The following is a 143,305-nucleotide window of genomic DNA, read 5'->3' as shown; positions in this document are numbered from 1 at the left end:
CACAGGGTTTGCTTCCTCTGGGGCAGAAACCTGGGCTCTGCCTTTAATCCAAAATGCACCTACCACAGCCTGTTTTCACAAACAGGTCTTTCCTTATAAAGGAATACCAGCTGTTCAAAGAATGAAACCCTCTCCATATATTATGAGAAATGATGCCCTATTTCAAACAGGGTGTTCCTCCTTGCCACCACCTAAGGACAGGAAGAGAAATTTCTTAGTCCCTCTTTCCCTGGTTAGGGTATCCCATCTTCCATCTTGTCACTTTCATCTTGCTGAGTGGCTCAGTCACGCTCTACTCCAGTGAGCGGGAGTTCTGAGAAGCAGCTTCCATCCAATCACAGTGCATCTCATTGGCAGCTTCTCGTTGTTCAGTCTCTTGGCCCAGGTATAAAGCATTAAATCTTTCTTTGCAGGTACTTTCTGTCAGCACACCCTTTAAATCATAGGATCCTCCTCTGCACTCTGGGCCTGGAGCTTGTGGTCTTTCTGGGTGATTTATCCTCTTTTCTCCCTTCACTTCTTCCTATTCATAAGGCATAAGTAAGTGCTGAAAATGTTTTCCTTTTCTTCATCCCATATGTTCTATGTAAGAAATAGTCTATGGGGCAGCCCTACTCAAAGTTATCTCCTTTACTAAAATGGGGGAAAAAAAACCACCCAAATGCATGACGTGGATGGCAGCATTAATTATAATACATTAACTGAAAAATAGCTAAAATAATTTTCTTCCTCCCCTCTTCTGTTCCCTCTTTCTGCTACCCTGTGCCAGGTAGAATACATTATGCTCTGGGTATCTAATGCTAAGTGAAACAGACATGGTTCCTTCTGTCATGAAACGTCCATTCTATCAATGTTTCATCATAGATTTAGAAATTCTACCAAAATTTAACCAAAATCTACTTAATAGCTTACTGATAAGCAATTTCTTGATTGGGTACACATACGAGTATATAATAAAATATGTAAAGTGCATGAGGGTAGCAGCATTAATTATATCTAACCTAACTGTGCAGATTGATGTGTACACCCGTAGAACTATCAACCAGATTAAGACACAGAACCCTTTCAGCACCCTATAAGTTTCTCTCATTCTTCTTCCCAATCTGTCCACTCTCCTGAACATCAAATAAATGGAATCACACAGTATGTGCTCTTTTGCATCTTTTGCATTTATAATAAATATCATATTTATGAAGTTAGTCCATGTTGCGGGATATACTAAGAGTTTATTTTTTTTCATTCCTTCTCAGGTGCTGATTTTTAAAGGACAGTGCCAATTATTTCACAGCCCTGGAATCTCTCCTTTAATCGTCAGATGTTGTAAATATATAATGCACCCTGCATATTCCCATGCTCACATAGATAAAACATTAGTAAAGAACTTTACTCAAACATCATCAAAACCTGTTCCCCAAAGAGCTGGAATGACTTGTACATTCATATAACCTTATATTTAAACCTTATATTTAGATACTTCGGTTCACCTATTTTTCTCTAACTCATATGATCTGGGTGGAATTTGATTTTGTTTTGATGGTGTGCATTCTGATAATGAAGGTATTAATGTAAAATAGGTTCAAAGCAATTTACTCCTTTTTTACAGATTGATGAAAGTTAATGAAAACATTTTTAACAACTAAAATGAACCATATTTCCTGCAGTTTCCTGCCCCGAACTCAGAGGTGAGGATACCCTTTGTTTGCAATATGGTGAAAAATTACTTCGAATTTGATAGATGTCTGCTTCTGCAATTTAGGCCTGGATAGATTTTTGAGGGCAATGGGTATATATTGGAAAGAAACTGTGCACTTTGTCAGGCAAGAAGAATGAGGCAGCCCATGAATGTGTGAAATAGACACCTCAAGAATTGTCTGTTGGGAGCAGCCCCAATTACCCAGGCCATGAACTAGTTTAATAAAGAGCTGAAAGTGGAAAAGGAATCTAGAGCATCTAGGTTTTTTCAGCAGTGGGCCACATGATCAGAAATCCAAATATGGAAGGTATATGAATGTTTGAATGGTGATCTGCTTAGTCAGAGAAGTAGATGAGGCTTAAATATGAGATATCTGCAAATTGTGTAAGAACAATGCTTTACACAACGTTTGGATCTGCTATCGGAGGTATCTTTATTCTCTACAGCTGAAAAAGCTAATGAAGATTCCCTTTGATAAATAAACCCATGCAGGATTTGTAGTGATAGATAAATCAACCAAAGCCCATTGAGTTCATATACATCTTAAGTGAAAAAAAAACCTGAATTTCCAATAATAAACACTTTGTGATATAGGTGAACAAATGAAATTTTACCTAACAAGCACATTTTACATAAGCAATTAAATGATAGCAACTCATGTGATGAAAGATCACATTTACAAGTTTTAGAGTCAGACTGATATCTCTTGAACACTTTGTTTCTTCTTATTAACTCTGAGTAAAAGCAGGGAGATCAGCTGGGATGCTGTCGGCTTCAATTCACAAAAACCCTGACTCTGGTTTAAATGATCAGAAAGTTTACTATCTCACAAATCAAGAAGTCCAAAGAAAGAGTGAGTTACAACCATGATACATATTGTTCTGGCTTCATTTTCTAGGGTCTCTTTTATTTCTCTTTCTTGCCATTGGTCTTACCCTCAGGCGTACTGGGAGTAAGATGACTGCTACAGTTAGGTTACACCCTGACACAGCAATGTACAGTGACAGAAATGGCCATTTTTCCCCCAGTGTTCTCCTTTGTAGTCATGAGAAAACTTCCCAGAGATCCCAGAACATTTCTCCTCAGGGATTATTAACTAGAGCTGGGTCCCCTCCTCAGCCCTAAAGCAATCACTGGCAAGGGGGAAGGGCAGCTATGACTGGCTCAGAACAAATAGAATTTACTCCTGGAGGAGAGAAAAGGTCATGATCCCTTGAATCACAGGAGAGAGGGATGAAAACCTGAATAAAACTGGTGTTTGCCCTGGAAGGAGAGAGAGAAATAGACGTTGAGTAGGAAACCAAAACGTTTGCCTGATCCACGTAACTGACTGCGTACACTTACCAAGTTTTTATGCCTTTATTGAAATTATTCACATACTCCCTACGTGAAGGTAACCCTAAGTCTCATTAAATTACTACATCCAAGTCCAGGATGGCTGGGTAATGTAGTTTTTTAAATCTGTTCTATTATTATTTAGATACAGTAAGGCCAGGAGATGACTGCCATCAAAGGGAGAATTTATTTCACTCACAGTTCCAAGAAAGAGAGTACATCATGCCAAGGGGACCACATGGGGAAGCAACTAGGGTCAGTCATGAGGCAGATGAGAAGACAGACCTGTGGGAAAGAGTCTTGATTGTGGTTTCTGCAAGCAGAGATGGGTGAGGCAAGTGAGCAGGCCTAGGATTGGCTAGTTTGACTAATTTCGGTGCTTGAGGGCAAAGGCGCTTCCCCTAATTGTCAGGTACCTGGCCCTAAGGTACTTAGGATGGGTATATAGTAGCCTGGAAGGATGAGAAACCTATAAGAGAGGCGATAGAGGGGGTAGACTCTGGATTGGTTTGTTTATATTTAAAAAGCATACCCCCTGAAGGAAGACTCCTACTGGAGGAAGGCAGTTGGCTAAGGCAAGGTGACTTGGGCATATTATTAGGTTGTCCAGTACCAGGTGTGTCTGGCATACGCACGCAGGGCAGATGTTAACGTGCCAAGTTTATAGAAGCTAAAAACAACGTTAATACAAATGTTCAGTTGTCTCCTCTGATCCATGACTGTGTTTGCTCTTCAAGGTCCCGCAATAGATTACAATAGGAAGTCTGACTGGGAAAGGGCAGAAGCAGAAAACAACTCACACTTTTCCATGACACATATCTTACCCAACTGCACAGGAATGGGGAGATTCCTGCCTGAGAGAGAAGTTCCTTAGTCAGTCAACCAGGTTGGCCCTATTTCTAGTCTCTGTAGGGAATACTCTTTACTGTGTCCTTCATGATCCCTGGTTCTGCCTTCTGAGATCATCTCTGCATTTTATTTTTTCCTACAGTCATATCTGAAATGGGCATTCAAAACATGTACTGAGCACTCTGTTAATACGCATTCGGAAGTCTGACTGTGCCACTAATTTGTTAGCATTTGCTACTGACAACGCCACACTTCCTGGTACTAAATTTGGAAGTAGTAAGCTTTCTTGGTTGTAACTAACTGAAATCAGTTTTGACTTACTGAAGTACTCACTGGAATTTATTGAAAGGCATCAGATAGCTTACAGAATTTCCGAGAAGGCTGGAGAACATGCAGCCTTTGGGTCATAAAAACCCAAAACATCCAGTCAAGGGCGGACATCACTGTCACTGCTACCAATCACTAGATGCCTCAACTTATGTCACCTCACATGTCACTGAACAGAGCTAGCATAGCATCACTGCTGCCCCCCCAAAACTAACTTGCTGCAATTGCCATTGCATTCAGAGATGGTTGTCTGCCAACCCTGCTTCTGTACGTTACCAGATGGTCATTCCAATTCTGGGAAGGGGACTTTGGATTTGCTGAGGCTTGGTCACGTGCACGTGCTTGGCTACAAAGAAAGCTAGGAAAGTAATTATCTGGAACTTTAAATTCTTATACTGGGAGACTGTTTCTGCATCCTACTAAGACTCATAAGGTCAAGAATTCCCCAAACATAGGAAGGGTTCAGACACTGGGCAGCCAAAAGAATGACAAAAGTTAATTAGATTTTTAAATTACAATAACAAGTATCAGAGCATGTATAGTTTAATTTTAAAGACCTTTGCCCCACCTGGCTAATCTCCAAAAATTCTCTTTGTTCTTAGTACTTCTGTGGTCATAGGAACTTAAATAGTTTCTAAACAACTTTTCCTTATCTTTCTGAGAAGGCAGTTTCAGAGCAGTATTTAAATTTTCCAAATATCAAGTAAGACTGTAACATATTTCTATAACTGAAGCTAATCTAAGAAATTAAAATCTATATTTTATAACTTTTACAATATGGAAGCTCTATGCATATCTGTTTTCCTTGTTCAGGAAGCTTTTATAGGGCTCCAGTTTCATGATTTAATTTCATTGGGATTAAGTTTGAAGAGCTCAAAATAATATAATCAACCAGCTACAATTATAAAAGTGAGCTGATACTGACTCTTCTCCCAGGAGTGTTTTTCTGGTTGCCAGAGCTTCCTCTGAGGACGTGAGGGGTGCTCAGGATTTAATGGCCCCTTAGGAACAGCTCTCAGTCAATGACAGATGGGAGTTGGTAGATACTTACCTCTGCTTCTTTAGCCCTTAATTGAAATAATGCTGAAACATGTTCTTACAGTTCCCTATTCCCCTAATGCTGTTTCTTGGAACCTCCTCTTAAACTACAAACTTCACGTTCTTGTCTTAATGTCGGCTTCTGGAAGAGGGGGAGGAGCCAACACAGGTAGTCAATGAATCAAGTTACTTATGACCATTCAGTTGTGTCAATTATAGAATTATAGATGAGAGCTGTGGACCAGCAGTTAGAGCTTACTGGAATGTTACGTACTATTCTCTCTCTCTCTCTCTCTCTCTCTCTCTCTCTCTCTCTCTCTCTTTCTCTCTCTCTCGGAGGCTACACCACAAGTTAGGGTGGGTGTTAGCAGCCCTATTTATCAATGGGAAAACTGATGCTGGGAGAATTTAAGTATTTCATCCAGCTAATGAGTGTCCCATTGCCAATTTGTACTCAGGTCCATCTAATTCTTTCTATTATGCCATACTGCCTGCTGATGTAAAGACTATCTTAGGTCTAGATTAATAATAGGTTCTTTGCCTGTGTCAATGCCAGATCTTCACAACATTATCATTCTGGAGAAAAACATTTGCTAAGTGTATTCAGTGCTATTAACAAAAATTATATATAAAATAATCACTTACTCTCCATCACTATTGATGGGAGTGTTCATTAATTAGAACAACTTTGAGTACAATGTGGCGATATTAATTAAAGTTTTCAACCCACAGAATTAAAAATTAATAGATTTTTAATTTTTATCAAGGTACTCATGTACAGAGTTTAAGCTTCAAAGAGTTCTAAAGGGCTTATAATGAAAAACAATAGTACCTAGCCCCTACCATCCTCTCTTCCAGTCTTGCTTTGCAGAGACAACCACGCCAAACTCTTCTAACTATTTCTTATGACACGTGTCTAAATAAATGCAGGGTTGCTATTTCTTGGTTTCCCAACTTTAGATATTATCAACTGACATTATCAAATTGTAATTCTCCTGTGCTGGGCCCCCACTTGTAGTATATCAGGTTTCCTCTCATTTTGCAAAGGCACCTCTTCAAAGAGCTTCTTAATATAACTTCATAGCAGATAAATGTTTTTAGCCCATGTATGTGCAAAAATATCTTCATTTACCCTCATTTTTGGCTTGTGACTTACTGGGTAGACAATTTCGAGTTTCTTCTGAATTTGGAAGGCATTTTTTTATTGCTTTCTTCCATTCACTTTTTTTGTTGTTGTTGTTTTGAGACATCAGATGCCTTTCACATGGCAACGCCTTTTCTTTTCCCTTCTGAAAGCTTTTGGATTTTTTTAAATCCTGGGCATTCTAAAAATTTTTGACTTGTGCTCTGGCATGGGTATTTTTTTTTTTTAAACATACTGTGCTGAATATTTACATGGAAACTTATACTTCACAGTTGTAGTAGGATTTTTGTTGTTGTTGTTGTCATGTCTTTGGTAATTTCTTATATACTGTTTTCTCTGTCTTACATTTTGGAACTTGTAACTGTTAGACTTCATAATTGATCTTGTAAGTCTTCACTTCTTCATTCCTTTTTGTTATACTTTTGGGATATTTCCTTAGCTTCATATTCCAACTGCTCAATTAAATTTTATTTTATCTATTATACATATATGAATGTTTCCTACTATTTTCTGACCGTTTCATTTTTATTATCCCTTGTTTTTATTCTATGGGTGCCTTATTTACACACACACACACACACACACACACACAATTTTTTTTTCCCTTCGGTGGGATATCTTGAGTGTCTTCAGTCTTTGGTGGAAAGTCAAAGTGTACTCCTATATTTCTAAGATTATTACATATATATGTTGCTTTAAGTTTTCTTCCATTTCCAATATAATCTCTTTTCTTTCTACTCCTTCACTTAATTTTTTCCTATTCGCTTTCCTTCTCTTGTATGTTTATGTTTCTCTTCAAATATCTGGTGATTCTTATCTCTCCACTAAAGTATAAGGCACTAAAAGCATTTATGCATAGAACTTACTGACTATGGGCTTCACTTTAAGATGGTGTGATTGGGAGAGAGCTATTTCTTTGGGGTCCCCAAATATCATCACCTGCAGAAAAATCTTTGTGAGAAGACAGCTCCTGGAGGGAGCCTGGAAAGACTAGCGCCTAGCTCCCAGGGTTCTCAGAGCAGGTTCAATACTAGTCTGGGAATCCCATCACGCAGTAAGCAGATTCAGCTTCAGACTTCACTCTACCCTCCAACCTAAGTTGGAACCATTCTGACCCAATGTCTTCACATAATAAACCAGTGATCTCCTGTTAGACAGAATAATTACCTTTCTGGATAGGGGATGCAGCTGCTCCATTTAAAGATTTTCAACTAATCACCCTATTTTCAACCAGGTTTGCCCTCTGCCTTCCAGGATACCTGGTGTTTCCGAATTTTGAACTTCTCAGGCAGAGTAATCAGCAAACCAGCTTGGTTTTAAAATTTTCCCTCCTGTTTACATGTGGGTTGAAATTTCTTTTCTTGGCCAAAGCAATTACTACCACTCCATGGATCATTTGTGGGTCTTTATTGTCTGTTTTCCCTCTTGGTCTGTCTGGTAATTTTAAGTTGAATGCCAGACAAGGAATATGAAAAAATTATAGAGACTCTAGATAATATTATTTCCTCCAGAAAGGATTTATATTAGCTTTGGTTAGAAGGCAGATTAGGAGAAGATCACCATAATCCAGTCAGTCATGGTGCTAATTCAAGACTGGGTTTCAGTCTCTATAAGGTATAATCTATTTCTTTTCTATGCTATATCCTGGGGTATAGCCCTGCATATAGATTTAAATTAAAATTTTTCACTTTAAAAAGTCTGTTGTATGATTTTTACAAAGTAAATCAGACAATGAGAACTTTGTAAACATACACTTTTCAAACTATATATTTAATTCCCAGAAGTAAGAGGAAATGTACAATGTTGTGGGAATATCGTTTTAAGCTACAGAACAAGCATGCTACTTCATCCTGGAGAATAGTCCTCACAGATAGGACTAACAAAAATAATTATTTTTTTCATTAAAACAATTGTCAATGTACTAATGATAGAATGCAGTATTTCCATGAATTCTTATGTTAAGTAATAAAGTTATTTTTCACTTCTGGTAGCTTGTTTCAGTTTATGTATCCCAGGAGTCATTCTTTACAGGGAAACTTTACAGGGAAAGTCTGAGAAGCACTGATTGCATCTAATCTACTTCTTCCTCCTTCCTTATTGCTCCAATAACTAGGAAATTCAGAACATGACACCTCAGACATTCAGTAATAATCCCATTAATTTATGTAATCATTTATCTAAGCACTTTCAGTCATAATTTCTGATTTAATTATCCATCTTTGATCTATATCTGTTTTCTGTTTCTTCTTATCTTTATTTATCAAATATGCTTTTATGTATATTTATTCTCTGGGGCTTTATGGTCTTTTTTGGGAAGTAGATAGAGGCATGAACTAATCTATATCTATCTATCACATTGATTATTTTATTCATTGCCTGTTTTGTAAGCTGACTTTGAGTTTTTCTTTAAAGACAAGGATATGATTTTTTAACTTATGTGACATTTTTATTAAAATCACTGGGAAATCAACCTAACTTAGTACAAGAATGCTAAATAATTAATATAAGATACATTAGTGTTTCTTAGAATACTTATAAGGCATTATTATATTGATGTACTTTAAAATGTGTAAGGTACTTTAAATACAAGGAAAATTAGTTCTATTTATTCGGTCGTAGGAAATTAGTATTTCTTTTAGGTTTCTCTATGCAAATCTTTCCCAAAGGCAAAAATAACCCAACATTTATTATGGATAATTTTAGAAGCATTTATATGTAGGGACTACATGATATCAGGATGATATGAAAACATTTTTATAGGGCAATAATATCCTATCATATCCCATGAGTGGCAGAAGGAATATGTCATGCCAACTCATAAAAATATTTTTGCTATCTTATTACCTCCATACTGAATAACTTATTCAGCACATTTGACTTTCTGGAGTACAAAGAGACTCTTTTTAGTTGCAATAAATGAGAAAACTCATAAAATTATCTCTTAGATTACCGTGTGGTTTTTCATGAGGGGTTAGTGACTACCTGAGGAGTAATTCATAGGAGAAAGGGCGTCACAAGTAAATTAAATAGATAAGAGAATAGTACAATGAGGCTGATGCATAGAAAATATTATTTACATCACAAAATATAAGGGTGTTATGCTTTTTAAAAAAATGTGTGTGTTAGGTTGTCTCTGGATGTACACACCAGATTCAGAGTAGAAAAGCCAGAGTTTGACTATTCAGCCTTGGACAGTGATTTAAATTCTTTGAGACACAATTTATTCATTGTTATAATGTAGATATTACTCTCTCTCAAGGCTGATTCGAGGTCTAAATGACATACCAGCCTCATAGAAAAACCACGTGTGCCCCAATTAAAAGTGACCCCAAATATCACCTAATCCCTCATGTTCTCAATGAGAAGTTCAAAAAAGTTTTCAGTCACTTGAAAATATAACTTTCTAGGGTGCAGATTAGTCAAATGACTATGCTTAGCAATTTTGTTACTCATACATATTTAAAATTGCACATATAAAATAACAAACAATAATTTATAATTATATCAATAATATCAATATTATGCTGGTTTAAGGAGATGCATGTGGGTGCCAAGTTGACAGGGGTGGACTTTTGATGCCTCATTTTATATGTCAACTTGACTGGGCCATGGGGTGCCTAGCCATTTGGCCAAATCTTATTCTTGGTGTGTCTGTGAGTGTATTTCTGGATGAGACATTTGAATCACTTGACTTAGTGAAGCAAATTGCCCTCCTTCTAATGTGGGTGAACTTCATCCAGTCAACTAAAGACATGAATCGAAGAAAAAGGTTGAGTAAGAAGGACCTTCTTCTGCCTGACTGTTTGAGCTAGACATTGATCTTTACCAGCCTTCAGACTTAGACTAAAACATTAGCATTTCTTGCCTCTCAAACCTGCCAGCTTTTGGACTGAAACTTACACCATAGGCTCTCTTGGTTCTCTGGGCTTTGGGCTCAGTTTGGAACTACACATGGACTCTCTTGAGTTTCCAGCTTGGGGACTATAGCTCTTGAGACATTTTCCCCTCCACAATTGAATGAGCCGATTCCAATAAATAAACAAACAAACAAAAAATAAATATTGGTTATGTTTCTTTGGTGAACCCAGACTAATAAAGGCTGCCATAACAAATTACCATATAAATGCTTCCGCTTAAATAACAGAAATTTATTTCTCACAGTTCTGGAGGCTGGAAAGTCCAGATCAAGGTGGCAATCAATTCAGATCCCAGTGAGGGCTCTCTTCTTGGATTGCAGGCGGCCACCTTCCCACTGTGTCCTCAAATGGTGGGGAGAGAGAGAGCTGTCTGGTGTCTCTTTTTATATGCACACTAATTACATCAAATTGGGGTCCCACCATGATTGCCTTATTTAATTAATTACTTCCTTACTCCAAATACAGCTATACTGGAGGGTTAAGGCTTCAACATATGAATTTGGGGGGTGGAAACACATACATTCAGTCTACAACAAATACTAACTTAGAAAAAGTACTTCTTAAAATATTCTTGTTCTAAGGAACATTTGTGTTCACATTTTTACATGCAGGTCTCTGGCATACAGGTTACTATGGCCTCTTTTTGAGCCATCAACTCAATTTTTCCCTACCTTCTGAATTGTTTGCTCTATAACACTCTTTGTTATTTGTTATGATTCCATCACAAGAAATTTCATGCCTAGGCCAAGAACCCATTTGCAAACATGAAGACATTTCAAGTCCTAGATTAAGATTTACATTCACAATCACTAGTACCACTTATATTGATTTTTAAAACAAACTTCAACAACTTTGTTTATACAAACACCCATCACTCATAATTGTGAAGGGACATCCTCAGAAATAATGACTAAATCTGTATTAAATTTCTTTGCCTCCTTCTTAACTGATTTTATAAGCCTCTCGTACTAATATTGTCCGAGGTGGTTTCAGGTAAATATTTCTTCCTCAAATAGGACTTTGTTGTACAAAATAAAGTAATTGCAGTAGAATATAAGACTTTGTAATGATTCAAAAATAAGGAGACTCTTTTCTGAGAGAAAATATTTTGGGGAAAATTGCATTTGCAGTCCTTAAATATCCATTAGTTGAACCTTGTCTTTTCTCTGGACATTAGTATTTCTCTCTCTGGGACTTGTTGGGATGCCCATCTGCAATATACTGAGTGTTTGTGTCCCCCAAGTTTCATATGTTGAAATCCCTAAACCTCCATGTGGTGGTTTTAGGAGGCAGGGGCTTTCGGAGGTAATTAGACCCTGAGAGTAGGGTCCACATGAATGGCATCAATGCCCTTATACAAGGGATGCCAGTGAGCTCTCTGGCACTCATTCCACCATGTGAAGACAACAGGAAGATGGCAGTCTGCAACCTGGAGGAGGGCTATCACCAGAACGCAACCATGCTGACTACCTGATCTTGTACATCCAGCTTCCAGAGCTGTGAGAAATAAACTCCTGGTGTTTATAGGCTATCCAGTCTGTGTTACTTTGTTATCTAGCATCCCGAATGGACTAAGACACCATCTTCCCTATGCCCACTTTGGGAAACCCATTTTGATTGCTTGTTTAGAAAGGGGGCTTTTGTTGCTCTTACGAGTATCTACATGGCACTGATATAACAACAACAACCACATCAGGGAACATTTGTTGAGCCTTTATCATGTACCAGGTACTCTGCTAAGGGTTTTTAAACTTTGTCTTGTTAAATCGATACAACAACCTAGTAGTGGTACCAACGGGTATCTTGGGAAGCCATTAGTAGTCACCAAATCTCCATCAGGACCTCAAAAGAGACAAACTCAGTAGACTGTGTTTTACCCTGCAAAACCAGCTCCTAAACATATCGCTTCACATTTTCTTCCAAACACATTGTTGCTCCTAAACCCTCATTACATAAAAATGTTGGAACTATTATGCAATGATTATCATCCACAGTACACAGATGAGGAAACTGAGGTCCTGAAAGTTTATATAATTTGCTCATGGTCACACATCCAAGAAGGAGCAGAGTTGGGATTCAAGCTAGGCTGTCTGACTCCTGAGACCCTGATCTTAACTACCATAGTGTATGAGAGAATCTGGTAAGTCAGTAGCCTACCACATGAGCTTGGAAATTTAATTTACTAGTTTTATGTAGCCCCATTTCTTTTCTTTTGACTGTGCCAGGCTTTCAAGCCCAAAGTGCATCATCATATACTAAGATTTGTTTACTTCCACACAGAGCAATCATACACTCATACCTTCCCACTCCAGGGTCAAGAAAGAAACCATTCAACCTCTCATAGAATGTGTAGCATGCTCAATTTTTTTGTTAAAAATCCCCCCATATCTACACAACTAGTATTAAGAAGTGGCATTGATAGAATTTGACTGCAATATCCCATGAACTGCCATACTTCTTTATTAATTTAAGTGAAAATGGTCCATTTGCTTATTCAACAAACATTTATTGAGAACTGTTGTGCTCCAAGCATCATTTTAGATGCTGAATTTACAGTGCTCAAGACAGACAGGGTCCCAGCTCTCAAGGTGCTCACTTTCTAGAAGGGAGAAATAGATCATCAACAAATAAATAATTAAACAACAAAGTCATAAGTGCCCTGCACAGAATTAAAACTGGGGAGATGGAAGCAAGATGGCAGAGAGGGGCTCTGTGTGACATCCAGTGGCAATGGAAGGCCTCTCTGAGGAGATGACTTCTGTGTTGAGACCTAAAGGATAAGCCAGTTATGTGAAGAGCTGGGGCAATGTGCAGGCGAGAAAGGGTTTGGTGGCGTTAGGGAATAGGAAAGGAATGATGTGTTAAGAGAAAGGACGAGATGAGACTAAAGAGAAAGGACTTGGAAGCCGTGGCCAGGAATGTGATTTTCTTCAATGGGCAATAAGAAACTATTAAAGGATTTTAAGAAGGGGAGTAACGTGATCTCAACACGGAGCTCAGTTACATACATCCCCTGCCTGGTTCTTTATTTTGCCTGTTTCGCCATTCTCCCTTCTCTCCTCATGCCACCTGTGGGAATCAATCTACTTATATCTGTCATGCAGATGGCTGCTTAAGACTTTTCACATTAGATAATGATTTTCTTCTCTTCCTGAAATCTCCGCAAGTACAAGGTCTTCCTTAAATTTTTCATGGTACTTTTAATAATTAATTCTGAACTTTTTTTACTTTAAAAAATTTTTTTAATTTATTTCAGTATGTTTTTCCAGGATCCACCAGCTCCAAATCAAGTGGCTGTTTCAATCTAGTTGTGGAGGGCGCAGCTCACAGTGGCCCATGTGGGAATCGAACCGGCAACCTTGTTGAACCAGCTGCCCCGTGTTTTTGCTTTTAATGGAGAGAAAAGTCCACATCTCTTCAAGGGATTGGTTTGGTTGGGAGGAATGACTTTCCCATTGGTGATGTCCTGCTAAGAACAGGATTGAGAACAGTTTCTGGGGGGAACCCAGATCCAGAAAGAGAAGATGAAGATGACTTCTGGCTCTAATTGAGCTTGGGCATGATTTTCCTTATGAGCTTGGTGACATCCCTATAAAGGAGGAAAACATGATGAGCCATTCATTGACTACTGGGAGAATTAAACACACACATATCCTTAGGATATATTGCACCTTGTATTAGTTTGCTAAAACAGTTGTAACAAAGTACACAAGTTGGGTGGCTTAAGCATCAGAAACTTACTGTCTTACAATTCTGGAGACTAGAAGTTGGAAATCAGGGGTCATCAGGGTTGATTCCTTCTGAGGAAGGAAGGATCTGTTCCAGGCATCTCTCCTTGGTTTATAAATGGCCATCTTCTCCCTGTGTCTCTTCACAGTGTCTTCCATTTATGCATGTCTCTCTCTCTGTGTGTCCAAATTTCCCCTTTATGGGAGGATACCAGTGATATTGGATTCAGTATGACCTCATCTTAACTAATTACACCTGTATCAACTTTATTTCCAAATAAGGTCACATTCTGAAGTATTGGGAATTAGGACTTCAACATATAACTTTTGGAAAGACACAATTTAACACTTAACACATCTAGATAGAACTTGGTGCTACATAATTGCTTAATATTTAATTTGTTCTTTATTCTTGGAAAGTAATAATGAAAAACATAATCTCCTTCAAGTTAAATATATACTTAAACTGTTATGCAGTTTAAATGGATCAATGGTTAGGCAGAATATCCGGTTGAGGAGAAAGTAGGGGGGAAAAACTCTCTCTCTAAATTGAAGAACTAAGGAAAATGAACATGACAGATGAATTTGACTTGGCACATGGTGAGGTGAGCTTTCTGTTTCCCCTCTGAAATGTATCATAGTCAAGGTGCCTGAAGGTCTTTGCCTACCTTGCAGACTTCATTTTCCCTTTTCCTAAAGCTTTATGCCTTTAGCAGACTTCTGTCACCCCTATGTAAATAGATGTCCTCTCCCCAGCCAAAGAATTCCGTGTTAATTAGTTCTTATGAACTGACTATACACCTGTGGATATAATGGCTGACTAATTTTTATTTCTTCTTTTTTCCTTCATTAACTTTTTAGATGTTCTTTGAACCCAAATCTACACATTTAATCTGCATTTCATATCTAATCAATATAATATAAGCAATTTCGGGATAATTATAGAAATAGAAAAGTATCTTTCATGAGAATATTCCAAACAAAGCATGAGCTAAAGACTTTGGTCCTTTCTTACCTAACCCTTACCCTACAGGCTTCCCCTTAATCACTTGGTCAGGGACCCTTTGTTCACCATGTTTTTTGTTGTTTTTTTTCTGATTATACACACATAAACCATACGTCTTGTAAAAAGTTCATAATGTATAAATGTAAAGGCATAATAATCACCTTTTATTTTTTTGTATCTCTTTCCAAGTTTTTCAATGCACATGTAAACATGCATATATTTTACAAAGTGATGCCATAGACATACACTCTGTAATTATCTCTTTCCCCAAAGAACTGCAGCCTGAACCTGTTTCTTTGTGGACAAATAGTGCTTCATATTATCTTTTCAGTTGATGCATAGTATTCCTTATGTAGATATGGCACGATGTGTTTAATAGATTAACCTTCCTATGTTGATCTATAATATTTTCTAGAAAAATTTTCCAGATTTCACACCAATTTTTACTTTGTCTTAGGCACCAACCTTTTTAAGTTCAAACTGCAAGTTTTGGCAATAAAAATAGAACCCCAAGGCACTGATGCCAGAGTCATAACTCCTGTCAGGTCACATCCTCTGCACAGTGCCACCCGTTTTCCATTGTGAAACATTATTTGGACAGATTCTCAAAATAGCACTCCCTCTTTTTAGCATGCCAGCGTCTGTCTCACTTGTATTATCTGGCCCTCCCAAGTGGCCAGTGAGAATTCTCAACTCCTCGGCCTCGGAGTCTTTCTGTCCCTGTGCCAGACCAGACTTAGCAATCAGGGCATAATGTCAGATTGCTGCAGGCAGTTGGACCTTTGGGACAGCAAGTGGGAATGCAGACTTGTGGAGCCGGCCAGTTCCCTGTCTCCACCCATAGCAAGAGATCCTGGTGTCACACAGAGAAGTGTTGGGGGTGGGGGAGATGAAAGGTCAGAGGCACAGGCATACGGTGTGCTCTCCACCCAGCCGAACCAGTGTCCATTTTGTACCTGCTGTTACTTATAAATTACAGAGCAGGGTGAGAGAAGTTATAGATTTTTCAGTTCTCTAATTTTCACTAGATGTAGTTTAACTTAGTAAAAGAGGTTGGGCTTTAGAATCAGACAGTCTTAAGTTCAAGACTAGATCTGCTGCTTATTATCCATGAGACCCGACACATAAGGCACTCAATAAACACTTCTGGAGGAAATGTGTTGAATGCCTGTCTGTGAAGTTCTGTTTTCCCAGCTGTAAAATGGGGATGACAATAGTACCACTTCACAGGGTGGTGGTGAGGACTATTTGATGAATGCACAATTAGCATATATATAAAATGTGCTCTATGAAGTCGGTCTACTACTTTATTATTTTCAGAAGAAAAAATTAGAGCTCTTCTTGCCAGAATCTGTTTTACAGTCCCTTTGCCAGATTTATTTGTTCAATGAATTGCTATTAAATAGACACGGTGATAAATACTGGGAAAACATATTGAATAAGACACTGTCCAGGGCTGCAATCTAGAAATATCCATTCATTCATTCATTCATTCATTCATTCATTCATTCATTCATACAGTCATTCATTCATTTAACACATATTTATTGGTTGCCTATTAATCAGATACTGAACACACAGTAATCTACCTCCGACATAGTTCCTGTATCTGTCCACTTACTTTCCTCTCCATTGGGGTCATCCTGTGGACCACAGCCACAGCTTCCTGACCATACTCCCTGCTTCCATTCTTGACTCTTTAAAATCACTTCACATCCAGAGTGGTTTTTCACAAGTGTTAATCAGATCATGCCAACCCTTTGTTAAAGCATAAAATCCCATTTCGAATAAAATCCAAACTTCTTCCATTGGCCCATGTGGCCCTGCGTGACCTGGACCCTTCCTATGTCTCCATCCTCAGCTTAGCTCTCCCCCTACCACTGTGTTCAACAGCCTGTCAGCTCCTAGAACCAGCTACGTCTTTTCCACCCCAGGGCCTTGGCACATGCTATTCCCTCTACCTGGAATGCCATTTCCTAGGCTCTTTGGATGACAGGCTGTTCCTTATCCTTCATGTATCAGCATAAACGTCACCTCCTCAGAGAAGGCATCCCTGACGACCATCATTTATTCCCTAACGCAGCATCTGGTTTAATTCTTTTCTACCACTTTTGACAATCTGCATTTGTTGTTTTCATTTATTCTCTTACCCGTTTATTGTCTGCCTTTCCCAGTAGAACATAAGTCCCACGAGGACAGGAGCCTTGTCTCTTACTCATTGTTTTCTTTTCATTGCCTAGAACTGTGTCTACCACATAGTAGGCACTCAGTAATTTGTTACATGGAAGAATGCATGAGTGAATTTCTATTGCTCGAAAACCTCCAAGAATGAACATTCTGAACCTCACGATGGCCCTTTCTGGGGTAGATGTAAAACGTTATTTTTACGTTGGGCTAAATAATAATAATAAATGATAGAATGAGACTTGGAGAGCAAGGTCTCCTCTAGGAGAAGAGTAAAGAGAAGGATGCTCCAGCAGTAGAGAATCTAAAAACTCACTTGTATTTAGAGACCTGATGGATGAGTTGCTTCTCTACTGTCCACTAAGAAAGACCTGTTGGTGAAGCAGATGGGCATTAGAGCCAGGAGCCTGGATTCATACCCCTGCCCCACCACTTATTAGCTGTGTGGCCACAGGCAGCTTAGATAATGGCTCCAAGTCCATTCGAGTGAGAAATAGACCCGAATCTGCTATAGAGGAAGCGCTCCGTACACGTTAGCTAACAATTTTTCTTTTTATTCTACTACAAAGATTTTTTAGGCATACCACGGCCAGTTTAAAAGACACCAGCAGCTAAGGCCTAGCACAGAGCTGGGTATGTCCGATGTCAGCGGGAGGGCTGGTTAAAACACAGAGTTGCTGGCCCCTCCGTGAACTTCTGCTCTGGTCGTTCTGGTGCAGCCTGAGAATTTGCATTTCTAACAGTTACGTTTCCAGGTGATACTGATGTTGTTGGCATAGGGACCACACTTGGAGAATGACTGACAGTGGTTAAGCACACCAACTCCGGTGCCAGACTGGCTGCGGTCAAGTCCTCACGACACCTCCTCACTCGATACATGATCTGGAGTGAGTTGCTTAATCTCTCTGGCCTCAGTTCCCTCCTCGGAAAGTGGAGATAATAAATACAGCCTTCCTCTAGAAGTTGTTCGGAAGTTTAACTGAGGTCTCACATATTGTCACTGTTAGTGCACATTGATGGTTCTTTGCTTATAAAACCCATTTAAATGAACGTATAACATAGCCACCCAATAGAACTTTCTGGGATTAGGGAAAGGTCGTATTCTGTGCTGTTCGGTGCAGTAGCTGCCAGCCACATGGCTTGAGCCCATTGAGCCCTTGAAACGTGGCTAGCACAATTGAAGAGATGAATGATGTCAATGAATTTTAATAAATTTAATTCGAAAGTGCCACATGTGGTTAGGAAAGCACAAATGTCTAGTGAGGGTTCCTCCTCAGGACCCGGCCAGAGCGTCCTGGTGGCAGCTCCTTGGAAAGCGGACAACACAGGACCACACAAAGCCGTGGGTGTGTGTGAGTCTTGCACTTTCTAACTGCTTGGCCTCAAGCAAGCTGCCCATTTTTCTCTAACACAACCTCCTCTGTAGAGGGGAATAACACCTGCCCTGATTTCTCAGACATTTTCTGTGATTCAATGTGATCATGAATATAAAAACGTAACTGCAATACAATTGCAAGGATTTCTGTAAAGCTTTATTATCACTCCTTGAGATGTTCTTCCCTATGACCTGCTTTAAGGGCAATGGTTCTGCCATAGTCAGTCTTTTGTGTCCACAGGGTCTGACACAGTAGCTCCTGAGCTGAGATGCAGCCTCCATACAGAATGTCTTCTAATGCTCTAAGGCATGGAGTGGTAAGCAAGAAGTATCTATATTATTTAAAACACACCAATATGCCTTTAAAAGTTATTGTCCAGAAGTATTTTTAAACTAATATTTATTTTGTCCAAATTATACATAATTCTTTTTTTAAATTGAAAAATGCAAAATATTATGAAGAAAAAATACAATTCACTCATAATCCCTCCACCTAAAGATAGTCTTCATTAACATTTTGAGGCATTTCTTTCCAATTATATGAGTATGAGTATGGAATCTCCCCCTTCCTTCCTTCCTTCCTTCCTTCCTTCCTTCCTTCCTTCCTTCCTTCCTTCCAACACGCATCTTTTGAGTACCTGCTATGGGCCAAGCACTTTTCTAGATGATGGTAATACAACAAGAAACAAAACAGACAAAAAAAAAACTTTGCCCTCATAGAGCTTACATTCTAGTGGATGATATATGAAGACTCAGCAAAACATATATACAAATTTAAAGACAAAATCAGGGTAAAGTTGTTTATATGGTCATGCTGTTTATGCTTTTTATTATTTTGTCCCCTTTCTATTCTGTAGGAAGCATTTTCTAATTTGTGTGTGTGTGTGTGTGTGTGTGTGTGTGTTTTTCAAGTAGGTCTGTCCTTACATCCATTGTCTGCTGAGCCAACACAAGGAGATTTCTGGGGCAAAAGGGAAAAATAAATTTTTTTTCTGTCTTCAGCAACTTAAGCCTGGGGCTTATGCCTGTTCTTAAGGAATTAGACTGCCCAGCGCTATGTCCCTTGGATTATCCTGTCCAGAGCCAGAAAAACCCCAAGTCCAGGATGCAATGTTCACTTCTCAGACATTACTGAGTCTTCAGGCATCACCACTTCATCTTGTAACTCTAAAATATTTTTTCAGGACTTAAGAAAGTTTTCTGGAGTCATCAGAACTCATGTTGTCTGTGGTCCACACTCTTCTATTCCTGCATGACTAACCTGGCTAATTACTCTGCCCCTTTGTAGGTTCAGATGAAAAAAATCTAAAACTTAAATCATGGAAGAGGCTTCTAGGTCAGAGGAGTGAGGAGCACGGCCGGGGCCGGTGGGGAGCTCATCCTCTGATGGGGGGTTGGAGCTTCTGGACAGAGAGAGCAAGAACAGACAGTTTGTCTTTCTTCTTCTGTGCCCTGAGCAATGACCGCCACAGTCCTCTCCATTTCATATAGAGTCCCTCTCTTCTTATTTCTCCTCTCTCTCATGGCCCCACATCCTTTGTCCCTTAGGGTCTGCAAAAGGAGGAGAAAGAGCCCATATTTTCTCAAATCATCAAGGCAAATCTCTCATCTGCCTTGGGAATAAAAGAACAAATCCATGAATGAATTAAATTGCTGGGTAGAGGGAATTGTTCTGTTGATGGGCCCCAAGGTAAATCATCAAGGAGGATGGTTTTTCTTCTATTATCTAGTGGGGACCAAGGAAAATGTCGCTTGGTTGCTGGTATCTGCCAATCAAAGGCTTGAGTCAGGACAGAGTCTAGAAATGAGGACATATGCTATACAATGAATAGAACCACAGAGGTACATGTGTTGAAGACAAGCCAACATGTCTTGCTGTTTTGGGATTTTGCTGATAATTTCGATGACACCTCTGCTTCTCTTCTCTTGCTCCTTTCCACATGTATCACCTCATCATTCATGCTGACAGTGCATTCACAATGGTAATAGTCCTATACAAAACGTTAACTATCAGCAATGAAAGACTTTGTTACTGGATGAGGAGACAGTAAGTGTAACGTAGTTGAAGCGTGTGGAACAGTGCTGTCCAATAGAAACAGAATGAAAGCCATGAATGCATGTAACTGAACATTTTCTAGTAGCCATAGTCAAAAAGAAAAGAAAGAGATGAACTAATTTTAGTCATGGCTTATGGAACCCTGTGTATCTAAAACAGCACTTCAACATGTAATCAACAGAAAAAATTGTTAATGAGAGATTTTATATATTTCATGCTAAATCTTCAAAATCCAGCGTGCATTTCACACATACAGCACATCTTAATTCTGACTGGTCGCATTTCCTGGTCTTAACAACTACATGGGTTAGTGGGTACTGTATGGGCCAGTACAGACTTGGGCTCTGCAGCCAGACAGAATACATAAGGGTGTGATCTTGGGAAAGTTACATAACCTCTATGCTTCAGTCTCCTCATCTATAAACTGGGGGAAATGAGAGTCTCTACCTTGTTTAGAATTGTTATGAGGATTAAATGAGCACCTAGAACATTGTCTGACACAGAAGTGGCTATCCGTAAATGTTCTCTCTTATTATCACCAGATAATAACGGATGTTTACCTCCATCCATATAATGGTCAAAGCAATCTTTCAGGAAGGTCCTACACTGGGATTTCTAAATAGGGACTGTATGTCTGACATTTTACCAGGATAAAAATCATATGCCACTTTAGAATTCCTACCTCACATCAAACAGACATTAGCAGGAACAGTCTGGTTCTGAGCTGTGCTTTCACAAAGCTGGGTAACCTATACCTCGGCAAATTTCTTTGTACTATTAAGTCTGCAAATAGATTCTTATTGAATTTTCCAAATAAGAAGTATCATATTCTTATTAGGACATTCACAGTTATAAAATTATCCCAGCTTGCTTTTTGATAGGCTCTTAAGAGATTAAAACCATGCTTTACTACTGTAAGAAGATAGCACTTGTTTTCTTAAAACTATGGCTTATAGCCATAAATCCATATTAATATCAGGATACATTTGAGGACATAAGCACCATGCTATATAAATTATTATGTGGGGCACTTGAATGGCAGCTTTTGAATAAATACTGTAGTAATTCTACAACAGTTGTTTTGGGTCAATTAAAAAATATATCTTAGAAGTTTCCAGATCTCTAGCTCTTTCCTTCATTTATATATTCGTTCATTTAACTATCTGTGTATTCAACAAATATGTATTGAGAGCTTAGCATGGGCCAGGAATTTTGCTAGATACTAAGGTATCGATGGTTAGCAGAACATACAGTCCCTGCCCTCATGAGTTTACAACTCAGTGTGGGGCAGGGGAGAGAGAAAGACTTTAATCAAATAATCACACAAATAAACTTGCCAACTGGTGTAACTGCCATTAAGAAGGAAAAAAATGTTGCTTTGAGAGCCTATGAGGAGGGAATTTGACTTGGGCAGGAAAGTTTTCCCCAAGGAATTACTGGTGAGACTGAGAGCTGGAGGAGTAGGAAGAGTTAACCAGATGAAGAGGGGAGGGAACTGCATTCCAGACAGAGGGAACAGCATGAGCAGAAGTCCTGAGATGGCAGGATTATGGTGAGGAGGAGAGACTAAAAAAGAGCTGTGGGCCTAGTAGAGGCAGGGCAGGCAGGCTGAGGTTTAGCTAGAGAAGTGGGCAGTACCAGACATCACAGGTTCATGATAGCCACTTTAAAGATTTTATAGTGATGTGAAGAGCATTGACAAGCTGTCGTTGGGTCTCCAACACTTGGGGATGCTTTTCTTTGCTGGGTCAAACTTCATTAACCTCTGCCTCTGGTCCTCCCCTTAACTGCTCTTTCCCAGTTAGGCAACCAATTCTGAGCCTCAGTCTTTGGTGTTTCTCTTTTGGTGCTTAAGGGAACAAATAATATAAAAGTTTTGACCACAGCTTAGAGGTGAACCCCTGAAGAGACCACCTGTTCCAGAAAAGAAAGTAAAGTTCTTGCATATTTTAAGTTAGACTGATTAGTCTCAGTTTTAAGTAGGAGGCAATGAGGGAAGACATGAGCAGATTTTCCTTTTGAAAAGATAACTACCCTGTTTCCCCGAAAATAAGACCTAGCCAGACAGTCAACTCTAATGCATCTTTTGGAGCAAAAACTAACATAAGACCCGGTCTTATTTCACTATAATATAAAACCAGGTCTTTAATATTATGATATAATGTAATGTAATGTAATATAATATAATGTAACATAATATAATACCGGGTCTTATATTAATTTTTGCTCCAAAAAGACACATTAGAGCTGATTGTCCAGCTAAGTCTTCTTTTGGGGGAAACACGGTAGACACAATGTGAGAAAACAAAAAAAAAGGTTAGAGGAGGTTAAGAGAGGATACAGGTAGACAAGAATTCTATTGCTATCTTCTAGGCAAGAGGTGATATTAAATGTGAAAACAAGTAGATGAATTTAAAAGATAGAAGTCAAAACAACTGGACTTGGTAGATTGAATATAGAAAGGGAGAGGGGGAGGTCAAAAATAACTCCTAAAATTTTAGGCTGTATAACTGGATGAATAGTTATACCTTCTTCAAGATATGGACCATGGAGAGAACAAGATTTGAGGAGAAAAAACTGAGTTCAATTTTCGACTTGTAGAATTTGAGATGCCTCAAAGATATCTAAGAGAAGATAGAAGCAATGGATGTTGAGGTCTGGGACTAGAGACATGAATTCCCCAAGGTGCTTGGTGAATGTTTTCAATCTGAAGCTCAAGTACTTCCATTTGTAAAATGCTCTTGAATAATTTCTTTGAGGCTTTTCACCCCTTCATTTTCTCTGTTTCTTCTTTCTACAATTCTTGTTATTAAGGTGTTATTTTTTTCTCTCCTATTTTTCATCTCTTTTTTTTTTTTTGACATATTTTTGGAAGGTTTCCTCAAATGTGTCCTCCAACACTTCTATTCAGTATCAGAGGAAAAGAAATAAATGTAGGTCTAGCCTCACAAGAAGGTATTCAAAAATTATCAGACAAACTTGTCTGGTGATGGATACTGCTATCAACTGAATGTTTGTGTCCACCTCAGACTAATATGTTGAAGACTAATTCCCAATGTGGTGATATGAAGAGGTGGGGCCTGTGGGAGGTGATCAGGTCATGAGGGGGGGGCCTTCACGAAGAGGTTAGCACCCTTATGAAAAAGACCTCAGAGAACTCCCTTGTCCCTTCCACCATGTGAAATTTTTTTGCTCATGTAATTAGAAAATCCATCTATCTGTCTACTTATTCATTCAATAATAATTATCAAGAAACTACTTTTTGCCAGGCCCTGTTTTAGGCCCTTGGGATACATTAGTGAACAAAACAGCTCAAGATCCTTACCTTGGATGGAGCTTAAATTTGAGCAGGCAGAAATAGATGACAAATGATAACCATATTTTTAAAATGACAAGTGTATGGAAACAAGAGAAAGGAGGTTGTGGTAAGGGAGGTTGAGGGTTCTGGGTGGGGGACGGGTCAAATTATTAAGTAGGGTGATCAGGATAAGGCCCTTGTTGAGTAAGGGACAAAGGGATATTTGAGAAAAGAAGGAAATGAAGGTAGTTTTGTTTTAGGCACAAGTAGATACAGGATCTCAAAATGATATCATTAGGGCTTTGCCTTTCTCTTTCTCTGAGCCCTGTGATGGCTTCATTCTCAGGCAGATTTTCCCCGGGGGGGGGGGGGGGGCTTGGATGTTCCTAGCAACTCCAGGATTGTGTTCTACCAGGTTAGCAACTCTAGTACAAAGAGACAACTCAATAGCAACAAACCAAATAACCCTATTAAAAAATAGGCAAAAGACCTGGACAAACATTTCTCAAGAGAAAACACACAAATGATCAACAGGTACATGAAAAGATGCCCAACATCACTAACCATCAGGGAAATCCAAATCAAAACCACAATGAGATATCACCTGACACCTGTTAGGATGGCCATTATCAGAAAGATGAGAAATAACAAGTGTTGGCAAGGATGTGGAGAAAGTAACCCTTATGCACTGTTAATGGGAATGTAAATTGGTACAACCACTATGGAAAACAGTATGGAGGTTCCTCAAAATTTTTAAAATAGAACTACCTTATGAAATCCCACTTCTGGGTGTATACCTTAAATGTTCTCACCAAAAAAAGAAAAAAAAGAAAGAAAGAAAATGGTAACTATGTCAGGTGATGAATATGTTAATTAGCTTGATTGTGGCAATTATTTCACAATGTATTACAGATATCAAAACATCAAGTTGTATACCCTAAATATGTATAATTTTTACTTGTCAATTATATTTCAAAAAAAGCTGGCGTGGGGGAAGAAAAGAAAGAGAGCCCCTGTCCCAATAATTTCTACAAAAGTCATAGCTGTAGGTCTCATGGGCTAGTTTGGATCATGTGACCATCCCTGAACCAATGGCCAGGGGATAGAACGGCTGGATTGGCCAGGTTTTTTATTATATTCTTACCTCTGAAGATGGAGGAAGGGGACAGGTAGACAATCAGAGGAAATGAGGGTGAGTGGTTCCCCAATAAATAATTGGGGTGCCAGGAGAAAGAGAAATGGATGCTAAGAAAAACAAAACAAAAAGTCCAAGGATTTCCATCGTGGGGTCCATGGGAGAAGGCAGCATTACCCCTGGTATCTCAGGTGCTGCTGCACATTGGCCCCCAAGTGAGGAGGTTACTACTTCCGGGTTACATTTAATAAAAGGTGCCAGTTCCTTCAGCCCAGTTCGAGCAAAGCTATTTATAATCCATATTAACTTGTAAGTTTTCCATGGTACTAGCTCCCAGAAGAAGTTTTCATTTGATGATAATCTTTCGGTTGCAAGATCAGCAAGAAGAATAACTGCTCCTCATTTCCCAGGTATGACTTAGTTATCAAGAATTGAACTAACTTCATGTAATTTAAAGTGACCGTGGCCATTGGCTGTTATTTCATTTTTGACTTTGGTGTTTCCTGAATCCACATAGTGCATTGACTGGAGATGACTCCACAACTTCCGTTCTCCATCTCGTTTTTTACTTTGAAATGGGAATTTGAAACTCCTCTAATCACCGCTGCATACCTTAAATTGTCTTTTAATTATTCTGGCAGCTTGGTTTGTATCTCATTGCAGAGGGAAAAGACATACTAGTTCTATGTAACAGTAAATGCTTTTCAAGTAGCCCACGTTGATCAAACTCAGAATATGAGTTTGAAGAAAGTGACTTCATGGCTTAAAAGGAAAAGTTGCAGCTATTGCTTCAGTGTGAGACTCCAAAAGAGACAATGTTAGATGTTACTTTGGTTTAGACATTTTGTAAGAGGCTTAAGTTGACATTTGACACATGCTTAGGTTGACCTGTACCCTAATATGGAAAAGAATTTCTACCAAGGGTATCGATAAAGTGAAAAGTCTAATTAACTTACTTGAGCATGATTTCCTAAAGTGGCCCTATGCTTCCAGCTGACTCTTTTGCAAACTGTGCCTTTTTAAAAAACACATATTGATTTCCTCTTTTTCTTTACACCCTCACCCACTAAGCTTTTAGCATTTTGAGTTCATTAAAAAATACTTTTCAAGTCATCTTTGCAAAATCCTACAACACAGGTCCTCAAAATGTCACTAGGATAACCTTCCTCTAGGTAGAGTGACCGTACATAACATTCTGTGCCTCAGTTTCCTCGTCAGTCAAAGGAGAGTAACAATAGCACCCACCTCAGAGGGTTGTTGTGGGGAGTAAATAAGTCAACAAATAAGTAACGTGTCTATATACGTAGAATAGTTTATATATTGTAATCACTCAAAAAGGGCAATCAATTACTTTGTTATTATAATCAATATTAGTGTTATGTGACAACTGAGTGGCTGGTAGGACACATTCCTGGCCCAGTGTTCTCTTGTGACGATATCAGAGTGAATCGATATTTGAGAGTTCTTGATCTGTCCACGATGGAGGAAGGTGTTACAATGTCCTTTCTGTCCCCACTAGAGACTCATGTGGACCTTAAACTCAGCCCTTGAGACTTCTCTAGGGTGCACAGAGTCACCAAGCAGATTTCTTGAGATTCTAACCACTTGCCATTGAAACCTATAGATCCAAAAGATAATACTCTCCACCCTTACAAGGAGCTCAAAGTAGATGGGATTTACTCTCTACCCCTGCATCATTATACCAAGAGGACAAACTAAAGGTGGCATGACCATCGACAGGGTAATTGACGTGGTTTACGTGGCAAATCACAATCTCACAAAACAGGCCCTGCTCAGCTTTTTATTTAAAGAATTGAGCCATACTCTTCCTAGGGCTGAGCCATTTGCATAGCAACTCCTACTCCTCACCCCTTGGCTCGGGTGTGATTTATACACGACTGAAAGCACACCGGCTAATTCTCTTTGAGCCTGAATCCCTCCCTGGCTTGCCATTTGAAGATGGTTTGTGGGCATAGAGCTCATTTCTGGAATGCTAAAAGAGCCAAATATTTGCCCAGTGGGCACTGCACCAAAAGCGGCCCCAGCTTTTTATCTCTCGTGGCGGCTTCAGGGTAGAATTTTGCAAATCTATCTTGCTACATGCTTAACTGTAGAGACAGACTTCGTGGCTTTAGGAAGGCAAGCCAATTCACAGATTCCTTTTACCTACACTGAATCACTTCTCCATGACTGCCCCAGGTTCCTGACTCCAAGTGTAATCCGTCCATGTTACTCCTGTAAATTAACTATGACTAGAGCAGGGTCAAGGGCTTTCGATAAAATTCAAATTAATTTTGAAGTAAGGGATTATCTCAGCTGAATTTGAGGAGGTCCATTCCTTTCAGCAGCTGGCGTTGTATTCTCATATGTATATAAAAGTATTCTTTTGAAATGCCAATCCTACGGATCTGGGGGCAGGACAAAAGTAGATTTAACCAATCGGGAGATCCTTTTCATGCCATCTCAAAGTAACTCAGACGCCTGACAGCTGCAGCTGTCCAGACTGCTGGCAATGGCAATGGTCTATGACTCAGAGGGATGTTTATGCCAGAGAATGCTGCCACTGCAACACTACCCCAGAGATACCCCAGGAGAAAGTAATTTGGAGCATTGAGTGTGAGAGGAAGATCGTGGGCAGATTTAGTCAAACCCAGCCCTGTATCTGAGTGTAAATTGTGGTATATGGAGAGGGGGGAAATGCATGGGCTTTGGGATCAAGACAGACCCAGCCACAATTCTTAGCTCTAGGTACTTGATATTCAGTCATTCATTTATTCATTAATTCACTCATTCAACTATTTTTATTGAGGATTTAATATGTGCCAGACTCTGCTAGGAGCTGGGATGTAATGATAAGCGGGACTGGCTACATAGTTTGTGGGGCCAGTGGCAAAGGTCAATGCAGGGTCCCTGGTTCAAAAATTATGAAGAATTTCAAGATGGCGACAGCAGAGCATTAAAACAAGCGTGGGGCCCTTCTGAGCGTGGGGCCTTGTGCGACTGTGCCCCATGAAGCTAATCCTCATGATAAGCCTTAGGAGACAAGAGGCTTTGTGCTCATGAAGCTGAATTCCTGGGAAACAATTATTTAATCACAGGAATTAATCTAAAATTATGACTCTATAAGGACTGTTAAAGGAAAGAAGCATGAAGCTATGAAGGTAAAATGGGGTGTCTCAGTCCGCTCAGGCTGCCACAATAAAATACCAGAGACTGGGTGGCTTAAACAACAGAGATTTATTTCCTCACAGTTCTGGAGGCTGGAAGGCCAAGCTCAGGTTGCCAGCATGGTCAGGTTCTGGAGAGAGCTCTTGGCCTGCCTCACAGAGAGTCTCCTTCTCTGTCCTCACAGGGCAGAGACAGAGTACTGGTCTCTCTTCCTCTTCTTCTAAGGACACTAATCCCATCATGGGGTCTCCAACCTCAGGACCTCATCTAAACCTAGTTATCTCCCAAAGGCACCATCTCCAAATACCATCACATTGAGTTTAGGACTTTAAGACATGAATTTGAGGGGGAGGACACAAATATTTGGCCCTTAACAAGGGGGTTTCTGGGGCGGTCGGATAGCTCAGTTGGTTAAGAGCGCGAGCTCTGAGCAACAGAGATGCCGGTTTGATTCCCACATGGGCCAATGAGCTGCACCCTCCACAACAAGACTGAAGACAACAAGCTGCCACTGAGCTTCTGGAAGGGCAGCCAGATGGCTCAGTTGGTTAGAGTGCAAGCTCTCAACAAGGTTGCCGGTTCAATTACCACATGGGATGGTGGGCTGCGCCCCATGCAACTAATGACTGAAAACAGCTACTAGACTTGGAGCTGAGCTACGCCCTCCACAACTTGATTGAAGGACAATGACTTGGAGCTGATGTGCTCTGGAGAAACACGCTGTTCCCCAATATTCCCCAATAAAATTTATTTAAAAAACGAAGTCTGCAGTGTTAGCTAAGTAAAATTCTAGAACCAGTTTATACCAGTCCCTTTGTCAGTGAAATTAGCTGCAGCTAAATGAGTGCCATTGCAATAAACTTTTTAAAGGATGCCACTGATGTGTCATTAAACAAACAAACAAACAAACAAACAAACAAGGATGTTTCATTAGTGAAGGAGACCAGGAGCGGCTTCACCAAAGAAATGATGCTGAGGATGAGATTAAAATGATAAATAGGTGTTCACTAGGGGAAAATGCTGCGAATCTTGGAGGGACTCCACCATTCCACAGCCCAGTGGACAGTAGTGAGCTTGAAAAAGAGAAAGAGGAGAAAATATGAACATAGGAGGGGAAGCAGGAGAGGTGTGGGTCATGGGAGCCAAGGGAAGGACGTGTTTCCAGAAGCACAGAAAATCTACTTTGGTGACTCTGACAATTGGCTTCATGTGTCAGCATAGGGATACACTCCCAAAGGTGTAGTGGGGTTCCTGAAACACATCGTTTCTTATTCCTTTCTGGAATTAATTATCTCTACCCAAAAGCAAGCACATCTTTTCCCAAACAGGTAACTCAGTTCTCAATCTTGGGGCATACATATTTCAGAGAGGAATGCTGAGGTACAGAGACGCCAAGTTGAAGAGACTCTTCTCCTAGGAGTGAGCTAATTACCTTTTAGGGACAGACACGTGACTACACATGGTGTGAAGCCATCAGGCACCACCTCCAACTCCAGCCCTATCTCCCCACTCTCCCAGGATGACCCCACCCTCCCAGGATGTAACACATTCTCTTGCACACCATGACCTTTGCAATGCTTTTGCTCTGCCTGGAAAACTCTTCTCCATTTCCATGTCAGGCATGGTTCCTGACTCTTACTCCTTCTGACCTCAGTTTAACTAATATTTCCTCAGAGCGCCTCTGTCCCCCAAACCAAAGTAGGTGCTCTCTGTTTTTCCCTTTCATGTTATCACAGCTATAAGATGTAAATACAGAGGATGCTAAAATATATATATATACATACACACACACACACATTTTAAGAAATAAAAAAACTGCATTATAATTGTAATACTCAATATATACCAATAACAAAAGATGAATACAAGTCATGTGGATACATTTTTTTGGTATCCCCGGTAAATAAATATAATTCTTCTTATAGCCCGTTTTTTTCTTCATACTATTTATTCTACGAATGTGTCTACTTGCTAATAAAGGGGCCTCATTCTACCATCACCTCCTGGCAGGCAGGTACTGTGTCTGTGTTCCCCACTGTGTGGCAATCACCTGCCACAAGCCAAGGGAACCCAGTGATGCTCCTGTTCAAGCCTGACTTAGAGAGGAAGCTGTTCATGAAAATTACTTAAGCCTCAGATACAATAACTTCTGTAGGCACCTCTCAATTCCAGTGCTCTCCCATCACCATAGCAACTCACATATCAAGAGGAGTTTCCTGAACTTTTACTCTGTCTCTTCATTGAGATAGTGTGTGTGCGTGCACGTGTGTGTGCGTGTGTGTGTGTCGAGGGGGAGCTTGACAATCCATTAAACAGGACATGGTATAAAGATCAACATTGTGCTTTGAGATCTCCTGTGGCTTAGAATTTTCGTATCAGTTGGGTTGGGTTCCTAACTGGGAGATGGGGATGGAGTAGGGCTGGTGTGGGAAATGTAAACAGTTGGGATACATTATAGAAACGTGTCACCTTAGAGAAGTTCATGTCAGATTCCTAATAAAGAATGGAGGAAGCAGCGGATTCCAAGTTTTCTGCTCCTCTGAGTTCATTCCAACACTGTCTGAATGTCAGACCTCCTTATGAATGATGTTGGGCTCTGAAGCATTCGATTTCAGCAACCTGCACTTGCTGATGCTCTTCAACAAATTCAGAAGCAAAGAAATGGAGAATCATAAGACTGAGCTCGCCTGGAGAGGAAACTTGCATGTCTTTTTCACCAAAGTGTATCCAGCAGTCCACAAAGGGCCTAGGTAAAAGTCTTTCCAGATCTTTCCAGAGGAAGCACCAATAAAGAAGTGGGGCGGGGGCAGACCGGTGGCTCAGTTGGTTAAAGTGCGAGCTCTGGGCAACGGGGGCTGCCGGTTCAATTCCCACATGGACCAGTGGGCTGCGCCCTCCACAACTAGAATTAAGTCAATGAGCTGCCGCTCAGCTCCCAGGTGGCCAGATGGCTCAGTTGGTTGGAGCACCGGCTCTTAACCCCAAGGTTGCCAGTTCAATTCCTGGACTCCCGCAAGGGATGGTGGGCTGCGCCCCCTACAACAAGCAATGGCAACTGGACCTGGAGCTGAGCTGCGCCCTCCACAACTAAGATCGAAAGAACAACTTGACTTGGAAAAGTCCCGGAAGTACACACTGTTCCCCAATAAAGTCCTGTTCCCCTTCTCCAATAAAATCTTAAAAAGAAAAGAAAAGTGGGGAAAGAGACAGGGAGGCGAAGGAGGCCAATGAAGGTGTGTTACTGAGCACCTGAGACAATCCTGTGGGGAACTCTGGATGACCATATGAAAGACATCTCAAAATCATCTCAAAATAATCTCCCTTCCCCAGAGGGGAGGAAACTAAGAGGGGAGGAAGCTAAGGTACTTCTGTAATTCCCAGCCTGACTGAGAAAAAGCCCGTTAGTGGAGATGACTCTTGCAGGCATGTACTGCAATGGTTAATGCTCAGGGAACGTGGGTAGGACACCAAGAGGGTCTGCTGCAGAGAAAGAGAAAAGCAGAGTAGAGAGTAAAAATAAAGAGGAGAAGGTAGGAACAACTCAGTGTATGTGTGTGTGTGTAGTGTGTGTGTGTGTGTGTGTGTAGTAATTAGATTAACAAAACTTTTAAAATAATACACACCTCACAATCAATCCCTCTATACAATTCTTCTCTCCACCTGAAATAAGCACTTCTACATTTACCAGTTTATAAAGATTGCTGTTTCTTATGCATGGATTTGCAAATAGAGCAACACATAATAAAGTATTTATAAATAAAAATGGATTTATAGAAGAGAAAATTCCATAAAGGGCTAATAAACAAAATAAATATATGAAAAGATACTTCACTTCATTGGTAATCAGGGAAACGCATATTAAAACAGTGAAATATTATTTTTGGGGAAAATATTTGGGGAAATATGAAAAAGAGCAACAATATTCAGTGTTGACAAGTAGATGGGGAATAGACATTGCCATACATTGCTGTTAGAAATGTGAGTTACTACAACTTTGGGGGAAATAAATGTAGCATTATACCTTAAAATTAAAAATATACATATCCTTTTGTTTTTTCTGTCCTGAATAAACAAAATCACCAGAATATAAGGATAGTTATACAAGGATGTTTACTGTGGAATTATTTGGGCAAAAACATTAATTCCATTAATAAGAAAAAAAATGGAAAATTTGTGGTATATCCATACTAGTAAAACTAATGAATTAGTTCTGTATGTGTTGACTTTGAGTAATAGTCATGGTATAGTGAAAGAAACTAACGAGTTGCCCTGTCATGTGTATAGTTTAATCCATTCAAGTAAAAAAAGGAGAGTGAAAATATTACATCTGTACAGATACATTTATATGAGTTAGAGAAAGGTATGAAGGACATACTTCAACTGTTACCATTAGTTACCTTGAGGTTGGGGGAGCATGGTGAGATTTGTAGTGGAGAGGGTACTGCAGGGGAGAATGCTTGTTCATTGTATGGTTTGGCTTATAGCAAAAAGCACGCATTTCTTTTGAGGTATCAAAATAAAATAAACCTCAGTGCTGGCAAGATTGTTGAGAAGCAGATAGGTTAACAGAAAATTAGGGTCTTGAAAAATCAATGGAATCATTGTGGAAAGGATCAGAACAGCATAAACAAGGTTCCAAAAATGAATGATACTCACTTCGGGAACATATCTAGAAGAAATAGATACCTCTCCCCTCTCGATGACCCCCTCTTCTCCTAAAAAAAAGTCATACGAATTTTTCTTCAGCAGTGCTATAGAAAACCCACATAGCCAAACACTATTGCTATGGACTTAGTACATTAAGCAAATTATAATGTACTAAGTACACTGCAATAGAATAATCAACACCAAACCAGGTACCTGTGGGGTCTGTGTTTGAGTTCTGGCTCTTTTACTTGCTGGTTGTATGACTTGAAGCATGTCACTTAACGTCTTTGAGCTTTCGTTTCCTCAATTTGAAATGGGGATAACCACAGTATCTAACACAGATTTCCTCTGAGGGTTAGATGAGATATGCATATCATTATGTTTACTACTACTGCTTCATAATAAAATGAATGAGTGAGTGAATAGATGGATGGAGAACTCTACATGAGATATTGCTAAGCGAAAAAAACAGAACAAGATGTGTGCTTTACATTAATTAGGTAAAAGTTATTTACAGTTATTAAAATCAAAAGGTCAAAATGGTTTGTAAATGCCAGTAGTTGGTATTTTAACATAGAATTATTTGCCTCATTAATTTTATTGATCTTTTACTTTAAAGTTGGTTAATTATATAATAACTTCAATATTAATACATGTACAATATGAAACGCAAATCCAAGAAACAAAACTGCTTAAGGGTCTATTCTTTGACAATAAAAATAATGTTTTGTGGCGTGCTCGGGACAAATTTTATTATGTCCTTTCCCATTCTCTTTCTCTCTCTCTCATACACACACACACACACACATACACACACACTCACACACACACATCCCAGAATATCCCCAGAGTCCCTAGGCTGCTCACCGAGCTTGTGGCTGGCAGTTACAGTCTTACAAAAATACAGAGACTTCTAGAATGTCTTGCCAGAAGGACCAAGGTCCAGACAGACAGAGGCATTTGGAGCAGGTTCACTTAGATGGAGACTGGAGAGCAAGGATACTGTCCACTTATGCAGGAAAACTATATAAGCCCGGTGAGTAATAAAAAGAGGAAGTCTAGGTTCCTTAGCAGAGCAGACAAGGCCCCTCAGCATCTGGCTCAGACTCCTTGTAGGTCTCTATTCCTGGCACTGGGCAGAGCCCTACCATGCACCCTTGCACCAGCTCCACCAATCCTCCTGCCAATCTCTGAACTCTGCACGATGTGACCACCTCCATGCTCTTGTCCCGGTTGCTTTCTCTGTTGGGAATGTCCTTCACACACCCACAAGGTTCCTCTGGAAAAATTTCCCTGACCATTCTCTTCTCTTCTTTCCGTAGAAGATGGAATAACGGTCCACCGTGCACAGCACCAGGTACATTTCTCCGCCAGAGCACCTACCGTCCTGTACCGTAACTACTTGGTTCTACAATGTGACATCCCCGACGAGACTATCATCCCTACCCATTTTTGTTTCTCTTTCATCCTGCAGTCATTACTAAATCATAGACATCCTGTTGGTTGGCAAAATGCACGGTGAAAGAAAACAGAGAGAGAGAATTGCGTATTCGGTGACATTGAAGTACAATTCAATTCAGCACCTCACTATTAAACAACCAACTCTAACACAGAATTAAATATAAGCTTAGGTCATGTTCAGATGTCATCGAAAGAGTTCTCGTTACAACAGGCACAAGAAGAACTACGACAATGCTGTAATTTCACCTAATTTCTTCTCTACCTTCCGTGAACTCAAACATAGTAATATATGCCACTTGATATCGTTTTCCTTTCTTTCCTTCCCTCTTTTTCTCCTAAGCACTTCATTCATACAACAAATTTTGACCAAGCACCTAGTACTTGCTTAGCACCATGCTGTGGGGATACAAGCATTAATAAGATGTAATGCCTACAATATTTAGATTCAGAATCTTGGCACTATCACTGAATAGTAACATGAACTTTGGGGAAAACAACCTCTTTGACCACAGTTTCCTCATCTTTGAATTGACCTAGTTTTGCTTCCATCAAGCGAGAATCCTTCCTCTTTTGAGCTTTGGGAAGAAGGAGAATTCTCTTTGGCAGGACAGAGAGGAAAGGAAAGCTGTGGATACTCTTACATGACTTTTGTTGTTGTTTTTCTGTCCCATCACAAGGACGTTTGGCAACCTGCAGAAAAGAATGTGTCAGAGTCAAATGTAAGAGGAGAACTAAGGAGTGGAAAGACACGTGAAAGGAGTAACCACAGGTGGGTTTGCCAGGATAGAGTGGAGGAAGGGGTAACCTCACCATCTGGTTGTAACTTAAAATATCATTTATAGTCTATTGATATGGCTATTATATGTTAATAGTGGGGCAGAATTTGTACAGTTGATAAATGAATTTTATTCATGGGTATAAAATAACCTGATGTCTTTGAAGATGTTCAGTTTAAATGTTTTTTGTTTGTTTGTTTTTTATACTTCATTTTTCATTTATTTTTTAATAAATTTTATTGGGGAATATTGGGGAACAGTGTGTTTCTCCAGGGCCCATCGGCTCCAAGTCGTTGTCCTTCAATCTAGTTGTGGAGGGTGCAGCTCAGCTCCAAGTCCAGTCACCGTTTTTTAATCTTTAGTTGCAGGGGGTGCAGCCCACCATCCTATGCAGGAATTGAATGGGCAGCCTTGTTATTGAGAGCTCGCACTCTAACCAACTGAGCCATCTGGCTGCCCTAAATGTTTAAATGCCATGTGTGAAAGTGAATTATTGAAGAGTCAAATCAGAAACAAACACATTACTGGATTGTACTCAAAACATATGAACAAGGTTACTGCTGAGTGGGATAGATAAAATGAGAAACAGAGGGTGTTAGTTGGCTTATATTTTCTACAGTTTCCAAATATGGACTTAGAGCCTGACAATCTAGAGTCAGATCTTATCTCTACCACTTACTAGCCGTGTAACCTTGGGCAAAATACTGAAATTTTTCTTCCTGGGTTCCTTCATCTGTAAAATGAGAATAATAATACTATCTATCATATAGGATTATTGTACTTAGTAAATAGTAACCAGTAATATTACATTAGCCGTCTTGTGATGGAGAGTTGAGAATAGTTTTCTTCCTATATTAAACCTTTTGATGATATAGAACGTGAGCACTATGATTAAATCTGAATGGGATGAGGAAAGAAAGCAAAGGAGTGGTAGAAATTTTTATTTGACTTAGTTGTTATTATGTTGGATAATACAATCATAATATGTTTATTACAAGCAAAGAGAGCACTGCAGATTTAGCCAGGTATTCACTGGAACCATTAGCACTTTGTATATCAGAAATTAAAACCTAACCTTATGACTAAGGCAGTTTGAGCCTATATTTATAATTGCCCTGGAAGTCTATTGCTGAAATGAAAGATCCTTATTCATTTGGGACTGTAGTCAAGTTCAGGCCAATGAAATGAAGGCACTAATCTAAGACAGGGCTTGGGAAGGATGTCTTAACTTGTCAGAGAGATGTTTTCCAGAAGAGATACTGAGTAATGTTGAACTTGGAGGGAAGTTAATATTATCCAACTAACCACAGTATAGCTTGTTTATTCTTTTTTTAAAGTGCTTTTTTCTGCATTATTACTTAAAACTTACTCTCCTATATCTGTCATAAGAAAGGCTTGAATATTTCTGAATTGCCTATCTGCAGACTAACTTTGGGCTCGTATGCTTGGTATTGCTATTGTTCCTTTTCTAAATGCAACTCCCACCAGCACCCAGAGCAGTGCTGTGACCAAGTGTAACTAGGGTTATGCAGTTTCATACAGTACCTGTCATCAGTAATATCAGATGCCCACCAGGCTGCATCAGTCCTATCAAATGGTGCCCGAAGCAAGCTATTATAAATACTACGGGAAAACAGGACGAAACAAGTTTGGGAATGCTGGGGGGTGGGGGGAGGGGTTCGAGAAAGACAGATCAAAAGAATGGAAAAGAGCCCCACTCACTATCCTTTTTTTTGGTTGGTGTTTCACAGTTGCTTCAAATTCTGGGCACTTGAAACACTTTACTCTCATCTGCAATAGGATAAGGCAAGGAGAGGTTCTTTGTTCAGGGTTCAAGTACTCTTGTGACTATCCCAAAATAACTCTGAGTGTAATACAGTAGGGCCTCACGTAGCAAAACCCTCAAGCCTTTGACCTGTCATCATTGTCATCCCAGTCGTTCTTTCCTCCTTTCTTAGGCACACCAAGCACTTGAATAAAATTTTCCGTCAACACTCAGAGGTGCATACACCCCTTCTTTTTGCTTTTCCGAATCCTCTAGGAGTCTCCCTGTCAGTTAAAGAGAGAAGTACATAAGCTGGACTTAATCAAGGACTTGTCTTCTATTAATAGATAAGTTTTCCTAGTGGCTTACACTGTTCTTCACTCAGATTTGAATCAGATTAAGTCAATCTTCCCTGTCGGTTTTATTTCACCAAAGGATCTCATTTTCTTAATTTGTGAGATTTTGCAAGAATGGTGATCATATCACCCGGCCCTTTACTCAGAAGGCCATGTGTGCCACTCTGCTCAGCATGTATTTATCCCATCAGCCAAGTTATTGTGCTGAGTGGAGCATTAAAGAAATCTGATCGTTTCCTTGGTTTCTGTTTTGGGAGATGCTGGAGTTTTATCCATGGTGACAGTATGAAAACAATATTTCAATTAGGTTAACAAAGAGATGAGAGGGTAAAACTGCCAACATTTTGTTTTAAATTACCTCAAGATGTAGCATAGGAAATGAAAAAGACATTCTTTAAAACTGGGCAGTTTCTTTCTTTTTTTTTTTTAAGTTTACTTATTTTTTTCTAAGGAGGGCACAGCTCACAGTGGCCCATGTGGGGATCGAACCGGCAACCTTGGTATTATGAGCGCCACACTCTAACCAACTGAGCTAATGAGCCACCCCCAAAACTGGGCAGTTTCTAGAGTTACAGTCATGTGACATGGAAAAACAGCACATAAAATATATGTGTATAGACATATATTTTAAACTGACACTAAAAGGAAGGAAATAACATTGAACACTTGGGTAATGGAATTTCAGGTGCTTTATTTTTTCTTTCGTAGATCATGTGGGATTTTTTTCCCTCTGTTTCTATAGCTTTTCCTTATATTTTCTGTATCTATACACAATCTTTGGTATTTTCATGCAAGTGTTGTTGTTTTTTTTTTGTAGAATAAATTCCTAGAAAAGGAAGTGTATATATAAACCAAAGTTTTTTAAAAGGATATAAACCATTTTTTTATTTTAAAAATATATAAAATTTAAATAATAAAATATTACATAACCAAGTTTGCAATTTTTTAAATTTTCCTTTAAAACTTATTTGTGTTGGCTTCCTTTTATCCTGGTTATAAATAGTACGTGGTATAAAAGAATGAAAACTGTTACTACTTGAATGAATAATCTTCCATATTATTTTTATTACTTACAAAACAGGATCATATTATAAGACGGTTCTGCAACTTGCTTTTATCCTCTGACATATCTCAACCATATTGCTCCACATCAATATGCATAAGTCTACTTTCTTTTTGATGGTGGTAAGCTTCTTTGTATGTGCAATTTCATTGTGTAGTAAATATGAAGGTTGGACAATTAAGTTAGCTAACTCATCCTAGAAAAAGTGCTACATACCTCATTGCTGAATATCACTACGGTCACATTTGAAGTACTCCCCTTGAAAAGCTATGCACCGACAACAGTGCCTAGTCCACCCTTCAAAGCAATTTTGGAACTCTTTTTCTGGAATGACCATCAGAGCTGTCGTCGTATTACCCTTGATGTCCTGAATGTCATCAAAATGTCTTCCTTTCAATATTTCCTTTATCTTCGAGTAAAGAAAGAAGTCATCAGGGGCCAGATCAAGTGAATAGGGAGGGTGTTCCAATACAGTTATTAGTTTACTGGCTAAAAACTCCCTCACAGACAGTGCCATGTGAGCTGGTGCACTGTCATGATGCAAGAGCCATTAATTGTTGGCGAAAAGTTCAGGTCGTCTAACTTTTTCATGCAGCCTTTTCAGCACTTCCAAATAGTAAACTTGGTTAACTGTTTGTCCAGTTGTTACAAATTCATATGGAATAATCCCTTTGACATCAAAAAAAAGGTTAGCAATATCACTGTCGCAAGTTCGAAACTTAATTGTCAGACCTTGTGTGTGTGTGTGTGTGTGTGTGTGTGTGTGTGTGTGTGTGTGTATTTAATCAGACTCCCCTTACTGGAACTTGCCTCATTTTCTTAGTAATTGCAAACAATGCAACGCTAAACATCCTTTTACATAATCTTTACCATCTTATGCATAGAGTTTTACAAATGGAAATCTAAGTTTGCCAGTCAGGCTGGGGAATGGGTTAGACAGCCTTTCCAGCTTATCATGACCACAGGATAATGATTTGTGTGTCCTCCAACCAGCTCCTGCGACCTCATTGTCTGAAAATACACTAAGTTTTGTTGGAAAAATGGAAAAGTCGTGACTTTTTTTCAGTTTCTTCACCAGTAGATGGCACCTAGTCTTCCTTTATGTTGACTAAAATGCCCTCTGACTGCAATGCATTCCCAGCATGTCACTGAGCCTGCACTAACCAAGCAATGATCACATCACGTACAAATGCTCCTGTCTCATTCCGCTTATCCCATGTTTGTATTGTTCTGGTTCCAGGACTCTGAGACTTTAAGCCAGAGGCTCTAACTTGAGCAGGAAGAGTTTATTTTGGGATGAAGAATCTTCCCCCATAGGAGGGCCTCTCAACCAGTGTCTCTATTTCTCTGTCTTTAGAAACTGGGACATTCTGGAGGGGAAAACTTTTTCTAAATCTGCAGAATTGCCTCTCTTCTCTCAGAAAATATCAGACTCATGTGTTGCTCAAATTTACTCGGTTTATACAGGGGAACATGGAGTTACAGGGATGCTAAGGACACATTTTGAGAGTGATTTCAGTCAATTACGCCTAGGAAAATGACCCTATAAATCTCCTTAAGTATGTAGAGTTGATAGGATAAATATATATAAAGTATCTATTTCATCAACCCTATAAATATACATGTTTAAAATGGCCATGGAGGAAGGAAGGAACAGTAAACTACGATTTTTAAAAATGTGATGACATGTCATTTTGTTTTATGTCAGTGACAGTTTTTTTAAAAATATATATCAGAAAAGCTCAATGTATGAGTTTAATATTTTACTTTCCTTAAAAAACATTTTGATCAAAGGGAATGTAATTTTTTTCTAAAAAAAAACAAACAAACAAACAAAAAGCTTTAGTATGACCTTGAATAAACCTTCAAGAGAAATATGGGAGAGAACTGGAAATTCATGATTTGCCTTTTTCTATAAAAATGGAAATGCCATGACAGAGCTCTTGCCTCTCTTAAAGAACAATTCTAGCACATGATTTTGTCAGACTAGATAAGAACGATGAGCTTTTGGGTTTGGTAGAAAAGGAAAAAAAATGACAAAAAGTATTATATTAGGCCAATTCCGCCATGTAGCACTGTGAAAATTCCACATTGGGGTCCCTGGGGATAATTTAATAGTATGATATACAGGGTTTGCTTATCATCACCACAGCCTGCAAAAGTATAGTCCTTAAAGAGTATCCAGATTTTCTTTTTCCCCTCCTCCCCTTTCCCTTTCAAACTCAGAGAGAGAACGTAAAGTGAGGGTCTTTTTTAATAGAATATTTCATAAACAATTAGGTGACATGGATGGACCAGTAAAATACAAAAATATCTTGGTTTGGTTCTAAGCTAGCTGGATACATCATTAGTTTGACCCCCTCCCCCTGAATAACACGATATTGACATGGGGGGGGGGTAAGTGGTAAATTTTCAACTTAAAAAAATTCTTAAGTATAGAATTGTTTGCTTCCATATTTACGCAAACCCCATTGTTTTTAACTATAACATTGTACTTTTAGATCTTTTTGTCCAGCCTAAGCCTGATATAGCCCTAAAATTCCACCTTAGCTTAAGATTTTAAAGGAAAGATAAACAATCATTTTAGTAGGAAATGGCCAAGAAAAGTGACTTATAAACAGAATATAACCCTTTATACTCAGTTCAGTATTAAGCTTTTTAAAAATAATCACAAAACTGTTCACTACAGGATTCCTTTTATATCAGGTTTCTTGGTGTATTTAGTGACAGTTATTAGAGCATTAGCTACTTGACAAGCTGAAGTGTTGATGAGCAACCACAAGTGAAAGACTAGGGCTTGTGTGATTATAAAGGTAATGGGTGAGATGATGTCCTATAAGAATAGTTAGAGCAGCCTTTCAAAAATACCTCTCCTTAACATAATGTCCTCGAGGTCCATCCATGTTGTCACAAATGACAGGATGTCCTTCTTTCTCATGAGATAAGTTAGAAAAAGACAAATACTGTCTGATGGCACTTATGTGTACAATCTAAAAAAAGCCAAATTTGTAAAAACCGAGAATAAAATGGTGGTTACCATAGGTCAGGAGGTGGGAAGATAGGAAAGACATGAATGGTACAAACTTGCAGCGAGTAGTATAATAAATAAGCCCTAGAGTGTTAATGCACCAGAATACACGTAGTGAATATAGACAACAAAACTGCATTATAAACACCAAACTTGCTAAGAGACTAGGTCCTAATTATTTTAACCACTGAAAAGAAATGATAATTCCATGACATGATGGAGGTGCTAATTATTGCAACAAAGAAAATCATGTTATAATATATAATTGTATCAAATCAACATGTAAATTTACACAATGCTATAGGTCAAACATCTTTCGATTTAAAAAAAGAAAAAATAATAATACCTCCATTGTATAAAATAAGCTACGCTTATAGGAATTGTTCCTCTGAACCAGTCAATGACAGCCACTCAGTCCTTAAAAACCTGACTGTTAAGATCTACAGTTACAACTCTGGATGTACATTTAACCAGGTGGGGGAACTTTAATTAAAAACATATTGATGCTTGAGCGCCATCCCACCCATCCCAATGAAATCTAAATGTGGGCTTGGGCAAGGCAATGAAAGGCCCTGCATGGGTTGCTGGGTTTTTGTTTTCAAAGTCCCCAGGAGATTCTGACGTGCAGCAGGTTGGCCAATCATCTGTTTAAATCTAAAAGAAAATTTCCATTTCATATTCTCAGAGCAACTTCCAAGTATCTGGTTAGATTTTGAAGTTTTTTTCCCCCTTCCTCAGAAAGGGCTAACTGGGCTATGCTAATGATATAACCAAGACAGTTGGGGAGAGAAGAGAATCTGACTTATGTAAAGGACCAAAGATACCCGCAGAAATTATTTAAAGAAAGCAAACTTTTCTTGCTGAGGGTGCTTTATGGCTACTATTTATGGTGCTGTGCTTACCCATGTCTTTTTCTTCTTTCAGAGCCAGATTCCTAAGAAAGGATGAAGCTGAACAGTTGGCTTCCTCCTGTATTTGCCCTTCCCCCCTTAGTGAGCCCTAATGACGATTCGAGGCTGTGCAACTTTCAAATGAAGGGCATTTGTGGTCAAATGGAGTCTTCCTAGTTTAGATAAATGGGATAGCATCTTATCATTCTTCCCAACTTCTCTGAAACTTGTTTTTTTCATCTGTGAAGTGCTGATGATAATTTTCAGGGCTATTACAAGAATTACATGGAAAATTGTATACAGAATGTAAGGATAAAATGGAATAATGTATGCAAAATGCTCAGCATCGTGTTTGACTCAGGCTTAGTACTCAAGAAATAATAGATATTATTATCTTAATTTTCTTTATCCACCTCCACTTAACTGACTGGCAAAATTAACCACCTCTCTTTACTCCCTCTAAAACAAACATACTGACTGCTGCCCTTAGCACCCTGAAATACTCTTAAGTACACAGGCTTACTTCTCCTACCAGTTGAGTTATAGCCTGATCAAGAGTATTGTTTGTTCCCAAACCTGTTTATGCCAGTAAGACTTGTAATTGAAATTTAATTAAATATTAAGTAAACAGATAAAATATGAATGTGGAGAGTTGTTTCTATAAACACTAAGCTGAATGCCTAAATAAATTCAAATTGCAAAAAAATAGTCAAAGTAGGTGTGGTGAAACAACTAACTAAAGACTTAGAAAATGGTAAAAAGCTAGAAAAATTCTAGGTACATTTTGATTTTTAAATGATTTTAAGTTTTGGCTATGCATTTGATAGACAAAGAATGGAAATCATATGATGTCATTTATGTAATACCAGTAAGAATATAATCAGCATATCTAATAAGGAAAAAGCCTTGGTCTTACATCAAAATATCAATGACTCAATATACATTAAAATATTAGTACACATGATTTTTTAAAATTATCAGATTTGTTGATTAACCTACGATTTTACCATGTTGGATAAAGGGGTTTTAACTAAACTTTTATTTTCCGAATTTTTCACATTAGGAGAATGGGGGAAAGGGTGATTTTTTTGTTTCCTCAAGGTAGCCTCTTTCCAGTTATAATTAGAGTGAGATAGATAAGACGTTTTTTTCTCCTGTTTTTTTTTAATAACCAAAAATTTTAAACATAAGAATATTTTAATGAATCTTCATTCTATAGGTATTTTAATCCATCCTCGAGGTTTAACAGCTGTCAACTGATGGCTAATCATTTTGATTAGTTTCTTGCTATTCTGTATTATTTTGAAGCAGAGCATATCCTGTCAAGTCGATTTTTTCCATAGCTACAATACTTTATTTTATTGTTTCCAATTAGAAAATGTTATTGAAGTATAATATGCATATGGAAAAGTTCATATAGCTATACAATTCATTTTCACAAACCCAATATATTGGTATAAGCAGCATCTAAATTGAGAAGCAGAATATTACGACTTTTAACCACATAGGATAGCTTTGCCTATTTTGTTCTTCATAAGATGGAAGTATATAGTATGTTCTCTCTGTGTCTAGCAGCTTTTGTTTTAGCATTAGGTGTGTGAGATTCATCCATATCATTTATTCTCATTGCTACCTAATGTTCCCTTGTGGGAATATACCACAATTTGTCCATTGTGGTATACTGATGAACAATTGGATTGTTTCCAGTTTTCTGGTATTACAAACACTGCTGTTACTTATCTTATCAAGTGCATAAGAATACATTTCTGTTAGATATTATACCTAGGAGTGGAATTGCTGGGTCAATTTCAGCTTTTGTAAACATTGCCAAGCATATTTCCAAGTTGGTTGTCCTAGTATCTAAATGGCACACCACTCTAATAGGCCAGATTTTATAAATTTGAAATATTTGGTTTTCTTTTAAAATATTTTACTGCCAAATATTAATATGACTCTGGGTGGTGAACACACAATGTGATAGATAGATGATGTATTACAGAATTGTTTACCTGAAACCTGTGCAATTTTGCTAACCATTGTCACCCCAATCAATTTTAATTAAAAAAAATAATATATATATATATATATATATATATATATATATATATATATATATATATATATTAATACCATGGTTTTGATTCTCTGAAACTTTTCTACACTTAGTTCTAAATCTTCCCAGTTTTTCAAAAAAAAAGTCACACTCACTTAATGAAGATGATTACACTGGTAGTGAACTGAGGTTGTCCTTTTGCAATCAAGACAGATTCTATTCCAGTTAATGGTGGTCATTTCAGACCAGAGATTTGGTCCAGATTTGATCCCTCGGGCTCCAATATTTAGTTGTTCTTCTCCCAACTCCACTGGCAACCTGAGCTCCTTCTTCTCGTCACTGTGTTTTGGGTTTTGAAACTTGGAAGGAGGTTGTCCTCTAACTTGCATGACCCCGTTTTCTAGCCATTGTCAAGTGTCCACAACTCAGAACCACGCTGATCACTTGCTTTCATTTCATGTTTCTTCAGCGCTTAAGATATGCGCATAGGTTTCTCGTATCTAAAGACTTTTGGTTGTAACAGCGTTTTAAAATACATAAATGTTTTTTCCCACTTAACTCATACGGCTTTGAACCTGACGAAGTTCTAAAATATGAAAATGTTTCTCTATTTTGCTTGATGGAAACTAAGGATAATATGTTTCAGGAATGTTTTAAAGGATACTTAATGACTTTATCTGATTTGTCCTAACTCATGAAATCATTCTATTGATACATATCTCAAAATTAAGCAATAAGACTTTACTTGTGGATCTTTCCTTCATAATCAATAGATATGCATTTTGAAAGTCCACTACAGACTTTGTTCATTGATGCCTGCGTTTTCCTCACTTAACCCAAAGGTGATTCAAAGTCTTTAAAGTAGTGTTGCAGGTGGCACTATGGAGATCTGTGGACAGAGCGTATAGAGCAGGGGTGTCAAAACTGCGGCCCGCGGGCCAAGTGCGGTCCGCAATCCATTGTTAATTGGCTTGTAGCAAATTCCAAAAATATATTTAGTTTACTTACATAAACCAGGTGAGGCAATACGTACTTCACCTCGAGTGAGTGGCCCGGCTGTTTGTGTATTTTACCCCATATGGCCCTTGGTAAAAAACATTGAAAAAAGTTTGGACACCCCTACTATAGAGGAAGCCATTTTGTGGTCCTCTTTGTCATGCTAAAAGGGCAACCAACAACTCAGGGTTGGAAGAGTGTTTTCCAAGGAAAGATATTCACCTAAATTTAATAGAGGAAGTAGAGTGTAATTGTTAAGACCATGGATTCTGGCAAACACTTGCTTTCCAATACTGGGTCCACCTTTTTACCAACTGTGAGCTTTGGAAAATTATTTAACCTCCTTGTACCTCAGTTTCTTCATCTCTTAAGATAAGGGATAACAATGGTAGCCATCTCATAGCATTTTATAGAAATTAAATGAGATAATACATGTAAAATGCTTAGGAGGATGCCCAGGACACTGTGTTCACTAAATGATGGTGGTGACCTCCCTGAATTTTCTGGGAGACAATTGTGGGTGAAGCACACCTTCAACCAGGGAGGCAAAATGAGGGCATTACAGGACAGTAGCAACAGTCAGGGCAGCTGAGCAGGACCAGCGTCTTTTAAACAAAGGCACAGGGAAGAAAATAAATCTGAGCCCCAGAATCCCATCTCAGAGGCCCTGGCGCTGCAAATAGCAGCTGCAGCTGCAGACCCAGGGCTGGCCTTTACATGTCCAGTGTGAAAAGACTCACGGTGACAAACTGATCTTGTCCAGCACACCCACACAGAGTCAGCAATCACACATAGGAGTAAACGCTGAATAGTAAGCAGTCATTTTTTTGTACAGGATAGCAGACTGGCTCATAATACAGACAATATGGGAAATAGGGTTTGGTAAATTTTGTATACTGATTAGGTGTTCTTAGATGTACTATAGATGATTCTGGATTATTTAGCTTTCAATAATAAACCCTTCCATCTGTAGAACACTTAACATGTCCAGACGCTATGCCAAGGACTTCACATGTGTTGTAAGCTGATTTAACCTTCCCATGTCTCTATGGGGAAAATACAATTCTTGTCTTAATCTTGGTCTTGAAACGGGGTCTGCAAAACATGAGGAAACTGAGGCTCAGAAGGTTAAATAATTTACCCAAATTATGAGATTCTAAGTACAGAGCCAAACTATAAATTCAATTATATCTGACACCAGCGTCTCATCTGTTAAACACTTTGCTCTGCTGCCTTGAAATTACAATGATATCTTACTCTTAAACTATTTCATGTGCTTATTTCCTATTACCTCATATAGTCCCCTATAGGGAGGGGCAGGATGACACACCTGTTTGTTTTGTATCTCCACGCTTTCATACATAGTCAAAGCTGAATAGATACTTATTGATAATTTCAAGCAATGTGAGGATGGAATAGGAGAACCACAGGAATTGGTCAGATCCCTGTGACATAACCTTAAAGTCACTTAAAAAAAAATACTCGCCTCTCAACCCATACACACTTATTTTTTTCAGCCACAAATTACTAAGAGCTTGCTGCATCCTGTAAAGGTGATTAAGACGAGATCCTGCTTCAAGAATACTACAGTCTAGACTAAGCATTGCAAATTCAAATGGCCACCTGGGCTAGGCAGTTAACATAAATGACCGAAGCGGCCTGAGAAACAAACTGAGGTGGCCCTTATTGAGCTCCAGCTTATTGTTTCTACCCGGACCCAGTATTTTTAAAAGAAGCCAGAAATTCATATTTCAAGTGGTTTTTATATTTTTTATATGAAACAATTTGTGGGCTAAGCAAAATTAATTTGCAATCTGGATGTAGCTCACAGATTGAGATCTTTAATTTAAACAATATGACACATAAATAAGAACAATAGGAGGTAGACTGTTTTTACTATATAAAGAGTGTTATAAAGTATTCAGTGAACTTAGAGATCATTTCCAGCTGGAACATGAGAGAAGACTTTGTGGAGGAAGTCATCTTTGAGTTTATCCTTCCAAAACGGATCAGCTTTGGAGCTACCATGATGGAAAGTAAAGCTGCTTCAACTGAAGGAAATGGCAGAAACGAAGACCTGCAGACAGGAAATGGTGGGTCAAAGTCAGGTACTTCTAAGTTACACTGTGCTTTTTGTTTCGTTTTTTAATTTCTTACTGAAAATGTTGTACATGTAATATACATTCGTCAGAATTAGGAAAATTTTTGTGGTATTCCAATAAGCATATAAGCACAGAGTAGAAGACACGGAGACTGGAAATTGTTAGGTCCATTGATCAAAAGAGATTTTAAGGCAAAGGAACTCTCGCTGCTTATAGCCTACTGCATGGTGTGATAGGACATGAAGCTTAAAAGAACATCTGAGTCTTGGAAGAGATCCAGCAAAGGCACCAGGACTAATTTGGGAGATGAAGGGTATGTCTTATGAGGAGAGGCTTAGAGGGCTTAACATGCTTCAGCTTTAAAATAAGGTGGGTGAGCAGAGTTCTATTGATAGACTGCAAGGCTTCCAGTACGAACTTGTACTTGCTGTGAGAGAAAATTCAAAGTCACATTAAGGAATGTCAAGAAGGCGAGTTCCTTTCTTTTTCATTTTAAGAATGATGAGTCCAGGAACATTTTGTGCAAGAAAGTTTTTGTTTTTTTTAATAGAATGGATTTCCATAGACTATTTAGAGGAATGTCTTCAATTTTATCACCATCCATTCCCTGAACTGCTAAATTTAAAGATCAATTATTCATAATATCAATGTATAATATGGCAGCTGCAAGTGCACATAGAACAAACTTCACACACACACACACACAGAGAGAGAGAGAGAGAGAGAGAGAGAGAGAGAGAGAGCGCACCAAAATTTACTTAGTCTAAAATTTTATAAATTTACCAAACTTTCACTACCATCACCATCTAGTCCTTCTTATTTCACATACTGTGAGGCAATTTATGGCTGGGGGAACTGGTAGACCTAAGAATGTAAGTGATAATGTGGGGTCAGACTTCAAATTTTAAATTACTCGATAACTTGCTTTCTTTTGCATTTTGACTAATTTCATTTTGGATCCTGGACCTCTGCTTTTCACGGCTTAGTTAAAACGCAACATATGCATAAGAAAAAAACTGGAAGGAAATATAACAATTTAAGCAATTGTTATCATCCTTCAATGATTAAATTTTTAATATTCAATATACATGGTAGGTTTAGAAGTGAAACTCAAGATCAAGGTCAGAGAGGGGTTCTGGGAGTCATGCACACAGTAATAGCTGAGAATCTGAGAGGGGATTAGCTCACCAAGAGAGAGAATGTACACAGAGAGCAGAGAGCCAGGAGAAGAATCTTGGGGCAAGTCTCCCCCACTTCTGCCAAGGCCCATGCAAAGGAGGAGAGGGAAAGCAGAGGGAGAGGCAGGGTCTGTCCACTACCACTTAGACCCATTGGTCCCTTCCTCCTGATCATTGTCCTCTTCTGAAACTGGTCATCTAAACAAGGCCCTTAAACTATTTTGTTCACAAACATTTTTGGTATGGACTGAATTGTATCCCCCCAAATTCATATGTTGAGTCCTACCCTCTAATATGAAAGTATTTAGAGATGGGGCCTTTGGAAGGTAATTAGATTTAGAAGAGGTCATGAGGCTGAGATCCTCATGATGGGTTCTTATAAGAGGCACTAGAGAGCTTTTTCTCTGTCTCTCTCTGCCAGATGATGACACAATGAGAAAACTGCCATCTGCAAACCAAGAAGATAGCTCTTAACCAGAACCCGACCAGTCTGGTAGTTTGATCTCAGATTTTCAGCATCTAGAGCTGTGAGAAATAAATTTCTTTTGTTTAAGACACCCTGTTCATGGTATTTTGTTATGGTAGCCTGAGCTGATGAATGCATCTTCAAAAAAAATTCTGGATAATCTTTACACATTTTCAAACTGTTTTTTAACATTTTCTGTCATAAACTTAAATAGTTGCAAAGAATGTCATTTCCAGCCTTCTGTAAAAGTTGGCATCAAAAACAAAAATAAAACTAACCTCATTATTTTAAATATTTCCGATGGAATAAAAATATCATAGTGACATGATACCCACCACAATACATTAAAGACATAAATAAGCTCTTTATCCTCTTAAAAATTTAACATTATTCCCTTTCTCCCTAAGTAAATATTTTTATTCTACTTGCCCCACAGGGTTCTAGTCCCATTTAATGTAATTCCTTGACTTTAATTTTTTTTTTTTTAATTTTTCATCTTATATTTCTCTGCCTCAAAGATATACAAATAGTGCTCTCAGCAGTCCCCCGGATCTGTCTCTTGCTTCCACGGTGTTTGGATGGAACAGACCCAAGGACTCTCCTTCTTCCAGCCTCCGACCACCCTCCAACCTTTTTTCCAGTCTCAACCTTTGGAACCAACTCAGCTATCCTCGGCCTCCAAAACCAGCCAACACCATTTTTTGAGCTTAACTCCTCATTGCCAAGCAACCATGAGCTCCCAAGTTCATCAGAATTATTCCATCAACGTGGAGGCCACCATCACCCACCTGGTCAACCTGCATCTGCAGGCCTCCTACACCTACCTCTCTCTGGGCTTCTACTTCGACCACGACAATGTGGCTCTGGAGGGCGTGTGCCACTTCTTCCACAAGTTTGCCGAGGAGAAGGGCGAGGGTGCCCAGCATCTCTTGAAGGTGCAAAACCAACATGGCGGCTGCACCCTCTTCCAGGACCTGCAGAAGCCTTCCCAAGATGAGTGGGGCAAAACTCAGGATGCCATGGAAGCCGCCATGGTCGTAGAAAAGAACCTGAACCAGCCCTTTTGGATCTACATGCCTTGGGTTCTGCTGCACAGGCCCACATCTCTGTGACTTCCGTGAGAACCACTTCCTGGACGAAAAGGTGAAACTCATCAAGAAAATGAGAGACCAGCTGACTAACCTCCGCAGGCTGGCTGGCCCCCAGGCCAGGCTTGACAAGTCTCTCTTCGAGAGGCTCACCCTCAAGCACAACTAGGAGCCTTTGGAGCCGAGAGGCTTTTGAGGGGCCCCTCTGCATCCCCCAGGTGTTGGACTTCTGCCTGAGCCTCTTCCTGCAACAACTAGACAACCTTCTAACCACCCTGGAGCCCTCTCCCTGTAACAACTAGACAACCTTCTAACCACCCTGGAGCCCTCTCTCATGCCGTGGGTCAAATTGAAACAATAAAGCTTTTCGCAGCAAAAAGAATAAAAAAAGGTATATAAATAGAAATTTTAAAAACATTTTTTTTATAACCACAAGGCTTTGCAGTGTGTTAAAAGTATATCTGGAATTAAGTTGTTGGTACAAATATACTTTTACACAATTGATTTAATTGAACATAAAATATATTACCAACTGATAAGTAATTAAGCACAAAATAATACTTTATTAAAAATGTATCTGTTAGGTGAAAAATGCTTTTTTCCCAATTAGTGTATTTATTTATGGTTGAGTATTATTTATTGTAAGAAAGAAAGAGTTCAGTATAAATATCAGACAGAATATTCTAGCCACAAATGTCACATATTGTATGATTTCATATATATGAAATGTCCAGAATAGGTAAATCCACAGAGACAGGAAACATATTGGTCACTAGGGGTGGGCAGAGCAGTAACTAGTTAATGAGTACCAGGATTCCTTTTAGTGTGATGAAAATGTTTTGGCATTAGATAGAAGTGGTGATTATACAATCTCTGAATTTACTAAATGCCACTGGATTGTTCACTTTAAAATGGTTAATTTTAGGTGATGTAAATTTCACATCACTAAAAATTAATTAAAAAAAGAAAACAATAACAAGAAAATCTTAATTTCATAGAAATTAAGAAATCCCTTTTAAATAACTCCTGAATCAATGAGCAAATTAAAACCAAAACTGAAAATTATTCAAAAATTAGTAAAAATACCGGTACATTAAGTTAAAAACTTATGTGATACAGCTATAGTCCCAGGCTGAAAATAAACTCTAAATTAAATCCTCCACATAGAAAAGGAAAAACAACAACAGATTTGACCTAAAGAAGTTACGAGAAGAAAAGAAAATAAAACTACAAACTGGTTCTTTCAAAGCACCAATAAAAGTAGTTATACTCTGCAAAAACATATTAAGGGAAAGAGAGAAAATAAAAATTTTGTTAGAACTGAAAATGAGGCATAAAAATCACAAACATAGCAAACACTACAAATTAAAATAAAACCCTTTTCTGCATTCTTTGGTTGGTACAGAGAACATTATTGCTTGTATTTTGAATATTCTTACTAAATCTAGAAGAAATAATTTTCTAAGTTAATTTAAAAAGAAGTGTAAATACTGAGCATCTCAATTTAAAGAAGAAATTGGAAGCATTTGTAAAGATTTACTATTTAAAAATGGATCGGACCAGATGGTTTTATAACCAAGTGTTACCTATCTTCAAAGAACACATTTTCCTATGTTACTCAAACTATATTAAATATTAGAAAAAGATGCAAGTATCTATAACCAATTTTATGATGGTAACATAACTTACATGATAAAGATAGCACAGACAAGAATTTATAGAATAATTTCACCAACATATAAATGCAAAAATATCTAAAATAAAATATTAGCAAATCCAAAATTTTATCAATAAAATAATACACCACAATGAAACAGGATTATTGCTAGGAAGGCAAGGATTGTCCAACATTTGGCAATTTTTCAAAATACTGTAACATTTTTATAAACAAATCAAAGAAGAAAAACAAATAATCACAAATAAATTCAATCAGTAATGGCTATTGATAAAATTCAATAGCCATTATTAATAAACAAATAAGTATAAATAAAAGGAAACAACCTAAAATGATAGGCTATTTATTGCAAATTAATAACAAATATCATATTAAATTTTAAATGCTAGATCCATTTCTACGAAAATCAAGAACAAGAGAAGAAGACCTACTCTCCACACTATTATCACATTATATTTGGGCTTCTAGCTAATGTAATAATAAAATAAAATTAATTCAATAAATATTGGAAATAAAAAGACAAGATTATCATTTTTGCATAGCATGTAATTATATAATTACATAGTAAGTAAATCCTAGTGACCTTAAAAATCCTATTTGAACTAAAAAGTAATTTCAATGGCTGGATACAAAATAATTATAAAAATAACTTCATAGCTTTTCTTCATACTCTCAATAGCCAGTAAGAAATGGAAATGGAAGAAATTCCATTTAAAATTGTAACAAAAACTATAAAATGCATAGACATAAATTTAACATGTATGGTATAGAATTTTAATAGGAAAAATTATAAAGTTTTATTAATAACTATAAAATGATATCTGACTTGGGATACATACAATATTTCTAGGTGAGAAGGATTAATATTCAGATGACAATGATTCATGAATTAATATATAACAACTTTATACTATTTTGATTAGAGTATCTTTTATGTTGGAAGAAGGTGACAGGAACTGGCAAAATGAATTTAAAGTTTATAAGGAAGAACATAAATGGAGAATTGCAAAGAAAATTTTGAAAAATTAGACCACAGAGGAGATCTTGCCTTATCAGATACTAAAACTTAATGTAAAGCTAATGAATGCAAATAGGAAGACATTGGCTAAAGAATAAATACATTGATGAGTAAAAAATGAACACTGCGTCTATAAATAGATTCTAGTTTACATGGGAATGTAACATAAACTCTAGTTTACATTTCAAATCAGTGGTAAAATAACAGTGAAATGGTGCTGGCATGACTCCCTGTTAAGCTGGGGAGTGGCGGGGGGGTGGAGAATAAACAAATTTAGACACCTTAATTCACACAATAAACATATTTAAGGATTTTAAAGTATTTGAAAAAAATTTATGAGAGTATTTGAATAACACTGGGTGAAGAGACTTTTCTAAAGTAAGAAAATCCAGAAGCCATAGAAGAAAAGGTGACAGATTTGAATAAATTTTAAAAATGTAGTTATTTTATAGCAAAAAAATCATAAAAGCAAAATGCAAAAGAAAGAGAGAAAAAATTATTTGAAATATATACAGAGCTAATATCACTAATAAAAAGTAAAGTATTTGAATAAAGCAACTCAGAGAAAAAAATGACAAGTCACCAAAAAACATGAAATATTGCTTAACCTTTGGAAAAATGGAAACTCAAATAATGAGCTATCATTTCTAACCCATTAAGTTCACAACTTTTTGTTTTTTTTTTTAATTATAACATCTAGGGTATGAGAAAACAAGTAATCTTATATGTTGCTGGTTGACCTGTTGAATAGGCAAACTTTTGGGAACATAATCTAGCAAAAATCTATTTAGATTTAAACCAGGTACGTATACCAGAAAGCTCAATTTTAACAATCTAGCCTACTAATTTAAAAATATCTGTATATATCTATATATATCTAATTTTAAAATGTCTGTAAGGTTATAATGTATTATATTTATTACAGTGTTAATTGTGGTGAGAAAACACTGAAAACAACCATTCTACCCATTAAAAGGAAAGCAATTAAGACTATACGGCACACATCCCTACCATGAACAATTATTATTCATCTGTTAAAAAGATGTGTGTGTGTGTGTGTGTGTGTGTGTGTGTGTATAGAAAGAGAGAGAGAGAGCAATGTTGACTAAAGTGTCCATTTGTATACATTATTTTGGCACCCCCAGTATATGTATTAACATGGAGGGATGTCTATGACATGTTAAATAGAAAAATCAAGTTAAAGATTAATGTAAATAAAAATAGATGAAGAACTCCCTACATATGAGTACGTGTATATATGAGCACAGAAGAAATTTAGACCCTAATTCACACCTTGGAATAAGGAAACATTGGAGAGAGAATGAGGTTTATTATTTATACTTTTCTGCATTCTTTGGTTGGTACAGAGAACATTATTGCTTTTATTTTGAAAGATGTGGCAGAGATTGATATCTACCAATCCAACACCATTCTCCTCATTCTCTTATTTAGTAACAGAAGCCTATTGCCACTGAGAACGAAAGACTACATTTTTCAGTTCCGTTTATAGCCAGATATGGCCATGTAATCAAGTTCAGTGGAATGTACTAGATGTTTTGTATGGGACTTCAAAGAAGTCTTTCTAAAATGGAGAAAGTGAGTCCTTTTTAAAAACATTTTTCTGCTGCTGGGAATGTGGATGTAATGATTTGAGTGCTAGCAGCCATTTTCGACCATGAAGTTACCTGGAGGAAGGTAGGGCAGAAAGAAAGAGCCTAGATTTCTGATGATACTGCAGAGCCACTATAATGACTCCAAACTGGTTACTTTTGGACTTCCTTTATGTGAACAAGAAATACTTCTGCCTTGATTTAACTATTGTTATTTTGTGGGTTCGTGCAATATTCAGCCAAATCTAATCCTAAATGACGCAAAGGGGAAAAAAACCAATAAAGCATTTAACAAAAGAAAAAAGAGTCATGTTGACCATTTTCCCCACTGCCTGAGAGTGATATTGAGGATAAAGAATCTGTCAAATATATGGTGATGGAAGGAGAACTGACTCTGGGTGGTGAACACACAGTGTGATTTATAGATGATGTAACACAGAATTGTACACCTGAAATCTATGTAACTTTACTAACAGTTGTCACCCCAATAAACTTTAATTTAAAATAAAATAAAATAAAATAAAAATAAATAAATAAAAAAGAATCTGCAACCTTCTAGATCTGATATAGGGATTATGTGTTCCTAAAACAAAACAATCCTAGGAAAATTACATGTCTACTTATTATTTTAATTTAAAATTTTGAGTTAACCATCTAACACACTCTACAATCATATATCATAGAATTTGTTCAGACTTTGGATTCTTCCAATTAGGTTTTGTCTTTTTACAATCAAGTCTTTTATTATCAAATAGTTCCCCAGGTCATAAAATATTTTCTCCATGGGCTGCAATATTTCCTGGCACTTATTCACTTCAGTAAAATGACCAGTGTATTAAAAATCCAACAGAGTTTCTGCAGAAGCCAGTGATGGCATGGCCCCTCTTTTGTGGCATGTGTGAAATCTGCCCATCACTAGAAACATTCTTCTGCAATGTGACACTTTGTCCCTCTGTCAATTTCATATGTGGTGTTCAGTGTGCTGAGAATGCTGAGGGGGAAATGATTCTTTTTTAGGGAGCACCAGTATCAAATCACAAAGTTAAACCTAGAAGGGGCATCAGAGGCCATTTTGTTAAACCTCTCAATTTATACAAAAGGAAACTGAGGCTCAGAAAGGCCACTTGTCTTTCTTAGACTAACTCAGCTCTGTGATGATCCAAAAACAGAACCCAAGGGTCTGACTTCAGATTCTAGTTTCTTTACTTTGTCTCTCCTATTGATTCTCTCATGGTAGATGCAGAAAAAATAAAAAAAGTTTGTTTTTCATTCTTTCAAAGCACATCTAGCTTTGTATTACAGAATATGTTGTTTTCTGGCTGATGTTCAACATCTAAGAGCCAAGAAGTATTTTAAAAAGCAAAGCAATGGGATCGTGGCCCCATGTGGTGGAGAAAAGGCTTGCTTTGTAGACAGATGTTCATGAACCTCCTTGACTGTCTCTCCTCCCCCTCCCCCCACATAGCTAAAGCGTGATGCTATTGAGTTCTAAGTTGAGTTTCCATCTTTATATGAAAAGTTAGCTTGGCACAGAGTTTGGTAGAGCTAAGTGTGACCAGCTGTGCTCTCAGCCACAAGGGAAATTAAACGAGACAGTGTGGCTGGTTCAGTACAAATCAATCAAAGTCTCTTGAGAATGATCTTGAAAACACATATCAATGAAGGCACTCAAGGAGTCGTCTTTTCGCATAAACTAATTTTGGTCCCAGTCTCTGAGGTATCTCATCCATGTGGACAAAGAAAGTAAGGTGTCTTTTTTAGTTTGACCACTTGGTAGTTCATAGTTCTCCATCAGTGCCATGAGAGTTTTGGGAGAAAGTGGTCCAATATGATACAGTCTGCCAATATCTTAAATTAGATTTGTTGTCTGCCATCTTGAAACAAAACAATGGCTACTGGTCTAACTTTCTTTGCCCATCCCCCATAGACTTTTAAGTGTATAAGTCAGTGGTTTTTAACATACTCACAAAGTTGTACAACCATCACCACTATCTAATTCCAGAATATTTCCATCATTCACCCCAAAAGAAACTCCATATTCATTAGCAGTCACTTGCAATTCCATCTCCTCCCAGCTCCGGTAACTAGTAATCGACTATCTGAATTTATGGATTTGTTTATCCTGGGCATTTCATATAAATGTAATTGTACAATATGTAGTATTTTGTGTTGGGTTTCTTTCACTTAGTATAATGTACTCAAGCTTCATTCATGTTGTAGCACGTATCATTACTTCATTCTTTTATATGCCATGTGAATTTTTAAAGGTTGTTCCTTGAGAAAAGGTAAAGTCTAAATGTTCCTTAATAGAAACGTTTGCTATTCTTAGAAGAGAAAATGAGAGAAGATAGTCAACATGGAAATTTGGCTTTTCAAATTGATATTAATATATTAATAAAAATAAGATAAATTTAAATCCAATAATTAAGAGCTCACAAAAATAAGAAACTAATGAGAGCATAAAATTATCATCTTGATAACAGAGATTTCCCTTTATATCTTAATAAAAATTAATGTATATGCTGAATTAGCATACTACAATTTTTAAATTTAGTTTAATTTTCTGTCATCTGGCAAAATTTTGCACGCTTCAGTCGACACATGCCTCCATTAGACAGGAAAAAAAAAGGGTAAGAAGGAGCATGCGGCTGCAGCTGAATTTAGAAAGTTAGAGGTGTTCTCATCAGCCACATGAGATGGACAGGAGATTCCTTCCAGTAGGCGAGAGAGCAGAGTGCAGACAACAGATGTGGGAAAGGTCCTCATAGCTGTCAAGTTCCAGCATCCTTGGGCTAAAGAAGGGGCGGTGCCAACATGATTGATGTTCAGAGGCAGTACAAAAGCATTGGATTTCTCCCCAACTGCTTGTCACACTGACCTGCACCATCTCTCAACTGCTCGGGGGTTTCTGTCAACTAGTACTGGAGGGGAGCAAACTCTTTGGTGAATAACCTTTTATTGTGGTCATGCCAGAACCCACTAAGAAAGAGGGTAAGACTCATCCATAAATCTTTTTGTTGTAATTTTAATACAGTGTGCTTATTTTGGTATTTATTTTCAAACAAATATCCAGTTTCTTAAATAGACTATATAATAATAGAATTACTGTGACTTCAGGAAAAGATTCCAGAGAGTAAAAAGATCAGAAGAAAAATATAAGAAAGTACAACCAATTGAAAAATATCTGACAATGATAGTTTATGAAGGGATATTGACTAAAATTTTTAATTATGATTTTATCATTCGATTGTAGTAAGGGATCCTGAAAGTGTAATTTAAGGATGTTAATTGCTCGTGGTGAGCAGGTTGCGTTTTCAAGTGTATTTTCTAAGTTTCAATCACAAACTTCTCACCCTGTATTTGCAGTTTGTGGAGTGTTAGTAGCTTGGAATGCTTTCTTACATGGTTTATAAATTTGATCAAAATTTCCAAAAAGAATTTGTGGTATTGTTTCCAGATTTGCTATTTTTTTCATGGAAAGACATTTAGAATATACAGATGTAGGCTTTTTTTTTTTTTTTTTTTTGCTTTTATCAGTGCCTTTGGAGCTTTATTACATTATTAAATTCTTGCATGGAAAGAAAATCAAACACCTGGGTAAAAGAGAATAACTTTGAGTATCATTGATGGATTATGTTCTTTAATGAGTATTATTGTAGATAATTTCATAATATGTCGCCTTTAAAAAAATAATTAAACTGAAAATATGAAAACATTCTTCATTAGAAGAAACATTTCTTCTTTCTATTAAAAAAATCAAGATTTTAAAACTACTAATTAACATAAATAAATTGGAGTTAGAAGTTACTAAAATGACTAATGAAAAACATAAATTAATAGTACAAGTACATTTAGTTTAATTTTTAATGGAAACATCTATTAACATACATATTAGTCTTCCTGAGTGCTTATTGAATCTTTATTTTTCACTTCTGCAAATAAAAGCCAAAGAAAAAGATTAGCAGGGAACAAAAGAATAGTATTTTGTTTTTTCATTTTTAATTCTTAATACTACTTTTAGCCATTAGTTTGAAGAACCTTAAAAAGATGCTAGATGTTGAACTGAAAGTTGAAATACTAACCAAATTATCAAAAGTCTTTGAAATATATTTTCTTTATGTAATTAAGTAACCAGTGTTGACAGGCTGTGGTGATCAGTTTACAGGTTGGCTTTACTTAGTAGTGGAGGGCATTGATGGATGAAGTCTTCCACCCGAAATAACCACACCAAATGCATGCATTAATATGGGAACTTAATCCTGACTATCAGGCAGTGAGTCCAACCCCTGCTAAAGTGTCTTATTTGTAATGCAAATGATTTACATGTGTATTAAGTGTCCTTTTTATTTGATCTGTCACTTGACTAGCCTCTTCAAGGCTTATTTGGATGAAATGCATTCTATGTTTCCTGACTGAGGACAGAATATTGTTTTAATTATCCTGCATTTAGGGGATGAATTTGCATGTGTTATTTTAAAGCCCACTTGAAAATGACAAGAAAGCTGAAAAACTAATAAAGATGACAGACCGTAGAACCTATAGAGCTAATTAAATTACTCTGATTGCTACATGCATAAAGTTTTCCTTTATCTGAGTCTGACAACTCCATCTGATACATTCTACTTTTAAAGACAATGACATTTTTGAGCTACAAAGAGGAAAACATATCTTTAACTTCAGCTCCTGCCATCCCCCCAAAATATTTTTTAAATAAATTAACACAGATACCAAAGTCCTCATGATATTCTCTTGCTATAAAAGCACTGTTGATGTGATATTCTGTGTAGGAGTTCCCCCACCCAGGACAGTAATTTTATACGCACAGATTCTTTGGTCGGTTTAAATTTGGGTGGTGGGGAGTGGAGATAAAAAGAGTGTTACTGATATATTTAAAATCCTTTGAGGAAGTACAGGGATTTTTTGTTTGTTTGTTTTCCTTGCCAGCAGAACTGATTCTTAAGGACACTGCTCCTTGAAGAGTTTTCCTGGTGAAATCACTGCTTTTTAATATTGCTAACATCAGAAGAGGAAGGACTATGGCAATTTTAGGAACTGTTCTGGTCCTTGCACCTTCTCCTCACTGATTTCATTTTTTACTGGGGTTGGTTTTGTGCCATATAAACATCCCTCTGAAAGACAGCTTCAAGAATAAAACTTGCCACCAAACCATTTCTTCTGTCATTTTAAAGTATCCCCAGAAGCATTCCCAAGTGACAGTTTCTTCCCGCCCCTATAGGTTTTTTTAACATCTCTTCCCCAGGGGAGAGAAGCATGCCTAGGAAGGACATGCTACGAATGTTCTTGCTATGAATCTTGATAGAATACATGGGCTGATTTGGCCCTCTTAGGATCCAGGAGGACCTGGCAACTCTTTGAATGAGGTTGAGTTTTCAGCACCTGAAGTTGCAAATGATGTATCTTTCAACTGTCTCTCAACCTCCAGTGGCCTAATTGTGGGAACTTCATGTTGGGTCGTGGGAGAGCTGGTCCTTCTCAGGAGGAGGAAGGACAGATGTAATTTTGGGCCTCAAGGAGGAACTCTTAATGGAAGTAATTAGTCAATGATCCTTATTTAGACCCTGGAAAGTATTCTGGATGACTCTGTAACCCCTTTTGGAGGAAGAAAGCATTATTTCTAAGGAACAACCACTTCTCAATACTCTCCTCTCCACCTTTGTTCATTGTGTATTTATTCCTTAGTGAACTATATTATTTGTACTATCAGTTCTAGATAAGAGACCTGTCTTGCACTTTGAATGCATGCAGAACTTGAAGCCTAATAACGTTAAGTTATTCTATTCTAATAGTGAGAGAGGAAGTGGAAAAAAAGCTTGAGATTTGTGGGAATCTACCAGAATGCTTTGGATACATTTATTTATGTTATCCGTGATTGAATACTTACCAGAGGCTAGTTGCTGGGATTTTAAAGATATATTCAACAGGGTCTCTGTTCCATAAGCTCTCACAGTTAATTGCCCGGGTCCTATGGTATAAAAAAAAAATAAAAAAATAAAAATAAATAAAAATTTAAAAATCACCTTTCACTGGAAACTTCTCTTTTCCTGTCAAAAAGCAATTTTATCAACATGAAATTAGAAAATTCCAATAGACTTTCTTTGGTGGTAGCATCTCTAATAGTTTAAAAATACTATGAATTACTCTTAAACCCATAAAAATGATTCCTAGAATTTTATCTCTGTAGTTTCTGATAATTAAAACCATAGCGACTGGTTCTCTAATATACTTAGACAATTGTTAACTGTCAAAATCTACAGGACCTAGAAAAATTCTCTTCTAAAACACCAAGTTGAGGCCTCAATACAAATTTCACTTTGTCTGATATATCAGGCTCTTTCATATTTTATGCACTTAACTTGCAGGAAAAAGGCAAAGGTCTTCCTTGGTGCTTGTGTACCATTCAAAAAACCTTGGGAAATCACTGCCGTTTCCTCATCTTCCATGTGAAATCTCTTCCTAAAAACTCAAACATACGGTAAAACATGACTTCATTTATGACCATAATTTTAAGAGGCCATTCTGATAACTCCCGGAATCAAAGGCATGACATTGTTGCTACAGATTCTTTTGCTATATTAGCATGCAATATCTATCTATCTAATCTATCTCAGCCTTTTTTCAGTAGAAATAGGTGGGAACATGGTAATGGAGAATAACTTTTTTTCAGTCCACAACAGCGTTTCCTTTGCTATATCTTTCTTTCTTGGTCCCTAGAGATTTCATCACATTTTCAAGTTCTGCTGAGCCCCAAACCTAGTATCTGAAAGAAGAGCAGCGTTCATTACCTCTTGCCCATTTCTCAGCATGGCTCAAGGCTTAATCATCGTCAGAAAAGGAACCCTGGTGATGGAAAACCTCCCTCTCAAATTTACTCCTTGACCTTCAGCTTCTACCTGCATGAGACTTGATGACCTATTCCAGACACCAAAATAAATTTGCCTTTAGCAAAGTCATCTTAAATGCAAAATAGTACCTTTCCCTCAACTGGGGAAAAAGTTAATTTGCAGGAAGTAAGGGAAAGAATGGTCGAAGAGGGGGGATGTTATTCTATCAAGAGCAACTATTTTCCTCCTATTTTGAATGGTTCATTTAGGCCAAGTTAAAGATTTGGATGAGGAATAAAGAAGTTGTATGAATGAATGCCACAATATTTTTTTTTCCCCCTGAAAAAACTTCTCTATGCTGTGCTGGAGATGTGTGGTGTATAGATTTGAGCTGTCTGTTTCTTGTAAGAAGAAATACTCCAGGGCCAATGCACACTAGAGAGACTTAATACTTGGCAAAATCATCTTTTTCAGTAGCCTGATTTTATGACTGTCCGGACCGCACCTGTTTTGGAAGATAAATAAAGGACTGGCCAATTCTTTCCTCTCAAGCGCCCTAAATATATCGCTTTAAAAAAATGTTTTGAAAAACAAATTGTATCCTTGCTTCTCATTCAGTAAATCAGAACTCTCTCTAGACCTCTCAAACAGCAGCGAAGACAGGGAGTGAAAAGTTCCTGAAATGAACAAAGATAGAGGTTAGTCTCCCTGGCTGGGCTGAGGGACCCAAGAGAAAGGGAAAAGTGCAGTACTTGTAATCCTTTGTTCTCTCTGTGGCCCACTTGATTTTGGCCATGAGACGTGGCCTTGAAACATTTTATTTTAGGCTCCTTATGGACACATAATTCACAGAGTTTTCTTATTTATAGCAATTTTAAAGTCCCTGGATCTGACGTGGATGTTGGAATACACTACCCAGGCTAAAGTCGCTTAAAAAAAAACACTGGACAGCAAAATAAATAAATAAATGGTCACTTAAAAAACTTGCACGAATAAGAAACAATGTTTTTGCAATACTACTGTAAACAAATAAATCCTTTTTAAAGTTTTGGACAGTTGCTGAAAGAGGCTGCTACGAAAGGAAATAAGGGCGATTGTTTTTACAGCCCTAGAGAGAATTTTTGTTATTTTTTGCTTAAATTCCTTATGATTGTTTTATTTAAAACTTATATGTAAGCTCTTTATGGACACACAGAGAAGAATTTTTATTATTGTTAATAATTACTATTTTTATCTGCACTCTTCCTTAATTAGTCTGTGAAACTTGTATTCAGAGACACAAAATACTCTTGGCAGTCAGTGACTTCTGTGGTAATTCTAGACCACATCTCTAGACATACTTGAGCGTGTTAGATAATAAAGAACAGAATTAAAACTCTAGCAATCAAAAATAAGCAGAAAACTTTTAATTTCCTGTGTGTAGCTGAGGCGATTTGGATGGCCATGCCTTGTTTCTTTGCTTTTATTCCATATCAGTTTGCGATGGGAACAGATGTCTTTTCTGCATGAGTCTATAGTCGGTTCAGAGTATTTGGCCCTGTGGAAACTCAATAAGTACACAGAGAGGTAGTTACTGAATTATAGTGTCCTGTGTTAGGGTCATCATGAAGTAGCTATTTGTCATTCAAAAGGGGTTTCCAAGAGGGGTTTCCCTCTTGAAGGGGTTTGCATTCAAGAGGGGTTGAAAGCATAATGATTAAGGAATATGAAAGTGAAAAAGAAGAGGCTTTATTGCTTCATTTCCTGCATGTATGCAAATTGTCTCATTACCAGAGAGAACTGGGCTTCTGTACCCAGAGCTTTGTACAAAGATATCAGTGACCATATTGTCTTGTTGCACCCAGGTCTCTTCTATGTAGATAGTCCCAGCATAACTTACAAGATTGTATCTGCATTGGACAGTCACAAAGATAGACAACATGCCACATTGCAGGATGTCCCCGTTCATGGGGCTGGTTATATATGTGCTTTTGTATATGTTTTCAGAGTAAAGTTTTAGAGTCCTTCAGATTAGGGTGCGAAGTGGTTGATTGTGCAAAGAGAAAGATGGGGATCATTTAATCACATGCTTATTTCTCTCTCTAAAATGAGTTCACAAAAAAAGCTACCTGGAATCTGACTTTCATTATACCTTTCAAGTCTGAAATCCACTTTAATAAGACTTTTGCCCTTTTATACTCTCGTAGGAATCTTTGTATAGGCCTAGTTGTCACATTAATACAATATCTAAAATTATGTCTAATAATATGTCAGATGTTAGATCTTAAACTTTTGCTTTATTCATTGTTTCATCTTGTACTTTAGAGATTTATAAGAACCCGAGGCTAATTTTTTTTCTCCAAAATTATCTAATTCTTTCTCTAAATAACATCAAATGTTTTTTGTTTTTTTAATTTCTCAGGAATTCTTTGTTTATATCAGGTAATAGCTTTTGTTGTCTATAAAATTTTATGAATCTTGGAGCAGAATTCTCTGCTTATAACTAAAAATTCTCCTATGTGTATAATTTTACATTTGAATTTCTCATTTTTAAGTTAGATATCTTTAGAGTCTTTCTGCATATAGTATGTATTTTCGCTTTTTCCTTACGCATATTAAGTAATATTAATTATTAAACATAGTGATATAAACAAAGTATGCTATTCATAGAATATTCTAGACAGTTCAAAGTCAAGCTGCACCATGTAATGAATTACTTAAACTTCATATGCTTCAGTTTCCTCATCTGTAAAATGGTAATAACAATAGTACCTAACTCATTGGGTCTTTGTAAAAATTAAATAAGATAAATCAGGTAAAAAGCTCAAAACAGGACCTAGCACATAATAAGAACTCAAGTATTTCCCTTCTAAAGCAGCAAACTCAGAAATCCTGTCTGGCATAAAGTGTTAAATGCCTCACATTTAATATAAATTTTGAGGGTATTTCCACCAATATATGACAACCGCTTTAAGGTACATAACAACTACTGCTCTCTTCCTTTCCTGTGTTAATATTTATAATACATTCCCAAACAGCTGCTGTTTTTATCATAGCTGTCATTGCCAGCACCATAAGGTTTTTTGTTTTGTTTTGTTTTCTTAAACCTGTGGTGAAACAGCTTTCACCCGGGGAAGCTCTGATCAAATAAGAGTTCTGTACTCCAGAGCCTCTGTTGTGTTCCCACTGAAATGTGTTATGTCCAGCCGGGGGTCTCCAGCTGTTAGACAGACGATGACAATCGGTTGTTTCTTCCCTCCATTGTGGGGTCATGGCCTTTCCCACTTAAATGAAAGAGTCACCCTGTATAGTGGAACATGTAACTATCTGCCACCGAGTGTTAACAGGCTTGCGTTTGTTGGATGTTAAGATTTTTCTCCCCACTAGGGCTGCTTTTGCCAGGTGGGGTCTTCCTCTGGTCTGAATATCTGAGATAAATGCATAAAGAAGTCTCCATGACCACATATGGATGTGGTGGCTGATTGATTGAGTGCTGCTGTGTTTACTGCTGTGGGATTTAATTTTTATGACCCCACCTGGCATTGGTCCTGTCCTTCCTCTATTTTTAAAAAGTCACCCAACATCAGGCCCAGCCATACCTTGGGGCAAGCTTGGCCTTTAAGGAACTTGATAACGCTATCACCACGTGAGAGTGACGTGATTGTGGTGATAGTCTGTCCAGGAACAGAGCCCCAGGAAAGGCATAATAAGGGACTAAACGAAGAAATTGTTAACAGTTCAAATCCCTTTAGCAATAATTGCCTTTTGAGCTGAGCAAAATTTTTTAATTTCTTTAATATGAGTAAAGGTTTTCCCACACCACCACCCCTATCTATCTATGCCACTTCAACACTTATTTGAATCCTCACTTTAAAGCATGTAAAAATAGGGATAATAAGGCAAGTCATTGGATCTTAGCAAAAAGGCCTTATTTTCCTCCAGCCCCATGTTAATAGTGAGAAGCTATTTGCTGAAATGTAATACTAACCATATTTTAATCCTCTTTCTCTGTGGAATGACATCTTGAGTTGAAACATGTGTAAATAGAAAGACATAAGAACAAGTTGACTAGGTGAGGAAAAAACTCTGTGAATTCAGGAAAATTCCATCAAACTGAATCACGAGCCACTGAAATTTTTCGTATTTGAAGCACACCTTAGAATACAGTCTTTGGCAATATTTAGCCACAGTAAATGAATATGAATTAAATTGATTGAATCATTCTGAATAGCTGGTTTCTCTGGATTAGCTAAGGGTTTATTTTGTTCTTGAACCTTATTGTTTCAATCAATTTGGGTAGAAATATGCCTAGAATGTAGTATGTTACTCCTCGCTTTAAAAAAAAAGGAAAGTGGATATAATTTAACTTTGTCTTAAATTAGACATATCAGTTATTGTGCCATGTGATAGCTATCCTGACGGCCCAAATTATTTGCTTTTGTATTAAATGGGCTCATATTATTTGTATTTTGAATTTGTGCCCAATTTTTCATAGTTTTCCTGGTTCATCGCTTGCTGGGAAGCTGCTGTCTTTTTTTGTTACTGTTGTCAGTCAGTATGTGAAACTGGCCCTTCCCTTCCCTTTGTTGTTTGCTGTGAATTCCAATCCAAGTCATTAATCTCAATGAGTAGGGCTACAATATGGAGTGCCCCCGGCAAGGCTCTTAGGGCACCACATTTAAGGAGGCACTCACTCACGGGGTCATGCAAATACAGGGTCGGCATCTGTGAGTGAGTGCATCCTTAAAAATTGCTCCCTGGGCACCTGGCTTGCCTCACCTTAGTCCCAGGTCCCAGACTAACTGAGGACCTTGGTCAGGGGCTTCTCTTGTGAATAAAGCACTTGAACTCTTTGCGCTCAGAGTTTAAGGGGCTTGAGGATCTTGAGACAAATCCATTTTGCTCTTTGTAGACTTTTTAAAATTTGTTGAGCAGCAGCTGTTCTTTAGATAAGTGAGATTGCTAGATAGCTGAATTCTGAATAGGAGAAGTGATACTAGACGATATTGCCCTTTTGCTCCTGTTATTGTGCACATAGGAAAATAAGTTTTTACCCCCCGCCCTGAATCAATGTATGGCTTTTATTTTGACTGCTTCACTCATTTTATTAATCAAGGTTATAGATTTTTCCTAAACGAGGCATGTGACATGAGTTTATTTTTTAAAAAACATATACATAAAATATTTTTAACAAGATTTCAATAAATTCAAAATGGTTTTTAAACTTTTTGGTTTAAAAGTTGCACTATTAATAATTACTGAGAAAAATTAAAAGTGTTTGTTTATGCACATTATATTCATCAATATTTACTTATTGATTAGAAGTTAAAATTGATTAAAAATTTTAAAAAAGAATACATAGCACAAGTTCTATTAACTGTCAGAGCATTATGTCATCACACATTATATATCCTATGGAAAACATCACTGCATATCTGTGAGAGAATTGAATGGAAAGAGGCAAATAATGTCTTAACATTATTTTAAAAACGCTTTTGACCTCGTGGACTTCTTAATGGGGTTTCAGGGGATTTCAGACCATTCTTTGAGAATCATTATTATAAATCAATATAGAATTGCTCTTTAAAAATGTGTAATTCCCTTAAAACTCAAGGTGGAAAATATCAGCCTATAATGAATAGAACACAGGACAAAATAAGCATGAAATCATACAACATTAAATTAAACATTAATTTATGTCCAAAACCTTTATCTCTGATATATAAGCAATATGACCAATACAAATGCACTATCATTTATATTTGCTGATTTTTCTGCTGACACTTATGATTCATATAATCGAAACTTCTCTAAGAGTTATGAACACCACCACATGAACAATATTTTATATTAAAGCAGTTTCCATTTTGCTGTTTTCTATGCACGTGAGATCCAGGCTGCCACATGTACGCAGTGCAAACCTCACATTCAACAGGGAATATATCTGACAGTGTTTATGACATATTTAACCTAAAAAGAAAAATAATTTGCTGTACTACCAAAAGTGACAAAATAGCAGTTGGCCAGATACAGCCTTATTCACCAGGACGTTTGTAATACATAGGGCATTCACATATTTTTCTTCAAACCAACAATTTGATATTAAGACTAAAAAAATAATAATTAAGAATAACATACAATTTTCTCCTGTATGCTAAATTACCAAAGGATGTTTTCAGTACATTTATTTTAACCCAAAAAAGTGACCAAAAGAAAGCCACAAAAAAGGCCTATAATTCTATCACTCAAGGATAACAAGTGTTATTATATGCTCTTCCCGTCTTTTCTGTGGCTATATAGTGTATTATATGATGTAATTATGCCTTCCGTGTTACCAAAAAGCTCAATTAAATTGAACACGAGAGTCCATAAAATATTTTTAAGAAGGTCAAGCAATGTATTATTTGAGCCAGTGAGCCCAGGGGAAGGAGAAAGCTGGGTTGTTTGTATCATTTTGGTGTAGAGGCATATAGAGAGAGGCAGGTTAATGCTTCTTCAGACTTCAGAGTTTTTTCCCTTTAATTTGCTGACTATGTCTGGATCCCTTGATCACTGAAAGTAGAAATGGTCTGCTTTGGAGAGAGCAAAACCATTTATGGAGTTACCGCTTTCCTAGTCTTTCAGCGGCAGCACCAAGGCCACATATGGGCTGTCTGCTTAAGAGCGGCCACCAGTGCCCGTCAGTTAGAATGCCCTGGCACTCACTGTGCAGGCCTACCATTGGTGGCATACCTGTGCTTTTTACAGTAGGTGGTCATAGGAAAAATCCACCACAAATAGCTCAAGCCCTTTGAAAGCATTTCAGGGTTGCAGAGGAGAGAAAGTCTATATCTATGAGTTAGGCAGGATCAAACATCAGCCGCCCTTGCAGAAGGAGAAAGGAGCTCGCTTTAGTTGCTGGTTCAGAATCCAGTTAATTTTCCTGTTGTCCATTAAAATATTTCCTTGGGCTTAATTTGTCAGAGTACCCTCATTTCTTCATTTTATTAAAAAAAAAAGTTTAAGAACAACAACTTGTAAATCCCTGCTTCTTTAGTCCATTCTGTTGGTATGTTTTCTAATGGAGACAATGGGACAGCGAGAGGGGGTACAAAAAGCCAGCTTTATTTACCTGGCAGAAAAGTCCCACAGAATTTGCCCTTTGTCTTTTGAAAAAGTACAGGTATAGCAGGACCTCACCTTGATAAGTACCTGTTTGCTCTAAATCTTAAGAGGGAAGACCTAAAGCTTCCCAAGTCCAGGTGCTTTCTGATAGTAGTTAGAGCAAAGCTAAGCTAGTTGAGAGTGGAGGTGGTATGGTTGCCTAAGGATTTTTTGCTAAGAAATGCAGCCCAGATTTTGAAATTGAGGATTCCTTAGAAAGGCAAGGGGTGTATGGTCACTGAAGGCCAAAACTCTAGCCCTAATTGCTCTCCTGCCCTTGTTAAGAAACGGAAGACGTGTGTTGACAGTACAAAGAAATATAAATGATGAAGCTGGCGAATGCCTGGGGGCATTAGGCCAGCGAAGGGTCACCAATGGGAGACATAGTGTTCCCTGTGGGTAAGGCAGACGAAGAAAGCTGCCCTTTGAGCGCCAGGGGCCAGTTCTTCATTTCTTGGCAGCAGGGAGAAGGGGCTTTTGTGCTTGTAGGAACAGGCTGCCAGTCAACTATATTTATGGAGCACCTGCTGTGCAGAATTTGAAAAGGAGGAGACAGGCCTTGTCCTCAAGAAGCTTGTGATCAAAGAGAGGAAGACTCTCCATCTACTGTAAACCCTTTAGCATTGATGATCTCATTTGAAATGGAGAGCACTCGGTGGTATTTAGGGTAGAGTCTGAGCCTTGTTGCTACTCAGTGGGAGGCGGGCAGACTGGCAACATCAGTATCACCTGAAAGCCTACTAGAAATGCAGAATCTTGAGCCCTGCTGCAGACCCCCAGAGTCAGAATCTGCACTTGACCAAATCTCTAGATGATCTGTACGCACACGGCAGTTTCAGAGGCACTTGAGGGGCCACAGAGGTGGTGAGTCTTCAAGGTTTTGAGAGAACAAATCTACCTGGTTCGGTGACGAAACTGATAGAAAACAGCAGTTCATTTATCGGTGATTCAACACACATCTTAAACACAGCCATCTCATCTTAGCCCGTTTTACAACCCCCCACTCTTGTTAAATTCATAATGAGAGCTCATGAATTTGGTCGCATGGGTGCTTCTTCTTATGGTCCCTATTCAGTGGGGTCCTGTGGAAATGGCTGTGAATAATTATTGTTATAGAGGTAGCCAATGCATTTTGGGAACATGCAAATGATTTTTAGAGGAGAGAACAAAGCTATGGGTCAAGTCAGAGACAAAGGTGTGAAAGTAAAAGAGATGTGTGAGCAGTTCCTTTAAGGCAAAAGGGGATAACTTGGGGCCCTGAGGCTTACCTGTAATGGTTTATTTTCAGTCTCAGTCATGTGCTGCTTGGCCTTCACTGCCCCTGTTTCCCCATCTCTCCAGGTTTAGGCCAGCTGGAATTCTTTATTTCAAATTCCCTGAAAACTGCTGAGTTCATTTTCTTACCCGTTATGTCCCACAAGGATTGATTGATTGATTGATCGAGTTATCTACATTGTACAAACTCTATATAATACACGTAAATTTCCTCAAAATTAATTATCACCATTTTACAGTAGGAGAGTGAGAAGCCTACTTCTCTGTTCAGTTCCCAGATGCTTCCTCGTCTCCTACCCCCGTTCCAGCTATGTTCTAACGTGATGCCGCCACAGACCTTGAAATAAGCCCAATTCTTAGCAGGTGGCATGTGTGGAAAGACATGAGTGTCATTCTCACAGGGGTGTCACAGTGAAATTCTGATAATAGTGATGATAACCATAAAGAGATAAGGACTACACAGTGTGCTCTATGTTCCCTGCCCCTACAGAAACTCATTCATTCCTGCCAAGAACCTTGTGATAAGTTGTGCTGTGTTTTCCTATAATACCAATCAAGTCAGTGAGAAAAAACATGCAATAATCGCTCTGAAAAGTCAATCAGTTTACTTCTGCCTCTCCCGTATGAGCAGCTGAGATGGGAAGTGCAGCCCCAGGCTGGAGATCCCAGATTCTGGGTCAGGCAGACCTGGGCCAGAGCCTGGCCCCACCCCTAATGAGCTGTGGGACCTCGCAGGGCCTCAGTTCTCATCTGCAAAATGGGGGTAATTCTAGCACTGACTTCACAGAATTGTTAATATTATAAGAGTGAATATATACTAGGTCCTGTATGCAGTAGGTGTCAAAAAGTGGTTGTGATTTATTTAGTCTTTCACTGGCTGTAAAGTAATGAGGTTTTTAGGATTTTCAGAAGGAAACGTTCTGGCTCCACCTACCTACCAGGCAGGCATTTCTACTTTCATTTCCTGCAACCATCCTAAAAATGTACCAGCACTAATATCCTGTAATGTTTCTGTGGTTCTGACTATCTGGTATAGTTAGCTATTAATGACCCATGGTCTGTGGATTTGTTGGAAGTTGAATTAAGCCCTTTAAATTCTCACTTTAGTTTGATTTGGAAGCTGATACATAGAACATTGGGACTAGAGACATAATGGAGATGGAGAATTCACATTCAGGGCACATTTATAGTTTCAATGTCCAAAATGATTCTCTTTTTATTTATTGGATTAGAATTCACCCTTGGCCTTACTTCAAAAACAGGATTTTAAGCAACCCTGGCTTCCTTTACATAATGGGCCTTTGTTTACACAGATGCTGAGAAACCATGGCCAATTTGGTAGTTCAAACACAATCACCAAAGAAGGGTTTCTTTTCTTTTCTTTTTTTTTTTAAATTTATTGGTGTGACAATTGTTAGTAAAATTACATAGATTTCAGGTGTACAATTCTGCATTACATCATCTATAAATCCCATTGTGTGTTCACCACCCAGAGTCAGTTCTCCTTCCATCACCATATATTTGATCCCCCTTACCCTCATCTCCCACCCCCTACCCCCCTTATCCTCTGGTAACCACTAAACTATTGTCTGTGTCTATGAGTTCTTGTTTCTCATTTGTTTGTCTTGTTCTTTTGTTGTTTTTGGTTTATATATCAGTGAAATCATATGGTTCTCTGCTTTTTCTGTCTGACTTATTTCACTTTGCATTATACTCTCAAGATCCATCCATGTTGTCACCAATGGCACTATTTCATCTTTTCTTATGGCAGAGTAGTATTCCATTGTGGATATATACCACAACTTCTTTATCCATTCATCTATCGAAGGACATTTTGGTTGTTTCCATGTCTTGGCCACCGTAAACAAAGCTGCAATGAACATTGGAGCACACGTGTCTTTATGGATAAATGTTTTCAGATTTTTTGGGTAGATACCCAGGAGAGGGATTGCTGGGTCATATGCTAATTCTATTCGTAATTTTTTGAGGAACCTCCACACTGCCTTCCATAGCGGCTGCACCAGTCTGCATTCCCACCAACAGTGTATGAGGGTTCCTTTTTCTCCACAGCCTCTCCAACACTTGTTACTATTTGTCTTGTTGATGATAGCCATTCTGACTGGGGTGAGGTGATATCTCATTGTGGTTTTTATTTGCATTTCTCTGATGATTAGTGATGTTGAGCATTTTTTAATATGTCTATTTGCCATTTGTATGTCCTCTTTGTAGAAATGTCTCTTCAGGTCCTCTGCCCATTTTTCAATTGGGTTGTTTGTTTTTTTGTTGTTGAGTTTCATAAGTTCCTTGTATATTTTGGATATTAGCCCCTTATCGGAGGCACTGTTTGCAAAAATCTTTTCCCATTCAGTTGGTTGCCTCCCAAAGAAGGCTTTCTTAATTATTTTTAAAATCAATTCACTATGCATATAATGTGTTTTCAGCAATAAAATGAGGTACCAGGAAGATGGGAAAGGAATGAAAGATCCCTGTCCTTGTTTAGTTGGGAGGGAAAAGAAACACAAATATATTGAGACAACTGAAAAATAATTTTAAAATAATTAGTGAAACAAGAGTATATTATAATGTAGTCCAGAATGCAGAGAAAATAAGGGAAAGGAACAGAATGGAATAATTAGCTCTGAGAGTCTTAAGAGACATGTCAAAAAGACAAAGATTGCCAAAGGACAGTAATGATAATAGTTATTGCTGTGCATTATAGAGCTCTATTTACATGCCAGAAATTGTGTTAGGCTTTTTATGTAGGATTAGCACCCGAAGAGGGCATTTATCTTATTAGTTATATTTCACAGGTGAGGATAGCAGGTTGATGGAGATTTAAGAATTGCCTGACCCTAATACAGCATAGAGTCAGGATTCAAACCTAGGTCTGTCTGACAGAATCACAGGTAGAGACAAAATGAAAAGGTCTGTCGGGGATCATCACTCTTCTCAGTGGCAGAAAGGTCAGAAGGTGAAAAGAGACATCAGCTGTAAAACAGAGGGGCCACTGAGGTGCCATAAGAGGAGGGAAAGATAGGACGTGCCTGTTGACAATGACTTTGAATACTAACCTGAAGAGCGTAGGCCTAACAGGTACCCTCTCGAGTAGAATAACAGGATGAAACCTAGTTGTGGCCTAAGTAATCTCTGGGACTGTGAGAAAAAGAGACTGGAGGGCAGAGAAACTTGTCTGTAGAGACAGCCACAAGAGGCCTTCAGACAATGGGCAACAATCCAAAAGATAACGCGTCAAAGAAATTGGCTACTCCCTCTCAGCATTCTGCTATCTGTGTGCTGCAACAATTTACTCAAAGCCACGCGGTCAACATTAAATTTCCATCTCTGCACTCAGATCTCTGAAAATAAAATGCCTTGAGCTAGTGTTTTGTCTTCTGGTTGACGCTGGCACTAAAGATCTTTTCCATGACATGAACAAGAAACGAAAGCTGTTCTCTCAACGCCATCTAAGGAACATTTGTCTTTCAAACCATATCACATCCTTTCATGTTATCTTCTGCCAGTCTGAAAGGCTATATGCCTCCCTCCTTTGGTCATATTTTTTATCCCTCATTAGTAAATAGTAATATATTTATTGGTGGTCATCTGAATGAAAATAGTTGGTTCTTTTTTTAAACAATAAATGGGAGTTTATACCTGGCACCAAAAATTAGTGATAGAAGGAGATGTTGCTATATCCTGGCAGCCCTGCCTCGCTTCTCTCTTGATTTCTGTTGCCATAAGATCCATTCCTTCTTCTATGCTCACCCCAGGCTGCCCAGTCTGAAATAGGATGCCTGGCCTGCACATAGTGACTCTCGGGCCACACTGCTTGTTGTGAGGTATTGTCCTCTTGGCTTGGAAAGAGCCACTTAGGGAAAAACTGTGGAAAATCCTAGATCCGGACAAAGACAAAGCTCCTGGGATCCTACAAAGTTCCTGTAATACAAAAACCTTTCTTTGGTATTTAATTGTCCAGCAGAAAATCCTTTTAAAAGAGATCACCTTCATTAACTGCCTCTTCCTGCCCTGAAGTAGAGCAGCTGGTTCTCACACACGTCACTAATTCTCAGTTCTGGGCATCTGTGGGGACTCAGCAGGGGAAATTCTAAGCCCTTTGTTCACGGGGTATGCCTTTAGCTATTTGGACATAGTATATTTGTTAACAGAAGATTCTTTCACAGGTTTTACCACCATACTTCTTTATAATTCTGGATATCCAAATCCAGGTATAAAACCTCAAAACCAGAGCTCTGAAAACTTAGGATAAGTGTAAGTGGAAATCTACTGCAGGCATAGGTACTTCCAGAAACCACTGTAAGAAACAAACAACTTGTTTCCAGATGAACGGTGGTTTGTCTTATAAAAAGAAACACTGCAAAGTCAGAGGACTTTGGTTTCATCAACATTCAGAAAGTTAGTCTCATGAGTCTCATGAGGTCAGAAACTGTGGTGCCCTTGCTCTCTGGGGAAAGCATTTACTGAGCACTGACCTCACCTTAGACTCTACAGGATGTGAGCACCTTAGTCTCCAAGGGACACGCTTGCCACGCACTGCGACTCATTTCATCCTCACAGCAACTCTATGCACATAAAATAGGTGTCGTCGCGTCCATCTTTCCAGAGAAGACAAACAGGCTCAGTGTCATTAAATGCTCTGCCTGAGGAGATAACTAAGTGGCAAGGACACCTGGATCCCCATTTTACCTGTGCTCTGTCCATCACTACACTGTGCCACATCTTGAAAATCTGTATAATACCATTTAGATCTTCACCTCATACTATCAGCCAAAAGGCAGTGTGTCTTGGGCCTCTTAATGCCACAGGTTGATGCTTTTCCTGCTTCTTCCCTCTTGTCAGTACAGGTAAGATGGCTGCCTGGAGTTGAGTGCAGCCTGGGGCTGTGGAAAGTAGCTTTTCTCTGTGATACATGAGCCTAACTCTTCCATTACTCTTTTCACTTCTAGAAAATGAAGTGCCAACCCCAGCTCCAGCCCCACCCCCAGAAGGTAAGTGAAAACACTAACTCACATGTTTGGGCTGCAAATATAGAATGTCTATCCCAGCATGATTCAGCCTTCAATGAACTGTGAGCTTTAATCTAACTCCTATGGAGAATTTGGATGACCACAGTTGTGATAGGTTTATTATAATAATAATAATAATACATTGTGTTTGTATAACCCTCTCATGTTAATCTAATTTGGATGACACATCACAGACTTATAAAACCCTCGAAGGTATGCCAAAGCTGTAGTTATGCCCATGTTTTAGTGTCGTGGAGGCTGAACTTCCAAGGGTCTGAGGATTTGCAGTGCTTTTTCACATGTAGCTAAGGGCAGACAAAACCCGCATCTTTCTTGTGAGAGTGAAAAGCGGATCCCACCTCAGTCCCAGAAGATCAGCAGCCCCTTTTAGACTTGAACTATGCCACTATCAAGCACCTCCACAGATTCCTCAGCGAGTTTCCAGAAAGGTTTAGTGATATCTGAGGCTCAACATCAGAAGCAACTTCTCCGGTTCTTAGTACCCTGTTGTGCTCCAGGTGGCAACAACAACAACAAAAAACAAGAAGTAGTATTTCCAGTGAACTCCCTGACAGGTAGAGGCAGTGCCTAGCGACACAGCAGGTAACACCTGGTTTTACACCTACACAGATTTATGAACGAGAACAGGATTGAAAGAAATGATGAGCCCAAGTGGAATGTTAAACCCCAACATGGTTCTCCAGAATTATGTCTACCCATCAAATAGCCCCAAAGATGGAGGCAACCAAAACTCTGTGCATTTTCCCATGAAGACACCAAAGTACCCTCTCTCATCACTCTTCCTCCTTGAACAGGATGAGAAGCCGATATTCATTCGAGAATTATCCACAGGGTATTTATCATGTGCACAACTCTGCCCGAACCCGTCAGAAGGATACAGAGCTACCTACCCAATACTCATTGATAACTAGGTACGAACATACTGTACCAGATGTAGTGGGCAACTCCAAGTAGAAAATATTTCCCTGTGCTCAGTTTATTTACAGCCAAGTAGAAAATAAAATATGGACCAGAGAACAATTAAATAAAATACAGCCACTGTGCTGAAACATGAGACAAAACTATAAGAACCTCACAAGGCAGTAGGTGACTTAAAGCGTGTCCCCTGAATTGACAACGTAGTGTGAAGACAAGGGGTAGGAGGTCACTACAGACCAGTCCAGCCTAGCTGAAAGCAGGAACTGAATAAGACCTCAGTTGCTGGTGATCTTTTTTGCATGGAAATTTATAAGGAGCTTACAAAGTTCTTCCATCCTAGAAATCATTTTTAGGAGGGCAGTTTGAGAAATCTAACTGCTCATGGGAGTCCCTTTGTCCAGCTAAGAATACTAGATCACACTCTCAAAACCCTTAAGTAGTATAGAAGTGTATCGCTACGTGTCCAAATGAATGAAATAGGTTCAGTGCCACATGAGTTTAAACAGAGGCAGGCTGACATTTAGCTTTCTTTCAACCAGTAGACATGTGTGACATTCTTCTTAGGAACTTCTTCTTTGATATGTTTTCTTCTCTCATATACAGGTTTGTTTTTGCCAATGTTGTGTACACTGAGAACATACAGGCCATTATAGACATAACATTTGCCTTCTGCTCTTCAGAGCAGGAGCTGTCACTGGGCCACTACAGAGTTAGTTCTGTTATGCCATATTTCATATTCATTGCACAATACTGACTTCCTGTTGCTCACACAAGTCTCTTCCCAAACTCTGTTAAAACTGTCCTTATTAACTAAGATTCAGATCTCGATTCAATCAAAAAAAAAGAGGGAATTCATGCTTGAAACAACTTTTTTCTTATATAGACCACAAGTCACACACCATTTGCTGGTATCTAAACGAATGTGGTGCTGAACAGAGAGAAATGTAAACTGGATGGTCTCAACTGATAATACCTGATTTTGCTGCTTTCGTATTGCATTTATTGCCACTCAACTCAACCCAGAAGATTAATATGTGCACCAAAGTATTTTGAAATATACTGAAACTATTGTGCAATTTCAGATTTTATACCATGGTTCCTTACTACGATATCATTTAGAAGTTCAAACTATTAGAACCATTGCATGGCTCAGACTTCCTTAAAAAGTAAGTCCGTTGTTGAGGCCTACAAAGAAGTGACGCACATTTTATACTCACTTCCATGCCAATATATTATATATAAAATGAACCTGCATGTTATAACAGAAGCTAAGTGTATTTTAACAAAATCTGTATTGCAACTTTCTATGTATACTTTTTTCAAAAGTAATCGGATTAGTTTAATGCAACTCTACATTATAATTCCCAAATTCATTATTCATGTACAGCATAATAAATAAGTATGAGTATCATTTATGATCTGTCTATTGTCTTTTTTTTTCTTTCCCCCACACCCCATTGCGCCTCACACATTAAATACTTTCCTTAAGACACTGTTAAAAATGTGCTTGTACTTTCCACACAGAACCAAACAAAGAGAAGGAAGCTGGAACTGCACCACCAAAAGGTGAGTGGAGGGAGGGAGAATGAGGCTGAATTCAACAAAATTAGAAGCAGAAAGAGGTCAGTAATGATTACCATGGTGGCTCCATGGAATTTCTCTTTCATCTATGTGGTTAAATGTTTCTTGTTTGCATTTTATCTGCACGAACCAATCAACATAATGACAAACGATGCTTTGATCAGTTTTCATTACACACATTTCTAAAAGAAAAACAACAATGATAAATATATCACAAGCACTTTGTTGAGATGCCAGCAAATTAATTGGTAGTTTCCAACTTCTAATGTACATGTGAAGGAAAAGAAGTGTCTGATTTTCTTGGGATTATGCCAATTTGGAAAGTTATCTGGATTGCCCAGATTTTTCTTTAATTGAACGTTTTCATGTTACTGCGTGAACTGTTCCAGGTTTCACTAGTAATTCTGAAGGCCAGCATCTCATTTTGTAACACTGACTATGTGTTCATGTAGACTTACATAATGATTTATGTAGCTGGACAAGAAAGGCAACCTTAAGCAAATGTCATGTTGCTTTTTATTGATTTGGAAACATTTATTCCTGTAACATTATTCTGTTTTTACTTTATATGGAGATAGTCCAGTTTTAAAAAAATGGATAATCTTTATCATGTGGATTCCTGCAATACTAATTCCTTTATCTCTACAGGGAGGTGGTCATTGTCATTATTGACATTTGTCCCTAAACTGAGGAGCATTAGTCTTCTACAGAAGAAAGTTTTCACAGAGGCAGATTTGACAATCCGCTTTATATGTTTGTATCATCATTTATATGTTCATTTTTTATTTGTGTAATGAAAACCACAGGTCAATTTTTAGAACAACCAATTATTTCCTGACTATAATAAGCCTTTTTTTCTGGACACCACTCAAAATTATGTCGAGTATCTCTTTGTTCTTATGTCATGTTTCATTACCTAATTCCTCTGACATTATTGTCTCCTATACATTAGTAAAATACTTTTCTTCCTTTTTTCAGTACAGTGGACCTTTTTCCTTCAGCTAACTTGTATTTACACTCTCATAAATGAACATATAATATCAGTACACTGACTTTGTCTTTGACCTTCAGTGGCTCCCATGGATAATATCCTGAACTCTACTAATCCTGGCCACATGAGCCACAATCTAAAGGTTATCTGCTTATGGAATGCAGACAGTTCAAACTCCTTGAACTCCTTCCATGAGATGGGTTCAAGGATGTTTGGACATCCTGGCTAAAGTTATTGTAACATTATTCTCTTAAAGGCCAATGGCATACACATCTGTTTCCAAATTTGGAAAGGTGTTTGGGCAAGGCTGTAAGGCTCAACCAACAGAGCAGATGATGTAATCCCAGAGGGCATGCTGTCAAATTTTAAACAAAGCCTGTGCCTGACCCTTAATCTGAAAAGTCATCATATTATATTTGTGTGCTTAAATGAGAAAATGTCTCTCTGTTTATTAAAATCAACCAACCAAACAACCAAGCAAGCAACCAGTCAACCAATTAACAAAAACTCTTTTCTTTATGCAGAACACAGTTGGATGAAACAACAAGCACCAGTGACTAGGGAGGGCATCCTGAAATTAGTAGCATTTGTTTTTTCTGACATTCGCAAAAGTTAAGCAAGGACATGGCCACTGGCAATCACATACTCAACTACATAAACTGCAATGTATATATTTGCTCTACATGCCTAGGAAGAAAATCAGTGTAGGATAGAAGATGACATCCCTCAGTAAAGAAGGAAGGTAAATAGAAATTATTTCTAAATATACAAACCTTTCAACTATTACCCAATTTCAGCAAGGACAGGAAAATTTCAAAAAAAAAAAAATACATGGACACAATAAAAATTGCTGTATATAAAGCCATGGTTGAGGAAGAATTGCATGAGCATAAACAAGATTGACAGGTGCAACAGACCTTTCTCCAGCATTGACTAGAATGTCCTTCTCTGCCCTTCACCTTCTCCCAAGCCTCAGTCCATCCAATTGTTTTTTTTATAACCATTCAGCTCAAGTTTCATTCCTTTATACAGGTTTCCCTTGACTTTCATCTGTGCTTCCTCCTCCTGATTCCTCTTGGACGTATTGCTTTGTTCAATCACTTTTCTCCGCTGTATCATGTAATAGTAATTCACCCATTTCCCTAACAGGGAGTAAGTTTTCTGATAGTCAGGCACCACGTCTTAAGACCCCTTTGGGCCCCTTGTCTCATTTATTTTCCAGTGTCTGGCAGAAAGCTGCACAAGGCGATTGATTTCCTAATAAATATCTGTAGAATGAATGAACAATTGAATTTCCACGCTGGTTTAGCTGGACTACGTACAGACAATGGTAATTTAGATAGATTTTCATTCCTGCTTGCTGGGCAGGGGGGTGAGTGTCCCATACAAGGTCTTACTCAGTGAGATTCAGAATGAGACACTGATGCTGTGTATTAGGTGCTCATCCTCAGAACAGATGGACGATGTAAGACCAACTCATTTAAAAAATTGAAAATGGTCAAGCCTGGATAGTAGTACATTTTCACACTGTAGTCCCCTATCTATCTAATTGGTTGAAGTATATTCCGTTAATAACTCCAAGACTGTTACTATTAAGAATGTTTTTCATAGCAGCACAGCCTTAATATCATTCCCAGATTGCCTGAATCGTTCTGTGACAGCCTGGAACTGTTCTAAAATTGTTTTTTTTAGCCACAGAATGTTGTTTGGTTCTGATGTCAATCTCATAAGTGCTGCTTGTGGGTGAGTTGCCTCCTTTTTAGATTTACTAAGAGTCTGTCTGGGAAACAGCTGATTTCCCAGGAAGGGGTTTGACTATTTGTTGGTTTGCTTGTTTGCCTCTGGACTTGTCCATCCAGCTATCCTGTTCCTTAATACTGCCCACTTTGTCCTGGAATGGAAACAATAGAGATGACAATAAAAGATGTGTTTAACCAAACAGCAATGCCAGAATTTCGATGTGCAAATCCTTTCAGATCATGCAGGGAGGCACTGTCCTTACAAAGATAATGCTACAGTGGCTTAGAATTCTTCCAGAATAATGACAGGTGGCAAATCAATAAACTGTGAAGTATAGATTCTTTTGTATACTCTCAGTGGAGCCAAAGATCTGCCTTTTATGCTAACGTTCATTTATTCCGCAAATATTGAAAGGCAGCTATGTGCCAGGCAAGAGTCAGGCGCTGGGTCTGCCCTCCTGCAGCCGACTTTAGGGAGCTTTAGAGAGAACGACCATCAACAGAGGAGAGTGGATTTCAGCTTTGGAAGTAGACAATTGTCACCGAGGGCCATGTGTAGAGAATAATGTGGGTGCACAAGTGGGATCACACATTTCTTGGTCAACCCACATTGTATGTGTTCACATAGAGCCAGGAGACTGAGCGTCTTCTGTGCTTCAACAATTGGCCTTGTGGGAAGTTTAAAACTAGTCCTATGAGAGGCTGCAAATGTGCCAGCATCCTTAGAATCAGAGACTGCTTTGAAGATCAGTACTCATGGTAATGCCTAAGTTCTGATGCATATTTTTTAATTTTTATGTTTTCATCTTTTTAGCTTGTAGTCTGTATAGTTTTTGGTAAACCCAATTGGGATGTTTACTGCCTCTTTTTGTTTTTCTTCCAGAAAAAGAACTGCTTTTGGTAATTGTGGCAAGAGAAGTAAAAACTTTCTTTTTCCAGGCATTCCCATTACCACATAAACTGTTATAACAAATAAACTGTGTATATTAAAGATTTCACATAACTTGAGATGAAGCGTCTCTCTTTTGGCATGAGTGTGGTTGGCAGAGGAGGAAGTGAATCAACAGAAGTTCCAGCAAATTTCTCCTAAGTAATATGATTTTTTTTTAATTAAAAGAATGATTAAAAATTTGTTTTCTTTATTTAGGTCCCTTTACACCTGCAATAACATTATCTTGGTACTTCTTACAAGTATGCTAAAATGTTTTTGTGCAATTTTACCTTTAGGTATCAGACAACCATCTACTAAAATGTCTCTGGGCTTTATCTATATATTCTAAATACATATTTCTTTGTAATGAGTTTTGTTAAAAATTAATATCACTGTGCTTTTCAATTTTAAGACAAAACTATTATAAGATACAACATTGATTTGACAGATTTGGGGGAGAAAAAATTTGTATGAACTATACATATTTATTGTAAGATGAGTCCTGATTTCAAAAGCCTCAAAGTGTGAAGGCATGCGTCCCCTTATCAAGAAAAGGTGATAAGTTAATCAAATGCTTCAAAACATGGTGAATTAATGTTAGCCGTTGATGTTATTGTCTTCCATATGTGGTGGTGGTCGTTGATGTTATTATGGTTGTTCACGTATGCCAACAACTACTACAACGGATGACCCTGCTGGAGGAATTCATAAATTTGTCTAAATCAAAGAATTTAACTGAGGCTTGTTTACAGTTACATATATTTTAATTTTATATACTTTTTAGTCTGTATTCTAAAAATCCCAACAATAATCCCAAATTGGTTTCACTTTAAAAATTAATTTAAAATGCAATTTAAATCAATTATAGGTAGCAGTTATTTTATGCTTAAGAGACTGTGAAGAATTATAAGAATGTACACATTCTACTATGTCTGGAGGTCTCTCCTTTGAATTTCAGATTTCATTTGTACCCCCTAAAATCTCAGGCTTGTAATATGACACCAAGTTCTTTCTCTAGTTTCCAGGCATTCTTCTCTGAGAACTTCAGCTGTTCAAAGAATCATTTTTACGGTTTTACAAATGCTATTTTCCCATGACTTAATGACAAATAAAATTTGTCATTAGAAGGGTAAATGTCCCTTCTATGTAGCTAGGCAGAAAGCTCTGCCGCTCTGGGTCCAGGTCTTCATGTATGCTGCATTCTAAAGAGCCAAAAACACATGTGTACATTTTCATTGTCATTGTAGTCACCTTTAAAAAGAAAATATGACTTACATATTGTATTTTTTGTTTTGTTTTCTTTGGAAATGTTCTTTGTATGATGCCATGCCTTTCATATGTATTGTTGAATTAGGCACAACCCAAAAGATTTGCATATTCAAATTCCCTTCTAGCAGTAGAACCTGTCTTTCCACGGTAGAGAAAAACAATGATGGGCACTTGTCTTATTAGGGAGACCACTTCATGGACAGTGTAGATGCCTGACCACTGCGCTGTACACCTGAAGCTGAAGCTGAATAATATTGAATGTCAACTATAATTAAATATATATATACATATATATATATCATACATATATATAGTCGTAGGATGTAGAGTACAGCATAGGGAATAGAGTCGATGGAATTTTAACAGCTACATATGATGTCAGAGGGGTAGTAGATTGGGGGTGGGGGGGTTTCACTTTGTGAGGGCTATAAATGTTTATTACATTGTTTTACACACCTGAAACTAAAAAACAAACAAACAAACAAACAACAAACCCATAATACAAGAAAACTTTCCAGAAATAAAAGACTTAAATGTAAAAACAAAAAAAGAGAAAACAATGAAACCTTTCATTCTCATCTAATCCAATCACATTCAACCAGGCAACTTTTCAAGAATTTCAGGTCAGGATCTCTACGTCTTAACTTTATTTCCTAACCTAAAGGGATGCCAAGACCAAAGCTACTTTTAAAAGAAGGAAACAATAAGCTTGTCAATTATATTTTCTAGCACCTCAATAAATTTGAAAATGTATGTGCAAGGACTCAAATATTGCCAATTGAGAAGTAACAGGTGTTTGGAAGTATTGTTGGATTATCTAGATCACTTCATGACACTTTGAAGCACTATTTTAATATGTGGTACCTTAATAGTCTAATTGTGCGTGTCCCCCCAGGTAGTCTTAACATTTAATGGACGATGAAATTACTCACTCATCAAATTTTTGCTTAAAAAATGGATTATCTTTTTATTTTAGTTTTATGAAAGTTTGTGAATAGTTTCTCAATCATTTAGCATTCTAAACAATTAACTCAAAGTTTCATTATGCCCTGTGCACAAAGCTAACAAACAAACAACCACAAAACCTATATAAAATAAAGTGTTCATTTGACTCCAAATGGTTCAAGTTTCTAGTTTATATATAATAAAGGAAGTTCCTTTCTAAGATTTGGTTGAGTTTTAAAACTTCATTTTCAAGAATTATTACAGGAGTTTAAATCAAGATTCTTTACATATTTCAATAAATAAAAGTCTTGAAACAGGTTAAAAAATAAAATGCTGACATTGTATTAAATGTATGGCAAATAATATTTTTAAATTGCAAAGTATTTTATTTTTCGTTATGTAAATTTTTAATTACCTAACAGTCTTCTGAAATACAGAATTCTGCTGATAGCTCAGAAATACCTATACTTCCCCAAATGCAGGATTTTGTGGAATGTTAATGGGTATTCCAGGAGAAAAGGATTAAAAAGAGAACTAAGCTTGGGAAATGCTAACTGCTGTATCATGTCTTGTCTCTATCCCTGTGCAAGCGCATATTAGCACAACGAAGGCTTTGGGACATCCCTCAGTAAACGCTCACACACAATACAATGAAAAAGAAGCATTTCACTTTATTTAGCCTAACATTTTCCAAGCTTCTTGGACTACAGACATCTTCCTCCGAAGAATCCTGGCTCTCACAATATCCAGTGAATCACCTCTTAGGTTCTGAAGCTATAAATTAGGTTCTCTAAATATTACTTTAGTTATTTTGTTTAAAAAAAATACTAAAACATATCCCGGTTGACAGTCTTAGAAAAGAAATTTTAGGCTACTAAATAATATTTGTAGTAAATATTCTAATAGATTATACAAAAATGTGCTATTTTACCTCTTCTTTTCACACATGCATGTGTTTGCTGTATCCTATTTATATAGTCATATAAATTTGTGTTTTGACATCCACAAGTACAAAGATTATTGTTATTTACACTTTCACTAGTCTTCATGCTTTGGGAGGAGAGGGGCTGTGGTTCAGATAACACCAAATATCTATTTAAGCATCTAAAACAGACACTTTAAAATTCAGATGTTTTAGAAAAAGGGAATATTCAGTGCCTTGCATATAAACACTCCGAGGCAAATTTTGAATTGTACAAATGTGCATGGGTAAATATTTTAAAAATTACATAGCATTGGCCAATACCAATATCATCTTGGGAAAATGCTTATAAAGTTTCTACAATAATCATTGGTGAATTTAGTATGACAAATTGATTTATATTAGTTAATGTTGATTTTTGTTTCTTAAACATAGAAGGGAAATTAATCATGAGGTTTTCATGGTAGGGGGGATAACAAGTTCTCAAATAGTACATATATGCTTTTATGTCTGTGTCCAATTCATTGTGGTATATAATTACGTCTGTCGTTGACTTCAGTTACAAAATGAGAACTTGAAAACCACCACCGTTGTTGATTTCATCAAGGTTCTACTTTTTTTTTTTTTTTAGCATTAATTTTTTTCCTAACCTACAATGACATAAAACGCTTGCATAGAATTCTAATTATTAATTTACACTTTCATTTTGATTACCCTATTCTCTCACCCTTTTATTTATTGTTTTCTCTTTTGCCTGGAATACTCAAATTTAATCTTTCAGGTATCAAGTCTTCTAAGGCTTACTCATCAGCTGAAAGTGTTTTGTGTAGTTTCTCCTTTTCTTTTTCAGATTTCTCTTTTCTCAGGATACTCATGACGAAGTCCTTTCCTCCTTGACTTTGTACACCTATTTCTTGTTTCAGATGAAGAGGAAGTCTTCCCGCCTAATGCTGTGCCTCCAGGTTAGGATGAATCCAACCCCTTCTTTCCCCCTCTTTGTCATTTATTAGTAACTGACAGTAAAGGGAAGAAAAGGCAGAGCACCCTGCTGAGACAATGTGTAGGCAGAGGCTCCAGGTTTTGCCCGTGCCAGGACCAAGAGGGAAAATGTTGGCTTCAGTGGCCACTTTTTGTTTTATATGAGAAAAATTTTAAAAAGAGCCTTCCTTTATGAAATAAATAAGACTCTTAAGTCTTCGATATAAATTTTAGGGACTAAGATGTCTGTCTTCTATTTGCGGCTATGTACACTTTCCCCCTGTTCTTCAGGTATTAAGATTTTTAAGTTTATTATTGCTTTTTAAATAAGACATAGTTTTAGAGATGCTTTCATAGTTGAAGCTCTACTGGTTTTTCTATCCAAGCCAACTGCTAGTTTTTTTCTCCCCATCATCAGAAGAGGGTTTGGGGGATCCAAGAAGATGAAAGGCAGAACTCCATTTTTCACCCCCTTCCCTTTGCATGATCCCGATCACACTTTCCTTTCAGGTTTGTGTAGTCGGGCCCTGGAGAGAAAAGATTCAGGTGAGCGCATGCCTGGAGCAAGGCGTCCCCACCTCATCCTAATATAATCACTAATTACCTCATTTCTTAAAGTTGTATTGATTCTAATCTTTGTTTTTTTTCAGTTTGTAGCTCATATAGCAATCTCTCATTAAATTTCCTCTTACAAGAAAACTAATGTGTTGAGAAACAATTAATTTTGCATGATACACACACACAAATTCAGGAATCTGTTATAGCTATGTATACCACAAGTTTGTTCGTTTTATTACAACTATCATCTTTAACATTTGACAAATACACAGAGATTAAGAAACTTTTTCAGTCTCCATCTGGGGTGTGCTGAAGTTAGATGATAATTCACTTTTTTTTTTTTATAGAACTTTACATACAGTCAATAAAATACCTACAAATACATCCTGTCAGTTTTGCTACAATTCTGTGAGGTTATTTATTCATTCAACAATTTTGAGTTGAGGGCCTACTATGACACTACTATGGGCCTCTGATGGGCCAATTATTTTTGCAGGCATTTGTAAGTATAGAAATAAACAAAACAATAAAAAGTCCTACCTTCATGTTCCAAATGCGAATGGCCACTATTCACTGTTATTATTAATATCACAGACACACAACATAAAATTTTCCCATCAACTTTTTTATGTTAAAAAATTATGTAATCTTGACTACATTGCATAACTTCATTGTGAAAATGATGGTCTCCTATGGACAGAAATATGAAGCATGATTGATACAATGACAACTAAAATAACTAAGTCTACATTTCCTTTTTTTCAAGAAACATTAACAAGTGGAGTGGCAACCCATGCATTTTTTTTTCAGTTATTAAGCGGCTGAAACTGAACTCTGAATTCAGCTCTCAGAGCCAGAGGGAATATCTGCAGTTCTCTCTCCTATCCTCCTCACTGGACCTGACTGATTAATCCAAGCCAAGCACCTGGAGTGCAAAGTAGAAAATGTAAAATAAACTTTATTTTCAGGTTCTCTTTCTTCATGGGAAAGCCTTAAAGAGTTTTCTTCTTCTTTCAGTTTTTCTGTTTTTCCCTCCCTTTCAGGACGTTCCTAGTATTCTTAAAACTTGTACCTGCAGGTCAGGATCTGTTATTAATATTAAATTGTCAAACTCTGGCCACATCTATACAACCCTAACAGAATTGTCTAATTATACAATAGAAAGGAATTTAGAAATACCAGGCCAGGCTTAGTTGTCTGACTTTTCCTGGTTGACCTGCAAATTGACCCACACAATTCTGTTGTTATATAGATATGGCCTTAGCGTCAGTCACCTGGAAAAATACTGAGAGTACTGCTTTAGTATTCTTCCCACCATTATTTATCTGTTAGGGGACAGGTAGGATGGGGACATAAATGAACCATGGCTCAACAAAGACAGAGTAACAACCTACCTCAAAAGTTTTATTATTTCTAGAAATTAGAGAATATTCCTTTATCCCGTTATGGAAGAGATTTCTATAAGAATGGGAATCTGTCATTCTCTACTGATGGCTGCAGGGGAGATGGAAAGAACGATGTGACATTTATCCAAGTTTATTAGACAAAGAAAAGCTTCAGCATTGATGAAAATGACAAATCCAGGTAAGTCTGCCTACAAAGAATTGAGCCCTGAAATGATCCTTTTCCTCCTTTCTGCTCATTAGAATGGTCTCTTGGGGAATCACCTGCCACAGAAGAACATGAGAAGCAGAATGCCAATTCTCAGCTATCCACCCTGTTCGTGGAAAAGCCTCAAACAGGAACAGTGAAAGTTGGTGAGTGCCAAGTGTTAAAACCTGGTTTTTAAAAAAATGCAGGTGAAATTCACATAACATAAAATTAACTATTTTAAAATGAACAACCAGTGGCTATTAGTACACTCAGTGTTTTGCAGCCTCTACCTGTCTAGTTCCAAAACATTTTCGTCACCACAAACAGAAACCATGTACCCCCACATTAAACAATTACTCCCCATTTTTCTTCCCCTTGGCCTCTGGCAACCACTAATCTGCTGTGTGTCTATAAATGTTTCTATTCTGTATATTTCATATAAATGAAATCACACAATATGTGACCTTTTGTGTCTGGCTTCTTTCACTTAGCATAATGTTTGTGACGTCCATCCACGTTGTAGCATGAATCAGTACTTCCCTTCTTTTTTTGTGGCTGAATAATAGTTCATTGTAGGTCTATATTAAATCCTGCTTATAGAACCTGAAAAGTGGCTGAAAGCTATCATTTCAGTACCCTTTAGCATGTAGGCATTTGTATGTAGTGAATGCTTGGACCCTGGATTTGGGTTCAGATAAGTTTCCTCATCTGTCAAACAGAGATAACACTCACTACCTGTGAGGGAATTTGAACAGTGCCTGGCATATCTTAAAGCCCTGAGCCATTGTTTGCTGTTATTACAATACACCTCACCCCATAAGACAATTACAAATCTGCACACACATTGGATCATAATGTGTAGTATCTCAAAAAAGCTAGTCCAACAGATGGTTCAACTTTGGGAACATGCATTCAAAAATACTGATCACACACCTCCTATTCAAACACTATTCTGAACACTGAGTATTCCATGGAAGAGCTCAGAACTTAACCGTTTTAAGGAGAGGAGTAGACAACAAGAAATTAAAGAGATAATCACAAAAGCCAAGTGCTGTGAAAGAAATAAACAGCATGGTGAGTTAAAGAACACCTTGGGTGTCCAGGAATTTTAAACAAATTTTTATAAGAAATATATTAACATCAGAACTAGCCTTTGACACTTTACCAAATAGTATGCACATGAGCACATGGCTGACTATATTCTTTCAGGTCTAGAATGTAGAAGCACCCTGCATGTGAATGGAAATGTTTGCTCACCCCATGTTTCAGGAAGACATCAAGGTGTTGGGATGGCCACCGGGCTAGAGTTTTGATGTCCTTAGGATCTAATCAGGAATCAGTCAATTCAAACAGATTGACAGGTTTATTTCAAAAAGATCAGTTTCATTTAGTCATAATCTTATAATTCCAGACTTCCCATCACTTACCTAATAAAAAAGATTTGAAAGAGTTTATATTATTTTTATATATACATAATTTGTGGGGTTTTTCCCCCATTTTTATTTCATATAATATAAAACTAAACAAAAATTATTTCTACCGATTAACCCATAGCTCCTTTTTTGCTCCAAAAACACAAGCTGAAGTATACTAAAACCTTCCCTATTCATTAAAAAAAAAAAAAAATCAGGACCATTGCATACACAATTCCAGGGTCACCAGTCACATCATAGTATATGCAGTGCAGTCCTGTGTTAACTCCTTTCAGTTGAGAGCAAAACAAATGACAATTTTTAAAAGAGTCTGAATCACTTGTGCTTTTTCTAGGTGACAATATCAGCTTTATAGCCAAAGTCAAGGCTGAAGATCTTCTTAGAAAACCGAGTGTCAAATGGTTCAAAGGGAAATGGATGGACCTGGCTAGCAAGGCAGGGAAGCACCTCCAGCTGAAGGAAACGTTTGAAAGGCAAAGTCGGGTATGGCCCTGAACTCCTGGCACAGGAGCTTAGCTCGCTCATCCCTTTTGTGTGGGTAGAGGTCATTTTCAGGTTCAGCTTTGAGAGATTTCAGTTCCAGAAAATTCTCTTGGAGTTACCTACCATTCCTAGTGTCTTCAGTCTAGTGTGGTTGCCCTGTTGGGCCCAGGGGCTATGGGGCACTTTGATCTCTCCCCTATTAAAAACATGCTGCTGGAATCCCAGATACAGACATGTCTTTAAGACAATGCTGAGCAATTTGGAAAATAACTAAAATGTGATGGTATCTTTCTGTTGGCAAGGTAGGGCTGAAACGTGTCCCGATGCATTTCATTGCAGGTGTACACATTTGAGATGCAGATCATCAAGGCCAAAGAGAACTATGCAGGAAACTACAGATGTGAGGTCACCTATAAGGATAAGTTTGACAGCTGTTCGTTTGATCTTGAAGTACACGGTAAGAGAGCTTTCTCATCTGGATAAACGTGACGTCTTTTTTTTTTTTTTTTTTTTTTTTTTTAAAAAGGGAGTATAAGGGGATGGAGGAGAGGAAGGTCATTTAATACCATGAGATTGTGAAAATAAAGTTTCCTTTAAAACGGTGTGTGTTTCTGATTGGGGTAGTTTCAGCAAGCCTGCTGAATTAAGTTGTTATGAGACAATTTATAAATGGGATTTGGGGATTTTATTGCCAAGTATCTCTTGGCCATGCTATCTATTCCTTCAATCTCCCAGATAAGGGCTGATGCCATTTTTTTGCTGCTACTGAATGTACCTGTTTCTTTGGGTCCACTTATTCCCACTCAGGTTTGGAGATAAGCTAATATGGTACAAGGATGTCAGGATACCCAGGTGGGAAGGAGGATTTTTCTTATAAGGACTAAGGTCAGATATGGAAATTCTCTATCCGTATCCTCTGTGTACCGCTTGGAGGGAATTTAGTAGGGATAAATGTAAAGTTGTACATGGAGATTGGAGGGGGAGGGGAAACACTTCTATAAATATACACAGAGAAAGTTAACGTGGCAGCAGAGATTATAAACTTAAAAGGAATCCAAAGTGTGATGTAGCCACAAGAGACAAAGCTGATGTAATTTGAAACTGGGCCATTACAAGTGATATAGACTCTAGGTTTAGGAAATGATATTCCTCTCTGCAGTATGCTTCTTGTTCCACATTTGGAATAATGTCTTTGGCTGTGGGCACCATACCTCCACCGGGATCCCTTCTGGAGGAGGGTAACCAACCAGGAGGGCGGAGAATTCAGAAACCATGCCCTATTCAGCTTGAACGTGCAGGTGAAGGAGATGAAATATATGTGACTCACTGTGAACAGGGGAAGGGCTTTCACACAGAAGAAGGCTAAGGTCGTTTTCCATGTACTTGAGAAGTGTTTAAGCAGATTAGAATCAAAAGGTGGAAATTATAAGAAGGTGAATTTTGTGTTAACATTAGATTGAGCTCTTTTGTTAAAGCTCTGTAGACAACAACAGAAGGTTGTAAGATTCTCCTTCTGAGAGATGGGAAGCAGAGGCTGCGTGATCATGGGTAGAGGTGCTATCGAGATTTCTGTATTAAGTGGGAATCTGGTCCTGAGCAGTGCTTCTTCAACCTGGCCGGGCATCTCTAAGCATCTCTTGAAGGGCTTTCTAAGAATATTGATTTCTGGGTGCCCATCTCTGCTCTGGTGAATCAAAATCTCTAGCAGGGAAATCGAGAAGCTGGTATTTTTGAAGTTCCTCATGTGATGCTAATGGCACGCAGGTGGAATGGCAATGGACTAAGGTAACTCCTACAATCCTTCCATTGATGCTGTGTAAGGAGGGGAGGTTACGGTTTCCCAGCAGCTCAGGCCTCCAGGGCAGCCATCCGCACCTCACTTGGCCTTCCTTCCATCTCAGAAATCCTCACAGCCTGGAAAAGAACCCAAAACTGCCTTCTTAATGGTATTTATTTTATTGTTTTCTTTCCTTTTAAAGAATCTACCGGGACTACTCCAAACATTGACATCAGATCTGCTTTCAAGAGAAGGTAACTTGAAAGGGGGATTTTAGGTAGCTTTTGTGTAACATGAAATTGGAGGATTTTCAAAGCACACTTTCCCTTCCTCCATCCTCTATATTCCAAACACGAACAACTCTTTTCACTGTAGTTAAACATACCATATATTCAAAAGTTACTGTTCTAGAAAAGCTAATGGGTTTAAGGCCAAATCAAGTAAATACTGATTATTCTTAAGAATATTCTTGTTATAGTGAAGCTTCCGTTTTTTACAGGTTTCACAGTTGCCTTATAAAGACAGACTTTCAATCTATTCATAGGTGGCTTCTTCCTTAATTGCATTATTTCCCACTAAAGGGCCAAAAAAGATAAATATGTAAAGATACACATCTTATATAGCATCAGTTAAGTAATGTCAGAAAGCTTATATTGCTTTTCATTTTGAAAACACTTATGAAGCTATTAAGCCATGAGCTCAAAAAGCCACAATTAAGTAGCTACTGAAGTTAACATTATTTAAATATTGAATTATCCTAAATGAAAGACTACTGAGACTGGAATAAAAACCACCATAGAAAGGCAAATATTGATACCTATTTGATTTATTTTGCAACTGCCAAGGCTGAAAAATCAGGAGGTCAAGGAAGAAAAATGAAAACATTTTTCTAGTCTATGAGAAACGGAACTAGCTTCTTCTTGTCATTATTTCACTCTCTGTACTTAATTCTTCCATAATATAAATTCCTTAATGAGAGCAAATATTTTGTTTTTCCTATGACTAAATCCATACAGTTTTGTTGAATAAGGAAAATCATCCCAAACTATTATAAAACAATGATTTAGTCGGTTAGTAGAAGGCATTTCCCTCCTAAATTATGAATAAACAAAAATTTTAATTACTTGAAAAAGATATTTAATATTATCTGATCAATCAATCGGTATTTTTTTTTAAGTCATAACGTTTAAATCCTAGTAGTTTCCTTCCACCTTTCCTTCACCCCATGTTCAGCAAACAGAGAGATCTGAAACTGTGCTCATACGTGTACAGTGTATTTTAGGAGAGGGAAACATAATCTAGAAATGTGTTTACTTCAAAAGGTCTTCTCCAAATACCTGCTATTAAAGAAATTTTGAAAACACATTATTTGAGTTCAGTTCGTATGACTTACATTTTATACACACTGTTTTTGAACCCGCAGACTCTTTCCTTAGAAACTTAATTAACATTTGTAAAGAGCAGGAAACAAAATCTTCATTAAAACATTAAACATGTAAGTAAATATGCAGTGCCATTTAAATGTCAGCTCTATAGCTTCTATTTAAGAAATCACAAAGATGGCTGCATGCCTGATTTAAGATGCATTTCTCTATAGGGAAGCCTTCAAATTTTCCTAATAAAGGGCTCAGCAACAATTCAAAGAGAAATTTTCGAAGAATCTGTTTTACAAGGTATAATTATTAGCAAGAAAGTAAAAAGTATGTAATGATTTCCCTTTGAAACAGAAAGGAATGCATCTTTTAAAAAGCTCTACGCTAGCTCCATTTTTATGTTATGTTGGTATCACATTATCTTATTCATCTATTGGTGGACCCAAAGAGGTTACCTTTGAATATAAGCTTGTGCTTATATATTTGACACTGGAACACTTCACCCTCCAAGCCAATCTCTGTTAGACATGACTAACAGAGATCAGCAAAAGTCCTTTGCTTTTCACACAGGTATGTTTCTAGAGGCCCCCTTACTTGTAAAAACAAAGTACTTTGTGTTGTTTGGCTTACGTGCATTTGTGTTACTCCGTTTTAACACAAATCCAAGTCGTTTTATATATGCAATCTACAAAAACGTGTCTTCTGAAGTCGTAGAGTGACACAAGCTCTTCGTGTTTTCTTTTCCACAAGTACATATTCCAAAAATTTTAAATGTCACTTGTGTGAAAAGAAATAGTTTGTGTTGAATTAGTCCCATGACTTGTGTGCTGATACAAAATTGCATATACGTTATATGTAGAGTGTTTGGGGGAATCTTGTGTATGTGTTTCAGCATTAAACCCAGATTTGCTTTTCTTTTGTTAATGACAGTGGAGAAGGTCAAGAGGATGCAGGGGAACTTGACTTTAGTGGTCTCCTGAAACGTAGGTGAGAACCAAGTGATGGAGTGAGGCGCTGTGGCCTGGAAATCTTTTAGATGCCCACTCAGAGAAGTCAAGTTTAAAGTAGATGTGTTTCAAAGAATTTCTCATTTCTTAAAATGTGTTTTGCTTATAGAATATAACAGAGTCGACTAAGAAAGAGACAGACAAACAACCGCATACTAATCTGTTTAAGATTTTAGCTGATGCTTTACAATTTTCTTTTTGAATGTTTTATGAGTCTTCGCATATTTTCTTAGTTGGGGATGAAGAGATTGAAAACTGAGACAGAACACTTAAATACCTAGAAACCTCTGATTTCTCTCATGAGTTCTCTCATTTCAATCATAATTCCCTGTGATAATTGAATAAATAAAGTCTCCATTTTCCTGCCTTTGATATTGGACCGAAAAATCAATTTCACAATTTTGTTAGATGTCTCTGCAGGTATATATATTTAAAAGCAGGCCTACTTTAATATAACATTTATGATTTACTGTATTTCATCAAATCTAAGACACCATTCATTTTAAGATATACCTGTATTTTCTAAATCACTAAGCAATAAAAATTGCTCTAAATAATTTATTATGATACATTATTGATTATAAGATACATCTTTCTTTCAGATGTGTTTAAAATGTGCATTTTAGAAGAGATAAAATAAGGTAGTAAAATAGAAGTAAATATTTAGTATTATCACTCACACTCCCTTAAAATTGTTCTCTCTTGCAATAAAATTTCTATAATTCCATATGGATATTTAGCACATAATTGTTTTATAGAACTTGTGACCATATATTTGCATATATATATAATCATATCACATACGATATTATATATAAAGTTATACATACCTAGATATTTAGTGCAAAAACAACAAAAATAAATTGATTTTTGCTTGGATTGTGTTTATCTAGCAAATTGGTAAATAAACAGTAAAATTATAATTCTAAATTAATGATATATACTATTGATATCAGTTTTCATTTATGGTTATTTATGCTTGCTCTGGTTATTAAAGGAATATAGTAAAAATATGCTTCACAACAAATCACAAATAGTAATAACTGAGTTTGTGGTTATTCTCACTTTAGTTGGATGACTTTATTCATGTTCTAATGGATGAAAAATTACCCAAGCTCTAAACATTTAGGTTGAGAACAGAATTATTAACAAGTGCAATTTATTAATTACCAATGGATATCAGCCAATCAATAGACCTTGGCAGTATCAAATACATCTTTCATCCTTTGGATACTTCAAATCATTAGCCTCAATAATATTTGTTAACTCCCCAAATTTATTTAAAGCAATAGTATTTGAAGTGACCTTATTCACTCTTCCTCATTCTATAGGTGAGAAACCAGGGACCAGAAATGTTGAGTGACTTACCCCAAGTCACACAGCCTAGTTAGAGGCAGATCAGGGACCTAAATCCAAGTTTCCCTTTTCTAAGTCAGCTCACTTTCTGTGACTCCATATAAGAAATACCACTCTGAATTGGCCTCAGAAGTAGATGCTTCAGTTTATAACATAAATTGACACTTCATGAAGACGAGAAGTTTTTTTTTGTTTTTCCCTGCAATTACTTACTCAACCAGGAAAATACTAAATATTTTCTTTATGTAGAATATAATGCTACAGGTGACGGGAGGAAAACCAGTGCCTTCCAGTGCCTGGCACACAGAAAGGGATGAATACATATTTGTGGGATGGAAAAGTAGTGGTAAAAATATGAATTCAAGTCTCAACTCTATCATTTACTAATCACGTGACTTTGGTCAAGTTATATGTCCTCTCTGAGACTTGGTTTCCACATCTGTAAATGCAGAGAATGAAAACTACTTAATAGAATTATTGTGGGAATTAAATAAATGTAAAAGGCTTGGCTCATAGTAGATGTCAAATAAATATTCACTTCCACGAAAATTGTGACATTTTCCCTTGAAGGGCTTATATTCATAAAGAGACAAAATACACACACACACACTAATCAATCAAACAATCAAAATGTGATACAGTATATTATTAAATGTCATGCTCCGATTGAAAAGGAAAAAGAAGGAAAAAAAAACAGACTAGTTCTACCAGTAGTTTGCAGAATAAAAGATATCATCTAATTAATGGTGAAAATGACTAAAGAAAATAATTACTAGAAAACATGGGGAGCGAACATGTCTTCAGTTCTCATTTTCTTTACGTACATCCCTTAATTATGATTTGTACTCATAATTAGATTGTTGTTAACATAAGCCTATATTCATTTAATATACTATACTAATCCACAATATAACTTTAGAAGTTGTGTTTTCGTACTAATTTGAGAATTACATATGTTTTCATTGTGGTAATGACACATGGTTACCATTTCTACTCCTCCAAGAGTGTGGCAAAATCCCTATCTGAATAAGTATTATTACGATCAACATCTCCATACAACAAAAGATCTCCTTGCCCTGAAAAAAGCCAGCGTATTTCAAAGAGACATTAGCTAAATCAGAGTAAATCTTTTGGGCATCATCTTGTTATGGGATTTGACCTATATAAAAACTTGCAAGTTTTATTCTACATAAAATTTCTATAACTGCTTTGTACTTCACTAGGATCATCAAGTTATAAAAATTTTGATGTAGATGAACGAACTGTGAAGGTTATCTAGCTCAATCCCAGTGCTTGGAAGAGAATCGGGAATACCTATAGAATTTTCTCCCTACTCTAAATTAACGTAGCCAAGCAGATAGGGCCATCTGCAGCCATCATGGTTCTGAATGAGTTAAGGAAATGCCATAGGTGGGAGTCTATGGCATATTGGACCTCACATTCCAATACAAAATGAGGAATACTTCAGTCTTGCAATTTGGGATTCAATTAAGTGATGGAGCGAAAACGAAGAAGGAATACGCAAGAGGTCTTCAGTGTTCACACATAAAATTTGATAAAATTAAGAATATGGTAGAGTGGAGTATATTTTGGTGTTTTAATGGGAAAAAAATGGTGAAGATGATTGGTTTTATGAATCTAGCAACAAAACCTGAGAAATTACCGAAAATGGTGATTTTTATCACTGGTTTCCATCAGATAAATCTTTCCCTCATGGATGTAGGTGTGTCTTAGTGTTTGACTTGTGTATCATTTTAGCTATTTTAATCTAGTTTTATATCTTTAAATCCTTTCACCAGTGTCAGAAGGATACTTGAAATGTGTATGTGTGTAATTGTTCTCGGCTGAAATACAAATTTAACACAATGTTAAATAATTTTAGTTTGGGGACTATATTGAGACTGGAATGTGACAAAAATAGAGCACTAATAAAGTGGATTGAGGAAACACCCTCAGAGAACATGTACATACATACACATTTTAATTGCAATCCTCCAAGACTTCCTGTAAAACATTTAAAAGATGTATTTGAAATTTAGACTGCCTTCGGGCAATAGCTTTGGTAGATCTGGCAAATTACTACCAATATTCCAACTTCAGGACAATTTTCTTAAGCATTTCAATTTCACCATGTTAATAGAGGGCGTTGTTATTTCAGTGAGAGGAAGATAATACTTGTGTCTTGAGTTTTTAAGAGGCACATTTTCCTAATGGTGTTGCCTAGTCCTTTCCACAAAGGTTACTGATGGACCAATGACCTCTCACTTCCTTCCACATTCCAGATTAGCCTCAGCAACCTCCCCACTGGGCAAAAAGTCTTACATGACAATGGAAATTAGATATTCAGAAGTCATCTTTGCCTAACTGCACTCTAAACTCTATGTTAATATTTATATTCTCCTCCCTTTCCCCATGATTGCAAGCCAGTATTTCCTCATTAGAAACTATGAAACAGGTATAACTCATGTGACAATGCAAACATATGTAATCCATCATTTGCTAACATGATAGCATGAATCTGTTTTCACACTTATGTTTAAGATGTGTTGACCAGTTTTGCTGTAAAGTCATATTCAAACCAGCATTATTCACAGTAAGTAGTCACAATAACATTTCCAAATTAACCTGATAAAAGGTCAATTAAGCTTAAACAAACTCAGGACTATTTAGCCAGTAAGGAAATCAATTTAAATTATATTTTGCATTTACACTAAGGTTTTTTCTCTAAAGAGTGTTTATTCCTGAGTTTTGTTTCATTTTTGGTTTTAAAATAAGGGCATACAAGTGTACTTTAACTCTTACTTTTTTTAGTTATATATGTTCTTTCTATGTTCTATATGTTCTTTTGTCAGTGATTGAAATTTGGAGTCAGAATTTTGATAATTACACTAAGAAGTTACTTTCCCCTTGTTCATGGAACACTTAACCATTTGCTTTAAAGTTTAACATTTATATCTTTATGATTGACATCCAGCCTTCTTCCCAAAAAGTTCAAGACAGTACTTTAAAATGAAATATAAAAAAAATTTTGACCTCATTCTCTTTTTCCTTTGACGATTTAGAAAAAAAATTCTTTTAGAAAGCATTTGTATCCACAAAAATCATATGAAAAATTAACAAAAGGCCCTGCGTGGCAGTTTCAAATATTTTTTGGATGAAAAAACAGCAAAAATTGGTTAATGTACACATGGTAAGAAAAATGCTATTTGCAAAATCCAAAGGGTTGGAGTACTGTACTTGTACTCTCTCCATATACAAACAGCTAGCATGTGTACACCAATGAAGGTAGAGAGAATTTTTCTTTCATAGACCAATATTTAAAATTTCTAGTTCTTCATCTACTTTTCAAAACTATTTCAATACCCATATCCTAGATGAAAATTGATCTTAAGTTCCTGAAAATCTCACCTTCTAGACTTTCAAGTTGATAAAAAGTAAAAATATCTTCAAGATATTTCCTGATATCCTCCTCTCTGCCTAATACTGTGTTTTTCTCTAGGAAAACAAGAGTGTTAATATAACTGCACACATATCTGATCTTGAACTACCTGGAAGTTTCTCTGAGACTTCAAGGAAAGCAAGTAGGCTTTCTTCTCAGTTTAAGTACTCAGGCACTAAACAGAAAATCCATTCCATACTGCGACCTTCCTTGTGTTTAAGAGCCAGTGAGCAGCTACTAAAGTAGACAATGGTTCTCCCCGGTTAGGGAGGTGAAGCAGCACGAGGAAGAACCCGAGATAGACGTGTGGGAATTGCTGAAAAATGCGAACCCCAACGAGTACGAGAAGATCGCCTTTCAGTACGGCATCACCGACCTGCGCGGCATGCTCAAGCGGCTCAAGCGCATGCGCAGGGTGGAGAAGAAGAGCGCAGGTGAGGCCGCCGGGGGAGTGTGGCCACGTGGGCCGCGTCCTGTGCCCGCGAAAGACGTGACCGTGAACCCCAGGGGGTGATCCTCTTTACCCCTGGGTTTGGGGTGGGACTGGATGGGATGGGATTTGCAGGGGTTAGGCTTCTCTTAGCTACCTTTGGCTCCAGGTGAAGTAGTTCACTTCCTGGCACTGCACTGGCCATGCAGGTAAGTTTCAGAAGGTTTAAGATAACAGAAGAATTACGGTAAAGTAATACCAAATACGGTATATAAGGAAATCTTAAATATTCCCACTGTCACTGGGAATTTCTCAGCGGCCTCTTTCTCCAGCCTCCGTATCTTCCTCACTCTCAAATTCTTTATTCTTATTTAAGCAGAGTAGATGCAATGTCTTCTTGTTTTACCATCATATACTTGTACCCATTTGATGGGGCGGGAGGAATTGACGTCTCACACTTAATAAGATTATCTAAGTGTTTTGTAAAATAGTTATGCTGCTCCCTGAAGATCTAAAGTAGGTGCAGTTTGTTGTGGTTTTAATTACCTTTAAAAAGAAAAAAGCACTTTGAGATGTTGAAATTTAAAATTAAAAAATACATTTTACATTGATCATTAGCTCTTCCAAGTTTCTTATTTACTTGGTCATTCTCAGTTACTGGTTTTATGACACATCCAGTTAACATATCAAACCTATTATTGCTTGTTAATGTTCAAATAGAATTTAAAGACTATCATCACCTCTTTTGAAAAATCTGCCCTTTATTCTAAACTCACTGTAAACTGGTAGAGAAACGACCCCAGAGAAATATAGAAGTGTTTTGTTTACATAACTCAGCCATTGCCACTATCTGAACTTTCTTATTCCTGAGAGGTGTCTGAGACTGAGTCACAAATTTGTGAATTCTGAGGTGTGGAGCCAGATGACATCTCTGTCCCCCCACACTGAACTTCCTTATTCTTATCACTTAGCTCTGAATTGATGCTTTGATGTATGTGATAGATAACTTTTTTGTAAAGCTATTGTTTCTTTTATCTTGTTAAAATTTGACAAAGTGAGCTTGTTTAAGCAATAGTGTAAAAAGGCTGGAATGATGAAAATGCAAGCATGACAACTTCACCAGTTATTTCACACTTAAGGGTATTTTCCAAACTGTCTAAATGAGAATTATTATCTTTGAAATCTGAAAAATTATGAAATTTAAAAAAGAAGTTAACTACCTCTGTTTAGGACTTTTCAAAGTATTTTTTTAAAAAAACAGCAAACATTATGTTCTGTGTTATTTAAAATGTTTTAAAGTCCTGAGTTCCCAATTATACATGGAAGGGTGTTTTAAAACATGCCACTATTTGGGCAAATAGCCACAGTACAAAACCTCTGATAAACCTATTATTTCAGTTAGTTAAAGGCATTCAATTTAATCTTACGAGTTGTTGAATTTATCTCACAAATTCCATGACGAAAAACTATCTGTGGCATAGAAGTATTATACTAAAGCAATACCAGTGATCCTGACAGTAATCATACTAGTTCAATTTCATTTGGATGCTTTATATCATACCATCCCCTTAAGGGTTAGGACAATCATTTTTAAAGCCTTTCAGTAATTATTTTCTCGTGTTTCTTCCAAAAATATGTGGATTCTCTTTAAAAATTATAACCATCTTATTGTACATAAATCAACAGAATTTTAAAATATAAGTGATAATTTGGAAGGTTCCAATTTTTTTTTCCAAGGCTCAATTTTTCATTTAGTTTTAGATTCTTGTACATATATTGACTATTTAAATTTATAGCATATAGATGCACATATTAACATAGTTTTGCTTCTTCTCTCTACTAGCTTTTGCAAAAATTCTTGATCCTGCATATCAGATTGATAAAGGAGGCAAGGTTAGGTTCGTTGTGGAACTGGCAGATCCAAAGTTGGAGGTGAAATGGTATAAAAATGGTCAAGAAATTCGACCCAGCACAAAGTAAGTGGGGCTTTGCAAATAATCAATTGATAACTACATAAATCAAACAGTAGTTTGACTTAATTTTCTATGAATAAAAGTGCTTTTTAGTTAAAACTTTATAATACAAATTCATATGGAGGGCGAGTAAAAACTTTTCATGTATTTTAGAACCATGAAAATTATAGCGCTATATAAATTAAACCTTGTTTAATGTTTTAATTCTACATGAACTATTTCAGGTGATTCCCAATTATGATTTTGTGTCACTATAGGTTATATGTGATTATTTAAGAGCATTGCCCAACTTCTCCCAATTTAAAAAAAAATTTTTTTTGAAAAAGTTTGAAATACATATTTGATATACCAACTGGGAATCACACCTTATAATTAGATAACTTTCGTTTTTCCAGAGTAGCATCTAAAGCCTGTGTTTTATTATTTCTTGGCCCTCTCCCCAATGAAGGAGACAAACTAATCCCTGATGTCTGTTGGTATGGCTAGTCTATTATGAAACTGCTTTACACTGATCCTTCTCAGCCTGAGAGATTTTCAACTCCAATATATTTTTTTAAAAGTTAACAGGAAGAGGCACATGCCCATTTATAAAAGACTTTAATCCTGAAAATCTGTCACTTCTGTAGTACAATTAGGTGGCTTCCCATTTCTTAAAGTGGTCATGTCTACAGAGTTGACTTTGTGGTAATGTTTGTATCTGGTAAAAAATCTCTAGAAGGAGGCCTGAATTTACCAAATACATAATTTTACTTGGTTATCTTTATCTAGCAAATGTCTAGTGTTTCGTTCTTAAAGTCTTCAATTTGAGAATTTTCCAAATGAAATCTTTTTCTTTAGTCTATTATAATGCCCTGTGATCCATAATCCAGATCACAGGTAATTAAGTTTTGCAATCTTCTTGGCTTTTGGTGCTGTGTTTCCAAATACCCAGGTATTTTTCTTAGTAGATGGTAACTGGGATATGATAACACTCATTCTTAAGCTTATTTAAGAGAATATCACATTCTATAGTATTACTGTCTATCTTAGTGATTAAATTCATATTATTGCTTATATCATATAGTTATTTATTCACCCCCCAAAATCTGTGTCATTGGGCTAGGCAAGGATTGGAATCAATGAATAAGATCAAGTCTCTGTCCCTCCACAAAGTAGATGAATTGGTCATTTTTTAAAATTTACAGAGTTAACAATCTCTTTGACAACCTCAACCAACCCTATTTTTCAACAATGGATTAAAAAAATTAAATAGAAAATATGCAAATACTGTTTATATTTGAAATAAAAAAAACCTTGTCTAAAAGAAAATAACAGAAATAATATATTAAATATAAATGTGCATATATATTACATTATATATTATAAAGATAAATGGTTTCATGTTTGATGTTTATTAAACTATTTAAGATATGCTACATAAATGGCAGATTAAAATTATATCCCTATCTTTTAAGCATTATCAAATTAAAAGCCAAATTTGTTGACAATAAAGAAAAGAATAAAATGAAGTTCATGGACTCTATTTATCTTCCTCCTATTTAAAATAGATACATCTTTGAACATAAAGGATGTGAAAGAATCATGTTTATCAATAACTGTTCGCTAACAGATGACTCGGAGTATTATGTAACAGCTGGTGATGAAAAATGTTCCACTGAGCTCTTTGTGAGAGGTAAAGTGAAATGTCTTACTGGAGTCATCAAGAGCTGATGGCTTTCCTTATCCCAGGGCTAATAATCAAAATGAAAGTGATGAGGTGAGCTCTTGAGCTCCAGAACAGAGCTAGTAACACCTCTAGATATGGTTTCATTTAGGTGTTAGATTGGCTCTGCATTGAAGCTTCTCTACACTGGCAATTACTGTGTATCCTAATTAATCTTCAGGTTTGTTGAAAAATAGCCAAGGGGAGGACAAAAAAACTGCTGAGTAAAAATGCCTGGAGGATTTTACAATATAATTATTCTGGTTATAGCTTCTGAAACGCAACAGAGTCTACAGGATAATCCTCATTTCACACACTCAGCTGATCACAAATAGATCTGTTTTGAAACCACCTTCATAAGTAAAAGGACATCAGTGCTTGGCACTAAGAGCTCTGAAGACCAGCATTTACTAAGACATTGTGAAAAGAGCTAGAGGGTGTCGGTGAAGTCAGGGATCACTTCTTTTCTTTGTGAGGCCCTCTGATTGAGACAACCCTGCAATCTCTATCATCCATCTAGAACCAAATCAAAGAATTTTAGTAGTATAGTTCTCCTTCATCAGAAATGTCTACCACCTGATATTTTATTTGCCAAAAGGATGTTTTGTCTGCTCTTTAGAACAATAATATATTTGTTTAACTCTCTTCAGAGTTATGAGAAAATTGTGGAAATTTACCCAGGATTGTCAGCTATACATTTTGCCAAGAAAAGTAAAAAAAAAAAAAAAAAAAAAAAAAAACAAAAAAAAACCCCCACAAAACCTCACCTACTCTCTACCACCATCTAACTATAACTCAGTGGTATGGTTCTTTCTATTGATTTTTCATCTATAAACAGATACAGGGTCATAAGTGGGTTTTGGATATTTAATGATTCTGATTCTCTCTTTTTTACACTAGAGCCTCCAATTATGGTGACCAAACTGTTGGAAGATACAAATGCTTACTGTGGGGAGAAAGTGGAATTAGAATGTGAGGTATCTGAAGATGACGCCAATGTAAAATGGTAAATAGCTTTCCTGAGGTCTGTTCATTTTTAATAGACACACACAAAAAGTACCTTCATAGTTTGGAGAACAGGAAATTGCTTTTACAGATATGAAAAGAATCTCGATCTCATTTGTGTTAGTGGGAATGGTAACTAAAACTACACTAATGGGGTTTTTTTTGTTTTTCTTTTTTTCCACCTATGAAACTGAAAAAAAGATCCAGAAATTTATATTGGTAAGGATATAGGGAAGTGGGCACTTACTAATAAATGGATGGCTTAAGTTTGCCTAAGTCTGTTTAAATCCAAAGCCCATGGATGTTCTTTACCTCTCTGCCATGCTTCTTCTCACTGTGTCATACTGGCAACTTACCTGGAAAAATTTACCTGTTTTTTCATTTTATTCCTAGTCACTTGATTGTGAGTTCCTCAGAAAAACATTTTAAACTAAGAATCACCAATTACTTTTAAAAATAAAAGGCAAAAATTTTTGGTCAGATAGGAAGTGTTTTCTCAAGTTCTCTGTGAGTCACCTCAAAATTAAAGACTGGAAGATTCAGAATCCTAACATGAAATGCTTTGTTGAGAAGTATAGTAGATCACATAACAGTAATCTTCAGTATTTGGTACAGAGTAGATTTTTTATTCTAATCTAGAATCATCGCTATCTTTAAAATGTATTAAAATGTTATTCTCACCAGTGTACCTCAAAAGCCAAAACATGAGTAATATCTACTCTTAGCATCTTCATCTGATTGATCTTGAATGGAAAGAGGGGGCTTATGTTCCTTTAATGTAATTTTTTAGACATTTGTTATAATATTAATGCATTGATAGATTGATTTATACATTGTTTAATTCAACAATTAGTGCCAGACACTCTGCAAGACGCTGGGATATAGGAAAAACAAGACCAATAGGTCCGACTCCTGAAGGGCTTTTATAACGTTGTTTTTAATAACCTATTTTAACCTAGGTTTAAGAATGGTGAGGAGATCATCCCGGGTCCCAAATCAAGATACAAAGTTAAAGTTGAGGGCAAAAAACACATTTTGATCATAGAAGGAGCAACCAAGGCCGACAGTGCAGAATATTCTGTAATGACAACAGGAGGACAATCATCCGCTAAGCTTAGTGTTGACTGTAAGTAAGACTTCCTTGCATGGCTCCCACATTGGCTTACTAATGGTGTTGCATTTGTTAACTCAGCTTTAAGAAAGTTTCAATTTATTTGATTTCTACTTGTGGCAATTTTAAATATGTAAAATTAAATTCCATTCTATCTGAGTGTCTATGTCATACCAATCAGGGTCTCTGAGAAAAGAACCGACTACTCAGTTTAACAGTGGAGCACCAATATTGGGATGGAAGTATTAAAATCACCTCCTGAACAAGTTACCCAAATGGCTGAGAAATATTTTATTCCCAAACCATATAAATAGATGATAAATACTTAGATATTATATCAAATCTTGATAACGTTTGCTTAATCCATGGGTGAACTTGCTATCTATACATTAAATAAACATTCAACGCTCTGCAACTACATTTGGGGTGAAAAGTTACTCAAATTAATGGGCCTCAATTAAGAACACTGTACGAGCTAATTTGCTAATCTGCTTCAGAGGCATGAGAGAATTAACGTACTTCCCCAAATGCCCACTATTGGTAGTCAGTTCTCAGTGGCAGAGAAAGTCCTTTCCAGTTAGCCATGAGAATTAAAATAGCAAATCTCATGAGAAGATTGATAATACACGAAAAGCAGAAATCCTGCTTTCTTTCTTTTTTCTTAGACCAGTTGCAATTCATATGATCACAGAATAATTCAGAAGTAATTTCAGTACACTCTTTAAGCTTCATGGAATGGTAGCCATTTTACTTTAATATCAAAAAAAGTTTACAACCATAGACATATCCTTATCGATATTTGTATCCATTTAAAGCAATTACAGTAAGTTCTGCTATAATGGAACATATGTATTTTTAAAAATCACTGTGCTATTACAAAGTCATGCAATAAAAACCATAGGTCTATTGGGGAAAGTGGGGTTATGGGCACAACACTCAAAATTTTTGTCAGTGACACATTAAAAAAAAATCAAAACAATAAGAACCTAACAAAAAAATAGTAGCATAGTTTATAAATGTTAAATGGTTAATAAAAACTACGATGAATATGGCATTTTACCTTGAAAAAGACCTGAAATTTGCTTATGGAAGTGGTGTCGGAAGTTTTGCAGCTTGTGCAAAACAGCTTGTGCAAAACTGAGTGGTGGAGAGAGGTTATTTGAAGTTGGATGGGTAGTGGTAATCTCAGACGTGCATGGGTTTGGCTCATAATCACATGGGTGAACTGAGGTAGGTGGTAGATGTTTGAGGTATGTTTGTGTGTTTTGTGCAGCCCTGCTTGGCTCAGTTCAGCTGGGCATAGTTTTCTGGATTCACCTAGTCTTTCTCATGAATGAAATCATGCATAATCAAATATGAAATTTGTGTTATGCTCCAGTTGTCCCCTAATATATCAATTGCATTGGAACAAATTCTCATTTTCCAAACAAGCATTAATAGAAAAACTGACTGTACCGTTGTGAAATGACACCATCTTTGCCTATCTGGATTGGGTTTGGCACTTACAACCATCTATTATTTCTGTAGTGAGGCCTCTGAAGGTATTGACACCTCTGACTGATCAGACTGTAAAACTTGGAAAAGAAATCTGCTTGAAGTGTGAAATCTCTGAAAACATATCAGGAAAATGGACTAAAAATGGCCTACCAGTTCAGGAGAGTGACCGTCTAAAGGTTGTGCACAAAGGAAGGTACGCAAGCTAGGTGATCCATAAGTGAAGGGAGGTCCCCATCTCCACTTTTTCCACTTCCTAAAGTATATATTTGGCAAGGATGTTTGAAAAGTAGTAATAGGGAGAGCATCTATCTCTAGTTCTTTGCTTCCAAATAGCGAGAGCATGTGATTTCTCTGTTGTACATCACGTCTTACCTGTGATCCTGGAATATGCACGTTATAGTAGGGTGCTTCGTCTAATCAAAATCCACTGACTGAGTCTTTCCATCTAAATAGGAGGTTAGAGGAATGATATTGAATTCTAGTTGAGAAACTGGTTGAATTGGATTAATTCTCCCTAACCAATAAGTGTCATATGACCTTTCCTCAATTTTTTTTTTTTTTTGAGGGGGCATGACATCCTAGAATCCAGTAAAGATCTAAGGCAAGGGTTCTTAAACTTGGATCCCTAGATTCTGAGAAGATCATGAATGAACTTCAGGGGCCCTCATAAATCCTCTAAAATTGTAAACAAATTCTGTGTGTACAAAAATATTTGCTCTTTTTCAGAGAGAGGATCCGTAGTGTCCATCAGATATTCACTGTTCATGATCCCAATAAAATTAGGAAATGTTGCTCTTAGGTATGGCATATAAAGTTAAACTCAAGATTATTCTTGGTAATTTCTTGGATCTTAAAGTATGGCATTAGTGAGATGTTATCTTTTAACAGTGAGATGTTTATAAAAACTGCTACTACTTTAGCCTTTTTAAAGCTAAAGAGATAAAGAATAAGAGACTCTTGCATAATAAGCAGTCTACATTTGTAGAGATAATTCCATATAGTCCAAAAGTAAATATTTAATATGGATCAATATATAGAATAATTACGCCTTCACATTATTTTCTCTCTCTCTCTCCAGGCTGCACTAAACAAGTTACTCAGATAAAGATCAGGCATCTCCTCAGTTTGGGTTATATACAATCTAAGTCTTTGCAAAGTGTTAGAAATATGTTTTTTCTCGTTTCCTTAGAATCCACAAATTAGTGATAGACAGTGCTCTCATTGAGGATGAAGGTGATTATGTATTTACACCAGATGCCTACTCTATTACTTTGCCTGCCAAAGTTCGTGTTATTGGTGAGTAGATTAAAAAAAACCTTTGCAGAGTTGTGTTCTTGTAGTTTTTTGTTTGTTTGTTTGTTTGTTTTGGCTTTTTGTGGAATTGTAACATATTCAAAACTATATGATGTTTAAAGAAAAAATACATAATTTGTATTAATCACTAATCATAATTGTTGATTCTTTAGAAGTCTTACAATAAAGTAATTTTGCACGGTACCAGGCACCATCAACATTAACTCCTCTTACATTCTCTTTGGCCAGATAAAATATTGGTTAATACCAATGTTTAGCACTAGCCAAGAACTAGGCCAGATATTTACATGGAAAGGACTGTCTGATAACAAAGGCCATGTTTAATATTCCAGATCCTCCTAAAATCAACCTAGATGGTCTTGATGCTGACAATACAGTGACAGTAATTGCAGGAAGCAAGCTTCGTCTAGAGATTCCCATCACTGGAGAACCACCTCCTAAAGTCATTTGGAGCCGAGCAGACAAGGTTTGTTCTACAAACACACACACACACACACACACACCACAAACACACACACTGCCTCCCTACTCCCTGCCCACCATTAGTCAGATGAAAGAAGAAGGCAAATAAATGTACAGGGGTACAGCAAAGATGTAATTCCTTTGATAAAGAAAAATCACTGATTTTCAGGCAAGCATAATAATTATTCATGTACTCTTCATATTTCTGACTACCTACTATGTGACCAGGCATGTTTTTATGTACAGTGAACAAGATTCCATCTTTCATTTTAATGAGTGTCAGGGAATGGCGTGGGAGAGAAACAGACAATGAAATATTAAATAAATAGATGGACAAAATTATTTTGCATAGTAATAAGTGCTATGAAGTTTTAAAAAATAGGTTAATATTATGATCAAGTGATTGTGTGGTAAATGACAACAGACTTTCTGAATGACAATAAGGAATTCATTATAGAAGATCAAAAGAAAGATATTTCCAGGTGAAAATGCAAGTGCAAAGGACAAGGGGAGAAAATGAGCTTGATGTGTTGGAGGGATAGCAAGAAAGCCAGTGTGGGTGGGGCAGAATGAGGAAGAGAAAAATAAGGTTGAAGTGGTAGAGTTGGGCCAGCTCAAGTGTGACTGTATAACTTCCTATGTAAAATGTTTTACAGGCAGTAAAACTGTTCCATATGAAACTCTAGTTATGGATATATGTCATTATAGACTTGTCAAAACCCATAGAATGTACACCACCAAGAATGAACACTAATGTAAACTATGGACTTTGAATAATAATGGTGTGCCAGTGTAGGTTCATCATTTGTAATAAATGTGCTGCTCTGATGGGGGATGTCAGTACTGGGGGAGGTTGTGCATATATGGGGACAGGGGTTATGTGAGAACTCTGTACTTTCCGTTCAGTTTTGCAGTGAACCTAAATTACTGTAAAATAATTTATTCATCATCATCATCATCAAAGAGTTGGAGAGTGTTTCCTCCTTTTCTGTTTTCTGGAGGAAAAAAATATCACTGAACTATGGGACAACTTCAGGCAGTCAAATATAAGTGCAATTGGAGTCCCCAAAGAGGGGGACAAAAAAGTATTTAAAGAAATAATGGACAACATTTTTCTAAATTTGACGAAAACTACAAAATGCAGATACAAGAAGCTCAATAAAAACCAAGCACAAGGAACATTAAGAAAATAACACCAAGACCCATTGTAATCAAATTGTTCTATACCTGTGATTAAGAAAAAAAAAATCTTAAAAGTAGATAGAGAAAAAAGTCACATTTAATACACAGGAACAAAGGCCAGGATGACATCAGATTTCTCTGGAGCAAGGCAAGTAAGAATACAGTGGAGCAACATCTTTAAAGAAAAAAAAACCTGTCAATCTAGAATTGTGTATTCAGTAAAAATAGTTTTCAGAAATGAAGGCAAAATAAAATTATTTTCAGATACATAAAAGCTGAATGAAATCATCACCAGCAGACCTGCACTGCAAGGAATGCTAAAAGAAGTCTTTAAGTTAGAAGGAAAATGATAGCAGATGAAAACATTTTCACAAAGGAACAAAGAGCATCAGAAATGGTAACTACATGGATAAATATATGTTTTTTCTTATTATCTAAAAAGATAATTGAAAATAGTATCAATGCACCTTGTGGTTTATACCAAAAGTGTAAGTAAAATTTATGACAATGAAAACATAAGGACAACAGGGGAGAAATGGAAGTAAGGATTGGGAAGGGTGAAATGGAAGTATTCTATTGTAAATTTCTTTTGTTATACATGAAGTATTATAATATCATGTGAAGGTAGACTGTGAAAAGTTAAGGATGTGTAATATAAACTTTAAAGGAACTACTAAAACTTAAAAATAATTATTTATATCTAATAAGCCAACAAAGGACATAAAATACAGTCACAAAAAATATTTAATTAATCTAAAAAAAAGGCAGAAAAAGAAGTACAAAGAACAGATGGAACAAGTAGAAAACAAACACCAAGATATAAAATTTCAAAGAGAAATGTATAAATTAGAGATTTCAATACTTTTCTCTCAATAGTTCATAGAACAAGAAGACAACCATTAAAGATATAGAAGATTTGAAAAACATTATCAACCATCTTGATGTAATTGACATTTATAGAACACTCCATTGAACAAAGCAGAATGGATATTATTTTAATATGCCTATGGGAAATTTACCAAAATAGACCATAAAAAACTCTCGATAAATGTTAAAAAATTTAAGTCATGCAAGGTATGTTTTCTGACCACAATGAAATTAATTACAAATCAATAACAGAGAGATAGCTGGAAAATTCCCAGATATTTGGAAACTAAGTAACATTTTTCTAAACTCGTGGATTAAAGAAGTAATCACAAGAGAAATTAGAAAATCTTAATGAACGCACTATGTAATCAGAATTTGTGAAATGCCACTAAATCAGTACTGAATAGCCTTCTATCTATGAAAGAAATGGACTTTGTAGTTACAATTTTTTCACAAAGAAAATCTCAGGTCTAAATGGCTTTATTGTAGAGTTCTACAAAATATTTAAGAAAGTAATAATACCAATTCTACACAAACTCTTCCAGAAAATTGGAGCAGAGAGAACAGTATTCCCCCACTCTTGAAGGCCAGTATTATTCTTACAGCAAGATCAGAAAAAGACATTACAAGAAGAGAAAAACTACAAAATATCACTCATGAACATAGATAAAAAAAAATTCTAAACAAAATTTAGCAAATTGAATCCAACAATATATAAAAGGAATAATGTTTTATTATGACAAGGTAGAGTTTATCCCAGGAATGCAAAGGTTGGTTTAACATTTGAAAATCAATTAATATAACTTACCCTATTAATAAACTAGGGGGCAATTATGATCATATCAATAGATACATTTGAGAAAATCCAACAACCATTTCTAATATCTCTCAGCAAACTAGGAAGTGAAAGGAACTTCCTCAACATGATAAAAGACATCCAGGAAAATCCTACAACTATCATCCTACTTAATATTGAAAGGTTGAATGCTTTGCCCTTAAGACCAGGAACAAAAGAGAGAAGATGCCCACTCTCACCACGCTCTTCAACATTATACTGGAGGTTCTAGCCAGGGCAATCAGGCAAGAAAAAGAAACAAAAGATATCCATATTGGAAAGAAAAAGTAGACCTGTATTTATTTACAGGTGACAATCATAGATGCAGAAAATCCACTGTAACCTACAAAAAAATCTATTAGAACAAATTGGTCACAGTAGCCTTGTTTATAATATCCAAAAGTTGAAAATAATGCAAATGTCCATCAATAGGTGAATATATAAACACATTGTAAGATATTCACACAATGGATTACTACTCAGTAAAAAAGAGTGAATTACTGACACATGCAACAATATGGATGAATCTCAAAGTAATTATGCTAAGTGAAAGAGGCTAGACAAAAAAAAAAAGTATTTTTAAAAAACCATTTTAAAAAACTGGCAATACCAAATACTGGCAAGGATATGGAACAATTAAACTCTTATACATTGCTGGTGGGAATGAAAAATGGTATATCCACTGTGGAAAACTGTTTAGTAGTTTTTATAAAGTTACACTTACCACACAACTCTACAGTGCTATTCCTACATATTTACCCAACAGAAATAAAGACATATGTCCACACAAAAACCTATACATGAATGTTTATAGCAGCTTTATTTATAATTATTAAAACATGGAAACAACCCAAAAGTCCAGTGGTACAAACATACAGTTTGTACATACAGATACCCACTGCATATATACTATACAATGGACTGCTTTCAACAGTAAAAAGGGATGCACTCGTAGTAATACATGCAGCAACATGGATAAACCTAAAGAGCATCGTGCTAAGTGAAAGAAGACAGATTTTAAAAGCTACACACTGTTTGATTCCATTTATATGGCATTCTGAAAAAGGGAAAACTGTAGGGACAGATAACAGACCCATGGTTCCCAGGGATCAGAATGTGGGGTGAGGGGTGCCTGCCAAGGAGCATGAGGAGGTGATGGAAATAGTCTGTATCTTGATTGTGGTGGTGGTTGCACAATCACATAAATTTGCCAAAATTCAAAGAACTGTACCTCTAACAAGTGTAACTTTCACTCTATGTAAATTATAACACAACAGCAAACAAAATATAGAAAACTGAGGATGGTAATGTAACACCATCTTAAATAAATATTCTTCTTTTCATATTCCAAAAACATTTTATAATCTCAAGATTAGAATTTTGCTAATATGATGAAATTTTGTTCTGTTAGAAAACAGAATTATGAAAACGATTTCAGGTATTCTTACTGTTGTCAGAATTTTGTTATTGGATATTTATGATTCCTAACCCAGAGACAAAGGAGGAGAGAGCAGGAGTAGATCTTCTCTGTTTTGCCTTTTTGTATATTGGCTGTTCATTGTCACATAGAAAATATTAATGACCTGAGAATGAATAAAATGTAAAGCTGCTTTAAATTTCTGGTTTAAGAAAAAAAGAAGTGAAGGAGAAGAAGGAGGAGGAGGTGGTGGAGACAAAGAAGAAAATAAAGGAAAGAAAACATAATAGAAGGCTCAACCTCACTGTCTTTACTTTGGGAATTAGATATTCATTCTTTTGTGTGCCATTAGGAGGGGGAAAAAATCAACACTCAACAACTTGTCTAGAAAATTGGCATTGTGGCCTTCTTCAAACCTTTTCAATACTTGTAAATTTTCAAGACATCTAAGAAAATAAAACAATCATTATTTCGTTTCTAAAATGAATCTAAGTATTTCTAATTTCATATACAAAGAGACTCCTCTAGAAAGACACTGCACTCATATTTTTAGTCTTCCAACTTTCTCTTTGGTGAGTTAATGGTTAGTGGGGCTTTAGAGTCAAATCTTAGTGTCACCACTTCTTAACCATGTGGCGGCCATGGGCCACTGTTTTCTCGTGTGTAAACAGGATGATACTACCTTTGTCCTTAGAGTTGATGAAGGAATAAACTAAGAACATGCATTTTAGACGTTCATACGATGTCCAGCTTAAGATCCAAGGCACTCTGGAATAGTCCTGGTTATTGTATAGATCATGCACATTTTATTTCTTTCCTCCTTAGGCTATTATGGAGGGCAGTGGCCGGATAAGAGCAGAATCTTACCCTGACAGCAGCAGTCTGATCATTGATGCAGCTGAAAGAGATGATTCTGGTGTTTACAACATAAATCTGAAAAATGAAGCTGGAGAAGCACATGCCAGCATCAAGATTAAAGTTGTGGGTAAGTCCTCTGGATCACAAACCTTTGAGAATCACGTTGATGTGTCCAGACCCAGAGTAGACTTTGTCAGCTCTTGATTCTCTCAACTTTTCCGATTAGCCAACAAAGAGAAACATAGGATAGCTATCTTGGACAAATCACTATCTTTCTTTTTCTACTTCTTTACTTTTCTTCTCCTTTCTCTCCTCTTTCTCTCCTTTTCTTTTCCTTTCCTTTCCTTTCCTTTCTTTTCCTTTCCTTTCTTTTCCTTTCCTTTCCTTTCCTTTCCTTTCCTTACTTTTCTTTCCTTTCCTTTCCTTTCCTCTCCTCCATTTCCCTCCCCTCTCCTCCCTTCCCCTTCCTTTCCCTCTTTTTGTTGCATGGAGGACACATTGCAGGAATGAGTAGCTGAGATAGCCATTTTAGGTTGCTGGTCATTGATTCTCTACAGTCATATTCCCTTTCAGTGTCTTCGAAAGTTACTGAAACACAATTGCTAAATAATTTCCCATATCACAATCATTGTAGAGAAGTAAGATGTGTTTTGGTCCTTAGACGACCATCTAAGTGAATTTTCCAAAGCCTGAAACCAAGTGAAATGAATCTAGCAGATTATTGATCCAAGGTTTCATGATCTGTTCATCTCACTTTAGTTTTTCCTTAAATATATTTCAAGTTGACCAAAAACTCAGGTCACTTAATCAGGCACTGAACTATATTTACAAAACATGGTAACTTGCCATTTTTGACTTGGATTTTTACTAGTCAACATCTTCAGTCTTCCAACCGATGTGAAATTTACAATAATCGGTCCTTGATTCAATTCTACTAGAAGTTTACTTTGTAGTTAGAAAACAAAACAAAGACACATCCAACATTTAGGCAATAATTTCTTAGTTACTGTTTTCAAGGTAAAGAACAAGAGTCTTGGATTCCATGTATGGCTTATTCTCTAATGTTGTGATGCTAGTTTAAGGATTTTTATTTTTATTTGGCTTACCTTCTCTTATTTCATATGAAGCATGACTTTTTGCCCAAGTTAGTTACTAAGTGCATTTCAGTAAACATGAAAAAGTACTCAGAAATAACACTGCTTCTCTGATTATCACCAAAACCCCACATTCTCCAATTAACATTTTTCTTCTCTCTCTCTCTCTCTCTCTCTCTCTCTCTCTCTCTCTCTCTCTCTCTCTCTCTCTCTCTCTCGTATTTTATTCTATTTTTTGTTTGCTACAGACATCCCTGATCCTCCAGTGGCACCGAATGTGACAGATGTGGGAGATGACTGGTGCATCATGAACTGGGAGCCTCCTGCCTACGATGGAGGGTCCCCAATCTTAGGTAACTGCATGGTGGTCAGTCTGTGGAACTTCCCCTGGAGTTGGTGTCCTCTTTACTCACTTTAGTATAGAGTACATTAAAAATAGGGCATTTAGAAGAAAAACTATTATACTGTATCTTTAAATATCCATTCAAAATGAAGTGTTTTGGGATGTTGTATAAATACTTGAGGTTTTAATAGCTCTGATAAATATTATCTAATTGACTGTTCTCTTCTTTGGTTGATATTTATATCCAGTATATAAACTTGAAATACCATGAGTCTAACTTTCAACTATTAAATAAACTAGTTGGTAAATGTCTAGTTCCATAGAATTATGTCTATGGACAAATCTCTTTTATAGTTAAATTCTTAGAAGAATTTGTTTCCCCTATGGAACAAGAACTTTTTTCTACTTACTAATAATGAAACTCAGAAAAACTGGTCATTTCCCCTTTTATGCATACATTGCTGGGATTCAGAGCCAAATCTATTGATCAACTATACCAATTACATGAAGTTGGTAAGACCTACATATTTATGATCTAGTTTTCTTTTCTTCTTGTACAATTTTAATTTTTTGTACTCCTGCTGTTTTTATCTATCTCCTCTGATGCTAATATTTGTATCCCCTATAATCTCTCTCAAACAACTGATGAAATAAAGTGGGTTACAAATACATACATACATGACTCTTTCAGAAAATTTAAGAACTTCTAATACCTGACAAAGTTTAATTTTGGAGACCATGATAAAAATCTGAGTTCCTATTTTGTGTCACCTGCAGGATACTTTATTGAGAGGAAAAAGAAACAAAGCTCCAGATGGATGAGGCTGAATTTTGATCTCTGCAAAGAAACAACTTTTGAGCCCAAAAAAATGATTGAAGGCGTGGCCTACGAGGTCCGCATCTTTGCTGTCAATGCCATCGGCATCTCCAAGCCCAGTATGCCCTCCAAGCCTTTTGTTCCTTTGGGTGAGTCAAGAGAGACGTGTCTTTGTCATGGGAATCATTGCCCCAGGTCGTGACTGCTTCCTTCTCACCTATAACTGGAGCAGACCTGGAGGCCTCTTGAGTGGTTGGTGAACCACTTGAGGAGGTTGGAGGTGGTTCTGAGCAATTTTCTGTCTAAGAAATTAGAAAACAATTTTGGTAGAGTTACATGTATTCATAATGTAGGCTCTGGAATTCACTACCAGAATTCCAGTGACAGCTGTGGGTGGCTCTGGTTTCCGCTCCCCTCTGAAGACGTGTTGCTGAACCCACTGACACATGACCACTCTCCATTTGTCCCTCTGAAGGTATAACCCAGCACCTTGGTGCCAAAGCTGTAACTAAAACAAATGAGATCTGTTCAACAAAGCACAGTTGAAAACCAGGCTTTGCTTTACAGTCGTACCTTAAATGTTATCAATGAACCAAAAATGTCAGTTCAGCAGAGATAAAGAAACAGACTGTTAAAAAAGAAACAGACTGTTAAAAAAGAAACAGACTATAAGAGGTCTTCACTATTTGCACTTTAAAATTAGAGAGTTATGAGAAATTTACTCTAGATCATTAAATCCCAAACTTTGACTTTTTCCAACTTCCTTGGGCCTCCCAGCTACCCACACCATCCTCCCAAATTGGAAAGTGTGGCAGCATTTCTAAAATTTTCCATGTCTAGCAGACCTTTGCCTGACACACAGCATATACTCAAGGAGTCAGGAGTCTTCATTAAATTTTATTAAGACGTGGGTCTTTTGTGTATATTTTTGTTTGCATCCCAGCTCATTTTGTCACCATTCCTGGTGCCATAACTCTGTAGTTAATAATGTCGTTTTTTCTGTGTCTTTTATCTTTGAAGCTGTAACCAGCCCTCCTACTCTTCTGGCTGTTGACTCTGTAACTGACACCACGGTCACAATGAAGTGGCGGCCCCCAGACCAGATCGGTGCAGCAGGTTTAGATGGCTATGTGCTAGAATATTGCTTGGAAGGAAGTAAGTACGATTCGTAGTGAAAATGAATACCTGCAACAATAGGTGAGATATGCTCCCCCTTCCTTTTGTTTCTCTTTCTTGGGAACTCATCTCCTTCTTACTGAAAATGACAATAAGCCAAAGGTCATCCTTCTAAAACGGATAAAACCGTAGCCCTTCTTTGGTACTTGAGGCTAACAAATTGAGATCTCAAAAATATCCTAGCTAGGCTACCCCGTTGGATGATCTAAGACATAGGAGGAAGGGATGCTGACAAAACTTCAGGGACTTCCATTTCTTTAGTTGGTGGAATTAAGTTGTACCAAAGCAAAATAAGAGTCTAGTTAGGATGAAATGAGTTGGAAATTCTAAACCCTATACTGAGCAGAGAGGTTAGCTATCAAAAGAGCTGCCTATTTCTGGGTAATAAAGAGACTGTATATTTGGCTATCTGATGAAAGGATAAGGAGAAGGAGAAGGGGAAGGGGAAGAGAAAGGAGAAAAGGAGGAGAAAAAGGAAGAGGAAGAAGAAGAAGGAGAAGAAGAAGAAGAAGAAGAATTAAGGACAACTTTCAATGTTTAAAGGAAGCAGTATGAAATCCCACGTGGTGTAAGAAATAGCTTCAATGTGTGCCTTGGGTATATAAAAATTTACTGGCTTAAATTTAGGAGCAGAAGCGAAACAGGAAAATAATTGCTAATAGAAATAATAGAAAAAGAGAAAATGATGCAAGAAAATGTGGGCCAGAGTGTACCTAAAACCAAAAAAGACGTGAAATTCACTGAAAGCATTTTGTGTCTTTGATTTCCTACTTGTCATGATTTGAAAAATGTGTGACTCGAAATGCCTCAGCTCTGGACTCAGGCGCTATCTTAGGTGATGGTAAACTATCCACCAGGGAAATGCGTTCATATCTCCACATATGAAGGGCCAAGACATAGCCCCTAAGAAAACTCTTTGGACTCCAAACTTGAACATGGATCTTACTCATATGAAGCAAAGAGAGGCCACAGAACACATTTGGGATATCAGGAGTGTGAACGTAAGTGCACCACCCCAGGAGGAAAACCTCTATGCAGAAGAAACTTCCTATGAAGAGAAAACTGCTGAGAAGGAAATTCCCAGCCCCTGGATTGGGGCACCCGTGAAAATGACCACCGTTGGTTGGGAGGAAAGAAGAGGAGGCGGGATGAAGCATCCAGATACCCCTCAGTTCCCTTTACACGCGCTGTGCTCACAGAGCACTACGCTTATTTTCCCAGGGCTTAGAGAGCTACTAACCCAAACCAGTGGGGACATTAGAAGTTCTCAGAGTTATCCCAGCATGGGAGGGGGGCAGTGTCCCTCAGGCAACTGGTAAATTCTTGGGAGCTTCAGAATATGGTTTATTCCCATTCCACTCCCCTACCCTCATTTCAAAAAATCACGAGCGCTTCACTGTGTTGTTTATATTGCCCAGCCAGCAGAATTTCCCAGTGTTGTGTGTGTTTTGGCTGCTGACCAAGAACCTTGTATGTATGTATGAAACAGAGCAAATTCTTTACTCTTTTCTTTCTGATAGGTTTAAAAAGTAAGAAGATACAGCAAAATGATAGATGGCTGTCATTTTGATGTTACCCACCTTAGATAAAATACAACGCAGTGTATTTTACATGATTTTGTGTGTGGTCTGTGTAGATATATATGTATATACACATATACATATGTATATGTACACAGTCATTATTATGTATATACTTTGCCACATAACGTTTTGGAATTAGCTTTCTATGGAACTTGTATCTTTCTTCTTGCAGTCTTTTCTTACTTCCCTTTTGTGGCTGCCCTATTCTTCATTCTCTTTTAATGGCTGTTGTTCTCCAGACTAATTTTCTGTAGTGTTTAATGCTTTTCAACATGTCAGGTTTTATTCTGTAAGAGAATTCTTTCTTCTGTAAGATCGTGTGTTGGTTTGGACTCTGCCTTTCTCTCTTTTTTTAATGCCTGCAGCATTTTACTCTGTTTTCTTCCTTTACTCTATTTCCTTCTTCTCTTTTATCCCCCTCAATTACAGTGGTTCAAATGTGAAGGGATCGGCTGTTTTTGTTCCCCTCTGATCTTGTTTCGTCCTGTTTTCTCTTGAAATTTTCTCCTTTACTAGTTCTTCACTCTTTCGTGTACGTTTTTTGTCTCCTATTTTCATTTTTTCATCAATTGTCTCTTGACTATGAAAATGACAACACAATAGCTCCCCAACCAACCGTTAGCCTAAAGATGTATCTCTTTTTCAAAATCCTAAGTAATTTTTGTCATCCACGTGATCTCCAAGCTACAAGGATATTCTGGCTTCCTGCCCCTATACCCTGATACTCCTAGAAGTGTTGGAATAAGACAGAGGGGACAATTCCAAGGGTCGTTGGGGGCTGCGGGCAATGCAGTCCCCAGTTCCCCGATACCTACACAGTCATCACCCCAAACCATTGGGGTATGGCCCGTGACCACCCTCTGAGCCAGAACATTCACTCCACTCATGTGAAACAGGGGCCAAGGCAGGCTCGATTTGTTTTCTTGACCAAGAACTAATAGTCATGGCAACCAGAGGCTGCCTCCCCAGCGGCTGGGGCAGTTTTCATATCCATTGAGAACTAGAGCCCTGGTAAGTAAGACAGGGCTGACCTCATTAGGGGTACCCTCACTCTTAGACTCCTGCAAGAGCCCCACCATTGGAGTACTCCATCCCCTGCGGACCCAGAGGACCCTCCCAGGCTGGGTGGCAAGGACAGGAGGAAGGACAGATTGTTCCACTGTGCGCTGCTCCCCCGTAGAATCCAGGACCTGCCCCTCCTTTCTCTTTAGGAACTTGCTTTGTTCTTCTCTACCTCTTGCTCCCTCAGCTGGAGGTGCCCCATCCTCCTTTATCCTCCTCTTCTCTGTGCCAGGTGCCTCAGGACAAAAACCACAGTCTGAACAGAGCAGGCTGTGCCTCTCCTGAGGGATCCCCCTCCTAATGTGTTTGGTCTCTTCCGTCACTGCTCTGAAGACACATATCTTTGCATACTTTGCATACTTTACTAACAGAGAATGCTGACTACTGATAACGATATTATTCTGGTGTGAAAGTGGGTGTCTTTAATTAATTTTAATGACGGATTCTCAAAGGTACATCAGCAAAACAGTCTGATGAAAATGGGGAGGCTGCATATGATCTGCCAGGTAAAGTATTCTATGAAAGCTCTCAAACTTTCTTTCTCTATGATAAAGTTTCTGGAATGTTCCATGACCAAACGTGAAGTACACCCACCCTCCACGCACCCAAAAGAAGTCCTTAGAGATGGAGGGGGAGGGCAGGCAGTTGAGTTAATAATGTGGGATCCAAGCTTTGTTGTTGTTGTTTTTTTTCCTGGGATGGGCTTACTGAATACAAACTTTTAGAAGCTGAAGTACTTATTAGCCATGGATACTGGGTTTACATTCTCTTGATGTTGTAGACAAAGCTACAAAAAGCTTTTAAGAAGTCAGAATTTTTGATTGAGGTGAAAGAATTGTGCCAACTCCTTACAAGGTCTTGGTTCCTGAGCTGTGTTTCCACTTTCCGTGGATATGTGCTTCTTTTCTTCATAAATGAGAGCCTGATCAGATTCCCTATGCTCATACGAGTGTCCATAATAATAAACCAGCCAAGATAAAATAGAGACGTTATATGACTATAATGGTTGGTATCTTATTTGTAGGAATAACATTTTCCTGTTTTTCTGAATTTTAATATATATAGATAGCTAAATATCATGGTTACATCCATCATTATAAAACTGAATTGGACTAAAACTCCTGCCAGATTCTTGGGGACCATTACTGTTATGCAGGAGACCCTAGTATCTGAATAAAACATTTTTCAGAAATAGCAGAATCTGATTATCCTTCTTCCTGTTCTTTACGTTAGCAGTTCTAGGATGTTTTTCATTTAAATATGAAGAATGCCCACCCACTAGTCTGAGTCCAGGCCAAATGATTTAATTATGAGTAAAATAGTAATGTTGAGTCAACTGTATTGGTTAGGGTGGTTTTTTTCACTAAACATCGTTTCTCCTTTTTTTTAAAAATGGATTTTAGCTGAGAACTGGGTAGTTGCGAACACAGATCTGATTGACAAGACCAAGTTCACCATCACGGGACTGCCAACGGACGCAAAGATCTTTGTGCGTGTGAAGGCTGTGAATGCAGCCGGTGCCAGTGAGCCTAAGTACTACTCTCAGCCCATTCTTGTGAAGGAAATCATAGGTAGGCGGCAAGGCTTTCAAAACTTTGTCTCCATTTCACGTTATTTGCTTTTGTTATTGTTAACCCCTTTCTCAAAACTTCCTAGTTCATTGTCTCTCCTTTTGATACTTAACGACGTCTCCTGGGAGTTAGAAATGAATAAAACAGCTCTTTGCAGGCAGTGTGGATGTCAGCCCTGGGGTTTCTAACTTGGTAGGAGGGCCAGTTTGCCAGCCTCACCAGGTTCCTCAACACTGACCTTGAAGAGAAAGAGTGTGGATGTAGCAATGCAAGCAATTCCTACTGCAGCAACATGGATCAGGCGGGTCTGCAAGGTCAAAATCATTTTCATAATAATGTGAACACATAATAATCTACTCTGAAGGTGTAAAAACGGTGCTTTAGCATGGATCAAGTCAGTGCCACCAAACTGTTTTAGTCGTTCTTATCTTCTCACCACCATGCACTTGCAATGAAAATAAAAGGGCCAATTTTGCCTTGGAGTGTCCTTGATGTGGCATAAAAATTATTAATGTTATCAAGCTGGTCCTTGAGTACACATTTTTCCTATACTCTGTGACAGTGAAAAGTATGTATAAAGCCCTTGTGTATAATGGCTGTGACTAGGAAAAGCCCTGGTGCTACTGCATTAGAGGTTGAACTAGTGACTTTTTTCATGAAATTCTATTTTTACTTGAAAGAATGATTGCATGACAGACAATGTCTAGTCAGACTGGGTACCTGGCAGAAATTTTCTAGAAAATGAATGAGGTGAACCTGTCACTTCAAGGAAAACATTTAATAGTATTTGTTGTCAATGAAAAAATGTGAGCTTTTAAACAAAATTTAGAATTTTGGAGAAGTTGTATTCACCACCGTGGACTTGACAGCTTCCAATACTTACAAACTATTCTGATGAAATACGTGGTGATATTAATGAATGTAATTTTGGGTATTGAGTAACGGAATGTGTCAACGTTGGGAAGATCTGCAATAATTCAGTGAAGCAGTATTTTCTAAATGACCAGTGCATGTTAAAAAATCGTGCGTAGGTAAAAGGTACATTTAAAATGCATGATAGACCAGTGGATTTTAATGTAACAGAGTATGAAAAGTTCGTTGAAATGTTTTCAGATTCCACACTGCAGCTAACCTTTAAGAAACTACAATTTACCATGGTTAGTGTTAAAGCAAAGAGGAATATGTATAAATGTCTGAAAAATGTATTCACAGATAGGAGGAATACATACTTTAATAAGCTTTTCTTCAAACTCTTCAACAAATACAACATACTGCAACAGATTAAATGCAGAAACAAATATGAGACGCCAGCTGTCTCTATTTAGTCAGACATTAAAGAAATTTGCCAAAATATGAAATAATGCTACTCATATCACTAATTTTTTGTTAATGTAAAATATGGTTGTTTCCATTAAAATGTTATTGAGATTATTATTTTAAATGAATAATTAATTAAATATTTCAAAATTTCTCAGTTTTTATTTCTAATATGGTAAATATTGACAGCTGCAGCCCAAATAAGCAAAATATTTTTGAGGAGTCCTTGATAATTTTTAAGAGTGGTGGGGTGCTGAGACCAAAAGGTTTGAGAATTACTGCTCCAGGGGAAAGAACAGTGGACTGGGGACAGTGCCTGGATATCTGGGTCTGGACCATGTTCTGCCACAGACTTATAGTGTGACTGCCTGAAACATTTTGGGAGTGAGTTAGGGGATGCATTCATGGATGGATAAGAACATGAAGCATGCATGTTTTCTTAGTAGATTCTGGTGACAGTCTAGATAAGTTGACTCTTGTTTCCATCATTTACTAGCTATGTGGTCTCAGACGAGACTTGATCTTTCTGAGCCTTAATTTCTTCATCTGCAAAAGGAGATAATAGTAACTTACCACATCAAGAGGTGTGAGAATTAAATATATTACTCCGTGTTGCTTGCCTCATAGAGTGCTTGCCTCGTAATAAGCCCTCAATGTGTGTTAGCTCTTATTAAGATAAGGTTCACTTTGCTGCAGGACCTTGCTGAGTCTCCTTTTGATGTAGGTGATGTTGGATCTGCTAGCAGTTTCTGAGTGTGGGCCGGGATCTTGTCTCGTGAAGCCAAAGAATGGAAACACGGACCAGGGAGAGGCAAAAAGTTTTAAAAAGAGGACAGTTTATTAGAGGCAGGAGAAGGGGTTGCAGCTCCCGAGAAGTAGAGGGTCCTGAATGGGGGTGCCCCCTGACTGAGGCAAAAGCTCTTACTTTTATACCTTCCCTTGCCTGCTTGGGGAAGGGGAGCTGTTTGAAGAAGGGAACTTGTTTGAAGAAGGGAACCGGAGCCTTCTAATGAAATCTGTCTACCAGGTTTGTTCTGCTTGCCCATCCTAAAGGAATTAGCAAAGTAACCCCCTCTTTATCTATCAGATCTGCTCTGTTTGTCAGGCCAAAAGGAATTTTATGATTAACCTCAAGGCCTTGTTACATTATGTCCTGGAACGAAGGACTGATTTCAAAACCTGAAGTTTTAGGATATGGCTGTCTTTGTTTATTCCACCAGGGACCTCCCTGTCTACCTAGGGACATGCTAACTCTCCTGTATCACTTTTCCTCATACAAAGTTAGGGAATTGAGGATCTCCAGGTTCTCCTCCAGCTCCAGCATTCAGTTATCTGTGTCATCTTCATCATCTCTAAAGTTTATTGAGCACCTACTATGCTCAACCATTAGGCTAAATGCTTTACATGAACAGCTTTATTTAACCCTCATAACAATCCTACAAATTGGATGCTGTCATCATCTTGATTTTAGCGCACAGGAGCCTGAGACCACATCTACGGGGTGTCTGATCTAGGACGTAAACCCCAATCTCTGACTGCGGTCCCCTGCTTCTAGGGAAGCATAGGCACTGAAGGCTGACTCCAGGTCCTCATCCAGGCTGTGTCACTGAGAGCAAGTTACTTAAAGTCTTGTGCTTCCATTTTTTTGGTAAAAGCAGCACCTGGCCCCAAAAGTGGCTGTGAGATTCAAATTGGTCCCTTCATGAAAAGCATTTAGCCCAGTGTCTGTCACATACTGAGCACACAGGTGATGAGACCGACTTCATTCCCTTTGACTCCCTGCTTCTGATGGGTGTGCAGCAACATGTTCTACTATCTTCATGGTGTTTAATTAATACATGGTAAACATTAATGACCGTAGGCTATTATGCTGCCTATTCTGTATTTCGCTGCAGTTACATACAAAGTTACTATCAAATTCCAACAGAGTTACCTCAATGGTAAGTGCTAGGTGCTTTTTTGTTTTGTTTTGTTTTGTTTTCTGGTGAAAAAGACTGGGAAGTCCTGCCAGCTAATGCCATCTCTGTACATTTTAATGGAACCTTCATTGGAGAATATAGTCACTGTTGAAAACTATGAAAAATAGGTCCCAAGAGAAAATTTGGTGTTTTTCTATAAAGTTGCTTTAGGCTTGTCATGACAATAAAAATAGGAAGTTGCAGTAAAATCAAAGAGGTCAAGGATAAATTTTATTGTGTTACACTGTTAAAACATCTCTTTGAAGAAAATATTTGGAACCTAAGCTACCATATATAATCTGTTAGAGGCACATCTAAGATTTTACTGCCGAGACACAAACGTAAGGATATCCCAGTGAGCACCATGCCAGTATGCCAGTGTACGGCTATTTCCAGTGTACGATACTGATCACAAAACTGTGCTATTCTCCTCTCACTCAGAGCCTCCAAAGATTCGCATCCCAAGGCACCTGAAGCAAACCTATATCCGCAGAGTTGGAGAAGCTGTTAACCTGGTTATACCTTATCAGGTAATAACTCAGGGGTTGCTCACTTTCCCTTTCCAGTGCGGGGGTGTTTAAGAAGTAGAGGGAGATGCTCTAGCATTTAAATTCATCATGAGTCAGGGTTTCCTCCTCAGAGGGTGATAGGTAAAGAACGGAAGAGATTTGGGGAGTGATAAACAATCTCCTACTATAAAAATGGAAAAATCTAGAAAACCGTCATAGATTTTTCTTCTGCATGAGACACATGAGATTGAGTCTTGTTTGAAGCCCAGGGACCGTGGTGGGGCATGGAGGAAACCCCCAGGGGATACCCAAACAAGAAATGCTTGAAGATTCTTTCTGGTCCTGTATATCTATAAAACTGATCTTCATGTCAAGTCACGTTCTCAGGGTTAACAGTCAGGAAACCACATGTGCTTACTTCCCACAATTACCCCAAACCAAACTAAAGTCCAGTAAGGGGGATACCTGAAATTTGATATCTCGATGCCACTAACTGAAATACCTGAGCATTGTTAGATCATTGCTCCAACAAAAGAATCTGTTGTTTACAATATTAACCAGGCTTTGACTACAGTAATCAGTTTCAGACACCACACACACACACACACACACACACACACACACACACACTCTGCACTGCCATACCCTTACTCACCTGACTCCTTTTTTGCCTCTGGACAGCCCTGTTTAATAGAACTTTCTGTGATGTTGGAAATGTTCTATGTATACGCGGTGCAATATGATAGCCACCAGCCAAATGCAGCTATTGAACACTTAAAATGTGCAACTAGGAACTAGTGCGAATTTTAAATTTTTCTTAATTAATTTTAGTTTAAAAAACTACATGTTGCTATATATCCCCCAGCATGGCCTTAGAATTAGAATTTAGGTCCCTGTACACATTTGTGCATGCACACACACACACACACACACACACACACACACACACACACACAGTTCATTCAAACCCATGAAAACCAGGCTTACTAGACCATCCGTTCAGGCCATCGTCATCGCACTCGGGCCCACGCCTTAGAAAAGGCAGTTATCTTCCACATACACAGTGCGTGAAATCAGAATGAAAGCCAAGCAGGATGTTAGTGTAAACACAGCAGAGGAGGAAGGAGATGACTTGGCAAGGTTTCTTCCACTTCTCTCCTCCCAAAGCCTCAAATAAAACTGGGAGTTGGGACAAGGCAGGTACTCGGGGTGCAGACGCAGCCCTGGATGGGGGCTGCTGAATCATTTCTACCGCTAGGGCTCTGTTCTCAGGTCCTGGGGGTCCGTGTATTCAGTTTCTGTCACTTGGGCCTGGGGTTGGAAAGAACATGAGAACAGGGACCCCATAGGCACGGCATCCCAGGGGCTGCTCAGCTGCCAGGAAGGGGGTGACGAGACTGTGCATGTTTGCGTATTTGTGTAACCTCTAGAGTTCTCATAAACATTTTCTCCTTTAATTCTAAGAAACACCTGCTGAGGCAGGAAAGGCTGATTTTCTTATCCTCATAGAGAAGGGAAGAAACTGACATTCAGGCAAGTTAAATGATTTGCCCAAGGTCACACGGCAAGTAAATGGAAGTGTCAAGAGCAGTCTATGTCTCCTGACACTTAATCCAGTGTTTTTTGTTTACTCCATGTTACCAGACAACTCAATTTTTTTCTCCAGTAGCTAATAGCATATTGTACATTTAAGGAAATTAGACCCGGAACTATTTTTCCATATCTTTAACAATATTGTTCTCTACTTTCCTTGTGCAAAAGTCTGAGTATGGCCAACCATTCTTCAAACTCTGTGGGCAGGGGTTTGATGTGTGTCTCGCATATTCCTTATTACAACCTATCAACAAGCCACATTAGGCGCCTGTACATAGGCGGTGCCTTCCCTGACTGATTTAATGCTTGGTTCCTGTCTGTGGGCTGAGCCTGAGTGCTCAGGAATCCTAGGAGGTTCCTTTGTAACATATGAGTAAACCGAAACTCGTGTCCTTGAGTGAGATTATAATTTCTCCAAGTCTGCTCTTAAAGAATAGTTTCAGCAGCTAGAGAAAGCAGAGAAAGAATCATAGACAAGTGTGAAATAAGAGCACAGTACAGTGAATAATCGTTAACACTTAGATGATATTAATAAAACACGTAGTATACAGAAGCTTTCTAAGAATGTCAGCCTTTATAACCACCCTGTGAGATATGTACTATCCTTGTTCTCGTTTTACAGATTGGGAAACTGAGGCAGAGAGTTGAAGTAACTTGCCCAAGGTCACACAGCTATTCAGTGGTGTTGTCAGGATCCAAATCCAGATTCCAGAGCCCCAGAACCCATGCTCTTACCCAACATGCTGTATTGTGCAGGCTTTGGAGCTAGAGAGACCCGGCTGGAAAAACCTAGTTCTCGCACTTAGTTGTAAGGCCTTGGGCAAATCCTTTAACTCCTTATCCAAAAAATGAGGATAATAATACTATCTCGACATGAAGCTTGAGGAAGATAATAAACTTCATGTAGTTAACACAGTGGCTTGTACACAGAATACAGTCAGGGCAATAGCAAGTGTTACTGTTACTGCTGCCGTTGCCCACACCCAGGCTGTTTTGCAACCTTGCCTAGAATAGTGTAAGACACTGTCATTATTTGTCCAGCTGACAAACATTTTCAGACAATCTGATTTCCCGGCCCCTCTACTTTTTCTGTCTTTCTGTTTAGGGAAAACCAAGACCAGAGTTAACTTGGAAGAAGGATGGTGCAGAAATTGATAAGAATCAAATAAATATCCGCAACTCTGATACTGATACCATCATATTTATCAGAAAAGCGGAGAGGAGCCACTCTGGGAAATATGATCTGCAAGTCAAAGTGGAAAAATTTGAGGAAAGTGCATCAATTGATATCCAGATTGTTGGTAGGTTTGGAAAAAGGAACTAGAATATTCTGTCAAAGCAGTATTTGGACTAATTGTTCTTGTCATTAAGGCCGGAGTAAGAATTTGTGTTCTGCTGGCTTGATATAAAATTCTTTTTTTAGAATTTTTTTAAACAATAAATAAATTAGTAAGACTTGTTAGCATTTCAAAATAATTTTTCACTGACTAAAAGAACTAATCATGGGAGATTTAGGACATATGTGTTAAAGGAAATTAATGTATATACTTTTAAGTGAAAACCATCTGTATTGCTTTACAATCCAGTGTCTTACTGTTTCTCTTACTGTTTCTCAACTCTCTTACTGTTTCTCAACTCCTCAATGATGAAACAACTTCCTGTGTTGAATTCTTGCATAAAAAACATTGCAGATTCTAGACATAGTTTAACATATTTCTATTACCCTTAAAATTTGCAAATAATAAAGTTTTAATAGAGAATGAAGAAATTTTATTAAATGTAAGGAAGATGTGCATAAACTAAGTTCAACAAATAAATATTGAATTGGTTGATTCTGCAGGGCTAGATACTTACCTGCCCAAATGATAAATACCATGTTTCCCCAAAAATAAGACCTAGCTGGACAATCGGCTAATGCGTCTTTTGGAGCAAAAATTTAATGTAAGACCCGGTCTTATATTGTATTATGTTAGATAAGACTGGGTCTTATAGTAAAATAAGACCGGATCTCATATTAATTTTTGCTCCAAAAGATGTATTCGAGCCGATTGTCTGGCTAGGTGTTATTTTCTGGGAAACGGTAAGGTTCGTTCTTACTTCTATCCAGTTAGGGGAATAGAGTGAAGACCCCTTTCACTTGAACTGTTCTATAATTTTTGCAACATCAAGAATAAATTTAAGAGTGGAACTAGGAGAAGCTTTGTTTCCAGTCCTTTTTATTACTATATTTCAGCAAATTTGATGAACTTAGAGGTTTTCTCACCAGAGGAGCAACTTCCTGTGGCAAGCCGTCCCATGGGTGAAAATTCACGCCCTGGAAACTAAGCACACCTACTGACTAACCCTTCATGATTTTTGTTAAGTTGGGGTGAGTGTTAGGTTGTGCCTTGGATCTGGCCTGGCTCCACTCTAACGGAAGCCCAATGGAAGGGTCTGTAGACCACTGCCCTCTGAAACATAGGGAAGGACATTTTATTTTTCTGCTTGGCCATGTAGTGAGTATTTTACCAGGTAGTTATAAGTGCCTGGCACATCGCTTCCACACTCAAAGCGTTCCATAAATAGGAACAATTATTATTCTAATTATTTTATTAGTCCCAAATTTACGTGTCTGCCATGCCAGTAAAAATCTAGCAATGCCATTTACTATGAGGGAGCAAGTGTTTGAAAAGTCAGTGTGGACTTTGAAGCTGAAGTGGACCTGGGTGCAGCTGGGATGTTGGGCTGGAAAAGACAGCTGTCTGTAGGACACATTGGTGAAGACAGGAGATAGAACACCGTGGTTGTAGAAACTCATTGCTAGTAATGGTGGAAAGAAAGGAGGCTTATCCCTGTGGTTTTCCCCACTCACTGAGCCCATGAAGACTGCTTGGTAAAGCACATTTAAAAGAGAGAAGAACATTACCAGAAAGCACAGTGGAGTTTGCTCTTTTCTGTCTGACATTTCCTATAAAAATAATTACAATTGCATTTCAATACCTGAAAAATATTTCAGGACAGAAAGGATGATTCTTGCGCTGAGAAGGATGATAGATGTGAACTTTCTCTGAAAATTAAGAACTACTATCCAAATATGTAATATGATAATTGTCCTTCCTCCTGCCTCTCTGCATGCTTTTTTGGGGGGTCCTGCCAATCAAGACTTAGTTTTCTTTGGCCTTCCTAAACATTACTGCAATTGCCTGGAAGGTCAGGGGTCACAGAAATTCATGTGTTGCAGAAAGTAAAGTAAGGAAAGGCTTCATTTCCTCATAAATGCATTTTAGTTACATAATACTGGAAACACTGGATACATACAAATAAATCTTGGAGGGAGAGTTGGCAGCATGATTAAAAACAAGTTTTCCTCACACCTATTAAAGGTGCCTTTTGGGTGCAACAGGCTGTGGTCTCAAGGCTGTGGTCTCAGTGCCTCTCACCAAAAGCTGGAGCTCTCAGCCCAGGTGGGCTCTAATTTCAAGTTCAGTGTCAGTTTACATTTCCAATTAGGCAGGGTGGCCTTGGGAGTCAGTGCTAGTAGCCTGCCCCTAAAGGTCTCACTTAAAGTTTTTTGAAAATCATTTTATTTCCATGAATATGAACATCAAGAGTTTCCAGATAAGCTTAGCTGGAGTGCATTCTTTGAAGTGAAGCATGATGAAACAAATGTGGGTAGAAATGCAGGGAGGGGAAGAACGTTTTAAAATATCCTCCTGTACCAAGGTATTGGTTGGGAAGGAAAGTCACCTCGCAGTGATACCGTGATTTCATCCTATAGACCGTCCAGGTCCGCCCCAAGTTGTGAAGATTGAGGATGTGTGGGGAGAGAATGTTGCTCTATCGTGGACACCACCAAAGGATGATGGAAATGCAGCCATTACAGGGTACACGATCCAGAAGGCTGACAAGAAGAGCATGGTAAGGCCTGGCTTCCTCTGGTTCAGCAGCTGCAAAGTCAGATTTCATCATAAGTAAAGGGGGAGATAGGAGGTCCTGTCTGATGAGGAACCGAGGCGAGCGGTGGAGAAGTGACAGCCTAGCAGAAAGGGGAAGGCCTTTGGATCCACAGAGAATTGGACTTGAATCCCATTTGTACATGGACGGTCACTTCACCTCTTTGATCCCCACCTTCCTCATCTATAAAGAAGGGACAAGAATACTGGCTTTGCTTGGTTATCATGAGGCTAAAATGATATAAAGCAGATGGCACAATGCTCAATAGAATTGAATAAATTCATTCATTCTACAAATACTTACTCACTCTGGATTCTGACTCAGATTTACAACCCGTGCAGCTCTTTTTTCTTGTGACCTAAATGTTGGATAACGTGGACTAAAAGACACCAGCTAGAAAAGAAAGATTCTAAAGGGAACAGCATGTGCAAAGGTCCTGAGGAGAGAAGGAGCTTAGGTTGTTCAAGAAGCAACCTAGTTGGAGTATGAATTATTATTACCCATATTTTATAGACAAGGAAACTGAGGCTCAGGGAGTATAAATGACTTGCTTATGATCTCCAGATTTTAAATGTTAAGGTGTCCATCTTCCTGAATCAGAATCACCCACTACACTCTACTCCTGCCCTACCTGTAAGTGAATGAATGAATCAATGAATGTTTGGACACACAATGGCATAAAGCTATTTTTCACTCTCATAGGAGGAGTAAAACATCATACTGAATGCTATTAATAAGAAGTCTTTAGACATTTACACTAGTAGATCTCAGTAAGAACTTAGATTATGAAATTACATTGAGTTAATAGAACAAGGAAAAAGGGTTGGAAAGCGCAATTTAAGTAATTGGAATGGATTTCAAGCCACACCTTTCCATAAACTATTTCTAGCATGTCTTTTCTTTCCCCCGGGTGGGTGTTACATGACAAAACAAGATTTGTTATATAGAACAACATCTTCCAACTAAATCTGGACAGCTTGAGAACTAGATTAATGGGTGACTTTGCAAGGGAAGTACTGCATATCTTGGATTTCCTTAGCAACGAGGGCTCTTCTTTGGACCTTGACCCGGATACCAGTAGTGAAGCCAGAGGTACCACGTTTCCTTCAGGTGGCATTCCATTCTTCCACCCCCATCATACTTGCCCAACATTTATCTTCATAGATAGCTAGTCAAGTCCAGATGAGCCAGGACTTTCCTGCTGCTTATTGTGACTGAGGTCTGCCTGGCGATAGGAGATGACCCCTAACCCCTGCACCCCTGTGTTTCTGTTGCATTTCAGCAGGGGCAGACCTATAGAGGAGAAGATGCTCGCTCTGCCCAGTCCACTTCCCAGATCACTGTGCCCTGGTCTCACTGTGGCTACAGATGCTCGTCTTCACTTCGATTCCTATAGTCGTTCATACCTTCCAGAAACATTATCTGTGCCAACATTATTTATTCATTCATTAACTATGTGTTGAGCATTGTTCTAATTGCTGGATAAAAAAGAATAAGAAGGAAAGGGAAGGGAAGGGAAAGGAAGGGAAGGGAAGGGAAGGGAAGGAAAGGGAAGGGAAGGGAAGGGAAGGGAAGAGAAGGGAAGGGAAGGAAAGGAAAAAAGAAGGGAAGAAAGACAAGTCAGCTCCTGTTCTTAGAGACTAGGTCTAGGCAAGAAGAATGACATAAAACCAGATGACAAAACAATATAATAAATGTTGGAATAAAAGTTTGCATAGAGTGCTTTGGCAATTAAGGAGGGTATAAGTGCATTTTTCTGCTATCTTAAAAACATGCAAAATACATATATAATGATGCCTCCTAAAAGTTGCAAGGAAAACCTTGTCCTTTATGAACCGTCTTTTTGTCAACGAATATATTTTCTCAATCAGTAGTCCTAAACATATGTGGTACAATGGGAATTGCTATTGTTGCAAGATAAACTTTGAAATCACTGTATTTCTTGGCGAGGAAAAGATTGAAAAAAATCAAGTTTTAGCTTCTTTAGTCATTCATTCTAGTATTTAATAAACATTTATTTTGTGCATAGTACCGACTATATGCCAGGTCCTGTGATAGACACTGTGGGTACAAAGCGTGAGAAGAAAAGTCTGTCTTCACCATCATGGTGTGTTCATTCCAGTGATGGGTGGGGGTAGAGAATAAACAAGTAAAATAGTAAATATGTAATATAATTTAAGGTAGCAAGTGCTGTGAAGAACAGTTAGCCAGGTTAAGGTGACAGAGTGTGACCAAAGTAGAGTAATGGATGGAAAAGAACCTATATTAATAATATTCAGCAGATTTGTTGAATGATATTAATTTTTCTCTAGTGATTTAGCATTATCTCTTTCTCAGAATAGCTAAGTTGGCACTAAAATTCTATTAGGTTGGCGCAAATTAATTGCAGTTTAAAAGGTTAAAAATAATTGCAAAAACCTCAATTACTTTAGCACCAACCTAATAGCATTATATTTTGTTATTCAAAAGATAAATAGGTCGATAGATGACAGACTTTGTACGGTTATGAAGAAAATATAAAGGCAACAGTTGACATCAAGCGTATATGATTCTAACATGTAAGTGCAGATAAAATTACATAGTCAAAGGTAAATCAATTATAAAGTGTTAAACAAATTAATTGTACATTATTATTACTATCAATGGAAAAATTGGAGCCACTTTTCTTTTAATGAAACATCCCTGTTATTTATTCTAAGCAACAGTTGGAATAGTTGTGTATTTTTAAATGATTTTCCTCAAGTTTTTTTTTTTCTTTCAGGAATGGTTCACTGTCATTGAGCATTATCACCGAACCAGCGCCACCATTACTGAACTGGTCATAGGAAATGAATATTACTTCCGGGTCTTTGCTGAAAACATGTGTGGCCTCAGTGAGGATGCAACAATGACTAAAGAAAGCGCTGTGATTGCCAAGGACGGTGAGTTAGTAGTGGACTGGTAAAAGGGGGTTCTGGACCTAATTTCAGTGTGTGGGGGTTTGGGGGCATTTCCCCCACACCCACACCACCAAGCAATTCTCAGACACCAGCTGGGTTCCTACTATTCAACTCAATTCTGATACTATGTACCGGAAGATAACATCAGATCCCACAGGTTAAGGGTTCAATCCCACAAGAAAGTCCCCCAAACCCCCACTTCAGATGCCAATTGCAAGTCCGGGTCACCGGTGCTCCTGACAAACAGGCTGTAAGTCAGAAGTTCCAATGACCCCCTTCTCGGGTTTTGTTAATTTGCTAGAGCCGCTCACGGAACTCAGAGAAGCATTGTATTTACTCAATCACTGGTTTATTATAAAAGATTAAAACTCAGGAATAGCTAAATGGAAGCAATGCATAGGGCAGGGTATGGAAAAAGGGCACGGAGTTTCCATGCTCTCGAAGCCCAGCCACACTCCTAGAATCTCCCTGTGTTCACCAATCCGGAAACTCTACTAACAGGTCTTTTTGGGGTTTTATGGAGGCTTCATTATGTAGCCATTATTGATTAAATCTTCAGTCACTCTCCCCTCCTTGCAGGTCTTGAGGTAGAACTGAAAGTTCTACTCAATCACAAAGTTGGTTCCCCTGGCAACCAGCCCCCATCCTTGGGTGGGGTCCAAATGCCACCTAATTTACATAACAAAAGACACCATTATAGCTCTCATTGCTTAGGAAATTTCAAGGATTTTCCGAGCTTTGTGCTGGAAATGGGATGAAGACCAAATTTGTATTTCTTATTATAAATCACAATGTCACAACTGGACATCTGGAAAACTTGGTTTTCAGTCACTGGAGAAAACTGAAAGAAGAAAGGATGTGGTGAAAGAGAATAAGAAAATGATAAACACATTATTAAATTCTGGTAAAAATGTCCAAGTAAAATCTTAATTTTACAAGTAAAATTTTTAGAGGAAAATGATATGGTCATTACATTTTTTAAAATAACAAGCTTTAATTCTAACTTCTGGGCTGTAGCTATATAATTGACTAAAAACACAGGGAGAGGAAAAAGTAGACATTGACTTCTCGAGCTTGGGTTCCTTTAATCTTGGACACCTTCAGTGTAGCTACACATGAGACCCACGAAAAGGGGGGGAAACTGAATTCCATTCCTATCATTTCATTTCCTCATGAACTACTCTCCTTAAAGCTCTTCCTCATTACTTTCACATTAAAATGCATTGTTGACCAAAATACCCAGATACGGAATTCTTTTCAATATTTGTTTCAGTTTCAGACAACCACTCTGGCTCTCTGTCCCATGTGTGATTGACTGTACATTTGTACCCTTCAGAATGAATGCCATGTGGTGTTCACTCATGTTTCTATATGTTTTTCTAAGCTGAGGGAAATTTTAATTCTGAGTTGAGCATGCCAAGAATAATATATTCTCAGGCCAATTTGTATATTTCTAATGCTTGTTTTTAAGGTAAAGTCTATAAAAATCCAGTGTATGAAGACTTTGATTTCACAGAGGCGCCCATGTTTACTCAGCCTTTGGTTAACACCTACGCTATAGCTGGGTACAATGCCACTCTGAACTGCAGTGTGAGAGGAAATCCTAAGGTACCATGTTTTATTTTTTTAAAAAAAACACATCAGTTAAATTTAAGAATTAACCCCAAACTCCTTTTGTATTTTCCACATTATAAATGTAAAGTCATAATATAAACTGATCCTCCAACTGCTATTTGTATCTTTTTCTGGGGATGGTAGGAGTTTGAGGGGGGTGGTGTTGGTGGATAATTAGGTACACTATTTAAATGTAGTAGTAAAAATGTTTATATTTATTTACTAGTTAAATGCTATCTTCTAAGGAAAAACCAAACCACGTATTTTAAAAAGAACTGAGAGGGAAGGAGATGGAAGTAATGTTTCACCTGAAAAATTAGGTGGTAATATTCACTCGTCAAGATTAAAGCAAATAATACTATACTGCAAGGCAGAATTATAAATGTGCTATATTAAGGGTACAGAGTACTAGGAAAGGAGAAATTGCACCTGACTGAAGAGTTACAAAGGTTTCAAGGTTTAATGGTGTTGCATTTGAGAAGAAGAACAAATTTAGGAAAGTTGCCCATAGAGATATCTACCCCGTTGTAGCACTGAGGGAAAAAGCCCTAGAATTTGGAAAAAGTGCAAAATAGTGGTATTTTCCAGCAAATACCATAAACAGAAATAGGGAAGTCAAAGAGAGAAATAGGGAAGTCACTTCCCAGTGAGTATGGGAAGAAGAAGCTGAATTCATGTTTAATAGGAAGTGATGTTGGTACATCCAAGTGGGAATGACCGAGGCAGAGGAAACGGTCACTGGAGCTCAGGAGGGAGGCCAGGCAGGGCTGTGACTCTCAGTTGAGGAGTCCCCAGGCATGGGGTGCTACATTCCACCCCGTGGAGTGGAAGCTGTAGAAAGGAATACCATTACTAAAAGAAGGTAGTGAGCAAAACGCCAAGGACCAAGGTGTGAGCCTCAATGGATGCTTCTATTTGGAAGGCGGAAGGAGGGAGAGGATGGTGTGAAGAAGGAAGAGAACCATCATCTCTGGGGTCCGAGAAAAGCAAAATCATATAAAAGGGGGAAGAGGGGATGCGGGGGGTGTGCATCTGCATAGGGAAGGACAAGACGATATGAAAAAGGAGTGGAGAGTCAGTGATGTTATATGTAGTTCAAGGGTCAAGGAGAATGGAATCACCGTCCCAGGTGATTAGGTTATGACAAATTTTGAATTACCCGTTTGGAGAATGATGGTGATGAAAGCAGCTGTCAGAGGACAGATTAATGGTGAGGAGGCATAAGCAGCCCACAAATAATTCGGCAAGAATATCAGGAAAAGGAGAAAATCAGATGGTTGTGACACCTTATGGGGATTCTCTGAAAAAATGCCCCACGATATGTACTCTCTTGAATAAGTTAACTGCATGGACCTGTAGATCAAATTGAAATACAACTGAGTCTGTTTGGGAGGATTGCCCCAGGGCTGTCCTCTGAACAAACCTGGCTGGCTTCTTCAGAACTGCTCATTTGGTCTCTTGCCAAGCACTAAGTAGAATTTTGTTTAAGAGAAACAGTGCTCAAGTGGAAGTGGATTCTTAGATGTGCTTTCTTTCCATGCCCATGCTTGAAAATTCCGTCACTGACTTTGATGGCCTATGAATATGCTAAGTACAGATATGTTTTCACCTAATTTACTTCAATATAATTTCAGCCCAAAATCACCTGGATGAAAAACAAAGTTGCTATTGTGGATGACCCAAGATACAGGATGTTCAGCAACCAAGGGGTCTGTACGCTGGAGATTCGCAAGCCCAGCCCCTATGACGGAGGGACTTACTGCTGCAAAGCAGTCAATGACCTTGGGACGGTGGAGATCGAATGCAAACTGGAGGTGAAAGGTATGACATCCAAGATCTTGGGGATAGAATAAAATGAAAGAAAATCATCAATTATTGTCCTTACTGCAAAATCCAGATTGTTTGCCAAAATGTCCTGGGGTGGAGGAGGAAGGGGGAAGAGCCTTTGGGGAGAGAAGACATTTTTTCCATTTTGCATTCACTCTTGATTTGTTTGTGAAGGCTTCTTGGGTATTTAAAGACTTAATTTTATATCTTGCATTTCTTGTTAATGAAAGAAATATTAATTTCAGTGGAATGCATGGTTAGAATAAATAAAGTCAAGGAGGTATTATATTGGTGAGATAGTCCATCTATAAATAGAAGCCTAGTGCAAAAACTTATCTAATGAAACTGCAATTAAGGAATTTACACCCCTTTTAATTAGTTTACTGTTTTCTGAAACTTTCAATATATATGGATAAGTTTGCTAATTTAGTGTGCCATATTACACATGTGGAATATAGCATACACTTATTTTTACCAGTTGCTTTTAAAAATCTTATTAGAGAATTTCTATTTACAGGAATGCATTTCATTTATAGTAGTTTTCAGAAGTTTGCAACCAATGAAGCCAAGAAAACATATAAGGATTAATATGGTAGAAAAGTCTCAGGATAACCTGTCATATTAATCAATTTTCATATCGAGTATACTGACGGTTTTTCTTGACAAAACCTACTTTGGGACACCGTGAAAACTCCTACAGCTGTCAAAGTCACCATTATGAGATAATAGGTGACATGTCCTGATGTGCTTTTTCTTATTCTTATTGTATTATATTGCCTTTCTGTGATAACTGAAGTCTTTTTCCTACACTCTATAATGAAGAAATTATGATCTAAAAGAAAGATTATCTTGTAAATATCTAGTTTAGAAAAAACATAGTAAATGCTTAGGGTATTTATGTTTAAAAAATGCTTTATTGTCCTAAACTTAGTATAAAACAGTAAAGAAATTTCTGGAAAAAAATTTCCTTTTATAACTTAAAAAAAATAGTATTCTTTCCTTATGATCTCTGTCCATCCTCGGATAATACAGTATAGTAAATTCATAATTGAGTGAGGGAAAATATATTTTTTGTTTTATTTTTCTTTTCAAATATAAAACAATATTCTTGGAAAATTTCAAACTTTACTAAGATAGTGCTTACAAATTTAAACGTTATTATTTTAGCCGTTTATTAGCTTTCAATGTAGATTAAAGTCACAGTTGCAAATACATCTGGTTTCTAAACTCCTAGCCTTATTAGTTCCAAGGTATTGCTGGTATTTATATTTCAACATCCAAAAAACAAAAATCTAGTACCACTTTTGCATGCTTTGTAAGTAACTGAATGTTGCCAATGATATAAAATGATGATTTCATAAATGGTTCAACATTTGGGGTCCTCCATGAAAGCTAATAATGTTATGCAAATCGATATGTTCTTTATAGTAATTGTATAGTGCATTATATATAGTAATATTAATAATATAAATAATGTATTCTGGTACATAAGTTCATAGTAAGATATCAATTGTAATATATTGGTAAAAGCTTTTGGTCCTAAAGTAAAGCCAAGATTGTTTATCATCAGATTGTTATCTGATAATGGGTGACTTGAATCAAGTTAAGCTGTGAAAAATAAAGTTAAGAATGTCAATCGAGAATAAATAAATACTGGTACAAATATTCTAATTCTACAGTGATATATCAAGGAGTAATTACCCCTGGACAACCATTCTTCTTGGAGGGGCAACAACAGGTTTTAAAAATTCATATCCCACTGGATATTTCTACTTTCTGTTCCATTCCTCTTACATGAAATCGCACTTTGCATGTAAAGCTTGATTTCTGATTTGCTTTATAATTATATATTTTAGCAGCTCATGGCATACAGTGTTTATGCCATGAACAAGGAAGGCCAAATTATTCAAGGATATTAAGTAATGTAGGAACTAAGTTTTGTCAGAAAACTAAGTACCATACTGCAGGTCTCCATAAATAAATCCAGAAAGCTGCATTTGAATATGACCTCATTTTAGATGTAGGATTATCTAAACCTAGGACAGTGGTATTTCTTTAATATTTTCATTTTTCATATGTCAAGAGAGAGGATCTTCCTTTAAGATAGTTTCCTAGTATAGTTTCCTTAGATTCATGTTGAAATTCAGAAAACTGAACATTTTTAAGTTGCTAAGTTATAGAAAAAGTGTTCTGGGCATTTTTAATGGGGAGAGGTCACAAATAAAAATAGATCCAATATTTGGAAACTTTCATATTTAAGATTTTCCAGTGAAAAAGTCACCAGAGGAATATCTGTAAGCCATCTATCTTTGGTCCCATTTTCATGGGACCAAAAATATTTCATATATTCATGAACCTAAGAGGAGAGAAAAATCCTAGGCCCCAGTACTAAATGCATTAAGCGACCAATGAGCCGTATCGTTTATGTATGATTCACTTCCATTTGGAAGAGTGAATTAAGAAGTTCTTTGGGGCTGAGTAAGCAACCCGATGTAAACTCTAGGGACGTAGATCTATGCCTGTGTTTACAATATTTGCTCTCTGAATTCCTAGAGATAATGTCAGCCTTCAAAAGAGGAAAGAATTAGGGTTCTTTATAGTTTTTTAGATTATACATATAGTCAATTTCTAGCCTGATTGTCTAAGCCTTGTGTTTATTTAAATCAGTCATATATAATCAGTTCAGAATACCACATCATAGAATATACTAGTCTAATATTTTTATCTACTTGATAATTTTGCCTTTTAGAATTTCAACATATATATATGTACACTAATGCTTTGTCTATTATCTATGTTTTTCTTTTGTTGAAAAACACAATATATATATGTTGTAGGGGTTTTTTTTTTTTTAAGCTAATGGTTTGGAAGCTCTTACCATAAATATTCACTGTACAATCAAATTGGCTTTGCCACCTGTTTAGGCAAAGTGGTTGTGCATATTAATAAATGTTTCACGTATTAATGATCCTTTTGAAGTGACTGGATCCCTGCCCTTCATTCCACGCGCTTCTATGTTCCTACATCTTTCACATGACTAAGGATTAATGAAATCATCTCATCATAATCATGACCATAATTTCATTCAACAAGTACTCAACTTTGGTTTTAGCACTTTATTAATGCTTACAACTTCTCTCTCTCTCTCCCTCTCTCTCTCTTTCTCTCTCTCTCCCTTAGTTGTAGCACAGTAAGGATTTTTGAATGTATATTATCATCTAAGGTAAGCTTTCATATGGTTTTGGCATATGAAGCTTATGATTGTCATAAGCCATACAAAGCCTGTGGAGTATGGCATGATTTTCATTATGTAATCCAATGAAAATAGACTATTTAAAATTTCTAACTTTGTAGTTTTTATTTGTATTTCAGTATCTTGAAATTAACAGCCAGTACTTATTCAGCACAACAATCTCCTATTGACATGAAGCAAGTTGTTGAATGCAGTAGAGCATGAATTAAAGCATTTAATGTAGATGAAAATGAGTGATACTCAAGCATTCTGATACTCTTTGCATCAAGGAATGGACATGTACATAAGTGGCATCATTTCTACAATATGTGACTTGATTTTTTTTTTTTTAAAAAAAGGAGAATGACTTTTCCAAATTTGCATTAAAGAAGTTTTAAGAATGTTCAAATGGCATGCTGTTTTTGTCTGGACGTGAATTTATTAGCAAGTAGTGAAGCATTTCTCTAGAGGACCATGAATTGTTATGGTTTCATGGGTTCTCTTGTGAAGGGTACTTTTACTTTTTAAAAATAATTCAGAAACATGGAAGGTAAGTATGAAATTTTAGTAGTTATGTCTCACCTTCAGAAGGTATCGGGTAGGTTTTAGTATTTTTAACAAAATGTTTCTAATGTTTTCACTTTGGACAATGTATAAATAGCCAAAGTTAAAGGAGTAGTCCCCTTTTCTCCACTACGCTTGAGTGAGAATTTGTGCTTCATTAAAAAAAACATTAACAAACAGGAAATAGTTTTTCCCACTGATCTGTAACATGGTTTGCATTTATTCTGCCATTCACTCGGAGCACTTAAATTATCTATAGAGAATCCCAAAACCTCTCAAAGAGCAATACATACCTCCCAACCAGTTAGGAATCTAAACTAAGATTGAATAATAGGAGGGAACAAAAAACTGCTATGGGTCTGCCAGGAACTTGCTTTTCCTTCTAGATGCCAAGTGCTTTAAATTCTAAATGTACTAAACCCAGGAGAAGATTTCCAAGTAGAGACTGAATGAGTCTTTGTAACTAACTGGAACGTAGACACATTTCCAGGCTGCTAGTCCAGAAGTATTATTACAGTGATTTTTCACATAGATGGTTTTGACTTTGCCGTTTCTTTTTTGTCCCCTCTAGGTGGCCTTTCTTTCTGCAGGCTCCTGTTGCAAGGTGTGCCTCCTAACATAATCGATTCATATTTGCGAGACTTGCAATCAAGCAATCCTGAGGAATACTAAGGGCCTGGGCACTGCCTCACTGCACTTCACTGCTTTGAAATCTGGTTGCAATGAGAAAACATTTTCTGTTTTAACACCAGGCACCTAAGTGTGGCCATTTTTTTTTCCCTCCCAGTGTTAAAGAAAAAAAAAAAAGTTTGCACGGATTGCTTAATTAAAAATTGCAAACAAAATCCCATTTGAAGTCAGCATTTTGATCATTATTGTCTGTGCCTGGTCATTAAACTTTACAAAAAAAAGCAAGCTACAGAATAAGCAAAAGCACTTATTTTAGCTTAAAATAATAGGCTGTAAATGCTTTTTTTTTCCCAGAGTAAAAAACTAAAATACACACAATAGAATCTTGAAAACCCATCTTTCTCTTGATCTAAGAGATTTTTCTAAGCAAAGCGGAGTTGTTTATTTCACACAACCCTGCTTAACACCAGTGGATCTGTGCCTTTTTCCCATTTGAATGCACTAAAAGACTTCTTCAAGTCTTTCAAAACAAGTTTTCTCAACAGAAGGGAAAAATGTATCCAATAAATGCTACAATAAATCTGAAGTGTTTATGATGAAATGACATAGTATTTGTTTTTGTGTTTGGGGTTGTGTACTCAGACAGAACTGAGAACAACAGAACTGGGAGCCAGCCTGCTGCCAAAGTCAGGCCTGACCTCCAGCATGTCTCTGGTTTGACATCCTGGCGAAATCCACAACAGCTGCTGCCAAAACAGTTAGTCACAGTGACAGAGAGCTGTTGCAGACTACAGAGCAGTTATAGATTTAGGGTTTGCTGATGGCATCCATTCAAGTTGATGGAGACCTTCAAAATCTAGAAGCTGAGAAACATTTGTACAAGTCCATAATCTTTTTAGCAACTGCCTTCACTCTTTCTGATGTTGTAGAGAAAATTTCATTGAAGAGTAAGGTACCCCATCTCACCACAGGGTCCTACCTGAGGTCCTAGCTCAACTGGAATCTTTCCTGGTGCCTCGAAAACAGGGAGAAGAAAAGTCTCTCCATTTCAGTCTACACTGGTGACTGCAGAGATGGCTATGGTCCATCCAAGTATGGTCCACTCAAAGACAGGTGCCTCTGAAATTTGCTAGACAAATGTGGACCTGGTGTCTTTCTAGTCTACGACCATAGCCAGCTATTTACCTGCTACTTTTACAGATGTTCTTTGTGGGAACACTGGACAGTTCTACCACTCAGTCCCAACCTTGGACCTACGCAAGAGCGACTTCTGCACTTTTAAAAGCCTCACACTGGTCCTTCTCCAACTGTATCTCACAACACAACGCAAAGAGGTCATAGAACCAAGGGGAGGTGCCTACTTGGAACCCTTACCACACCGCTCCTTCTTATAGACTGTACCCACACTCACTGTTAGGGCCTTTTTCCTGGCTTCAAGCCTCTAAAGAGGCTTGTATATGCACGCTGAGACCCAAGGGGTGGTCTAGAGGTACCTGTTTGCTAGGAGGTTGGGGTGTGAGGGGTGTCACTAGAGCCTGTGCATGAGGCTGGGGCATCTACCTGTGTGTCCCTGAGACCTTTCATGATGTGGTGCAGGATGGAGCTGGGATGCAAAGAGCAGAGAGACTGGAGACTACCAGTGGGCCACAGTATTCTGGCAAGTATCGCTGAAGAATCTGATAATTTTACATTCAAACCTGGCCTTCCAGGTCATTATGAGGGAATCTTCATGAAGACTACAGGATACAGCTACTTCCTTAACCATCTGTTAGCTTGATTCATAACTCCTAAACACTTATGTATATGAACGATAAAAGTGAAGGATCAGGCGGCCCCCAACCACCTCTGTTCCCGTTCCTCTATCCCCTCTTCCCCTCCTTCACCATCCACTCTCACCTCTCCTCTATTACCATTTCCTCCTCCCCACCCACCAAACTCCAGATCTGACTCTCTGTCTCCTTCCTCATTTAAGTTCCCCTGAATGGAATTCTAGAAATATAAATTTGGCCTCTTTTTCCCTAGGAGTAAGAGTAGAATAAGGAATAATAATACCAGAGTATTACCAATTCTCCATATAACATTAATTGATTCTAAGTTGAACTCTAGTCCCTCTCCCTCTCCACCATCGAAAGATACAAGAAGACAGTCATCTGCAAACCAGGAAGCAGGTCCTCACCAGACACCGAATCTGTCAACACCCTGCTTCTAGCCTCCAGAACTATGTGAAATAAATATTCATTGTGTAAGCCAATAAATTAATAAACAATTAATTAAATAAAAATTATTTTATTTGTTTTATTTCCTTATTCCTGAGCCACTAATTACCATCCTTGCACCAAGTATTCAGGGGCTACATATAGATATTTTTGCATTCCTTTGGAATTAAACTTTGATAAATTGGTGTAGACTAGAGAAACAAACCCACCCACGGAATGACCAGTTCTCCTGATTCTAAGGGCTGTCATCACCCTCTTAAAGTCCCTTGATGATGATTGTCCCCAAATGCACTGACCTGAGCAATCTCTGGCCTAGCTGAATACTTTTCTTCTATCTGGAGTAGATAGAACAAAATACCAGGGAGGCAGCAAGACAGTTCAACACTCTCAGAGGGGTCACTCAGAGTGTGGCTTGGGGCACTGACTGATTCAAGTCATTGAAGGAAAAAGCCTTGCACTCTACTGCACAGTCGACCATAACTTCCTTGTCTCCCAAGCAATAGCTTTACAAAGAATCTGTCTGTTCTTTGTAGATAAACACTTAACACAGCTATCCACAGGCAAGAGAGTCCCTCCTTTTACTACTCTACTCTCACCCTTACCCTAGTCTTGGATGGAGCCCAAGAAATCATCTTAAAGACATTCTATACCAATTTAAAACCTTAAAATGTT

At 37.5% G+C, this 143,305-nt stretch overlaps 1 protein-coding gene, 1 non-coding gene and 1 pseudogene across 13 annotated transcripts; 2 read left to right on the top strand and 1 right to left on the bottom strand.

The window, feature by feature from the left end:
• Positions 1-37,726: 37,726 nt before the first annotated feature.
• Positions 37,727-37,800, bottom strand: TRNAM-CAU (transfer RNA methionine (anticodon CAU)). Its single transcript has one exon. It is a non-coding gene; the product is annotated as a tRNA-Met (tRNA).
• Positions 37,801-49,765: 11,965 nt separating this feature from the next.
• Positions 49,766-50,291, top strand: LOC117029059 (ferritin light chain-like; annotated as a pseudogene).
• A 6,966-nt stretch (positions 50,292-57,257) lies between these two features.
• On the top strand, positions 57,258-140,987 carry MYBPC1 (myosin binding protein C1). Of its 12 annotated transcripts, XM_033117834.1 has the most exons (34): positions 57,270-57,416; positions 74,629-74,670; positions 77,152-77,193; positions 84,929-84,967; positions 85,494-85,529; positions 87,188-87,298; positions 88,902-89,050; positions 89,390-89,507; positions 91,030-91,081; positions 93,131-93,187; positions 98,270-98,436; positions 100,276-100,408; positions 101,953-102,077; positions 103,008-103,113; positions 104,072-104,238; positions 105,751-105,913; positions 106,910-107,016; positions 107,367-107,500; positions 112,623-112,782; positions 113,998-114,102; positions 114,870-115,058; positions 115,930-116,064; positions 117,606-117,614; positions 119,183-119,236; positions 120,134-120,301; positions 124,018-124,106; positions 126,784-126,979; positions 129,436-129,575; positions 132,373-132,532; positions 134,022-134,158; positions 135,799-135,985; positions 137,671-137,729; positions 139,172-139,214; positions 140,359-140,457. In XM_033117834.1, exons 1-33 carry the CDS (start codon positions 57,392-57,394, stop codon positions 139,175-139,177), a joined length of 3,567 nt encoding a protein of 1,188 aa, XP_032973725.1. In that variant the 5' UTR covers positions 57,270-57,391; the 3' UTR covers positions 139,178-139,214; positions 140,359-140,457. The 12 variants fall into 12 exon arrangements, with proteins under 12 accessions (XP_032973731.1, XP_032973733.1, XP_032973729.1 ...); XM_033117831.1 differs by lacking the exon at positions 139,172-139,214 and having other exon boundaries at positions 57,269-57,416; positions 140,359-140,987; XM_033117839.1 differs by lacking the exon at positions 137,671-137,729 and having other exon boundaries at positions 140,359-140,987.
• The last annotated feature ends 2,318 nt before the right edge of the window (positions 140,988-143,305 follow it).

This window comes from Rhinolophus ferrumequinum, chromosome 10 (genome assembly GCF_004115265.2).
Source record: "Rhinolophus ferrumequinum isolate MPI-CBG mRhiFer1 chromosome 10, mRhiFer1_v1.p, whole genome shotgun sequence".
Classification (NCBI taxonomy): domain Eukaryota; kingdom Metazoa; phylum Chordata; class Mammalia; order Chiroptera; family Rhinolophidae; genus Rhinolophus; species Rhinolophus ferrumequinum.
The sequence above is the reverse complement of the archived record's forward strand: the minus strand, read 5'-3'. Positions and strand labels throughout refer to the sequence as shown.

Excerpts from the sequence above, each read along its gene's own strand:
- MYBPC1 (XM_033117831.1), top strand. The coding sequence starts at position 57,392 with ATGCCAGAACCCACTAAGAAAGAGG. Across the intron at positions 85,530-87,187 it reads CCTGGAGAGAAAAGATTCAG|AATGGTCTCTTGGGGAATCA; the intron begins GTGAGCGCATGC and ends TCTGCTCATTAG. Across the intron at positions 126,980-129,435 it reads AATTGATATCCAGATTGTTG|ACCGTCCAGGTCCGCCCCAA; the intron begins GTAGGTTTGGAA and ends TTCATCCTATAG.